The following is a 142,877-nucleotide window of genomic DNA, read 5'->3' as shown; positions in this document are numbered from 1 at the left end:
GGACCCTGCTCCACAGAGGGGGGAGAGAGTTTTTGTGAGTGCCAGGGGGCTCCATTTCCCCTTCCACTAGCTCCCCATTTACAGGGAGCCAGAGCAGTACCTGCAGCAGGGAGCGGGAGTTGCTGGTGGCCTCAGAGGCAGAGCCCCTGCAGTGCCTCAGGCACCTGGCGCAAATGCCAGATGATGCACAGCTGGCGCATCACTTTGGCTGAGATGTCCTCCTGCTGCAAGGGAACGAGAACCTATCAGAGACTCGGACGCCCCCGAGGAATCAGGGGGGATTAAGGGCACCTGGAAGCAGTAGCATTTCCACCCAGCACCTGCCCACCTCTGAGGGATGGATTCATCCTCCTGACCCCCAGAATGGAGTTGTGTTGTCCTTTCTAGTGACCTCCAGTGCCAACCCCCCTCCTTGTAGGGTGAACACCTCCCCTTCAGTGCCCCTGACAGCTGTTCCACCTCCAATCCACAGCTCAAATTCTCAGAACCCTCTTCTCCACCCCCACCCAGGTTGGGCAGGGATGGGGTTCTAGCATGGGGGGCAGGAGGGATTCTGGCAGCAGTGAAGTGGGATGCTTGGAGGTTGAGACCTTTCCCCAAGTCATCCCAGCCACTAACGCTGAAGCCGCAAGATGGCAGCCCTGGTGAATGGGGCAGATCAGCAGCCCCTGCTGACTGAATCCTCCCGTTCTCTCAAGAGTGGGTCCAGCCCTGTCAGCAGCAGGACAAGCTTCCCCCGCCATGTGCCTCAGCCCTGTCTGGTCAGTCACCATCACCAGTCAGTCCTTGGCCTCCCAGGCTGCCAGTGATGGGAGCAACTCTGGGTGGTGGCTCGGGTGACACGGACGCTAGGCCACTGTGAACTGGGTGCGGCCCTGTGGGACAGTAGAGACTCGCAGAGGGCACTTAGGGGACTTTTCTGCCTTTCCCAAGAGCGACAGCACCATGTCCTAAGAACATAAGTCCGTGATGAAGTAATGCTTGTCATTAATTAGCCTTGCTAAAGAGCAGGGTTGGAGCTGCTCCGGGGACAAGCTGGTTCCCTCCTGCTCATGGAGGTGAATCCATCTCCCTTCCCAGTAGCACCTGCTTTCACTCTCATTCCCCATCAGGCTCCTTGCTGCCAGGCCAGCGAATGGCAATAGGATGGGAACGAGGCCTGGGCCCTCATGAGTATAATGCAGCTGCTTACTGTGTCCCCCGTCAGCTGCTGGGCTTCCCCCAGGAGGGAGCAGGCGAGGAGCAGCCCAGCTTGGTTGACATGCAGCAGGGGGTCATGGATGGCCAGGACTGCCGTGCGGACGAAGAATCTTCTCTGCCCCTCTGAAGAAATTTCCAAAAACCTAAAACCAACAAGATGTGAGGCATTAGCAGATTGCCCAGAGCCAGGTGCCTAATCCTGGGGCTAGAACGGCATCTCCATCTAGTGGCCCCAGGAGGCAGCCGTTGCAGGGGACTCAGCCACCCCCACTCCCTGAGTTGTCTCATGCCCTCGCAGAGTGTCCTTACCTCCCCCACCCTGGCTGTGTTCCTGTAGCCCAGGAGCCTACTGTCCTGGTGCCAGTCCCAACACCACAGGTCTTCGGCCTCATGGATGGTCAGCCTTGGGAGAGAGACACACACACACACACACACACACACACACACACTTGTCATTCTGGTTGCAGTGCTTGTGTCCTTCCAATCCCATTGGTGGCTGCACAGTGGGCAGAGTCCTCACTGCGTGCCTGGCCCAACAGAATTGCAGGGAGTGGTGTAGAACAGAGAAAGAGATAGAGAGAGACTCATCCTCCAGCTGGGGTCAGTCTGAGAGAAATTGGCTGGAGTCCCAGTCTCACTCGTCTCTCGGGTGCCATTTCCCAGCTGGGTTCCTTACCCCTCTGGTGTAGCAGCAGCTGGTAGAGCCGGTAAACCCCCTCCCTGGCCTGCTGGCTGATGTCCTTGTCTGGGTCACTGATGAACAGAGCCAGCTGTGCCACATGGTGACCCATCCTGGGGAATTCTGCTGAGTTCTAATGGAAGGGAGAGGGAGAGGGGACTCCATCAGCATTTTCCTGTCAGCTCCCAGTCGCCCGCTGGGCCAGGACTCCTTTCCCTCAGCCCCTCTGCAGGAGATGCCAGAGCAGTGGTCCCCAACCTTTCTGTACCAGACACCCTGCCGCTGAAATGCCGCCGGTGGCACCATGGCACCCACGGGCACCGCATTGGGGATCACTGTACTAGAGAATAGGAGCTAGAGCAAGACCCTTAATTTCCTCTGCCCCCAAGGGAGCCTGGAGCACAGGGATGTGGGCAGGGCCCTCCTTGAGGACTTGCTTCCACAGCTGCTCCAGGATGACAGGGAGGCATGAACCTGGAGCATGGTCCCCTTAAAAGCCCAGAGTCACCACTTAACCAGGACAGGAAGAACTTGACTCAAGCCAAGCTCATTCTCTGCTCTGACTCTGCCTACCCAAGAGGAACACTCCTAACCCACAGCCCCTGCAGCAGCAGATCCTACAGCCAGCTGGAACAAGCCCACCTACGCCTGGAGTCAGGAAGCTGGGGTCAGAGGACACTTACATCAAACTCAGGGAGGGTGATGGTGAATCTGAGCAGGGCCGTGCTGCTCCTAATGGCCCTGGCTCTCTCCTGCGACACCCTGGACATGATCCAGTAGTTAATGTGCTGTGGAGAAAGGAGGCATCTCAGGATCAATGGGCAGGTGCACGTGTTGGCAAATGAGAGCCGCCCCCCCATACCCAGGGGTGTGTGAGCAGGGTGGAATATTTAATTCACTGACCGGAGAGCTTTAGAAGGAGGATTGTTGCCCCCAGGACAATGCTTGTATTCTGCACCTCACAACTTGTCATTGTCTCTCTAGATTGGAACAATGTTCGGTGTCGGGCTGGTCCCGTCCTCCCTGAACTCCTGTTTCCTGAACAGCTCACCAGGAAGGAGAGAGACCCCTCCCCCTGGCTCTCAAGTCCTTGGTTGGGTGAAGGGATTGAGTGTGAGCACAATCCCCTCAGGAATCTCAGGGCCCGTCGGAGAGAAGGGCCGATTCTCTGGGGTCCTCCTGTTTCTCTAGGAAGGAGCCTGTGACTCTTCTCTGAGGACCATCTTCTGGATCTCACAGGAGGGGTTCAGACTCTCACTCCCCAAGCCAGCCAGGGGCCCTGTGGTTAGTGCTCAACAGACCCAGGCATTGCTCTGGCTTGAAGTCTCAGCTCCTTCCTCTGTCCTTCAAGGAGGAAGGGCCTGACTCTGCATTGCACTGACTGCCCTGACCAAGGACGGCCCACTGGGGGCCCAGCTAGGAGGACAGACCGGAAAATGGATCTAAGAGTTCAGGTAAAATTGCCCCCAGTCCTCTCATCGGCCTCACCTCCAAGATGTAGTGGAGCCTGTCGGTGTCTGGGGACTCTGCCAGCAGGTTCCCCAGCATGGAATCCAGAAGATCTGGCAAGACCCTATGCAGATCCTGCACAGCAAGGGAGAGCCATGGGTCACAGTTAGGGAAACTTGGGCTACACCTGCCACAGGATGGGAAGAGGGGTCTCTGGGAAGCACTGGTGAGACCCCCGAACACATATCCTGGCCTCTCTCATTCACATCCCACTGCAGGCAATTAGCAAGGAGTCATGGCAGGATGACAGCTGGCTCTTCAATCCATGACTTTAGCATGATCTACCTGGACTTGGGTGGTGTCCTTCTCCATTCCCAGGGTGAAGACGGCATGCAGGGCAGCTCGAAGGAGGTGGGTTTCCAGCTCTGGCTCCAGAGCAGGTGTCATGGTGCTGGCAATAATAGAGAGGAGCCGGTATTAGACTGTGCAGTGCGGGGGTGGGACTGGCACCAACATGGATGCGAAATCACAGGGAAATAGGCGCAGGCTGGCGAGAATGGAAACTGAGGCCCCGAGCCAGGGAATGGCAAGGCCAAAGTTTTCCAGACAGTGGCAGGGCAGCAATAGTGCCTGTTCCCTAGACCCTGCTGCCCCTCCTGTATTTGATCCTGGGAGTGAGCCTCTCCCCAAAGCCATTGCAATGTTACTGGGGTGAAAAGAACAGCCCAGCTAGAAGAGAGTGAACCTTCCTGCGACCTCTGCCAGAGGAGCCACCCTTGGGAGGTGACCTGGGAGTGGGAGGGGCAGTGACTCCCAGTCCTGGGCCTGAGCAGCACCGGGGTTAGGGGAACCGGGCGGGAGGGTCTCAGTACCTGAGGTTGCCCACAGCAATCAGGGAGTTAGCGAGGATGGTGCCGGGTGGAGAGTTATCAGGAAGCTCCTCAATGAGCTCCAAAGGAGACAAAGGAGCATGAGAGCTTTGGGTCTCACTTCCCAGTGACAGGTTTCAGAGTAACAGCTATGTTAGTCTGTATTCGCAAAAAGAAAAGGAGTACTTGTGGCACCTTAGAGACTAACCAATTTATTTGAGCATAAGCTTTCGTGAGCTACAGCTCACTTCATCGGATGCATACTGTGGAAAGTACATAAGATCTTTTTATACACACAAACCATGAAAAAATGGGTGTTTACCACTACAAAAGGTTCTCTCCCCCCACCCCACTCTCCTGCTGGTAATAGCTTATCTAAAGTGATCACTCTCCTTACAATGTGTATGATAATCAAGTTGGGCCATTTCCAGCACAAATCCAGGGTTTAACAAGAACGTCTGGGGGGGGGGGGGGAGTAGGAAAAAACAAGGGGAAATAGGTTACCTTGCATAATGACTTAGCCACTCCCAGTCTCTATTCAAGCCTAAGTTAATTGAATCCAATTTGCAAATGAATTCCAATTCAACAGTCTCTCACTGGAGTCTGGATTTGAAGTTTCTCTATTGTAATATTGCAACTTTCATGTCTGTAATCACGTGACCAGAGAGATTGAAGTGTTCTCCGACTGGTTTATGAACGTTATAATCCTTGACATCTGATTTGTGTCCATTTATTCTTTTACGTAGGGACTGTCCAGTTTGACCAATGTACATGGCAGAGGGGCATTGCTGGCACATGATGGCATATATCACATTGGTGGATGTGCAGGTGAACGAGCCTCTGATAGTGTGGCTGATGTTATTAGGCCCTGTGATGGTGTCCCCTGAATAGATATGTGGGCACAGTTGGCAATGGGCTTTGTTGCAAGGATAGGTTCCTGGGTTAGTGGTTCTGTTGTGTGGTATGTGGTTGCTGGTGAGTATTTGCTTCAGGTTGGGGGACTGTCTGTAGGCAAGGACTGGCCTGTCTCCCAAGATTTGTGAGAGTGTTGGGTCATCCTTCAGGATAGGTTGTAGATCCTTAATAATGCATTGGAGGGGTTTTAGTTGGGGGCTGAAGGTGACGGCTAGTGGCGTTCTGTTATTTTCTTTGTTAGGCCTGTCCTGTAGTAGGTGACTTCTGGCTCTATCAATCTGTTTCTTCACTTCCACAGGTGGGTATTGTAGTTGTAAGAATGCTTGATAGAGATCTTGTAGGTGTTTGTCTCTGTCTGAGGGGTTGGAGCAAATACGGTTGTATCGCAGAGCTTGGCTGTAGACAATGGATCGTGTGGTGTGGTCAGGGTGAAAGCTGGAAGCATGTAGGTAGGAATAGCGGTCAGTAGGTTTCCAGTATAGGGTGGTGTTTATGTGACCATTATTTATTAGCACTGTAGTGTCCAGGAAGTGGATCTCTTGTGTGGACTGGACCAGGCTGAGGTTGATGGTGGGATGGAAATTGTTGAAATCATGGTGGAATTCCTCAAGTGCTTCTTTTCCCTAAGTCCAGATGATGAAGATGACATCAATATAGCGCAAGTAGAGTAGGGGCATTAGGGGACGAGAGCTGAGGAAGCGTTGTTCTAAGTCAGCCATAAAAATGTTGGCATACTGTGGGGTCATACTCTGGTCACGCGATTACAGACATGAAAGTTGCGATATTACAACAGAAAAACTTCAAATCCAGACTCCAGCGAGAGACTGCTGAATTGGAATTCATTTGCAAATTGGATACAATTAACTTAGACTTGAATAGAGACTGGGAGTGGCTAAGTCATTATGCAAGGCAACCTATTTCCCCTTGTTTTTTCCTATCCCCCCAGACGTTCTTGTTAAACCCTGGATTTGTGCTGGAAATGGCCCAACTTGATTATCATACACAATGTAAGGAGAGTGATCACTTTAGATAAGCTATTACCAGCAGGAGAGTGGGGTGGGGGGGGAGAGAAAACCTTTTGTAGTGGTAAACACCCATTTTTTCATGGTTTGTGTGTATAAAAAGATCTTATGTACTTTCCACAGTATGCATCCAATGAAGTGAGCTGTAGCTCACAAAAGCTTATGCTCAAATAAATTGGTTTGTCTCTAAGGTGCCACAAGTACTCCTTTTCTTTTTACTTCCCAGTGAGGAGATTACACAGCCAGCCAGCAGGATCCCCCCACCTGCCTCCCGCTCCTCCGATTCTTGCCCACTAGTGACCAATCTCAGAATTTCTCCTGTCTCTTCTCCCCAATCATCCCTGTCCTCAGCTTCCCCTCCAGCACCAGCCATCCCCCATCCATTGGCCCGGGGAGACCCCTGCCCCTCCCCTGTCTCTGTCCTCCCTCCAGCTGCTGGGCACCCTGTCTCGCTCACCACAATCCTCTCCACCACATCCGCCTTGCAGCAGTGCGGCTCCAATGTGTCCTGCCCTCTGCTGTGCAGCAAGACACGTGGGGTGGATGGCGTGCAGGAACCTGAGCTGCTGGGCCTCATTCTACACCCACCAGGAGTGGGGCTAGGGGAGAGACAGCCAGTTAGCCAGGGACCTCCCTGCCCCACCCACACCAGCTGCAGGACTCAGGCTTGAATGGGGGATTGTGGGGACCCGCCCATTGTCCAAATCACCCATGACTCCTACACAAGCAGGGTGAGGAACTGGGACAGTGCCTGTGGGGGAAGGAGACCCCGGCTGGTGTGTGACAAACTCCCCCATCTTGGGGGTCCCAGATCATGGAGGAGAAAGGTCCCCATTAGGGCTGGTGGATCATCAGAGACAAGACCCTCTGCAGTGGGTCAGGGTGCTGGGAAGGAGCAGGACAATCTCGATTCCAGCACAGTTGGGGAACATTTGTAACTTTTCTCGGCCCTGGAGCTGCTCTTGGATGTTCTTGAGAACAGCCTCCTCTGTTGCCACGTCCCCCCCATTCCTCCTCCTCCGAGTCCCTGGGCGTCCCTGCACCAGGGAGAGATGGGGACACTCTGGGGAAGGACAGTGGCATGGTGGGGCAACGTGCCCCCTTCCCACCTCCAGGACCCAGGGCAGATCGGGCCCCACACTCCCCCCTCTCAATGATGCCTTCAGCCCCCAACTCCTTCAGGAGCCCATAGCAAGGAGACGCCTGCCCCCCCCCCACTGGCCTGGACTCCCTCGGAGGTACCTGCCCCCCTCTCCCCTCAACTGGAGCATCAAGGACCAAAGTGGCAGCATCTAGTGTCAGTGGGGTTCATGTGGCTCAGGCCAGACACCTGGGCTGGGGACCCACCCCCACAGCACTGATCGAGGGCCTGGCCCCAGGGTGTTCACAGCCCCCTCCTCACCCCTCCCTGAGCCCAGCCTGGCTCCTCACCTGGAACAAAGCAGCTGCGCCCATTGGCCTTCCTGCTGTCCGAGTCCCAGGTGCTGCTGCTGTCCCACGGGGATCGGGCCGAGCTGCTGGTGCTGGGACAGGGATCATCCACCTCCAGCCCTGGGGAGGCTGGAAGGTCTTCGGTGACCGGGCAGGGCGATGCCTCCTGCTGGGAATCAGGGCTGGGCTCCTGGGGCCGGTGCTTCCCACACAACAAGCCCCAGAGCCACCCTGCCCGGCTTCTCTCCTGGGCTGGGTCCTTCCTGCCCAGCCGCATCCTGGGCCAGCTCCATTTTGGCCTGGCCAGTGCCTCTCCCACCTCGGCGCCTGCGCCGAGAGCGGGTTTCCTTTGCTATAAGGCTGGGCACTTCCACCTCCTGGCCCGGTTGGGAGCTCCTTCCCCGCCAGAAGGGATGGAGAGACAGCTCTGCTCCTGGATAAGATGGCAGCTGCTTCCCTCAGGCTCTGGGGCCACCTGCAGAGCCTTCTTCCTGAACATCCTCAGGAGCCTGGCCATCCTGGAACCAAGCGGGGAGCAGGCGTGAGTCTCGGGTCAAGGCAGCCTCTCACTAACCAGCCTTTCTGGTCCCTCCCCATCCCTACCCCAGCCAGAGCAGCTCCTCCTCCCCCCCACAGGGGTGCAGGGAGTGCAATCTACACACACTGGCAGGAGTTCATTGTATGATTGGCTCCCAACTTTCCCCCTCGTCATCCCTGGTGCTGCAATACCCGAAGAGTCTCCTCCTTTTCGAGCACTGGGGTCAGTCCCAAAGACCATTGGTCACTTTGGACAAGCAGCTCCCTCCTGCCATCCCAGGCCACACTCCCCTACAGGCTAGAGAAGGAACAGAACCCAGGAGTCAGTACTTCTCCTGGGAAACCATTCCCCATGTCAGAGTCCCTAGGCAGAGCAAGCCCAGGGCCCCCTCCTTGCCCGCTGATTTCCATGCTCAGCAGCTCACAGGGTCTGGCCCAGCTGAGAGACTCTCAGCCTGGGGAACAGTCTCCCACAAGGGAAGGGCTAGGAGCCTCAGTGCTGGGCCCTTTCCAAACATACCAGAGACTGCTCTGGAGAAGCCCCTCCCCGGTCTGAGAGCGAGGGGCTCCTGGGAGCAGTTTGCAAATCCAATCTCCTTGGGAAGAGATTCTCTCCCCCTCTTTCTGCCTCTCCCCAGACAGACAGGGAATGCCACAGAGGAACCCTAATGCCACTCACTTACGCTAGGTGATGGAGCAATGGATGCCAGATGTTCAGGGTCGCCAGCTGTCTCTTGCCCTCCTCCTCACTCTCCTTTATACACCTTCCTGGAGCCTCCCAACCCCCCTGGGCTGTAGGGACTGCGGCCCCAACCCTACAGGTGAGAAACAGGCCTGGGGAGGGGAAGCTAATGCCTGACTAATCTAATCGCCTTTTATGATGAGATTACTGGTTCTGTGGATGAAGGGAAAGCAGTGGATGTATTGTTTCTTGACTTTAGTAAAGCTTTTGACACCGTCTCCCACAGTATTCTTGTCAGCAAGTTAAGGAAGTATGGGCTGGATGAATGCACTATAAGGTGGGTAGAAAGCTGGCTAGATTGTCGGGCTCAACGGGTAGTGATCAATGGCTCCATGTCTAGTTGGCAGCCGGTGTCAAGTGGAGTGCCCCAGGGGTTGGTCCTGGGGCCGGTTTTGTTCAATATCTTCATAAATGATCTGGAGGATGGTGTAGATTGCACTCTCAGCAAATTTGCGGATGATACTAAACTGGGAGGAATGGTAGATACGCTGGAGGGGAGGGATAGGATACAGAAGGACGTAGACAAATTGGAGGATTGAGCCAAAAGAAATCTGATGAGGTTCAATAAGGATAAGTGCAGGGTCCTGCACTTAGGACGGAAGAATCCAATGCACCGCTACAGAATAGGCAGCCGTTCTGCAGAAAAGGACCTAGGGGTGACAGTGGACGAGAAGCTGGATATGAGTCAGCAGTGTGCCCTTGTTGCCAAGAAGGCCAATGGCATTTTGGGATGTATAAGTAGGGGCATAGCGAGCAGATCGAGGGACGTGATCGTTCCCCTCTATTTGACATTGGTGAGGCCTCATCTGGAGTACTGTGTCCAGTTTTGGGCCCCACACTACAAGAAGGATGTGGATAAATTGGAGAGAGTCCAGCGAAGGGCAACAAAAATGATTAGGGGTCTAGAACACATGACTTATGAGGAGAGGCTGAGGGAGCTGGGATTGTTTAGTCTGCAGAAGAGAAGAATGAGGGGGGATTTGATAGCTGCTTTCAACTACCTGAAAGGGGGTTCCAGAGAGGATGGCTCTAGACTGTTCTCAATGGTAGCAGATGACAGAACGAGGAGTAATGGTCTCAAGTTGCAGTGGGGGAGGTTTAGATTGGATATTAGGAAAAACTTTTTCACTATGAGGGTGGTGAAACACTGGAATGCGTTACCTAGGGAGGTGGTAGAATCTCCTTCCTTAGAGGTTTTTAAGGTCAGGCTTGACAAAGCCCTGGCTGGGATGATTTAACTGGGAATTGGTCCTGCTTCAAGCAGGGGGTTGGACTAGATGACCTTCTGGAGTCCCTTCCAACCCTGATATTCTATGATTCTATGATTCTAAGCTACTGGCTCAGTGTCATGCCAAGTGTCAGAGCCATAGATGGACCCAGCAGTCCTTATTTCCAGGCCCCTTCACTAGCCACTGCTGCACACTCCCTCCCACAGCTGGCAATTACTACCAGGCCCTCGTGTCCGGTCCCCCCTGCCTTTGAGAGGGAGTGTGCTCTGCTGTAGTGACTGGACCAGGGGATTGGGAGTCAGGACTCCTGGGTTCCATTGCTGGTTTTCCTATTGACCTGTGGGACTTTGGGCAAGTTGCTCTCCCCTCTATGGCTGTGTCCCCAGCAGTCAAATGGGGATTTAATACTTTCCCACTACTGGAAAGTGCTGGGAGATTCCCCCAGCAAAAGCTGCTCTGACAGTGCTAAGCAGCATCTGACCATTAAAGGTTGGAGTGCACTGTCCAGGAGAAGGAGTGTTTGGCTCTGGGGTTTCACTTCAGCCCAGTCTATAGAGAGGGGCCCAGCCATAGAGTTTGACTCAAGAAGACCAATTCTCCAATTTGTTAAGGGCATGCTGAAGTCCAGTCCTGTGCTCCAAAGTGCTTGGTGTCATCTGCAAATTTTAGAAGCATACTCTCCACTCCATTTTCCAAATCACTAATGAAAATATTGAATAGTACTGGACCCTGAACTGATCCCTGCTGAACCCACTAGGTACACCCTCTCAGTTGGGCAGCCAAACATGGAACAGGACTCTTGGAGTACGGGCTTTCAACCAGCTGTGCACCCACATTATACTAATTTCATCTAGACCACACTTCCCTAATTTGCTTGTGAGAATGTCCTATGGAACTCTGTCAAAAGCCTTATTAACACCAAGATAGATAACATCTACTGTTTACCCACCTCCGCTAGGCCTGTAACCCTGTCAAAGAAGGAAATCAGATTGGTTTGGAATGATTTGTTCTTGACAAATCCATGCTCACTAGTCCTAAGAACCAAATTATCCTGTGGGTGCTGAAAAACTGATTGTTTGATAATGTGTTCCAGTATCTTTCCAGGCATGGAAGTGAGGCTAGCTAGTCTGTAAGTCCTAGGGTTCTCTTTGTTCCCCCTTTAAAGATAGGTCCTGTCTTGTTAATGGATGGGAAGATGTTCTCGTCCGAGATTCCCGAAAAAGAACTGGGGCACAGCGCCTGGTTTGTTAAGGCCACAAAAGTGGCAAAATGGCAAAGAACCCCAGGTACCTAAAAGAGTGGGACTCACATAGATTCATAGATACTAAGATCAGAAGGAACCATTATGATCATCTAGTCTGACCTCCTGCACAATGCAGGCCAGGATAGCTCAGTGGTTTGACCATTGGCCTGCTAAACCCAGGGTTGTGAGTTCAATCCTTGAGGGGGCCATTTAGGGATCTGGGGCAAAAATTGGGGATTGGTCCTGCTTCAAGCAGGGGGTTGGACTAGATGACCTCCTAAGGTCCCTTCCAATCCTAACCTTCTATGAATCTATGAATCACCCACCCACTCCTGCGAAAAACCTCTCACCTATGTCTGAGCTATTGAAGTCCTCAAATCGTGGTTTAAAGACTTCAAGGAGCAGAGAATCCTCCAGCAAGTGACCCGTGCCCCATGCTACAGAGGAAGGCGAAAAACCTCCAGGGCCTCTTCCAATCTGCCCTGGAGGAAAATTCCTTCCCGACCCCAAATATGGCAATAAGCTAAACCCTGAGCACATGGGCAAGCTTCACCAGCCAGATACTACAGAAAATTCTTTCCTGAATGAGCTTTAAAAAACACTATTAAAATTTGGCCCGACCATTTCTTGTTTCTGCAGACTAGACATTTTAGCAAAGTTTAGAATTCCTTGGTGCTCAACACCGTGAAACTCCCCTTTCTCTTTCACAAAGGGTTTTAACGCCCCTTATCTCACCCAGGCTCACGACTGCCCAGAGTTTGAGAATTGTCCCTGTTCCCAGAGAAAGGAAGTGACCTACCCAAGGGCCTACACAGCAAGGCGGTGGCAGAGCCAGAAAGAGAAGCCACCAGTCCTGACTCCTGTTCTAACAGACAACCCCCCCAGAGCCAGGGATAGAGCCCAGGAATCGAGATTCTGGGAAAATTTCATTGAAACCGTTTCTGTCAGAAAATCCCATTCAGACTAAACCAGTTGGTTTCTTGAAATCATAACAAGTGGGATGAAAATTCTTTGCAAAAATATTTTGTTGCAAAACAAAAGCATCTCCTGTTTGGCACAGTGTGTTAAATTGTCTCATCGCACACAAAGAGGAGACACTTAGATCTCAAAAACTAGATAAGTTGCTTCAGCCTGAGCTAAGTAGTTGCTGCTCTTAATTTCAAAATAATAAAATAGAATATTTCAGCTCTTCTATTGTGTCATAGTCTGATCTGAGTAAACGTGATAGGACACCTCATATTATGCACTGCTCCTAGTGACTCTCTTCAATGGATCCCCATCCTCCACCCACTGTGAGATAGGTAGGAGTGGATTGCAATCCCTACTTGAAAGAGGGAGAAGCTAAGGCTGAGAAAGGAGAATTGACTTGTCTTAAGTCACACAGCCAGTCAGTGGCAGAGTTGGGAATAGGACCCCAGAGCCCCGACTTTCAAACTAACCGTCGCATCTTGAATTTCATACATTGAATGACCTGAATAAAGTGCTCTCAAATGAGCTCCAGACCAACAGCAGTTCATAGCAATTATTCAGCTAGTATTTTAGGAGAACTGGAATGTTAGAGAGAATCATGAACTGCTCAGAGACAATTAATGCAGAGAAGCAACAAAATTCATCAAATATATGACTGGTTATGACTTATTTACTTGGTCTTAAAAGAGAACAACAAGGACCTGAGTCTCCTCCCGGTAAATAACCCCCTGCTCAGCCAATCAGAGTAGAGACTGCGGGGTGAGAGGCTGAGGGTTCTAACCAGAGAGCCCAAAGGATGGCCCAGGTCGCCAGTGGGGATCACTGTCTGAACACTATATCATCCCCACATTTTTGGGTGGACCTTCCACAATGGGAGCTGCAGAGCCCCTACCCCCTCCCCGCGACACACACACACCCCCACCTCCTGGTGGTGGGAGGGGAACAGGGGAAAGGACAAAAGTAATAAGAGATGAAGAGAAAGGAGGGAAGGATGGAGGAAAAGGTAAAACACAAAGGACAAACCCTAATGTCCCCAGTGATTCTAAGGGACAAAATCCTAGGTGGCGAATAAAATTCTGCCACCTTAAGCTAATGTTTTCCATGCCTAGCATTCAGCTGGCACCAGATGGATCAGACTGAACAGGTTCCAAACCTCTCGGAGGCTCTTACCTTCTAAACAGGGACGTCTGTTTTCTAGTAAAATCAGTCAAAGGAAAGGAGAAAACTCGAAAGAGGTTCCTCCTCGTGCTCACATATGTGAACACAAATACTCTCTCAGTCCTCAAAGACAGACCTTGAGAAGGAGACTTGCTGAAGCAAAAGCCACAGGGGTCTCTGAGGTTTCCCTGGCCCCACGCCCCTGTCCTGCCGGCTGAGGTCACTATCTCTCTGTGAGGTCACCAGCTCCCCACCACCTTTGACCAATAGGCTGAGGTCCTGCAAAAGGCTTTGTGATGTTACTGCCACACCCACCCCTCCCCTGCAATGCTAATGTCCTACCACTGGCTAGACACTTTGGAGGTTTGAGCTACTCCCTCTGGATCACCCCACTCAATGAGTGTTCATTCTAGGAAGCAAGCCGGCTAGACAGTAAAACATCAGAGGCTGCTCCCAATGCTACACTCAGTTTTTCAGAAATTAGTACACTTTATGGCCAGAAGAGACCATTAGAGCATCTAATCTGACCCCCTGCATATCACAAGCCTCCTGTATACCACAATAGCTACTGTTGGGGCAAACACATTCCAGAAAGGCATCTAGTCTTCATTAAATGATATCAAGAGATGGAGAATCCACCACTTCCCTTGGTAGCTTGTTCCTGTGGTGAATCATCCTCGCTGTTGAATATTTGTGCCTTATTTGTGATATGAATCTGTCTCTTTTCACCTTCCAGCCATTGGGTCTTGTTGTGCCTTTCTCTGCTAGATTAAAGAGTCCTTTAATACCCAATAGTTTCTCTCCATTAAGGCACTTCAACGAGGTCACCTTTCAATCTGCTTTTGATCAGCTAAACAGGTTGAGCTCTTTCAAATCGCTCCCTAGAAGGCATTTTTCTCCAGCCCTCAGAACATTTGGTGGCTCTTTGCTGCCCCAGCTCCAATTTCTCAACATCTTTTTCAAATGAAGACACCAAAACTGGATGCAGTATTCCAGTATCAGCCTCACTGATGCTGTGTCAGCTCCCTATCCTACTCACAGCTCTGCTCCTATGTCTAATGATGGCTCTAGCTCTGTTCACCACAGCATCACACTAGGAGTTTATGTTGAGTGGCTTCTCCACTATGGCCCCTAAATCCTTTTCAGTGTTACTGCTTTCCTGGATACACTTCCCCATTCCGTAGGTGTGGCCAGCAGGCCTTGTTGCTAGGTATAGGACCTTGCATTTGGCTCTGGTCAAACTTGTTTTCTTTGAATGAGCCAGATTGCTCTGCATCACTGCCCTCTCCTCATCAGTAATTACCACTCTGCCAGTATTTTGTCGCCCACCAATCTTATGAGCAGTGATTGTATGTTTTCTCCCAATTCACTGATTAATTTTTTAAAATAATTTTGTCCTTGAGAGCTTCTTCAGACCCTTAGTATGCAGGACCTGCTCCCAACTGCACAGTGAGAAAAGGCTGTCTAGCGCTGCTAGTACATAGGAGATAAACACAGAACAAACACACATTTAGGAGCTGTTTGTTCAGAGCCTATGGACAACAATGTGGGGGTCAGCAGCTTAGAAATGCACTACAGACCTGTAGTGTAGACAGGTCCCAACTGTGTCTCAGTTCCCCACCCTGTAAAATAGGGGCGGGGGGAGAACAAAACCTGGATTCGCTCTATTTGACAGTTGGGGAATCCGAGGCACCCAGCTGTGAAGAGACTCGCTCATGGTCCCAAAGCCAGGAATAGAAAACGGCAGGTCTTCTGATAGCCAGTCTTGGTACCTAGCCCTAGTTTTTCTTGCCTCGCTGCTCTAACTTTAGTCACAGCCTCCATGTCTTTGCCTCCATGTCCCTTAACGTCACGTCACTGCAGAAGAAAGAGTTTGTTCGCCAACTGGCTCTAATGCCTGCGGATGTTGTTCCAAAAGACGTGTTCTGGCTCAGTCACATGTTATGGTTGTCTGAAGGAACCCCTTGGTGACATTCTAGGGCCTGAGTTATACAGGAAGGGTGATTAGATGCACATAATGGTCCTTTCTGACCTTAACATCTGTCAACCTATAAATTTTCTGCTGCTAGGAAGATAATTCTGGACCTATTTTCTCTCATTCACTTTCAGTTGGAATAATTTAAATCCAGGCCAAAGGATTTCCTCTTCCATTGTGTGTTCAGCACCTTCGAGAGCAAACAGTTACTGTTAGCCCACAGGTCTCCAGTTTCAACCTGTCCCAGGGTGAGATGGCCAGGAAAGGGGTTGGAGCTCAACTGCACCTAGACCAGGTTATGCAGCTCCCTAGGCTGAAGAGAATACGTGTGGGGGTCATGTGACAAGAAGCAGCATGCGCCTAGGACCCAGGCCTGCTGAGAGATATAAGGGCAGCCTGTGCTCAGCCAGTAGAGAGATGCCAAGAGGAGCAGGCATGGGAGGGGCTTGGAGAATCCTTTAAAGGTCAGGGACGATCCAGGAAGGGGCCAGGCTGAGCACTTAGGACAAGGCCCTAGGAGGGAAAGACAGGGCAGTTTAGGTGATGGGGCAGATTGGTCCTGGAGCCTAAACCAACCGGACTGACAGCCACAGGTGAAGGTGATTGTCAGGGCTTATGCCCTTTGTACCCAAGGTAGATTTGATAGTGGAGAAGACTTATGCCATAAGGGGGAAGTGAGTTAACCCCACAGTCACCCAGTGAGTTTATATCACAAATACATACTTGGAAGGATACATGGATTTTCCAGTCTCTTCTTTCTAGGAGTCCCCAGGGCTAAGGTAAAACCTCTGCTGCCCCTCCCCATTCTGCTCACCTCCAAGATGTGTTGGAGTTTGTCTGTGCTGGGGGCTTCTGTTAGCAGGATCTACAGCTCATCATCCATGTTCTCTGGGCAGGTCTTGCTCAGAGCCTGCCAGCAGAAGGAGACTATGGGTCAGGGTTATGGAACCTGGAGCTACACCTACCAGGATGACAGCTGGCTCTGCAGTCCGTGCCCAAAGCAGCTCTCTGCAGAGGGTCTGGTGCACAGCAGGGCATGGAACAGCCAAGCTGCTGGGAATGGGAGCTGGGCTTCTGGGCCAGAAGAATCCAGGAACAAAAGCACAGCCTGCAGAAAGAAAGGACTGCCCACGGAGGGACAACGTAATGTCCCATGGAGGGAAGAGGCTCTCCCCCACTCCATTTCTTAACCTCATGGGCTGTTCTCACGCTCTGCCAACCCCACCTCTCAGTAGTTCCTGCTGTCCGAGGGAGCAGGGAGCAGAGGCCATCCTGCTGCTGGGACAGAGGTGGAGGATGATGTTCTACCTGCATATGGGTGTTGTCCTTTCTCATGCCCATGGTGAATACACCAGGCAAGGGAAGCTCTCAGGACATGCGATTCCAGCTCCAGAGCCAGGGGCAGCTTCAGCTTGCTGGAAGGCGACTGTGTATGAGAACTTGGAGTTGGGGGGAATGAGACAGACACCAACATAGACATGGAAGTTTGGGGAAATGGGGGAGAGGCTGGTGTTGGGAAAGGAGGGCAGGGATTTGGGAAGCAACACCTGAGGATCAAACACTGTCTAACTGTCAGTTAGGATTATCCCCACTTCAGAGAGGGGGAAAGTGAGGCAGCACGTGGAAGCAGGACCTGGCCGATTGGGCTGAGCATCTGAATAATTGCTAGACCAAAGATATAAAAGCCATTAAGTGTCAAAAGAACATTCGTCATGGAATTGGAGAGTTCAAGGCTGGCCAGAAAATGTGTAGCATAGGCATAAACCAGCATGCGCTCTGCCACCTCTCTGGTTTTGGAGACAAGGGTACGTCTCTTGGAGAGAGGGGTTAGAGGATCTTTCTCTGAGACACACAACTGTCAATAGTTGGGAACAGAAACCCCATCTGTAATTTTTCTCACTGGCCCTGACACAAACGCCCTAGTTCAGCGCTCCGACCTCAACAGCTTGCCTACAACACAACAGCCCCACCCTACTCTCTGCCAACCTGGGTTTCTACTTGTGGGCATTGGTCCCTCTAAGCTGTGCGCATGCGCGTGCCCACACAGATCCTAAGCCCCACACACACGGGAAACACCGCATGCACAAAGATTTGCACAGAAGCACAAAGATTTGCACAGAAGAAATTTTTTGCGCACACAGCCTGTCAAAAATTAGAGGGAACGTTGCTTGTGGGTAACCCCAACATATCCCCAGTCCTGAATTTCATCAAAACCATATTTTCTGCTGTGCCCAGCCTCCTTTTGGAGCACTCAGAGAAGTAATAAGGTTTAAAGACACTGAAGCTCAGCTTATTCCTTTAACTGGAGTTAACAATCACTTCAAGTCAAACAGCAGTGAACGTGTTTTACTTAGATTAAAAGTAAAACACGTTCACTAACAAAAGCGAGAGGTTTTAAGTGTATTTAAGTACAAGGGATAAAGAAAAAGTGGTTACAAGCAAATAAAAAAGTGAAAATATGCTTCCTAATGGTTAAGACTTAACTCAGGCTACAGTCTGGTTCAAGATAGATTCCTTACCAACTTGTTTCTTTCCAGCCATGGCTGACTCTCACACACAGGACCATCCACAGAAGTACAAGGTGCTGGTTTCTCTGGTCTTCCTAGAGGAAAGATGCCAGAATGACTGTTTCCCCTTATCTCTCTCAGATTTCATTGACCCTATAACAAGAGGTGTGAGGACATCATGTGTTCTTCCCTTCCTGTGGGCTTCCTATCCTCCTGCTTATTCATATGTAAATAAGGTTTCCACTTCTTTGATTCCACCATGCTACCTTCCACTCCTATCCGGGAGAAACCTATATTTGGTCACAGATTTCAAAGCATAGTATCAATGAGCATCAATAATTCCTCCTATAGTATTAAAATTGATATTTCACAGATATTAATCACCAGTGTGTCACCAGCTTTCAGAAAAAGATGTTACTTGAGACACTTTACTACAGTTTTATATATAATCAGTTGATTCAATTGCTTATTCTCTGGGGTTCAGACCCCCTGGCTTTATAGACCAGTAAACCTTTGAAATGTATCCTCAAATAAAGTTCCTTTTCTCCTGCTAGGAAGAGCTGCCATGTGGTCTGGTGAAGACTTTATACCAGTTCCTCCCCTGCTAGTAACAGCTGAGTGATTACCTCCTCCCCGATTAGCTTGATGGCTTTGTTTACCTTTTATGTAAATGCCACCTTCATGGTCTCTGCCTAATGACCAGGCTGGTCAGACAAGCAAATACACATTCTCTTATCCAGGGGCATTGTAATGAGGTGGCTCCCACCTCTTGCAAGTACCCCAATGTTCTTGCAAAGTGTGTGTCTGCACTTCTTTCAGTCTGTGGTGACCCCTTCTGGCAGTTTCTCATGTCTCAGCCTTCCAGCTGAGTCTCACACAGTCTGTATGGAACACAACTCAAACAGACCCCTTCTGAGGTCTTAGTTCAACAAAATCTTTAAGCACTGCTGGCTTAGTAGGGGGCCATGCTCCCAGGAGACTTTTCACCCACTCTGGCCTATTCTGGCCCCAGCTCTCCACCTGGGCCTCTTAACAGTTCAGATCACCTTTGGGGATTTATCACTGGCCAATTGTAGGCCACTTCCCCAGTGGCTTTTTTTTTTTTTTTTACTACTCAGGCTCCAAGCAACTACCTGACTCTGGCTCAGCAGCTCCTTTTATATAGCCCTCCTGGGCCCAGATTGGCTGCTCCCTGCAGCCTCTGATTGGCCGCTTCCCATGCAGCCTCTCTATGCAGCTTGGAGGACTCTTCTACTACTCTTTTCATGGAACAGGTGTGGCAGGACCCAGAGGCCTCCTGCTGGAGGCCTCTGGGCCTAGTCCACATGGTCACAGGCACATTGGATGATGCATTACTTGCCAAACACATTTTAAGAACATAATTCTAGCACATATCCATAACTTTGTACACATCCCACACAAGAATATTAATGATCAGCAAGTTATTAGTTTTCCAGTTATATAATATAGGCCACCTTTTCGTATATATCATGACAACAGCACGTTAAGTGTAGATAGCGTGACAAGCCTGACAAGAGTTGCTGACAGAGTAATGAATCACTAATTGACCTCTGTGTTGCACTCATCTTATAGTAATTAGATCACAGTTCCTTACTTTGCTTATGAGAATATCATGTGGGACTATGGTCAAATGCCTTACTAAAAATCAGACAGATCACATCTACTGCTTCTCATCTATCCGCTAGGCCAGTAAACCTGACAAAGAAGGGAAATAGGTTGGTTGGACATGATTGGTTCTTGACAAATCAATATTGGCTATTATGTAACACTTTATCATCATCTAGGTGCTTGCAAGCTAATTGTTTAATAATTTGTTTCAGTAACTTTCCAGATATCAAAGTTAGGGTGACTGGCCTATAATTCACTGGGTCCTCTTTGTTCCCCCTTTTAAAGGTAAGTACTATGTTTGCCCTTCTCCAGACCTCTGGGCCCTCTCTTATCTTCCTTGAGTTCTCAATGATAATTGCTAGTGGTTCTGAGATTGCATCAGCTACTTCTTTAAGTACCTGAGGATGAATGTCCTCAGGCTCGCTGATGTGAATACATCTAACTTACCTAAAAGTTCTTTAACCTGTTCTTTCCCTGTTTTGGCTTGCATTCCTTCCACCTTGTTGTTAATATTAATTGTGTTGAGTATCTGGTCACAATTTTTAAATGAAGATTGAAGCAAAATAGGCATTAAACACCTGAGCCTTCTTTATGTCATCCATTATTATCTTGCCTTTCCTGATAAGTAGAGGGCCTACATGTTTCTTCATCTTTCTCTTGCTTCAAATGTATTTAAAGAATATCTTATTGCCTTTTGTGTCCCTCGTTAGACGTAACTCATTTTGTGCCTTAGCCATTTTGATTACCATGAGACTGATGAACCTGGCCTGGCTGCTGGTCCTGTCCAACATTGCCCCTTCTCAGATAAGGTGCCAAGATATGGTTGCTGTGTGGTTAGAAGATATAGGCCATATTATTTGCAGCCTTCAAGATTGGCAAGATTCCTTCATGGATTTGCACAATACCCTTCCCTCAGCTATTGACTGGTTAAGACACTTACACTAACATGTTTGACTCAAACAAAGTAAGTAAATGCAGTCACAATACCAAAGTTACATGAATGAATCCAAACTGTGGGGTTAGTCTAGTTTTTCAACATTTTAGTAATTTTAAGGCTATATTAAGATATTTAAAGCACCAGTTATTATGCCATAGAAATTCTGCTGATAGTGTGTGTGGGGGCAATAGACGATGAGAATATCTTAGGGGGGCTAAATTATTCATTGTGATTCACCACTGTGTGTTACTTCAGTTTTATACCTATGCAACTGCACTGAAATTTAGTGAGTAATATAGAGATGAGTCAGACCCAATATTGGTTACAAATTCAAGCCAATTTTCTGTTCACAAGTTGTCTGCGCATCTGCCCTGATTTCTGCAAATCTCTAGTTCTAGTGCTCACTCCTCCATTCCAAGCTCCTGTCGGGGGAAGGATCTATGACAAGCCAGCATTTGATTTCCATGGGAGCTGGTGTCCTAATGACCAGCCCTTTTTGAACCTCCCTCTGCAGTTATGGCACACTGGACCCCCCTCCAGAACAGGCCCCCTCTACTGGGGAGCCTGCAGGCAGCCCCTGAGTCTCCACCTTAGGTCTCTGCATGAGCATTGATTTTAAGCCAAGGAGTAGGCTTGGTCTGGGCTGGACGGTGTTATCCTTGAAGCAGCTGGTGAGAGTCATTGGCCCCAAGATAGGGCCACGATGACGACTCAGGGGAACCACCGCCATGGTGGGATTGATCAACTCTGACTCGCTCTTACTGCCAGCTGCGTTCCACGTGGGATCTGACCCCGCCCTGGAATGGTCAATCCTGGGTTGTGACTCCAGTCGATGGCCCTTGCATACAGGCTAGAGCATGTCATCCTGAGGGTCTAGGGGAGCCACTTTTTGCCTCCAGCAATAGTTGGGCCCAAAAGCACTGGTGGAGCTGTGGGTAGGCCCAGCTCTGCTCCCTAATCCAACCAGCTGCCCAGGACCCCCCACACTGTGCATACACACCTCCTTCTTGCAGAGCCACTCCATACCTAGGTGCTGGATCTGAAGCACGAGCAGAGGCAGCTGGGAAGGCTTATGGGAACAGACCACCCCATGCTCTGAATCAGCCCTTATAGTGGCATTCACTGCCCTGCCTCTCCTCTCTCTGCTGCCTGCTGAAGTCTGAGCGCTCCCACTCCTGCCCTGGGGCAGTATTGAATCCTGTAGTAGATCAGCCCACTAAAGAGCTGGGATGTTGAAGGGAGGTGGGGGAAGGGGATCAGCCCCATGAACCTCTTAGGCCAGCTATTCCTGTTTGCATCTTATTCTGGATACGTTCAATTTCAAGGGGGTTAACAAGTGAAGGTCAGGCTGCTTCCACCTACATGTGGGGCCAAGACAAGGCAGAGCTCGCCAGTGACTGGCTTCCTGACAGCCACCCATTTCTTCTCCTCCAGCACCTGGCCCTGAATTTTCTGGGCGTCATTTGTCTGAAATCCTTGGCTTGTAACATGCTCCATAAATACTGGCTGGGTAAAGGTTGTTCTAGTCTTTTTCAATGAGCAGCAAACCAAGTAACAGCAACAGCAATCCAAGGACAAATATTCTGCCATTTGGAACAGATGAGAACTGTAGCTCTCTGCGCTGCAGAGGTCCATGCTGTGAGACAGATTTATAAAGCTCAGCATTCAAAACCTTGCACCTTAAAATGAGGCATTATACTTAGGAAACCTAAAGGTAGCATTTGTACAGAACAGAGAGGCTGCCAGCAAGGCGTGGATCTCCTCGGGAGAGCCAGAAGATGAAGTAAATGACTGATCTTTTGAGTTCTGAAATCCATATATGTAACAGTGCAGCTCTGTAAATTGTAAGGGTGCTAAAACATTTAATACAATCATCATCTTTCATAACGAACAGGCCTCTGTGCACTATCTGGCCTGCAAGAAGATAGCTCCTGGGGATTATGAAAACGCTAACAGCTTGTGCCAGGAAACGAACCAAGAAAAACACTGAACCTTTGAAAAAGCTGGAAGCATTTTTCCTTGTTTAGAGGTTTTGCTGAATTATTCCTCAGAGTCCAACCTAGTTGTACAGTAGAGTCTGCTCTGGAAGACTAGCTTGCGAGGCAGCCCTAGGTCTGCCCTTTCATTGGGTAGCTGAGTTAACCTAGTGCTTGAGCACCGTGTAGTATCCTATAATCAGGTCTCATTGGGTTGACCTTTTGGATCAGCATATTTATACATATTTTATAACTGAATAATCCACCACGGCAGCCTCATGCTCAGCAGGTCAATGATAGAGGCCCAAAATGGGCAGACAATCAATTTCTAATGTAAAATGTCTTCCCACTAAGTGGACTCTCTCATGAAGAAATTAATACGTCTGTCTTCAGAGCAGGGTTTGAATAGTGAGCAGTAAATATGGCCAAGAACCATACACAGAACAAGAACAAAACAAAATGTTGAACAGGTGCTCAGTAAGTGCGCACCACCCATCCTGTGCACTGAAGGAGGCGGGGTCCCGTGGAAAAAAACAGTATATGGATTATTGTATGCAGTGTAGTTGTAGCCGTGTTAGTCCCAAGGTATGAAAGAGACAAGGGGGGTGAGGCAATCTCTTTTATTCGACCAACTTCTGTTGGACAGAGAGAGAGAGAGAGAGAGAGAGAGACACGCTTTCGAACAACATAGCTCGTCTTCAGGTCTGGGAAAGGAACTCCTAGCTGCACTGCAAAATGCAAGGTTACTCCTGGGGGAATTCTGCACCACTGCGCAACACAGAATTTTACAGAATTAATGTGCACGCAGAATTTCCTTTCCCCACAGAAATGGGCTACAGTGTTACTGGCCACCACTAGGGGCCACTGGACCCAGCAGAGCCCAGCTCGCATATAGAAGACACTGCCAGGGAGAAGGGGAGGGAGCTAGAGAGTTCCTGGCAGCTGCAGTTCCCAGCATTTCCTGAAGGAAGGAGAGGGTGGCACGCAGGAAGCTCCATGCAAGCTTGGGACGGAACATCAGGCTGTTTCTTCATCTGGATCCCTGGGGCAGGAGGGAGTGTGGGTGTATTGGCTGGGGGCCCCTCCATGGATGGGCTCTGGGAGGGAGGGGGGCAGGTGTCTGGACTTCTTGCTGGGCTTGGGGGAGGGCTGAGAAACAGGAACTGCGTTGTCATAGGGGTTTCTTTAACTCTCCACTCCTGTGGGGAATTTGTGTGTGTGTCTCTATTGCCACAGACATACTTGCAGTCAGATATTTTGAAATAAATTACCAAAATAATTGAAACGCGTGGGATTATAGAGTATTATTTTGACAAATAAAATTTGCAGAATTTCAAATATTGTGAGCAGAATTCCCCCAGGAATACAAAGTGGAACAAACTATTTATGCTAAACAGTTAACACACATTGTAGGGGACCATTCAAGGTAGAGAGGCCCATTAACACCTATGCAATTATAGGACAAGAAGAGTGACTATCATAATACAAAAAGAAAAGGAGGACTTGTGGCACCTTAGAGACTAACTAATTTATTTGAGCATAAGCTTTCGTGAGCTACAGCTCACTTCATCTGACTTCATCACTTCATTTTTGCGGATACAGACTAACACGGCTGCTACTCTGAAACCTATCATAATACACACATAGGTGATGTAATGGGGTGTACTCACCTCTCACAAGCCTGCACTCTCTCAGTTTGTGGTGGGTCTTTGATGACTCAGCCCTCAGGCCACAGTAACACAGTCTGAATGTGAGATAAAAATCAAACCCCTTCCAGGATATACGTCCAACAGGGGGCCTATTTCAGCACACTCTATAAGGTCCCTCGATCTTCAGCCCTATCTCTGGGCTCACTCCTCAATCAGTCCCGCAGGACCTATTGCAGTATCCTGGTCAAACTGTATCTCAGCCCTTTCCTGGGATCTCTCAAATTGTCCCTGCTCTGCAAGCAGTCCCAGCCCTGGTGTAGGGCTCCATCCCTGGAGACTCTTCACCTGTTTGGGCCTTTTTGGCCTCAGCTCTTCAGCTGGACCACTAAAAGGAGTTCAATTCCCCTTCTGGGGTGCCTCAAATTCCAGGCCACTTTCCCAGTTGCCAGAGGGGAGGACCTAGGCCTGTTCTCTTCTCTGGGTCCTAGCCGAGGGACCCTATAGATAGCAGCCACCCACCATGTCCCTTTAAATAAACAGCATCACTGTTATAATTCCCTGGGCCACTTCCCCATGGCCCCAGCACATTCTTCACCCTTACCTTAGGGCCTTGCCCTGATTGAGTCCCAGCAGCAAGACCAGTGCACCTTCAAGTTCCCCGCCAGCCTCTGCCAGCACTAGTCTCTCTAGTGTCCTGTAGCTCCCTCAGCCAGCCAGGCACACCATCCACTCTCCTCCAGCTCTAGTAAGAAACTGACTGCTGCAGTGCAGCTCCTTTTATATGGGCCTGCTGGGCCCGGATTGGCTGCTCCTTGCAGCTGCTCTGATTGGCTGCGTCCCACATCAGCACTCTAGGCAGCTTGGAGGACTCTCTCCACAGCCCTTTTCTGGGGTAGGGTGTGGCAGTGACATGAGACCTTCAGCAGGGGGCCTCAGGGCCTAGCCCACTCCATCATAGGGGGCAAGAATGAAGGCTGCACAAGCAACCTTAATCCTGGCATTTCCTAACTTTTCACTGCTTGACTTTGCAACTTAATAATGTTCTATTAACATAGTTTTTGTGTACATACATAGGATTTACATTGCCATATGCATTGATCCGAGTTCTTTCCTTAGGTTCTTTAAACAGCCATGGGAGAAGGTAGCAGACATCACACATTTGCTCCTCTCCCTTCAGCATGAGCTTCCACTGCTGTCAGGGGGATGTCAAGAAGGACAAGCAGACCCCTGAGTCATGAATGAGTCTGAAGGTCGAGCTAATTCCCAGCACACAGATGCATCAGACTTACCAAGCAGTCTAGTCACACCCTACCAGGCCCTGAGTTTTCACCGGCATTTGCTTCCATATTGTCCTGGTTCATATTTATTGATCTTACTTAGTTCTTGGATGGTCTGTTCTTTCACTGTAGCAAAGTGTCCTAGAATCAAAGTTAGTAGTGCAAAAAGCCCTAGAGAGAGCCATTTCCAAAGACATCCTCTAAGATTGCTCCTGCAGCTGCACTCTCTCAGTTCCTACTGGCTGCAATTTTTGCAGGCACAGTCATTTGAAGGCAGGTGCAAATATTCAAAGTGAGGCTTCTAACAACTAATTGCTTCTTTATACCAGCTAGCTAGACATCTTGGGTGGGATTTCCAAAGAAACCTACGGAATTTAGGTGCCCAGTTTCTATTAATGCCTACCCTTAGGCAGAGGTGAAAGTAAGTTAGAGGACTTACCGGTACACTGGAGTCCTGAGCAGGGGGCGTGGCCTCAGCCAGAAGAGGTGGAACCTTAAATCCCCAGGCCCTTTAAATCTTGATGGTAGGTCTACACAGCAAAGAAAAACCCAGGTCCGTGGCAGCTGACTCGGGCTGAAGGGCTGTTTGTATGGACTTCCAGGATCGGGCTGGAGACAGGGCTCTAGGACCCTGCAGGGGTGGGCGGTTCCCAGAGCTCGGGCTCCAACCCGAGCCCAGAAGTCTACACAGAAATGAAACACACTCATGGGGCTTCTGCAGCAGGACTGAGTTCACTGTACTGGGTCAGCAATGGGTTTTTTTTTTGCTGTATACACATACCCTTCAAGCATTTAGTCTGATTCCATTAGCATTAGCTCACTTGGGCTCTTTAGTCATCCACTCCCTATCCCTAATTTGGAGTACTGGTCAGAATTTTCTGTGCAGAAAATGTTTCTGATGGAAAATATGGTTTCATCAAAAACAGTTTCCTGTGGGAAAATTGGAATTCCAGCAGGAAAACTCCGGAGTGTGAGAAAGTGTGGTGATTTCCAACTGGTTAAGATTGCAAAGCAGTATGAAAATGTAGGTTTGATTCCTCTTTCTTATTTTATCAAATCCTCCGGTGTAAGACTTGGAAACTCACAATCAGAAAATCTTGACAGGGGATTCAAAAATCCCCATGGGAAGAATTCCTGCTTTCCAGGCAGCTCTACGAATGTGTTTCAAGATCTGATGCAGCTAGAGTCTCAGGCCTCATCTACAACAAATTCTTTGCCAGTACAGCTATCATCTATACTATCTGTACTAAGCTGTTCTGGCAGAGCCCTCTAGCGTAGGGTCAGCTTATGCCAACAGAAGGCATTTTTTGCCCAGCATAACACCACCATTCTTATGACATTAGCTATGCTGACAGAAGTCCTCTTCTGGTGGCACAGCTGTGTCTATATGGGGGTGTAACAGGGTCCATGACCTGCCCCTCCTCCGGGGGCCCACTTGCTGCTCAGAGAGGCTTCAGGGTTGTGCAACACCCATGTCTTTACTTCCTTACAGTTATCCATCACCAGTATCCATCTATTTACAAGCTTTACAGCTCCCTCCCAGCCTTTATAGCCTTGGCTTGTCAGGCCAGCAGGTGTTGCCAATCCTCAGACCAGCATCAGGCCTTTTCATCAGCCCCCAATTGGTTTCCCCTGATTGGAGCTGACTGCGCAGGGGGCTAATTAGGTGCTTTTGCAACAGCACCCTGCTACATACTTCCCCCTTTAAGCCAATGCCAGGGCTGACCTTCCTTGGCCCTGCTTTTCTCAGCCTGGGGTTCCACTCTGGGAGTGGCCTCCCTGCCCAACTGGGTGGTCCCTGAGCTCAACCCTGTGGGGTTTTGGCATGCCCCACCCACAAAAGGGGATGGGCCATGCCACAAGTCCACCTCCTCCCAGAAGTCATCACACCAGTCGCAACCTTGGGCGGGTCGCCCCAGATGTTCCATCTCCCCCACCAGGGAAGGAAAGAGATCAGAGCCAACTGCCCTGAGCCTACCCAATCCCCGGTTCGGGCCCTCTCCCTCTTGGAGTTTAGGCCTCCCCCTTGTGGGTTTCTATCCTCTGACCTTTCTTTAGCTTCTCTGCCTCTATCACAGGGATTCCCTCCCCTGGGTGGTCCCGTCCTGGGACATTTGTTCCTTCATTGGTCCTTCCTGTAGGGTCCCTATCCTGGCTGTGTTGTCTAGGGTTTGTATCTTTCTCCCCTTGAGATTGTGGGGACTCCCCTTTCTCAGGGTCCACCCCCTAGGGGCCTTGCCCCCTCCCTCCAGGGTCCTCTCTCTCGCTTTCTCCATTGGTCTTCCCCCCTTGCCCTCTTTCCCTTTTGCGGAAGGGTTCCAGTCCAACCCCAGGACCACGGGGTAGGGCAACCCCTCTATTACCCCCACCGGCTTCCAGGCAAACCTTCCCTGCACCTCCAGGGGTACCTGGGCCACAGGACTATACTTCCCATCCCCATGGATGCATTCCACCAGCATCCTTTCCCCAGGGATAAGCCAATGCGGCTTTACCAAGTGCCGCTGTATGAGGGAGCGGGTTGAGGCCGTATCCACTAGACCCCTCTGAGGCTATCCCACGCCTCTTCTTCCCCCCCACAACCTTGGTCCAACCACAAAATTCAGCGTCCCCACAGTCCATCACCAGGCATTCAAGGCTCTTATGCCCTGGCTGTCCACAGCACCAGCATACAAGTTGTCCCGGGCGTCTAGGGGTTCCCTTGTGCTCCTCCCGTCGCTTGTCTACCGGCTTCCCAGAGGGGTGCTCACGGGGTTTCTTGCCTCCCTCTGTATCTCACAGGGTCCGATGCTCCCTCGAGGGGAAGTCTGCCTCTGCATATTCCTCTGTCCTTTCCACGGTGGCTTCTGTGGGGGCAGGCTAAAGTTACCACAGCTAGACCAGCATTCTATCTGGGAGGCACTGTACAAACTGTTTGAGTATCACCTGATCCGTAATCTGCCCCACTGTTTGGGCATCGGGCCTCAACCACCACGTCACCCAGTCCGTCAATCTCTGGGCGAAGGCCTGGGGCTGCCCGAAACTTTTGCCGGTATTTCTCTGATGAAAGCCCCAGGCAGTTCAAGATGGCTGCCTTCACTGTATCATAGTCTCTAGCCTGGGCATCCGTCAGGGCCATATACGCCACCTGCGCCTCCTCAGCAAGATATGGGACTAGCCGCAGAGCCCAGCTTGTCCTGTCCCATCCTGCACCCAGGGCCACCCGCACAAAGGTGCCCAAAAAGGAGTCAGGGTCATCTGCCGGGGCCACCTTACAGAGGCTAAGGCCCAGGACTCCCCTCACAGGACTCAGCAGTTTCTGCAGGAGCTGCTGCTGCACCGTTGCCTGTTCCTTGAGTCCTGCAAAGTCTGTTGTTGCTCGGCCTGCCAAGCCAGTAAAGCTTGCCCTCTCCAGCTGGTAGGACTGCTGAAAGGCCTGCAGTGTCTTCTGCATCTCCCTATGTTGCTCTGTGAGCCACTGCAGAGTGCCCTCCATCTCCGGGTCACCAGCAAAGGATCCTGGACAAGCCCCCATGTGTAATAGGGTCCACAACCCACCCCTCTTCCTGGGGCCCGCTTGCTGCCCCAATGAGGCTTAGAGAGGCTTCAGGGTTGTGCAACACCTTTGTCTTTATTTACTTAAGGTTATCCCACCACCAGTGTCTATCGATATACAAGCTTTACAGGATTATTCAGTCTCATTTACAGACAGCATCAGCCTTCAGCTGGGAGGCCTCCAGTTCCCTCCCTGGCTGCCCCCTTATAGCCATTGGCTTGTGAGGCCAGCAGGTGTTGCCAATCCTCAGGCCAGCATCAGGCCTTTTCCATCAGCCCCAATCTATTTCCCCTGATTGGAGCTGACTGGGCAGGGGCTAATTAGGTGCTTTTGCACCAGCACCCTGCTACGGGGCCGGGGCGGGGAGGGTGATGGCATAGATATGATGGCTAGGGGCATGTGATTTTTTCACACCCCTGACCAAGGTAGCTATGGTGAAAATACTTTGTAGTGTAGACCAGGCCTCAGAAATCTCAGACAACAGAAGATGTGAAGGTGTGGTTGGTTTTCCATCTGATGATTATAGGAACAACGAGGGTCTCATGTGACATGGCCAGAGGCTTCCTGATGTTTGGACTGTGTTAAATTAAATATTTAAACAGCTGACCTGTGCACTTGCTTGTTCACTTCTCAGTCATAGGAGCTTCGAGGATCAACCAGTAAAGGTGGGCTGGTGTAGCTAAGCCAGATATGCTGAAGTCAGAACTTTCTCTTGTGGCCTCCTTCAGCAGTAGTTCAAAGAGCAGCCAATGTTTGCTTGTATTGCAAACTCACCATTTCAAATTGATTTTCCCTATGCTGTGCCTTGGCTTGCATTGTAGATCTAACAGCCTGCCTTCTCCGCAGCATTGATCTCCACTTCCTGGGATATCTACACACCATGCTGAGCAGAGCCCTGAGCATGTCCCTTCTAACTCAGCCCAGCATGGCGGTGCGATGCACATGGAGAAGTGAATTCTCCACGGCACTTGAAGGGTCTGTTTATTCTGCTATGCAGCCTACACCTTAACTGATTTTCCCCAGTGAACTTTTCAGATCAATTTGTGCCTGACCCTGCACCCCTTACTCTGCCAGGCAGTTCTTACTCATCTCATTGGCTTAGTGGGACAGCTAGGGCTGGCAAATTTCTAATCACACAAAACCGAACACCCTAGCACCATCCATGCCCCAACCCCCTGCCACGCCCCCCGAGGCCTCGCCTCCCACTCACTACATTCCCCCTCCCTCGGTGGCTCGCTCTCCCCCACCCTCACTGGGCTTGGGCAGGGGCAGGTGGTTAGGCTGCAGGGGGGTGAGGGCTCTGGCTGGTTTGGAGAGGTTTGGAGTGTAGGAGGGGTCTCTGGGTTTGGAGGGGTCTCAAGGCTGGGGCAGGGGGTTGGGGATGGGGTGTGAGCTTACCTGGGCTGGCTCCCAGTCAGCGGCACAGCAGGGCTGAGGCAGGGTCCCTGCCTGTCCTGGCACCACGCTGGGCCTCGGAAGCAGCCAGCAGGTCCAGCTCCTAGGCAGGGGAGCCAGGATGCTCCATGCACTGCTCTCGCCTGCAGGCACCGCCCCCATCAGCTCCCAATGGCCACAGTTCCCGGCCAACGGGAGTGCAGAGACAGTGTTGGGGGCAGGGGCAGCGCGTGGAGCACCCTGGCTGCCCTGCCCAGGAGCTGGACCTGCTGGCTGCTTCTGGGGATCAGCGTGGTGCCAAGACAGGTAGGGGCTAGCCTGTCTTAGCCCTGCAGCACCACCGACCAGACTTTTAATGGCCCGGTCGGCAGTGCTGACCAGAGCTGCCAGGGTCCCTTTTCGACTGGGTGTTCTGCTCGAAAACCGGATGCCTGGCAATCCTAGGGACAGCTCATGGAGGCACGGACTACATGCGTATGTAGCTGGAGGGCTTTAGTATGTGATCCCCATTCTTATGACATTCTGTGGGTTGGGTAGGACAGAGCCTGTGTATAAAAGGGCGATGCTCAGAGAGGGAGGAGTCCCACACTCAAGAAGTGAATAGTGTTCCATGTTAACGCCCCTGTTTTCTGGAGAAAGAAGGAAGTGTAGGAACTGCATGCTGGAGAGCTAAGCTGCAGTGCATGGCTCTTCAGCTATCAGGGATTGGATCTACTTCGTGCGTTTGGTCAGCGGGCACGGACGGCCCCGCTGACCCAGCGGCGGGACTTTCGCCTCCCGCCACTGTCAGGGCCCTGGGCTGGAACGCAGTGGAGTTGGGTGGGCCTGCGTTCCCCTACCCCGGCGCTCCCCAGCCTGAGGGGCATGCTACTGACTCGTGCCGGCGCTCCCCGGCCTGAGGGGTGCGCTACTGACTCCGGCCGGCACACCTTCCCCGCTAATTCCCCAACGCCCGGAAGGTGTGGCTGAGGCCTGCCAGTGAGACCATAGCTCTCCATCGCCCTTAGGGCTCGGAGGACCGACCGAAACCTGTCACACCCTCCCACCACACTCTCCTAGACTGACATGGAATTCCCAGGCAGATACTTCCATTTCCTTTGTACTGACATGGCCCTGGGCACAGCTAGAGAAACAACTCCTGGAAGAAGGCCTGATGTTTAAGTGTTACAAGGTCCCCTTGGAAATTGTACTGCAGTTGAAAGTAAACCTTTGTTCCTGTCTAATTCCTGACTGGGCCATGTACTCACATCTATAATTGTATTCTGTTAGTGTATATTTCTGAGCAGAGTACTTCAAATTGCTTTCTTACTGCACTCATGTCATTACATGGAGTATCAGGTACCTATCTCCATTTCCTGTCTATTTACATGTAAATATAACTGTACATAGAAAGAAATAAGAACGGCCAGACTGGGTCAGACCAATGGTCCATCTAGCCCAGTATCCTGTCTTCTGATAGTGGCTGGTGCCAGCAGCTTCAGAGGGAGTGAACAGAACAGTACAATTTATCGAGTGATCTGTCCTCTGTCATCCACTCTCAGCTTCTTGCTGTCAGAGGTTTAGGGACACCCAGGGCATGGGGTTGCATCCTTAACCATTTTGCCTAATAGGAAAGCAGACCTGAAGAAGAGCTCCATGTGGCTCGACAGTTTGTCTCCCTTACCAACAGAAGTTGGTCTAGTAAAATATATTATCTCACCCACCTTATCTTTCTAATTAGGATTATGTTTTCCAATGTGCATTTATCATCATTAAATTTAATCTGCCACTTTGTCTAGTCACCCAGTTTTGTGAGACCCCTCCCTTGTAACTCTTCACAGTCTGCTTTGGACATCTACAAACTTTGCCACATTGCTGTTTACCCCTTTTTCCAGATGAACAGCCCTGGTCCTAGTGCAGATCCTTGGGGGACCCTGCTATTTACCTTGCTCCACTGTGAACTATTTATTTAAGAAGGCCTGAAATTTGTGCAAGTCCATGGAACTTCTGCAGAAGAGAAAAAGAAGGGGAGATTGCTGGGAATTGTAGCTATAATCTCTGCATACAGGACAAAATGCAGCTACCAGCATATGTCACTTCTTGGTTCTCCACCAGTCCTGAGGTTCAACAAGGCCACCTGTATCCAGTGCAAAAAACTTCTTGCCAAAGCTCTCTATTCCTCATTCACCAGGCAGCCAAGAGGACAGAGCACAGATCTGTGTGGATTATGCCTGGAACTCCAAAGGGGAGCCGTGTTCTAGCCACAGCCCTTCTTGGGGCACCTGCATGGTGCTCTTCAGAGAGCAAGAAGTGGAGACTTCTGCAAGCTGTGCATATCTCCCACCTGCCTGAAACCTCCCTGCTCCCAACTGCTGCATGACTGTACCAGCTCGGCCAGCACTTGGCACAAGCACGCTGAACTCTGCTTTGGGGACAAGGAGTTCAGCAGATGCTGGGAGAAGAGTTTTCCATGTAAACGTGAATGATACCTAACCCTATTGGGGAGGGACATCCAAGACAGCTGACAGACCAGAGGGTCTCACAGGGAATCTTGATCTCCACCCATCACTGCAGAGAGCGGGGTGTCTCCCCCACAGGTGAATGATAGACCCAGAGTGGGCTCTTCCTGGCTGCAAGCCCAGGGGAAGATGATGAGAGACTCCCTTCTGGGTCACCATATGGAGGGACCAATGAAAACATGCAAAGTCAAAAGCGGACTCAAGAAGCTGGGCTCTTTTACCAAGACTCGGAAAGTCTCCCTGCCAAGTACAGCTCAAAGCCTTTCTGTCTGCGCACAGGGAGGGAGTGCAATTGGATTGGTCTGTCATCTTTGGCAAAGGATGAAAACCAGATGGAGAACCCACCGACAAACTCCAAAGGTGCAGGAAGTGACTTTAGCGGCTGGCTGAGGGAGTGTTTGTTCTTTCCCTGCCGCACTGTACTGGGCCCTAGAGGGCACACTGATGATTGGAAAGGTCTCATATTATTGCATTAGCTGTTACGTGGGTCAGCACCATGGAGCTAGGGGTTCTCCATCACTCCAGGGAACAGCTAAAGAACACAGGCAGCATGTGGGCCTGTGGCTAAGGCAGGAGACATGGGTTCGAGTTCTACCTCTCCACACCCCCTCTCTGTGAAACAGAGTGACCATACTGGGCTCCTTTGTTCAGTGCTGTGCAGCATCAGAGCCAGGAGTGTGTCACGGTCATGGATGACTTTTGTTCTAGTTCCAAAAGTGGATAATAACGAACGAAGCCAGAGGTTAGAGAGAGAGACAGCCCACCCGGCGGCATGCACTGAAAAATCTTGACAACCCTGCAGCATTGTAAACCTTCTCTGTGGCACCTGGCAGCCCCAGAGGTGCTAAGAGCCTGTTGCTACTGGGGAAAGGCTGAGGAGGCTGATTCTCCTTGGGCATTCTCCCAACCACTCTGTTGTACAAGCAACTCCTACAGCAGAAAGGGAGTAAGGAAGTGTTTGAATATAGATTAGGGCAAGCCCAGGGTTTGGGCTCTGATTTTGAGGCTCAGTCTGGACAGAGTCTGGGTTCAGACTCCAAACGAGCAAAACTGGCCCTTTTCAGATTTGCATTGAACCCAAAACCAAGAACCTGGGGGCGTGCAAATGAAATATTTAACAGCACAGATGTTTCAACAGGGAGGACAATTGTGTGGGGCATTCCTTAAAATCAGACATGCCCTAGTTCAACCAGGAGTTCTGGGCTGGTGCAAGAGTCACTGGGTGAGGCTCTCTGGCCTGTGCTATACAGGAAGTCAGACTGAGTGATCAGAATGGTCCCATCTGGCCTTAAAATCTAGCTCTGAAGCTATTAAATTCCATGGCACTTTTCCCCATGCCAGAGCAATGACTGCATTGGGCTCCTGACACAGGACCATGCTGCAGTGACAGTGAATTTGATTATCACTGTTTACACTTCCGTGTTAGGTGGCTGGACTTGGCACAGCTGTCAGCATTGCTGAGTTCTTGCAAAGAAAGACTCAAACCCCCCCCCCCAAACCAATTACAACCGGGAGAAGAATGAATAAGCCACGGTGAAGATGAACATTTATTTTTACTTACAGAAAAGCTGCTGATCACCACATTCATTTTGGCACTTGGAAATGCTTTGTTGCAAGGTGACAAATCACAATCTCTATAAAAATGTACAAAGTGGTGTAAAATCGCCAATGATGTTCCACAACGCGAGGGCCTAAAATCAGTATACACACACACACACACACACACAGACAAACACACGGTGCAAACGAGAGTGGTACAATGATTTCACACCAACCAGATCCTACAGCCTTGAAGATGTGTTAATGACCAAACAAAAAAGGTACCCTAGCCAGCAGCAATGTAATTAAATGGTGTCAGATTTAGCCTGGTAATTAGCAATCAAATTGCAACCAAGACTAGCGAAGCATAAATGACATTTAAAAGCTTAACTCAAATTAAAGTGCAATGCGTGTTAACATTTGCCTCCATACAGCACTGGATAGCAACGCTGAAGCACTTAGCTGCTCTAAAAGGTTGCTGTTTTTGTGGTGTGCCCATAGCCTATTTTCTTCCCTCCTGCCATGAAGGTGGTCATGGGCACTCAGCAACCACCGTGTCAAAAAACCATTAACGAAACACGACTGGACAGGGACCGAAAGGTCCTTCTGGGGCTAATGCAATGTGTGCAGACAAAAGCTAACCCCTATATAGCACGAAGAAGAGTATTACTTCAGTCCATCTCAAATTATCCATGGAGGTGCAGAAAAACGCATCTCAGCCTTGGCATGGCATGGCGTTCTAATGGCTACTCGGGCACCGCGCCGACAGATTCCCCCTGCAGCCCCCGTTATAAATACACAGAAATAAAGAAAAGCAAAGAATAACCGTTCAGACAACGTTTTTATGCTCAAGAGATTGGGGGAGGGGCATCTCTCAGAATGGAGCAAAATCTCTTCTCTGTGCCAGAAAGAAAACAATTTTGTTCCTGCCCTAGGCGCCCTTTCAGCATTGTCTTTTTGTTGGTTGATTTGGGACACAAAACTAGCTTTGAATGGGTTAATACTCTCCTTGAAGTTAATACACGCACTCCCGGAACCACAGTCCAGGTGTGTCTGGCTCCTGTCCCTTACTGCTGAATGCCAGCCGGATCCTCTTTGCCTTTCTCACCTTCCTTCAAGGCATTAATGACCGGTAACCAAGGGGATGGCAGTTCAGGGATGGTTTTCTTGCCTTGATTTAAGTGGTTAATGGCCGTGTAGAGACTTCCTTGGGGTCCCACTTCCTGCTCCGAATAGTACATCTCCAGTGCGGCGGGAGTACAGTGCTTGTGCTGGGGAAAAGAGCAGAAAATGCCATGAGCAAATGAGACCTGCAGGCTTTGGTTAGAGAGCAGAGGGAGCAGTGACACTGGCTGGGCCCCAAGCTCCCTTGTAACCAATAACTGTGCTGGGTCATGCTCTTCCATGTGGCAAGAGAAAGGATGCAGATAGCTCAACCCACTGCAGTGCCTGCTGATCCACTCCCTGGGGCGGCATCTCTTTACACTGGCATAACTCCACTGACAACACGGGTTCCTCTGGTTTGCACCAGGAAGCAGAATTCTGCTCCCTGTCCAATTGTCCGAGCTGGGAAACAGGGTGGGTGGGCTCTGAATTCTGCCGCGGTGACCATTCCCCTATATATGCTGGGTTCCCTTGCCTGCCTACGTCCCCCATGATCCCCCTCTTGGTGCTGGGAGGCAGCCGCATCATGGGAGTTCGTGGCTGTGTTGCATTATGGGAGATATTATCTGGTCAGGGAGCCTGGCCCATAGAAGATATGAAGTAGTTGGGACCTGAGGCATCTTAACTACAACTCTCTTGAGGCCCTGCATCAGGATCCCCATGCTGAAATATTCATTTTGGGAGTATCTGGTTTTTCCACAGAAAACAGGCACTTTTCTTGAAAAGCCCAAACCCCCATTTTCTGTCAAAAATCATTTCAACTGAGAATTTTTGACAATCCCAAATTCCTGAAGCCAGGTGATTTCCCCTGAGTTTGGGATTTAACGGCAAACATCTTATGCAGAGCTGGTTCCAGCTTCTGAGGGGTCCCCAATCTCATCGAGCCGCTCTCCCCACAGGAAGCACACGCAGGAGTTAGGACAAGAGAAAGGCTGGGCCCGCCCAGGGAAGGAGCACAGTGGGGAATTTCAAAAGCCTCTAAGTGATTTAGTAGCAGGATCCCGGCTGCTGTCCTACGTCAGATAGGGCCTTTCCATGCCAGGACAGCAAGCGTATGTTTAAACACGGCAGCCAGCCCTTTTGAAGTAACCTGGTTTAAAACTCTCGTGCAGGCAGGGCAGATTGCATTTTAACCCATGTTTGCTGGTGGCTCCCCGCTAGGGTTCACCTTGACCAGCTAACACGTGTTAACTGCAACTTGCCCTGGCTGCCCTATAGTTTGAGAACATATTAGTTCAAGCCTGCTAGGGAGCGTGTCTTTAAAACTTGCCTTTTATCCTAGTGGGGAGAGGCCTCAGATGTCCTTAATGTGCTAGATGGGCCAAATCCTGCCTGCCTGAGTGGGGTAAACCTAGACTATTAGCTTCAACGGTGTCAGCGTGGGAGGCAACATGGTCTGGGAGGTAGATGGGGAAGGGTAGGGGGGCTAAAGGGGGAAGGAAGGACGGGGGGACCTTCTGCCTCATCTCTGCCCCAGCAGTGCTGTCACATGGCGGGGGAGCCTCTCCAGCAAGCTCTCAGTTCCTTTGTTTGTAATGGGCATGTGATTGTTCACTGCAGCCGAGGCACCCAGCACTGGCCAATAATCAGGGCTGTGACATGCACACAGATATCAATAGCAGTGAGTGGAATTGGTGAGGTTTGAACTTATGCGCTCCTGGATCCCAGCTCAGTGCATCTTCCCTGCTTTTGCCCCTTTTCTGAAGCCCTCAGAGAAGATGGACACCCTGTGCTCAGGGACCCATGAGAAGATGGTCTATGCTGTCCATGTTGGCCAAGTGGAGGAGGGTGGGGGAAGGGGGCCACTGCTGGGCACCTTGCAGTCTCCACAGACTGGCTGAGCAGAACTGGGCAGCCCATGGTGTCCCATAGGACTTGCTGGAGTTAGGCAGGGATCCCCACACAAACGCTGCTGGGGACAGACAAGTCCCCCAAAAGACCCCGGGGCTGAAATCCCGGCCCCACTGAGGCCAGGGCAGTTTTTGGGGCCAGGACCCCCTGTATCACCCCGAGCTCTATGGGTCTTGCATGGCACACTATACAGGAGGAATCTGAGACTGGTCCCAATGAGCTGGGTTAGATGCCCCCTCATAGTTCTGACTCTTGGGACTCTCCAGGGGGCTAGATGTTGAGCTGGGGCCTGCCCTTGTCCACCCCTCACCTGGCTGACTTGCCTCCCAACAGGCCAGTCTGTGCTGTGCTGATGGAGCGCCCAACACAGCCTGCCCCTGCCACTGCTCCCTGAGCCTGTTGCTGGGGAAGCATCACAACAAACCAACAGCTCCCACTCTTTTCAACACGCTGGCCAAGCAGGCCTGACATTTCCCCTGCCAGCTGTTTGCCTCAGGCTGATTTTGGGAGGGAAATTTCAGTCAAAACAGTTCAGCTGTTTCAGAGAACTGCTTTGCCCAGGTTAGCAAATTCTTTTTTAAATTTGGCCAAGTTATAAACCTTCAAAAAATCGCATTTCACACATGCTCCATAGAAACTTCATAGATGTTAGCAGGCAAATCTCCAAAGGTTCTGCCCCCACTGAGCATGCTCCATCCCCTCACATCTCCCCACTGCCTCCTGTGGAAAAAATAGTCTGTGATCACATCATTACAAACTGTATCAGAATGCATATGCACAAGGGGGCAGAGTTAAGGTTGTACAGGCAGTCTTCATTCTGGCATTTCCTAACTTTTGAGTGCTTGGCTTTGCAACCTTAATTTTCTTTTAACTTGTGTGTGTCTGTCTGTCTGTGCATCGATGTGTGTAACTTATCATACATGTTAACAACAAACAAAATCTATGTTTAGTGACAGTTCAGGCTGATGCAGGACATATCCCATCCGTCCAAAAACTTAAAAGCTTGGAAATAAGCAGTTAAGTGGGAAGATTCCTGCATTCCTTGCCACCTCCAATGCTCCACAGAGCTCACTTCCATCTTCAGCCAATACTTGCACAGGCCCCAACGGCATCAAATTTGCATCTAACACAAAACCTTACCAGTGATCTCAGCTGTGTTAAGACAGAATATGTTCCCAAATGCATGGAATGTGTGACAGTCAGATGGGCTGATTTGGTCATATAATAGATATGAGGTCACATTTAAAGGGTTTGGGTTAGTGACAAGTCTTAATGCAACATTAACTGCCACTGAATGTAGTTTTTGTTTGCTAATTTCACACTTTTTTCATCCAGCTTTGGAGTAGCTGAGCTGTTCCCAGAATTGAGGAGAAGGGGAGCTGCCCCTGCCTGAGAATCAGAGGGAGAAGCTATGGTGCTGGGACTGCTTCTAGGTCGACCCTTCAGAAGGGTGTGAGTAGCTGAATGACATGCCTCATTCAGTTCTGTGTCTGTTAACATTGTATCCCATTGGAAAGTTACTGAAAGAGCAGTTCTCCCTGTTTAGCGGTCAGCTGGAGGGATCATAGAATATCAGGGTTGGAAGAGACCTCAGGAGGTCATCTAGTCCAACCCCCTGCTCAAAGCAGGACCAATCCCCAACTAAATCATCCCAGCCAGGGCTTTGTCAAGCCGGGCATTAAAAACCTCTAAGGATGGAGATTCCACCACCTCCCTAGGTAACCCATTCCAGTGCTTCACCACCCTTCTAATATCCAACCTAGACCTCCCCCACTGCAACTTGAGATCCTTGCTTCTTGTTCTGTCCTCTGCCACCACTGAGAACAGCCGAGCTCCATCCTCTTTGGGACCCCCCTTCAGGTAATTGAAGGCTACTATCAAATCCCCCCCTCACTCTTCTCTTTTGCAGACTAAATAACCCCAGTTTCCTCAGCCTCTCCTCATAAATCATGTGCCCCAGCTTCCTAATCATTTTCATTGCCCTCCACTGGACTCTCTCCAATTTGTCCACATCCCTTCTGTAGTGGGGGGACCAAAACTGGACGCAGTACTCCGGGTGTGGACTCACCAGTGTCGAATAGAGGGGAATAATCACTTCCCTCTATCTGCTGGCAATGCTCCTACTAATACAGCCCAATATGCCATTGGCCTTCTTGGTAACAAGGGCACACTGCTGTAATCCCCAGGTCCTTTTCTGCAGAACTGCTTCTTAGCTAGTCGGTCCCCAGCCTGTAGCGGTGCATGGGATTCTTCCATTCTAAGTGCAGGACTCTGCACTTGTCCTTGTTGAACCTCATCAGATTTCTTTTGGCCCAGTCCTCCAATTTGTCTAGGTCACTCTGGACCCTATCCCTACCCTCCAGTGTATCTACCTCTCCCCGCAGCTTAGTGTCATCTGCTGTGGCACCCTCTGTGCCATTAATCACTCCCCGAAACACTCCCTGCCTCTCCTGGACTTTCCAGAATTAGGTACCGCCAGGGGAGGCTGCAGCAGCAGGTTGCCCTGCATTACACCTGCCAGGCTGCCTACTGCACAGCCCCTAAACACGAATCTTTGTAGCCTGGGCTGAGAAGCCAGACTCCGCAGGCTCGGATTGTCACAGACTCATAACCTGTGTGGACTGGGCATGGAGGGGGACACGAAGCGAATGCACTGGCTGGTGGGTTACAGTGTGTGATCAGCGAGAGAGGAGGGAAGCCTGGGTATCTGGGTGACACCCCACAGTTCATCCCAGCTTCACAGTGCTCTCTTCACGGCGTGAGCATGTGCCGCCCCACCCACACAGCACGTCAGCACTCGACCTTCACACCCCTCACTTAGGGAAATGTGGCCTGACCAGAGAGGAGAATGGGAAGCTAGAGGCACCCGAACTACAATGCCCACAAGGCACCTTGGCAGCACCTCACAATGGAAATATTTTGGTTTTCAGGCTGCCCGTTTCTGGACCTTTCCTTGGAAACCAGGCACTTCCCATGAAATATTTCATTCCCTCAAAACCCCAATTTTCCATCAAAAAAGATTTCTGACCAGCCCTACCCCAGCTGCCTTGGCCATGCCCCTCCCCAGACAGCAGCACTGAGGGTGGCCATGGGCCCCTGGCAGGACCGGAGTTGTTGGCACCTTGTGCCACTGCTGTCCCCTCCTTGTGAACTTTCCTCCAGGTGGGCTCCTCCCACTGGGTCAGCACCAGCTTCCACTGGCAAAAAGCCCTGCACTGAATTGGGCCCTCGGCATGGTCTCTCCTTACTGCCCCCCACCCGCCCCCAGCCCGACATGGCAGGCTGCATCCCTCTGATATTCTGCCCTCCCCCCTTCCCCCCCACAGGCCAATTACAGGAGTCAATGCTCACCGGGAGGAAGCACAAGGAGAGTTCTGCTCCAACACCACACCCTGGAGCCCCTCCCCCCCCGCCCTTTGTACCTCAGCTGCCCAGCAGTCACAGCCTGCCGGCCTGAAGATGGGGGGATATTCCGCCCCATGAAACCACCCACTTGGCTTCTGCTGCTTGTGGCACAGACACAGGGTTTCTTTTCCCAAAGCAGTAAACATGTTTCCACTGGGAAAGGGCCAGTCTTAGTGGCATCCTGCACCTCTGCACTGCGCTCTGAAATCGCCCAGCAGGGGCACCAGCTGGAGGCCAGTCTGGGTGTGTACAGCAATGGTGTGCAAATGGCTCACAAAGCCAGAGTGCTGCCAAGGGGGAGAAATAACACACTGGACTGATCCTGGGCAAATGCAAGCTAACCAGTGGTTGGGAGAGGGTGTGATACACACGTACTCAGTAAAAAGAAAAGGAGTACTTGTGGCACCCTAGAGACTAACCAATTTATTTGAGCATAAGCTTTCGTGAGCTTGGAAAAAAGCCCTGGAGGGAGAGCTAGAAGTGTGCTGGAAAGCACAGCCCCAGTGAGCTGCCACACAAAGCAGTAAAACAGCCCCTACGTTTTGGGCTGCATACAAAAGGGCATCAAGTCAGAAGAGGGAGCTGATTCAGATTCCCTGGGGATAGACAGGTACAACACAAGAGCACCAAGTTCAGTTCTGGGCATCGCAGTAGCAGAAGAAGGTAGGCAAATCGCTACACCAATCCATATGCTTGTACCACTGGGCAAATTGTATCAGCAGATCTCTCCTTCAGATCGCTCATGGGACACTTCGCCCCAGTCAAGAGGAACAGGCATTTTGCTCTGCAGGTCAGATGCTTGCCGGGGTCCCTCTGGAGGATGCCTGCGGATGTGGGGTGTCCCAAGGAAGAACACAGCCAGCGGCTGTGACCAGCTGGTTACACCGCTCACCCACGCTCAACTCCACCTCCATGTGAACATTGCTTACAAGACACTTACTGGGAGAGACAGGCCAGTGTCGGGGTTTGGCAATTGGCCTTCTCCCAACAGTCCCAAAGGGAGCTCATCCTGCAAAGCCGAGAGCATGGTTAGCGGAGGGCCCTCAGTACCAGGCAAGATTGGGGCCCATACACGAGCCTGGGCTCAGCATAACGCAAACATTTGACACTGAGGAGATAGCAGCATTCTTCCTTGCCCAGCACCACCATCAGTAAGGCGATAACTGAAACAGGCCGGAGGGAGACAGGGGTCATCTTACCTTAAACACAAAGCCCTCTGGGCAGCTTAGCTGGTCATACCACAGCGCCTTGTACATGACCAGCATGAGCAGGCAGGCCAGGAAGGCCACCGTGATGAGAATCAACCCTGTCAGCTGGAAGGAAAGGGAACAAAACAGAACAACTGGCATGAACCCAGATGAAAATTTTTGGCAAAAATCCCCAAACCTGAAGGCACTGACAGACAATGAGAGAGGGTACCCTGCCTTGATGAGACCACCATCATAGCCAGGCCAGGTGTCCACACAGACCTTATAGCAAAAGGGGAGGTGTTACCTCTGTATATGACACTGGTGGGACCATCACTGGATACCACGTCCAGGTCTGGTGTCTGGACTTCTGATCAATTGGACCAACTGGAAAGGGTTTGGAAGAGAGCGACAAAAATGATTCAGGTCTGGAAACCTGCCTTGCGGTGACAGACTAAAGAAACTCAGTCTGTTTCATTTATCTAGGAGAAGGTTAAGAGGTGACTTGATCATGGTCTACAAGTATCTCCTTGGGGCAGAAATTTCTAATAATAGAGGGCTGTTTAATCTTGCAGAAAAGGGAGAACAAGATCCAGTGGATGGAAGCTAAAGCCGGGCAAACTTGAAATAAGGAGCACATTTTAAATGGAGGTTAGTTAGTCCCTGGAACAGCTCACCTAGAGACATGGAGGGTTCTCCATCACTTGGAGTCTGGAAAGAATGTCTCTTTCAAAGGGATTTGCTCTAACTCCACTGCATGTTCTGGGCTGCCTGCAGGAGTCACTGGCGGGAGGGGGGCTCACTAGCCTGTGGTGGGCAGGAGGACAGACTGGATGGTTAGAACTGTCCCTTCTGGTCTCTATGGATTCCAGAGGGAAGCAAATGGCCATTGCAGCTGCGGGGTGGGGAATACATGTCGACCCAAGATAAGTAGATAGAGTGACGTCACTGGCAAGTTACTCATACCCTGCTGGGGGAGAAACGGCCCCCAGGAACTGGCCCTGACAGAACGTGTGTGACATCATTTATAAATCGCTCAAGAAAGCCGCTTCTCCTTCCACAGCATGGGATGGAAATGCCCGCTGCTGCTGGTGCTGCAGAGCACGGGCAGTGTCACAGCACCTGCCTCAGGCACACCGGCTAAGACCAGGCACCCAGTCTGCGTGGATATGAAGAGAGAAAGTCAGCAAGAGAAGGCTCATTTTCACTTCCAGACCTTGCCTGGCTGGCTCTGGGCGGTGCAAGGTCTGATGTTATTTGCAGCAGTGGCTGCAAAGAACTTTCACTGCTTCCTCCAACAGAAAGCTTCCTGTGGGGGCTGGCTTGTTGGTTCTGAAGTTCTATTTTTGGCTGTGACTCATAGTGTGAGAGCTGCTATTTACAGCTGCATTAAAGCACCAGGGCCCAGGTGTGAGTCAGACAGTGAAGACAGGGATCTCTTGCGTCATCTCTGCCCATTCCAGATTGTGCCACTTGTGCAGAGCCAGCCTCTGTGGCTCAGCCTCTGGCCTCTCCATCACCCGCACCGGTGCAAACTCCCTGATCCCACAGGGGTTGTATACTGTAGATGAGGGCACGGTCAGAGCTCTGCAAACACCTGATTTTCCAGTTCGCTGCCCTAACCAAAATGTTCCCCAAAAATGGTTTTGAGTCCAACTAAACATTTAGTTTCATTTTTAGAGCTTTAACCTTTTTCAGTTGTTTTTTTTTCCAAAATAAAATTGAAATCCATTTCAAAATGAGACGTCGTCTCAAAAGGAAACATTTTATTTGGAGGGATTTTTATTTATCAAAACAATTAAGCGAATTCAACACAAATTCACAGAATGTTTTGGTTGATCTAAATCTGCCTTTTTTCAGTAAAATAATTACTGGAAATTTTCACCCAGCTCTGGGACCGACCTCCCCGCAACCCCGCTCCGTGCGGGGATGTGCTGCAGCTCCCAGACTTATGAGGAACTCACAGGTGGAACTCAGAGCCAGTGGAAACTTTGTGAGGGTCACACAGCTTCTGAAGACGACTTGGGCTTCCTCCACTCCCCAACAGACCCAACTGCTCTGGCAGACCCAGTGGATTCTAACACAGCCCCTTCTGTTTCTCCAAAGAGTGGCCAGCCAGCCCACTCCCTTCACTGTGATTCCTAGGTAATGCTAGGTGAGTGCTACGTGGATCCCATGGCCATTTATTTCACCTTGATGCTTAGACGTGTTGCAGAGCTCCGTACGGGAAGCAGGAATTCCCCACTACCAGAGCATGCTGCATTCAGGTACATGACTTGAATGTGACTAGGTCACGGTCCTGGTTTTTATAATGCCAGAGGGAATTTTCCATATCCCACGGGAACCTGGGGGAGAAATGGGCCTCTGGGACCAGGCCAATGAACAGAATACACCAGTACACCAGGAAGATGCTGGTGAGGACACCAGAGTTAAGACCGAGCTGAGTTTTGCGCTCATACAAGGGACACATCCTCTTTGGAAGAGCACACCATATCCTCAGCGCGCAGCCTTTGAGTATCGAATGGATTGCCTGGGAATTTACAAATGTACCCATACATTAGTGTAGAAGTTAAAATTAAACTACAAACGAGTCCTTTAGGAAATGAAACATGCTGCATCCGACAGGTTCTTGTCCCAAATGGCCTTATTAGAACAGCCCAGCCTCTTCAGGCTTCCCATGTAGTTAAAACTCACTGAAATCAAGTGATAGACTCCATTTGAAGAAATTAGGTTATAATTTAACACAGTTATTGAGGCTGTTGTATCTAATTGTTGTGATTTTTTGCAAACCAAAAGATACCCCAAGATGGAGTTAAGGCTAAGAGTACGTCAGTAATTAGGGTAAAAACATTATAGGGATGGTGCAATTATCCCCCAAATAAGTGTTATGAATCCAGGAAATTCAGAGGGAAAGTTTAACTTAACAGAAATCCTACCATAGTAATAGGATATGGAAAAGCATCCAAACAACCTTAACTCGGCTGTGCAGAGATGCCGTGCAATCACCCTACATTTATGCACATTAGCGGGTTTACTCCCAGATAAGATGAAGCTGATCTTCAGAGACACATTAGCTCGTTCTCTTTTTCTTTTCTTTTTTTTCTTTTTCCCCTCAGAAGATATGAGGTGGAATCTGAGTAGGGGGAGGGGGCAAAGGAAATGCATCATGAGCCTGGTTTTCAGACCGGGCTCTCGGTTTGTGGATGCAAAGACACAGCTAGATGCACCTAACAGCTTTAACCAACCCTGGGCACATGTCACCGCAGGAACTAACCCATGGCTGTCAAAGAGGTGGTCAGGTTGAGACTGGACTGAAAACCAGGCTGTGTTTGTACAGGTGTGGATGTGGCTATGGCCTCAGCACACCGGACCAACAGCCCAGGGTCTGGTACCCAACAATAGTCAGGACCAGAGGCTGCAGAGGGAGGGGCAAGAAAGCATAATGGGCATGTCTGGAATAAGCTGTCCGGGGAGAGAGTGGGGGTGTCTTCCTGACCCATCTTGTCTGGTTAATGCCCTGCCTGAGGGTGTGTGTCTCTTGTACCTTACTGGGAACGTTATTGCACTTATACAGTCTGACACAGCTCAGGGGTTTCAAGTGTCCACAAAGCACATGTGGGGGAATGAAGAAAGCTACGGTCAGATTCCCCCTGAGCCAGGGGCTACTCAGTGTGAATAGGGAGGGCAGAATATGGCCCCCAGAGACCTCTACATGCAATGGGGAGAAGGATCGAAATTCAGGAGTGAGAGGTAAGACAGTTGAGTCCTAAAACGGGCCCTAAATAACGTGCAGCTAAGGACAATGATCCTGGAAAAATCAGAGGGACAAGAAACAACCAGTGTGGCTTCTCAAGGGACCAGAGACAAAGCACGCCAGGGAAATTGGGAGACTGCAGAACCTTTGGATTTGGGCCCCCCCAAACAGTCTGCATGTCTGGAGGCAGAAGTCACCGGACAGCTGGTTAACCCAGTAGCAGTGAAACCGGCTCATATGGAGTGTATTATGCCAGTCCACATCAGCCGTGTGGAAGGGATTCTGCTGTCACTGCCCATTCCACCTGGTGTTCCCTGCAGACGCCCCTGCCAAGTGCATGTCAGAGCCAGGGGGTGTGTGAGCCTGGGGGGCAGGAACAGCAGCAGTGACCAGCTAGCCACACCCTTGTGCTGAAATGGTTACAAACCCCTCGTCCCCAGGCTCCATCCTGCCTCTCCTCTAAGCCTGAGGTGAATGAACTACAGGGATCTGTGGTGTCCAGGCTTATGGCACTGCCCCAGGCCCAGGGACCCCAAGGTGGAGGGGCTCAAGAGATGGGCAAACGCTGCAGCTCTGGCACTTGGTTTGGCAGAGCACTGAAAATTCAAACCCAGCTTGTCTGAGTCTGCCCCTCACCCACAGCTCCACTCCTCTGCTGTCCCCTGAACAAGCCCTTTCCCAGCAAGCCCCATTTCCCTCTCCCTCCTCCATTGCCACTTGAGCCTCTGTGGGATGCTGGGGGGTGGCATCTCCTGAAGAAAACCAGATCCTGTTCCTGGGAGCAGCCCCGCACCCCATCTGTGCTGTTGGACTAGGGCCCCTTCCTGCCACACTCACTGCAGTGACCTCCTGGGGGGCTGGTCAGCACCAGGGCCTCCTGGCCATCCCTAGGGAATCCCATGCTAGCCACCTCCTCCTGGCTTGTCTGTAGGACTGTTGTTAACCCATTCTGCTCTCCAGCAGAGGAAGCAGCCCCAGGAACAGACCATTCTACAGCGACAGGCCCTCCCTTGTCCCTCTTCCTCTTCTGCACTTTTGCCCTCACACCACCCATGAGAGAGGCAGGATCTCCACCAGCCTTCTGCCCGTGGAGAGCACAGAGTGGCCCATGCACTGTTCTGTAAGGAATGTAAATCGGCTTGCTCTGGTTTCAGGCTGCTGGCTTCTCCCCTAAGGACAAAGAGTGGGAGGTGACACATTGGCCCCTCTCCTGGCTAAAACAGGGCTGGTCTGAGTTAATCTGGATTATTCAATTTCCCCATTTCAGTGTCAATGTGAGAGACAATCCCTCAAATCACAATCCCTGCTGAGGTGGGGTGGGAGGGGAGACAGGAGAATGCTTTACCTTGACCTTTTCTGATACTTCATCGTACAGGTTTATGTTCAGTTTTTTAATTCCGGGGACATGCAACTTTCTCTTCTTCTTCTGCTGGAGCTGGTACTCCGTTCTGGTCTTGACAATCACCTGTGAGGAGAGGAATCAGTGAGCGGCGAGCTGTATACAGCCGGACAAGGCTGCATGGAACAACTGCTCAGAGAGGCAAAAAGCAGAGCAGACTTTTTGCTGGAAGATGCCTGGTATTTGAGCTCACAAGGCCTGGGGCAACGGGCCTGGGCCACTTGCAAGTAGTGATTCACCAATGCTGCCCTGAGTTTGCTGTGGGATCTCACCATGTTTGGGGCTTCCCTAATGGATCGTCATGGCTGCTCGGGGGCCGAGGGCAGAAAAAGTAGTAAGGCAGCAAAGCTCAGACCAAGAGAGAGCAACCTGTAGCCTCCTCCTGCCCTAATCCCCACAACCCAGAGCTGCTGGCAATTCCAGGAGGGCTCAGCATATTTCAGGAGGGAGTTCTGCTCCCAGTGACACTGCAATAAGTGGCCGCCCAAGAGTCTTGCTCATTTGGTAGTGAGGCCAATAGCCAAAAAGCAAGCTGACCTCCAGCCAGATTCAATGCAGGGCAGATCACCATTTGCTATCGTGGATGCCTAAAGATAGGCAAGTAACTCCATATGTGACCTGGTTGTCAGAGGTGCTGCGTACCCCCTGCTCCTACCAAATGAAGCCAGAAGGAGCCAGTTATTCAGTGTTGCTTACAATCTCTGACTCACATGCCTGGGTGTGGATTTAGGAGCCGAACTTCTGGTCCCTACATTTGCCAAAGCTGGCCTAAGTTCAGATTCCATGGTGCGAGCTGTGGTTGGCTGCAGATATGGTATGGGGTGCAGAGAAAACACACCGTGGCCATCAGGAGCCAGGCTGAGCTGGGGCTAGCAAGAGACAGAAACCATGGTCATTATTGTCACAGATGACTTGGGGAGCCTGACTTGAGGGGCTGGTTTTCAGCAAATTCTGAGCAGTTGCTCTCCGGAAACAGGTCTCTTGCAAGGCATCTCCAGGCCCCAGAAGGGAGGCACTCAGAGTGGGCCATCCTTTCTGTACTTGCCAGCTGAGCGAGAATGACATAGAAATCATCAGTGGAGACGGATGGTTAGCCAGTGGGAACACAATGGGCCCGCCAGCCATGAGTACAATCTCTTGATGTTGATGCATCACTGCACTAGAGGAAACAACTGAATGCCCTACCCCGTTCTCTGCAAGGCCCCCAGTGCAAGGTATGTAGTTCTGTGGGGAGCAGGGGGTGGGGATTCCCCAAGGCGATGATGTGCTGGCAGAGTCACTCACAGCCATGACTGCAGCCCGTGGTGTGGAGGGGTAGCAATTCACATCTAAAACTGGGCACCCAAAAGACCTTTCTGAATGCACACTAGGGCACAAGGCATCTTACAGCGACACAGAGTCCCCAGCAGAACAGCCTGGCGATCCCCAGCCAGTGAGGAAGGATCATGCTTTGAATGGTAAAATGATTGCCTAGATGCTGCCATAGATGAAGAAAGCATTGGAACCCGCCAGCCTCCAGCAGGGAGAGCCACTGCATATGCTCCCTACAACACAGCACCCGGCTCCAGCAGGAGAGGGTCCTTCTGGCAGGCCTAGAAAGAACGTAAACCCAACAGACAGCAACGCGGGATGGCCAGATCTCAAGGGAACACGTCCACAGCCTCTACAAAGGAATCCAAGCCAAAGACACTTGGTTTGACACCCAAACAGCCTCATTAAAAAGAGCCCTCGCTGCACCCGAACATACCATCGAGATCTACCCACCTGCGATGGGCCAGTCACTCCGGACACGGTTACACAGCACTGGGCGCCTCCAGGAAGCACCATCGAAGCTCGTGGGTGGTATCCACACAAGCGCAGAAATGGCGCAGGTACGCCAGCGCCACGGGGAGACGTTCAAAGGCGCACAGGACGGCAAGGCCCCCTGCTCCCACTGACTTTCAATGGCTTTTAAGTCACTTTGGCAAACCCCACCCATTTAAACTAGCCCCCCAGTTGGGAAACTTCCCTGAGAGGTGGTCAGAAGGGCTCGTCACCCAACGTATGAGCAGGAGAGTGCCCATGACCCACAGAGACAGCTGTGGTAACAGCACTTTCTGCAGAGGCTGCTGCAGAATCCCAGGTAACTGACCAGCAGTGACATAACGTGGGAAAGCCGAGCAGATGGATCCCTGCCAGAGAAACCAGCAAGCATCCATGGCTGGGCCTCATGGTGCTCATTAACAACAGCGTACGCTACAAACCCATGCACCAGGTAAAGCTCTGCACTGGCTTTCTAGGCTCCAGAAAGACTCTGTCTATTCTGGCACTGAAACCTGAATCTTAAATCACGACAACATTGACTCTGTGGGAAAACGTACGAGCTGATTAAATCCATGAACCGAGTCAGAATGGTATGGTGCAAACACGAGCCACGTGAACCAGTCAGGGAGCTAACCTCAGCCCTGCTCTTTCCACTATGTACACTGAGTCCGGACCGAACCTCGTGAAACAGATTCCTCTGCCTGGGCTCCTGCTAAACAACTCGAATTTAAAGGGCCAGAACGTCAGGTCTGGCTGAGCAGTGCTTGGCTCAGAACCAGAGGGGAGGGGAGGGAGCAAAGGCGGCTTTAAGCCTTCCCCCTTACCCTAGGGGCAGCCAGGAGCACAGCATAAATTAGAGCAGTCACAGGGCTCTATTTACACTCTGGTAACAGCCTCCTAGTGACCATGCTACTGGCTGGTGATGACCAAAACAAAGGCCCCATGCCTCTCCCACCCTCAACATGACCCCTACACCAAGAGTGACCCAGGGGCCTCTTGATGCCGGCTGGCAGAGGGGATGCATGGAGCTTTACAGGGATCCCCTGGTTGACGTACATCCCTAATAATTCACCAAGGGTGGCATGTCAGGTCTCTTCTGAGCGCCAGTAGCCCACTGGTCCTCCTGGTCATAGTGAAACGCATGTACGGGTAATAGTTAAGAAGTTATGTATTTAGAGTGGGAATTATGTCCTTAAAGCCTTGATATTAAAAGCAGGTCACCAGGAAGTGACAGGGCTTGGATAGATTCTGTTCAGGCAGGGGCTGGAGACACTTATCTCTCTGGCTGGTCAGGTGTGTCCCATGCATTGCATGTATCACAGTGGAGGCCTCTCTGCGTTACCGAGCCTGATGCTAATCAGAAGAGTGCAAAACCTATGAGAGGAATGCTGCAGGAAAATACAAAACCAGCAGGGGGCGATCTGTTAACAAGCAAAGACAATGGATTCTTGGGGTGTAACTGGGAATACTGAGGTACAGCCAGCATCCTTTGCCAAGGAGCCAAACCCTCAGCATCTTCTGTCTTAAGAAAGGGGAGTGGGGATCAGAGCCAGCCTGGCTGGCAAATGCTGCAAAGACTTTATGGGAGGTACAATGAATTAGGCAGGACAACATCTTATTAATTCAATCTGAACTCCAGAGGCGTGTTTTGTTTTGATTTGATGTGCAACCATTTGTTTCCAATACTTTGACTTGCTGCTACTCAACTCTCTACACTTTATTCAATACACTTGTACTTGTTTTCACGATAGTCAGATCTAAGTGCTGTGTGTTAGGCGGAACTGTGATCTGAGATGGAACTGGTAGGCTGGGGGCACTGTTCCTTTGGGATCAGTGTTTCTGTGAATACTGTGAGTGTCCACTGGACCAGGGGCTGGACACTCCAGGGGATGCTTGGAGGGCTCAGCGGCTGGAGCGAGCCCATCGCTAGCTTGCAGAGGCACAGTGGAGCCTGCAGAGGCTGACCGCCCTGGGCACTGCATCACAGCGGGGGATTCATGTTCACAGCGTCATAGATCCCAAGGCCAAAGGATCACTGTGATCATCTTGTCTGACCACCTGTGCAGCACAGGCCAGAGACCTGTCCCTGCCCCTAGAGCAGATCTTGTAGGAAAACATCCAAGCCTGATTTAAAAATTGCCAGCCATGGAGAATCCACCATGGCACTTGGTCAGTTGATTCAATGGTTAATTACCCTCGCTGTTAAAAAAGTGCACCTTATTTCTGGGAAGGCCAAGAGGAAATGAGATTCGGCTGGCACACGCAGGTCCACACCTGCCAGGGAGTCGCTGTACAAAGGGATTAGCCTGCTGGCCTGTCGGTGCAGTTCTCTATCCCTGAAGCTCTGCAGGAGCATTGTAAATGGGATGGAGTGGGGCTGAGAAACTGGCCCAAAAGCCTTCCCTGCACCTGATGTGGTCAGACCCCAGCACAAACTGGGGGTGAGCACTCTGCCCTCCCTTCGCTTGGGGCACCAGGCAGCCGAGAACTGGGGCCACAGGGTGTGCAGAATGCTGGTGGCGGGGTCCTGCTGTTGTGACAGTCAGCACCCTGGGGATTGAAGTGGGGACCTCCAGGGCAAAAAGCAAAAGGCTGCGTAGCTGGGGCTGTAACAGGCACATAGCCTCAGCAGATCAGTGCAGTGGGGACCTGTCACACCCACTCCCCAGCACGTTACACTAGTGTCCTCTCATGACCGCTCACAGGAGAATGTGCCAACCAGGGATAACCTGGAAAATAACAAACCCCAGGATAGTTCAGAGTCAAGCCCTGAAGTGTCCCCACGAAAGTCCTCTCTGCCTGCAGGCACCCAGCAGCAGCTGATCACAACGTGTGCTACACGCATGCTTCACCAGACGGAGGGAGGCCTGGTCTATGTTACACGGTTAGGTCGGCGTACGCTGCCTCGCATCAACCTAGCTGTGGACGTGTCTTCACTTCAGTTTGGCTCCCGCCCATTTCAATGCCTCTTGATGCCGATTTAGTGACGCCACCTCCCTGAGCAGCATGGAGTCATGCTCAATGTCATTCGGTTGACGAGGTGTCAGTGTAGACACTGTGCTGCTTATGTCGACTGTTACTGGCCTCCTGCAGCCGTCCCCGTGCTGACAATGCAATCAACACAAGCACTCCTGGTGAGGCCATGCACCGCTGACACAAGAAGTCGAGTGTGCACACACACAAGCGATTTAATAACCGCGGTGGCTGTATGTGACATAAGTTAGGTCGTCATAATTGTGTAGTGTGGAGATGGCCGGAGGAGCTGCAGACTGTCTGTCATGGCCCTAGAGAAGCCCTACAGACCTCCTGTGCCATAAAGAAACCACTGGATGAATACAGCCCTTGGCTGATGCCCTTCTGCCACGTCACCCAACTCCTTCTCCAATAAAGAGCGAGGTCTGGGCCCAATGGTAACAGCCGATCACCCTGACTGAGAGAAAACTCCCAAAAGCAAATGTGCCAACAAAGTCTGTGCCCTGAACTCCTGGTAAGAACAGCTGTGATCCCTCGATCAACACCGCATGAGGACACCAGCCCCTTGGTACCACCCCAGCTGCAGCAGCAAACACCCCCCAACCCAAAGTCACACACTCAGTCCAGAGCGAGCCCTCATTCATTTCTGTACATCCTCACCCAAAAACTTGGCTCCTCTCCATCTCCAGAACCAGTGACGCTGGAGGCCAACAGATGAGTGACTGGCACCAACAGAGATAAGGCAACAGCAAACTATGACTCCCTGCCCATGACCGGCAGCCTGGCATCGGGCCCCCAACAGAGATGTGCGCAAAGCCAAGGCAAACTCTCACCACATGCCGAGGGAGAAGTGGGACACAGGAGACACTGGGCCATATTCTCTGGTCAGATACAGCCTCTTATGCGGCATGGAAAAGCTAGAGATTCCCAGCAGAGCTCCCCATGCTGGGGACTCTCTGATCACATAGCCACTTTCCACACCCTCTCCCCATACCAATGGGAGGAGAGGGTGCGGTCAGGGTGTTGTGGGCCCAGGCTTATTCTGGTGACATTACAATAAGTCCCCTCGGGTCTAACCTTCTCCAGGGCTGGGCAGCCAAGGGGCTTGAAGCTGTCGCTTGCTCTCTGCACTCCCACTCTCCGCTCTGTCCAAGCGCTCCTCTGCTGCAGCAGAGAACGGGGGCCACGAAGCACAAACCGGGAGGAGTGATGGAGAAGCCAGGGCCAGGGGAGACTGAAATGCAGAGACACTCGCTCCCCACAGTGACTGACCCCAGATTAGCAGAGAGGAGCAAAGACTGTCCATCCAAAACACAACTGAGAAATTGGGCTTAAGGGGAGAGACGCCAGAGACAGCCCAAAGTCCCCAACCCAAAGGCACCAACTCTGGCCATCAGGCAGAGGGCGCTCAGCCAACAGCTGGTCGGCCATTTTTCCAACAATGGTTTTTGGTTGGAAAAAGCCAACTGCATGAGCATTTCGATAAGGCCGACATGGGAGGCTGAGTCCCATCAGGTTTACTCTGGTCAAAGATGGTTTAACATGCATTCCTGACAGACACGCCTGGATGGTCCGATCAGAGGTCTGTGAGGGAACACAGGCCTCGAACACATGCCACGAGTCCTCAGGTAGTGCTGAGACCATGGCCACCCCCCAGCAGCTCACCTGACTGGCTGGAGAAAGGGGCCAGCAAAGCTATAGCTCACAAAAGGCCCCAACTACCCACAAAGCTCCTGACTGGGGGAGATGTTCAGCCCCACCGATTGGCTGGGGAGCTCTACTTAAACCAGAAAAGAGGCACAGGAAGTTGTCTGAGCAAGCAGAGGAATCATTGGCTGGCTGCTACTATGGACATTTTGCCTACTTGCCTTTCTCCTGAGCCCTGCCTTCCCACCTGTTCCTGGTTCCTGTTCTCCTTATCCCAAATCGGTGTCTGTTCCCAGTTCCCATTCCTACGCCCTACCCCCACACCGATTCCAGCTGTGATCTTTGGCTTGGCACCTGACTGTCTCCAGCACTGCTTGACCCCAGGAAATGGGCAGTAGTTTCCCAGCAGTTTCATGCCAGGGTAGCTGGCCCAGCAGAGCCACCCACTGATTCTGGTCCTCAACTGTCATCCCAATACAGTGACTGCAGAGATGTCTTTGAAAAAAAGAACGCAGACACCTTGCCCTCGCACAGGGACTCAGCTTGCCTGATCAAGCTATAACCAGTAGTAAACATTCTGTTCGGGCACCTCTACGCCATGTTGGAGTCCGATCTAGCCACGCTGCATACCTACTTTCAGGAGAACCCAGCCAAGGGCTTTATTTGTAAATCCATGTTGACTGGTGAGGCACTAGTCCTCTGTTTAAAAAAAGATGGAAGCCTCTGACTACGTATGGACTATCAGGCCCTGAATCAGGTCACCATTAGAAACTGATACCTGTTACCACTAATTCCTGAGCTAATAGACTGCATGAGCATCGCCTGGGTATTTACAACGCTAGAGTCTGGGGGGCATGCAGCCTAGTACGCATTAGAGCTGGGGACGAATAGAAAACCAGCTTTTGAACGCATTAAGGTCGCTTTAAATATCTCTTGATGCCCTTTGGTTTGACAAACACACCTGTGATGTTCCAGCATTGTATTAATGGTGTGCTCCAAGACATTGTGGACCAATACAGGGTAGCAAACCTGTATGACACACTTATTTTTTCAGACAAGGACGAACACCATAGAATGCACGTCCATTCTGTCCTGAAGAGGTTATGCCAGCATGGCCTATGGGCTAAGCTAGAAAAATAGGCCTTTCCTCAGCCCCCATAAAATTCCTGGGGTTCATCCTATCCCCTGCTGGTACTGGCCTGGACGTGTGCAAGGTAACAGCAGTCCTCCAGTGGGTGGTGCCACAGAGCGTTTGTGAACGACAGTGTCTCCTGGGGTTCATGCCAAAGTTCTCAGAGAGAATCACCTCTCTCACTGCCCTGTTCCACAAAAACACCAGGTTCCTTTGGTCTCCCAAGGCCCAGCAGGCCTTCAAGCAATTCAAACTCACAATTACCTCTGCTCCGATATTGGTCCACCCCGACACCTCGCACACCTTCTTCACCACAGTGGGTGCTTCCAATGTGACAATCAGAGCAGCGCTATCCCAAAGTGCTGTTCTCAATAACTGCTACATCCGTGCCCGCCTTCTATTCTAGGAAACTCCTACTCACAGAGCAAAATAATGAGCTTTTGGATAAAATTCCTAGCAATTAAGACTGCCTTTGAAGAGTGGCGTCACTATCTAGAAGGGGCCTGGTATCCTGTCCAGGTGTACACTAATCATACAAGCTTGAATATCTGTGCAGTGCCAAGGCCCTCAACCAGTGACAACTTCAGCGGGCCTTTTTTGTTTTTTTTTTGCCCTTTGATTTCAAAACCTCCTATCATCCAGGAAAAATAGCAAGGCCAACACTTTGTCCTCGAAGGGCAAATATTACACTGACCTAAAGGACTTGAACCCGAAAACCTCATGCATCCTCAAGCCTCATACCTTTCTGGGTGCAGCTTCCCACCAAGAAGATTGCATAACCTACAAAAAAGGTGTATATATGTTCACCCCAGCCTCTGAGGACTACAGTCTTGCAGGTGAGTCATGACTCCCTCCTGGCAGACATTTTGGCTGCTTTAAAACTCAGCATCTCTCTCTCAAGTCTTCTGGTGGCCTCACATGTGGGTTACAGTGTAGGCCTGTACAATGTAAATGTCTGCTCCAAAACACTGCACAATAATCCCCTTGGATGCCTACAACCCCTCCACACTCCACCTGACCCCTGGACAGTCACTGCCTTAGATTTTGTAGTAGAACTACCCAATTTTAGTGGGTTCATGACCTTCCTGACAATTGTGAACCACCTCACAAAGATGGCATGCTTCATCCCCTGCACTGGCCTACTCTCCTCTCAGGAAACTGCCTGGCTCTGGGTGGACCAAGTTGCCTGCTTCCATGGTCTCCCACAGCGCATCATCTCTGAGTGTGGTGTGCAATTTATCTCCTGCTTCTGGCAAGAAGTTCTCTGGATTTTGGACATCTGGTCCTGCCTTGCCTCCACCTACCACCCTTGGACAAACGGTCAAGCAGAGAGAACCAGCCACATCCTGCAGCTGTAGATTTAATGCTACGTAAACTTCCACCAGAATGACTGGTCCTTGCTCCTACCTCATCCAGAGTTTGCATACAATAACTCAGAACATGTATCTATGGGTCAAAGCCCCCCCACCCTTTTTTTTTTCAAACTATGTGTTCCACCCTTGGTTATACCCAGAGCTACCTGCAACTTTCCACAACCCAGTAGCCCTGGACTGGATACAACAGATATATCAAACCCAAAGTGACCCAAAAGTTTGCCTGGAGGACACCTAGAAGAGCTAGAAACAACATGCAGACCGATGACAACAGGAGGGGCCCGCCCTTCCACTAGACCAGAAGGTATGGCTCTCAATGAAAAAGCTACACGCAGACAGGCCATCTCATAAGCTGAACTACCAGTTCCTTGGCCCCTACCAAGTTCACCAGCAAATCAATGCAGTCAACTTGAACTCGACTTTCCCGGTTCTCTCTGAATAAAACAGTTTTCCATATTTCACTCCTAAAACCCCACATTCAGGACCAATTCCCTCACCACTCCAAACTGCCCCTCCCACCAGTACGTGTGGGAAGGGCAGTATATTGTCCAGAAGATCCTTGAGGCCAGAATCAGATGGGGTTGACTCGGTTATTTTGTGAATTGGAAAGGCTATGGTCTTGAAGAGCGCTCCTGGGAACTGGTGGACACTGTCCATACTCCTGGACCTGGTCAATGCCTTCCACAAAAACCACCCTGGAAAACCTGGCCCATGACCGCCCAAGGGTGCTCTAGGAGAAGGAATGAGGTGTGAGATGGCAGGCCTCGAACCCGGGCAGTACTCCTCAGACTATGGCCACTACCCAGCCATTCCCCTGAATGACTGGAGAAGGGTGCCAGTAAAGCTCTACCTCACAAAGGGCCCCGCCCACAAAGCTCCTGACTCACAAAGCTCACAAGCCCACCGATTGGCTGGGAAGCTCTATATAAACCAGAAAGAGATACAGGAACTTTTCTGAGCAAGTATTAGAATTTTGACTAGCTGCTACTATGGGAAATAGGACCCTGCCTATTTGCCTGACTGTTGAGCCCCGCCTTCCCACCCGGTCCTGCTTCCTGCCTTCCTGCCTCACTCCAGCCTTGTCCTCCAGCCCTCCACAGAGGCCCCAGCAAACACACAGGGGCTGAATCTCATTCACACCAAGGAGCCTTTCCATCATTTGCTCTGGCAGGGTACATATGCACACTGTAAGGCCCCTTTACAGGGGCACAGCAACATATAGCGACCTTAGTGCAAATGAAACTCAGGCCCAGGGCCTTCAAGACTTGCTGTTCCTCGTATTTCCCAGGCAAAGATGGGCTGCTCACCTCTGCCACAACCGATGGCTTGTCTGGTGGCTCTAGCCCATTGTTGTGTTTGCCAACTGTTCACAAAGAAGTTTGGATTTCCCTGGATTGGTTCGTTTCTACAAAAGTGTTCATCCCTCACTCCTGGGAAACAAAAGTGTTGCACAGAACCAGAGACCTATTTGCACACATTGGCTTGCACACTGGTTAGCCAGCATGTAGATGACATGTTTGCTCAGTGAGCCCCAGGGGGAGGAACCTACCTTGGGAGAGCGAGGGGCCTGCAGTGATGGGGAGATGCAGCTGCTATCAGGGTGCTGCCAGTTCTGAATGTTAGCTTTAGTCTCAAAGCTTAGCTACGAGCTAAGCACAGCATCTGTCCATGTTCTGGAACCAGCAAATAAAGAGGCACAGACATCATGGCCAGAGAGCAATTCTGGGCCAGGTCCCCAGCTGGCACAAAGAGCCCAATTTACACCGTCTGAGAGCTTGGCTCTCCTATGGAAAAAGGTGAGGCGCCCCTGGCTAATCACGCCCCCACATAACCGAATCCATAAGAAACTCAATTTTATTCACTTCATTTTTTTTTCCGTTTCGGAAAAAAATTGCATGAGTTAATTTTCACTCACGAAGGAAACCGTGGCCCCTTTGTCATTGGCCCGGGGTGGATTCTGCTGCGCTGACTATCGTTGAGTTCCCCTGCATGCGTGGGGGCATGGCTGCGCACATCCTGACTGGCACAGTCCAATTCTCCTTGAGCAAACCCAGCCCCAGCAGTGGGATTGCGGGCACAGGGGGCATGCTGGGCTTGGCTGCTGGTTTCACACACAGCACAGGGCCCTGGGAAAATCAGGAAGTGGTTAATACCTCCTGAGGGGCAAATGGGGCCGCAAAGCACCACCGCTGCCCCATCAGACAGTGTGAGGGGGCCAGCAGGGGCAGAGGGGACTTGCACTTGGTGTTGGCCACCGAGGGGCGCCACTGGTATTACCTTGTCAGGGAAGGGCTGCTGTAGCTGATTGACGTCCAGTGGTGTTATCAAAGGGATGTTGTCAAAGCTGTCATCACTGCTGCCGGCGCCCTGCTCCTTGTCCGGCTTCTCGCAGAGATTGCTGCCCAGTTTCACCATGGTCAGATAACGCTGCTGAGACGGAAGGAGGGAGAGGCAACAGGTCAGACAGTTGCTCAGTTTCCAGAGACAGTTGCTGGTTACCCGTTTTGTCAGGCTGTGATCACTGAAGCATCGCTCTGTGTTCCCAGAGAGGGGCTGGGTCCACACGTTCAGATCTGGACCCAGTGCCACCAGGTTCGGAGCTGGGTGGATCGGTGACTTTGTACCATGCCTGTTGCCAGCTGTTTGCATATCCGAACAGCAGTAAGAGGACTCCACCCACTGCCAGCCTCCCCTTCCCAGCCCCTTAGCTAAGTGCCCAACACTGACGCCCAGTGCCTGGGGAGCAACTGTGGCTCATGGAAGGGGTCTAGTCGGAGTGACTCGGGCAGAGCAATCCCTCTGCCTCTTGCTGCTTGCACAGCTCCCCTACAAAGAAACCGTAACACTGATGGAATGACTACACTGCATTCCTTCCAAGACTGAACACTGCCGGCAGGCTAAGAACAGGAAATTGCAGGCTGTATGTAACAGCACCTCCGGTGATTCCTGCCATGACATTATGAATGTGCTACCGGTCAGCTGCCCAAGCCTCCCAAAATCTCTCTCAAAGCCATAAAAACACACACCACACAGGCAGAGCGCAGCTCTCCTGAACTAGCCAGAAACAAACTACAGCTCAGAACCAACCTGACTGGAGCAAGGGCTCATGCATGCATGTGCCAGCGTCTCCAAGGGTTCAAAACCCATCAGTCGGGTCCCAAAGTCAGGGTACTGGGTTAAAACCAGGAGGTTTGTTTAATAGTCAATGCTGGGTTTGTTTTGTTGCCCCTAGGACACACTTGGGTCATGCTTTCCTAGGCAATCAGAAGGGCTAAAACTTTTTTAAAAGTGAAAGCTGGGATTCCTCTGACTCCAGAGCTGGGGCTTTACGAAAAGCACCAACTACTTGTTGCAAGTAGTTGTGACAACATTCCCAAAGTTGGCAGGACGGGAAGTCCATGGATTTCGGCAGGAGCTTAGCAGGTGCTCTGAGGGCAGCGTCAGGCCCCTAGAGCAGAACCAGCCCATACATGGTAAGTATTTTGAAATAATTGGCAATCAATCCATGGGATGTGCAAAAGTCCAGTGAGCACAAGCTCTTCAGCACTTAGATACAGAGGCCAGGCTTGCAGGCTGCTCAACCTCTCCAGTTATTATTCAAAAACTCTGCTGAGGGTTGGTCACTTTCAAAAATCTGTCTGCTCCATTGAGGTGCTTTAAATAGGAGCTGTCAGATGCTGAACTCTTTGAAAATCTGGCTCCAGGTGCCTAGATATGGGTGGGCTTCGGAGCCTGACTTTAAGCATTCTGCTTTGCAAGTGTCCGCTTTATTTTCAGCATGGTTTTGTGATGTCGTTCAGAAATGTGAGCAACTCAAAGAGACAAGATCAGCCCCAAAGAGCTCTTTCAAAACACCTGACTTTTTCAGCCCTAGGATGCAAACACCTCAAAGACATGGTGACAACAGATGTCAAAGAGATGAGGATCGAAGAGACTGGGGCATGGAACAGTAATTCCTAGATTCCAAGGCTAGAAGGGACCACTGTGACCATCTAGTCTGACCATAACACAGGTCAGAGAACTGCCCCACAATAATTCCTAGAACAGTTCTTTAGAAAAACATCGTGATTTAAAAATTGCTAGTGATGGAGAATCCACCACGACTCTTGGTACATTGTTCCAATGGTTAATTATCCTCACTGTTAACAATGTATGCCTTATTTCCAGTCTGAATTTGTCTAACTCCAACTTCCAGCCATTGGATCATGTTATACCTTTCTCTGTTAGATTGAGATATTATTAATATTTGTTCCCCATGTAGGTACTTACAGACTATAATTGAATCACCCCTAACCTTTTTGTTAAACTAAATAGATTGAGCTCCTGGAGTCCATCACTATAAGTCAGGTTTTTTAATCTTTGAATCATTCTCGTGGCTCTTCTCTGAACCCTCTCCTACTTTTCAACATCCTTCTTGAATTGTGGGAACCAGAACTGGACATGGTGTTCCAGCATCGGTTGCACCAGTGTCAAATATGAAGGTAAAATAACCTTGCTACACCTACTCGAGATTCCCCTGTTCATGCATCCAAAGATCGCATTAGCCCTTTTGGTCACAGCATCGGACTGGGTGTTCGTACTCAGCTGATTATCCAAACCTCTACCCCCATGTCTTTTCCAAACTCAGGTCTTGTCTACATGAGTGAGGGTATTGCCATGTAACTATACCAACTAGCTAGACCATCATTACTATACTGGCAAAAGTTCTCAGGCTACACCTGGCCTCAGGCTGTGCCCTGCCATTGTCCATGAGTTTTTAAAGCCCTAAACAAAAGCCGTCCATTCCCACCTCCAATAGCACAAACCATCAGTCATAGGGTCAGTCCTTAAATAAGAAAAGAACAAAAAAAAAGGAGGGCCAGTTACAGCTGTTTGAACACCTTCGCCACACATTTCCTGACCTTCTGGGATTCTTTCCCATTTAAGATTAGCTCTAAATGCCCAGGGTTTCTGATTCTTGTTTAGGGAATAATTGCAATGTCCCTGGGAAAGTGTTCATCATTAAATCACTAATATGTACTCTCAGCCCTCACTCCCACAGAACATTCCCTCTCCTGGGAATGGCTTAAGAGATCAGGATGGGGAGCGGCTGGGGCACAGAACAGCCCCCAGTTCAGAGCCCCGCCATAATTGCTATTGTCAGTTATTTGTTCACAGGCAATTTCCATACATTCCTCCTGCCTGAGCAGTGCTCAGGCCTCCCAACCCTCCCATTCTACTGACACAGGGTCCCAGCGGCTCTCCCTGTCTTTCTGTCCATTTCCTTCTCCTTTGTCATTGGGGGAGTGTCACAGGGTCAGTCCAGAATCAGATTCCACTCTAGGAGAAAGAGAGCAGCTTGTGCCAGGTGAAGTCATTCATCTGTTTATGTTCCTTCCTTCTGATTCCTTATAGGGCCTTATGGGATGTTAGATAACGAATCCCAGCTGCTGGCTCTGGTGTACGGCAAGACAGGAAGATGGGACAAGGGCATGGCTGGGAAGGCTATTTAGCATCCAGGGTCACATCCAGCACCCAGAACTTCTCTGACCCATGAAGCTCAGCAGTGACCCGACAAGCCACACAACCTCTCTAGAGTCAGAAAGTGCTGGATGTGTGCTCCCTGCGACCCAGCACTGTGCATGTACCAGCTGGGGTCCCAGCCACAGACAGGGGTGCCAGGAGCAGGGACCCCTCATTAACCAGCTATATCCACTTCCCGAGTGCATCAGGCATCGCTATTAAACCTGCCCCCCGGGCCACATGCTCTTCCTGTTTACAAGACCTTCTTTGTAATAAACCTCAGTCCTCCCCTGTACTCCACAATTATAAACAGCCTCTGCGCCATCTACACAGACTGATGCATGATGAGAGAGTGATTCCTTCTGCCCTGTACCTCTGCACTAACGTATGGCACAGAGAGGGCCGGTGTAGTTGGATTGGTAACTGGTTAAAAGACAGGAAACAAAGGATAGCAATAAATGGCCAGTTTTCAGAATGCAGAGAGGTAAATAGTGGCATCCCCCAGGGTCTGTACTGGGCCTAATCCTATTTGTGACAGGGTCAGGTCAGATGACTGTAGGAGAGTAATTTTTTTTTCCAGGGGAGAGCGTGAACGCAGTCCCCCACTACCACAAATTATGCAGTCGAGTTTCCCACATTTGGGGAAATCGCAGGGGTCAGCACACCCGCAGTGAGCCTCATCCTGGGAAAACCACCTTCATGATCATGGTGTCTCCCCTGCCAGGTAAGTATAGAAGACAGATATATTAGCCCCAGACTAAGTAGGTCCCTTTTCCCTGGATAAGGTAACAGGGAAGGTTCCAGAACAATCAGGAACCTTCTGCAGATAATTAAGACAGGCTGATTAGAACACCTGCAGCCAATCAAGAAGCTGCTAGAATCAATTAAGGCAGGCTAATCAGGGCACCTGGGTTTTAAAAAGGAGCTCCCTTCAGTTTGTGGTGTGCGTGTGAGGAGCTGGGAGCAAGAGGCACTAGGAGCTGAGAGTGAGTATGCGGACTGTTGGAGGACTGAGGTGTACAAGCGTTATCAGACACCAGGAGGAAGGTCCTATGGTGAGGATAAAGAAGGTGTTGGGAGGAGGCCATGGGGAAGTAGCCCAGGGAGTTGTAGCTGTTGCACAGCTGTTCCAGGAGGCACTCTAGACAGCTGCATTCCACAGGGCCCTGGGCTGGAACCCGGAGTAGAGGACGGGCCCGGGTTCCCCCCAAATCCTCCCAACTCCTGGTCAGACACAGGAGGAGTCAACCTGTACTGTGAGTTTAGAAAAACGGCCAAGCTGAGGGCTGCCATGAAGCTCCAAGGCGAGCAAATCTGCCAATAAGCGCAAGACCCACCAAGGTAGAGCAGGAACTTTGTCACATATTCAACATATTCATAAATGATCTGGAAAAAGGGGTAAACAGTGAGGTGGCAAAATTTGCAGATGATACAAAACTACTCGAGATAGTTAAGTCCCAGGCAGACTGTGAAGAGCTACAAAAGGATCGCACAAAACTGGGTGACTGGGCAACAAAATAGCAGATGAAATTCAATGTTGATAAATGCAAAGTAATGCGCATTAGAAAACATAATCCCAAATATACATACCAAATGATGGGGTCTAAATTAGCTGTGATCACTCAAGAAAGAGATCTTGGAGTCAGTGTGGATAGTTCTCTGAAAACATCCACTCAATGTGCAGCGGCAGTCAAAAAAGTGAACAGAATGTTGGGCATCATTAAGAAAGATAATAAGACAGAAAATATCCCTATTATATTGCCTCTAAATAAATCCATGGTATGTCCGCATCTTGAATACTGTGTGTAGATGTGGTTGCCCCATCTCAAATAAGATATATTGGAATTGGAAAAGTTCAGAAAAAGGCAACAAAATGATATGGGGTATGGAACGGCTTTCATATGAGGAGAGATTAATAAGACAGGGACTGTTCAGCTTGGAAAAGAGACAACTAAGGGGGGATATGATTGAGGTCTCTAAAATATTGACTGGTGTGAAGAAAGTAAATAAGAAAATGTTATTTACTCCTTTTCATAACACACGAACTATGGGTCACCAAATGAAATTAATAGGCAGCAAGTTTAAAACAAACAAAAGGAAGCATTTCTTCATACAATGCACTCCTTGTGGAACTCCTTGCCAGAGGAAGTTGTGAAGGCCAAGACTATAACAGGGGTCAAGAAAGAACTAGATAAGTTCATGGAGAATAGGTCCATCAATGGCTATTAGCCAGGATGGGCAGGGATGGTGTCTCTTGCCTCTTTGCCAGAAGCTGGGAATGGGCGACAGGGGATGGATCATTTGATGAGTACCAGTTCTGTTCATTCCCTCTGAAGCACCTGGCGTTGGCCACTGTCGGAAGACAGGATACTGGGCTAGATGGACCTTTGGTCTGGCCCAATATGGCCGTTCTTATGTTTTTATGGTGAACGCCACCCAGTGAATGAGACACTGGGATTTACAGGGCTGATTCCTTCAACAGACAGAAAAATCATCTGGTCAGTGTCTGATACCCAGGCCTGCTCTCCTCAGAGCCATGAGCCAAGTGCACTCAGAACGCATCGATTCCAAGGCCAGAAGGGATTATGGTGATCATCTAGTCTGACCTCCTGTAGAACACAGGCCCCAAAATAATTCTGAAACCAGATCTGTTACAAAGACATCCAATCTCAATTTAAAAATTGTCAATGATAGTGAATCCACCACAACCCTTCGTCAACTGATCCAAAGGTTAATTACTCTCACTGTTAAAATGTACACCTTATTCCCAATCTGAATTTGTCTATCATCAACTCCCAGCCATTGCATTGTGTTAGACCTTTCTCTGTTAGGTTGAAAAGCCCTTTATTAAATATTTTTTCCCATGTAGGTATTTATAGACTATGATCAAGTCATCCCTTAACCTTTTCTTTATTAAGCTAAATACACTGAGATCCTTGAGTCTATCATGATAAGTGATGTTTTTTAATTCTTTAATCATTCTCGTGGCTCTTCTCTGACTCTTTCTAATGATCAGCATGCTACTTGAACCATGGGCACCAGAACTGGACACAGGATTCCAGCAGTGGTCGCACTCCGTGCCAAATCCAGAGGTAACATAACGTCTCTGCTCCTATTCGATTCCCTGTTTATTCATCCCAGGATCACATTCATGCTTTTGGCTACAGTGTTGCACTGGGAGCTCATGTTCAGCTGATTATCCACCTTGACCCCGCAAGTCTTTTTCAGAGTCCCTGCTTCCCAGGATAGAGTCCCCCATCCTGTAAGTACAGCATACATTCTTTGTTCCTAGATATAAACATTTACACTTAGCCATATTAAAAGGCATATTGTTTACTTGCACCCAATTTACAAGCAATGCAGATCACTCTGCATCAGTGACTTGTCCTCTTCATTACTTACCCGCAGCCCCCCTCAGTAATTTTTTTGTCATCTGAAAACTTATCGTGATGATTTTATGTTTTCTTCCAGGTCATTGATAAAAATGTTAAATAGCATAGGACCAAGAATCCATCACTGTGGGACATCAATGGAAACACACCCACTCAAGAATTATTCCCCTTGTACAATTACATTTTGAGACCTATCAGTTAGCCAGTTTTTAATCCACTTCATGTGCCCCATGTTAATTTTACATTGTTCTAGATCTTTAAACAAAATGTCATGTGGTACCAAGCCAAATGCCTTAGAGAAGTCTAAGTATGTTACATCAACATTATTATCTTTATCAACCAAACTTTCAATTTTATTAAAAAAGGTATTAAATTAGTTTGACAGGATCTATTTTCTATAAATCCATGATGATTTGCATTAATTACGTTACTCTACTTTAATTCTTTATTGAGCGCCATATCAGCTGCTCCACTACCTTGCCCAGGTTCAATGTCAGACTGACAGGCCAATAATTACCCAACTCATCTCATTTACCCTTTTTAAAAATTGGTACAATATTAGCTTTGTTCTAGTCTTCTGGAACTTCCCCTGTGCTCCAGGACTTATTGCAACTCAACATTAATGGTCCAGTGTGCTCCTCAGCCAGCTCTTTTAAAACTCGTGGACGCAAGATATGTGGATATGCTAACTTAAAAATGTCCAACTTTGGTAGTTTCTGTTTAACATGCTCCAGAGATACTAGTGATATGGGAAGAGTGTTATCACCATATGATGAAAGTATATCATCTGTTTTTCTCTAAGTACCAAACAAATATTTATTGAATACCTCTGCCTTTTCTGCATTTTTATTGGTAATTCTACAGTAGAACCTCAGAGTTACAAACACCAGAGTTACGAACAGACCAGCCAATCACACACCTCATTTGGAACTGGAAGTACACAATTAGGCGGCAGCAGATAAAAAAAAAAAGCAAATACAGTACAGTATTATGTTAAATGTAAACTACAATAAATAAATAAATAAATAAATAAATAAAGGGAAAGCGGTATTTTTCTTCCGCATAGTAAAGTTTCAAAGCTGTATTAAGTCAGTGTTCAGTTATAAACTTTTGAAAGATCAACCATAATGTTTTGTTCCAAGTTACAAACAACCTCCATTCCTGATGTGTTCATAACTCTGAGGTTCTACTGTACTACATCCATCCAGTAATGGATTGATACCATTGTCAGGATTCATTTTGTTCCTAATATGTTGTAAAATCTCCTTATTGTCCTTAACTCTGCTGGCCATAGATTTCTCCTTGGTTTCATTGACTTCCCTTATCACTTTTCTACAATTCCTAACTTCTGATTTATATTCATTACTATCAGCTTTTCCTTTCTTCTATTTGTTATGGGTTTTTTTTAAATATAGCTGCCTTCAATTCCCCTCTAAACCAAGTCATTTTTTTTAAACCAGTATGACCTTCTTCCTCAATTTTGGCCCAACTTTAGTTGGTTTGTTTTCCTAAAACAGCCAGCTCTCTAGAGACAAGGAAACTTTGGGCTGCATTTTGCAGATATTTTATAGAAAAGTTTAAGAAAATGATCTGGATCTGAATCTTGTGGCTTACGTTCCTTTCTACTAAATATCCCAGGAAATCACAGCTGTATACAGCATTCTTTGCTACCGCATTGCATCTCTGGTGACTTTATCGCAGGTTTCATGATTTGTGGTGTGTTCCTTAAAGCCCTGGCTGCTGGAATCAGGAAATGGGATGACAACCACTGGCTCTTATTCTGCCTTTGTCTGCTAGAGGAAAGAGCCATTTATACTCAGAAATCCTCTCCGTGGGTAGGTACTTGCAGACATGATCAAGTTACCTCTGAACTTTCTCTTGGATAAATTAATAGATGGAGATTCTTTTCTCTCTCCCTATGTCTTCACTGTGAAGTTAATTCAGGTGATCAGCAGCCAGGTGAGTCTAGAGGGTATGAGCAGTCACTTTGCAAAGCCCTATCTGATTTACTGGGTCCTAACTGATGATGCACTCCCCCATGTGTCAGGTTTCAGAGTAGCAGCCGTGTTAGTCTGTATCCGCAAAAAGAAAAGGAATACTTGTGGAACCTTAGAGACTAACAAATTTATTTGAGCATAAGCTTTTGTGAGCTACAGCTCACTTCATCGGATGCATGCAGTGGAAAATACTGCGGGGAATATCCCATGGTTGTCTGTGCTGCAGTAAGAGGAACCACTCTACGATTCTTTCCCATTGAGTTATGGGAGAGCTAGTCCGTCCTCCTGGGCACACACCGGGAATTGTGGGAAGGCAGTGGAGGACTATCAACACTCCAGTGATTTAGGCTTGTTGACACAAGTATAGTTATGCTGACCAGTTTCCCCGCATAGATGAAGCTTTAACTGGCTAATGCCAAGTAGGGGGTGTTATCAGCCAGAGCTTGACTTCTGTTTTCACTCAAACCCCCATGCCCAGGTTCAACGAGCGACCAAACTCAGGTGAGAGGTTTGTGTGTGGGGACGTGAACAGGAGGAGTGTTGTTCTGAAGAAGGACTGTCTCTGGCCCAAAAAGGGATAAGATGTTACTAAAAGCCTTATTTACTGGTACAACATTAAATAATGAAGTGTGGACAGACAGAAGTGCCATCGACTTGAGCGTTAGGCATCACTTTGCCCGATCAATTAAACAAACAGCAAAGGAAGAAAGACAGGAAAGAAGAAATCAGGTGGGGAAGGAAACATGACACATGGAGGGGTGACAGCAATAGACCAAGTCTCACAGCCCATGTGGTGTTCAGGATTCAGCCAGTGCTAGTAGAGGTGGAGATGTCATCTGGGTCCCTCTCTCTGGCCTCATCTGATTGGGTCCTCTCTCAGGATAAGGATGACAAATGGCCCGTGGCATCATGGTGGATCCCAGGATACAGTGGTGGTGGCATGATGATAACAGTGGCTTCCTCCAGTCCACCCATCTTCACTCCAAAGACTCTTTTTAAGGATCCCAAAAGGGAGCAATAGGCAAAATAGCCTACCTGTAAGGGACCAGGGCATGGGCAGTCTGGCCTAGTAGTCACAGCTGGGCTGAGGTCCTGCCCACTAGGGACAGGCATCACTGTGCAGGAGTTGGAGGGATCACAAAGCCGGGTCCCATAAATCAGAGTTAGAGTCAGAGTTAGGCCAGGGTCAAAGACCAGAGGCAGTACCAGGCTAGAATTGGGAGGCAGAAGTTGGGGTCAGGCTGGATTCAGAGACAAGGCAAAGTCTGTGAAATTGCCCCCAACAACTTCCTAGGTCAACCCCAGGGGTTAAGTAGGGACACTTGGCCAATCGGTGTGGCACAGGGTACTGTCAATCTGGGTCTTGTGGGTGGTACCTCTTGCGGTGCCTATTCTCCACTGTGCTCCCTGGCTATACTTCTTTATAGGCTCTTCGTGGTACTTTGGGTACATCAGTTACCCAAGGCTCTACAGTCTTGGGTTCTAAACCCCAGGTCCTTGGCTAGTATCTCGTTATTTTATCCACCAGTTAGGCCTAATCGCCAACCAGAGCTGGGTAATATTTATTTATTTCTGTCAACAGTATTCCTGAAAAATGCATTTTTTTTGGTCAGATGAAACTATTTGTGAATTTGGGTCCAATTTGGTGAATACTTTTGGCCCAATGACAAAGGAGGAAAATATATTTTGGAAAAGTTGAAACATTTTGGTGTGATAATTTTGAAACAAAATGTTTCAAAGTTTCATTTCAGAGAGCACTGACAGTCTGGGTGTGACTGGAGTGTCCGAGTGCACTGATAGTGTGGTTTGCATGTGGTTGGAGTGTCTGAGGACACTCCAGTGTTCTCAGAGTGTGACGGGACTGTCCAAGTGCAATGACAGCCTTGTCGGGGTGCGACTGGACTGTCAGAGAGCACGGACAGTGTGGGCTGGGTGTGAAGGGAGTGTTACAGAGCACGGACAGTGTTGTCTAGGTGCAACGGGGCTGTCAGAATGCCCTGCCTGTGTTGCTGGGTGTGACTGGAGTTTGGGAGAGAACTGTCAGCATTGTCGGGGTGTGACTGGAGTGTCAGAGATCACTGACAGTGTTGTTGGGTGTGACTGGAGTGGACTGACAGCATTGTCAGGGTGTTGTCAGGGCATGAATAGAGTGTCAGAGAGCACTGACAGTGTGGTTGGGTGTGACTGGAGTGTGGGAGCGAACTGACCGTGTTGCCAGGTGTGAGCAGCATTGATAGTGGGGTGTGGCTGTGAAGGCAGCAAGGAATGAAGGAGATTTTTCCTTCCCTGAAGAATTTCCTGCTGTTAGGGACAAGTCCTGATGCCATCTGTACTGTCACTCCACATAGCCTTCATTGGTGTTTTTATTTACTTGGCACCAGTCGCCCTTGTGTCTGGGCAGGACCAGGGCCCTGATACAGCAAAGCGCGGATCCTGGCGGTCTATAACACACCTTAAGCACTATTCCAGGGGAGACTCTAATAGTTTTCTTCCTCAGTGTGATTTTTGCCCAGACAGACTCTGTCTTATCCTTTCCATCACTTCTTATTTCTTTACAGTCTACCTCATCATTGATATACAGTGCTACTCCACCACCTTTGCCTTTATTCCTGTCTTTCCTAAACAGCACAGACCCTTCAATACCTGTACTCCGGTCATGACGACCATTCCACCATGTTTCTGTTCTCCCTGTAATATCTAGTTTCACTTCCTGCACCAGTAGCTCTAGTTCCTCCATTTTGTTACCTAGGCTCCTCGCATTAGTGTACAAACATCTTAATTTTTGCTGTTTGGCTTCGCTCACATTCTGCACCCAATTGGGCACAGACATTCTACCGCCAATATTACCTATTAGATTGGTATCCACACTGCCCTTCCACCTTATGTCCATTCTCCTACCCACAGCTGTATCCTTTCTTACTTCATTTTCTTCCCTCTCAAAGAGAATAACTGGCGTGGAGATTACCTGGACATCTCCCCCGAATTCCTAGTTTAAAGCTTTCTTGATCAGTTGTGCCATCCTCCATCCTAGAAGTCTATTTCCCTACTTACTCAGGTGAAGTCCATCCTGAGAGAACAGTCCTCTGTCCATGAATGCTTCCTAATGGCCATACATACCAAAGCCCTCCTTATAGCACCACTGCCTGAGCCATCTGTTGAGCATCATAATCTTGTCACATGTTTGTTGCCCTTCTCTAGGAACAGGCAGAATCCCATTGAAGATCACCCGAGCCTCGATTTCCTTTAGCGTCTTCCCCAGCCTGGCATAGTCTCCCTTGATATGTTCCAGCGAGAATCTAGCCCTATCATTTGTTCCCACATGAAGGATAATCAGTGGATTCTTTCTGGCTCCCATTAGGATCCTCTTCAGCCTCAGGTCCACATCCTGTATTTTAGGACCTGGCAGACAGCACACCCTTCTGTTCTCTGGATTAGCTCTTGTTACAGGCCTGTCTATTCTTGTCAGTAATGAGTCCCAAACACGTAGACCTGCCTTTTCCTGGCAATGGTGCGATTCTCCAGTCTATCCCCTATCCCATCAGGCCACAAGGCCTCTCGATTCCTATTGTCCCTTGCAATCCTCTGCAACCCATCTCGTATCCTCCTGGGGCTCATATTTGGTGTTATTATCTCCACTGACTCTTGCCCTCTTCCAATAGGACTATCTGCTCTTCTCTTTTTCCTTGCCCTCTCACCTTCAGTGACCACCTGCTGTGCCCCTTCTTCATTTTCCAACTCTGCAAACCTGTTCCTGAGCTCCATTTCTCCTTCACTGCCCAGTCTTTTCCTCTGCCTGGTTCTCCTAGTCACATGCTTCCACTGTCCACTTTCCTCACCCAGCAGTATCCCCTCAGAGTTCTTCGGTCCTGCTTCCATCTGCAAGTCTGAGCTTTTCCCTTCAGCCTCCTCATGTCTTTGCTCCATCATCTGCTCGAACCCCCTTCTAAACTCAAACTGAGTCTCCACCTGCATCTCCAATCCTAGGATCTTCTCTTCCTTCAGCTCTATCAGGTGGCACTTCATGCAGACGAAATTCTTTACAGGTACCCCCTCCAGGATCATGTACATGCCACAGCTTCTACATCCAGTCATCTTCATAGTGTCTTCCACTACTTGGATCACTACCACTGCTGCCTCGGTGTCTGTCATAGCCTTCTCACCTAAGTCCTGTTAGTCTGGGAAACACAAACCAAACCAAAACACCCACCCACCGCAAAACAAACCCCCAACGAGCACGAAAACACTACCAGAACACCACACACTCACTTCACTAGCCTGTCTGTTCCTTTGCCTGGCTCTTAGTCTTCCCCCAAAACTCCCCTTTCAAACTCCCCTGTTTACAGCTCTGTTTGCTGGCTCCTGTGCGGCTGCCTGACTGGTTGGCTACCTTTATAGGACCCCTAGTCAGAGAAACGCCGCCCCCTAATCAGGGCTCAGCTTCTCTCCCAGCACACTGCCCCTACAAGCAACCAGCTCCTGGGGGGAATCAGGATTCATTTGTAACTAAGGCCAGAGAGCTATGTTTAAAGACGATCACAATTATTGATTGAAAACGTTCAATGCCACCACGGAAGTAACAACCAGGCAGTTTCCTCCCTGGGGTTTCCAGACATGGGGCACCAGTGCTGAAATCACAGCTCATTACAAGGATTCCAGCAGCAACTCCCTATTCACTGGGGCTAACTCTATGGTGCCCACGCTCATACTCAAAGTATTTCATTAGGCGCCCATCGATCACCTCTAAATCTCGCTGTATTAATCTGTTCGTGCAGAGCAGGGCAATCTGTTAATGATGCTTCCCTGTGTGGCCGGCCCACCCCAGCTGGAGAGAAGAGAACGATTTCCTTAGCAATCAGCATTTTGTTATTATATATTCATAAAAGAAAAACGGCTCTAACCAATCCGTCAACAACAAACAACCATACAAGGTGGTGCGATCCCCAGGGCAACTTAACAATGACACCCCACCAAGCAACCACGCTCTGACAATGTTGGCTGACATTTCCAAAGAACATGGCTCATCCCCCCAGTTAGTACCCCCAAAGAGAAGCAGCCATGTACAATGGGAAATCACCCCTTCCATTTCAGAGCAAGTTTGGGTGCATCCACTCACATACACTGCTGTCTGCTTTCTCTCCACACACACCCCACTAGATTTTGCTCTCTAGTGCATAATAACTCCACAGAATAACTCCATTGAAGTCACAGATTTAAGGCCAGCAGCAAGCCTTATGGTCATGTAATATGGGCTCCTGCATAGCACAGGCCAGAGAATTTCACCCAGTGATTCCTGCATCCAGCCCATATCTTGTGGTTGAGCTAGAGTATTTCTTTCAGGAAGAGAACTCAGTAGAGCTATTCTGGGTTTACCCCTGTGAAACTGAAAGCAAAATCCCACCCACCCACTTCTGACTTCAGCGGGGCTCCCCAGAGCATCAGTCAGGACAGAAATGGGACCTGCCTTATTTATTATTATAGCTAGTCCCAGCGATCAGCTATAAACCATGGGCCAAATCCTCAGACGCTGAAATGTCCACAGCCCCATTAATTTCAATGGCGCAATGATGATTTCCATCTTCTGAGGATCAGCCCCCGTGTCTGCAGAGAGTTGAGTTGGTCTGAGGGGCCAGGTGGGTTTCCCATCACTTCTGGCAGAACCACTGGACAGGCTCCCAGGGCCCAATTTTTATAGGTGTTTCGGAGTCTGTCTGCATCTTCGGGTGCCCAAATGACTTTGGGAATTTGGCCTCCAAGGTACATCTACACCGCAATTAACAACCCACGGCTGGCCTGTGCCAGCTGACTCAGGCTAAGGGGCTGTTCAATTGCAGTGTAGACGTTTGGGCTCAGACTAGAGTCCAGGCTCTAGGGCCCTGCCAGGTGGGAGGGTCCTGGAGTTCAGGCTGCAGCCCTAGCTGGAACATCCACACTGCAGTTAAACAGCCCCTTCGCCAGAGTCAGCTGGCCCAACTTATTGGCCAGGTATGTACCATATTGGCAGGGCTGGATTTACACCTTACACACCCCTAGGCACAGCATCTTCAGCACCCCCACCCCCGCCTACAGCTGACTTTTGTGTCTTCCGTAAAAAATGAAAGGAAAAGAAAGGTAAACACAGCCTCCCCGGGAAGGCAGAAGACCCTCCGCCACAGATGGCGCTCCCAGCCCGAGTCGGGGCACAGCCCACCTGCCCCAGGTGAGGTGCAAGGCGGGGACTGTACCTCTCCACATAGCAAGTGGTCCCCGGGTGTCTTCTGTCCCTCCCACAGCCATGTTCCAACTCTGCCCATGCAAGTGAATGGTGTTCTGGCCACACTCCTCCCTCTGCCTCCCCGGTACGAGGTGAAGGCAGTGGGGTGGCTGAGATTGGGAAGGTGCTGGAATGCTCCCAGCACCTTCAGCAGCCGGCCTGCCCGGCCGCGGCTCACAGCACCTTTAGCAGCCTTAGGGTTTCCAGGTGTCTGGTTTTCAACCGGAACGCCGAGTCGAAAAGGGATCCTGGCAGCTCTGGTTGGCACAGCTGACTGGGCCGTTAAAAGTCCAGTCGGCAGCACAGCCCTGCCCTGACTCTGTGCTGCTCCCAACAGCGGCTGCCAGAACCCTGTGGCCCCTAGGTGCATGGGTGGCCAGGGAGGCTGCGCATGCTGCCCCTGCTCCTAGTTCTGGCTCCATCGCTCCCATTGGCCAAGAACCGTGACCAATGGGAGCTGCGGGGACAACGACTCCAGGTGCGAGGGTAGCATGCACCATGCAGAACCATCTGGCCATGCCTCTGCCTTGGGACTTCAGAGACCTGGCTGCCACTTCCTGGGAGCTGCAGTAAGTGCCGCTGGGACCCCGCACCCTGTCCCACACCCCAATCCCCTGCCCCAGCCCGGAGTCCCCTCCTGCACCCAAACTCCCTCCCGGAGTCCCCTCCCCAACACCCCAACACTCTGCCGCAGTCCTGAGCCCCCTCCTGCACTCCAAACCCCCCCACCCCAGAGCCCACACCTCCAGCTGGAGCCCTCACCCCACCCCCACCCCCACACCCCAACCCCCTGCCCCAACCTGGTGCGAGTGAGGATCGGGGAGAGTGAGTGATGGAGGGAGGAGGGATGGAGTGAGCGAGAGCAGGGCCTCAGAGAAGTGGCAGGACAGGGAAAGGGCCTCGGGGAAGGGGCAGGGGTATTTGGTTTTGTGAGATTAGAAAGTTGGCCCAGGCCAGGAGCTGCCTGCCTGCAAGGGGGCTGTATGTATTCGCTTTTTAACTTTTAACCCACTTTTAACTTTTAGATGCCCCTAGAATGCCAACGCCCTGAGGCACAGGCCTACTGTGCCTAATTGGAAATCCGGCCCTGCATATTCGTTTATATATGAGGAACTGGGGGGTCAGTGATCTGACCAAAGCCAGAGCGAGCGACAGAGGCAGGATTGGGAGCCCTGGCTGTAGCATGTGAGCTGTGTGGTCTCATATAGACTGTCATGCTTCCCTTCACAGCTCTCGCCCAGGCCACTCAGCCAGCACAGCTGGCTTCTCTGGGGGCAAGAGCTCAGCAGCAGCCAAGTCCGTGGATCGGTGCAACATAGCCCTCGTGCAGACGAGGGGATACGAGTGGTGAGCGAAGGTGACAGTGGCCAGGCAGGGGTACAGTTACAGATAAAATGCCACGCCACTGCTGGTTTTTGCCAGTTAGGGCTTGCTAGCAACATTAGTAATGCAGCAGTGCAGGGAGCTGATTGCAACGAGCTGGGACCCTCCCCCCCACCCCAGAAGGGAGAGCAGAGGAGGGCATGCCCTGGGAAACTGGCATTCTCTAGGGCACTGTCATGTTTTCCAGCCAATTCAAGGCTGCCCTGGCCGATATCCTTGGCTATTCTACACAAAGCCTAGTCCACAAACCCTTCTCCCTGGGGAAAGCCACAGATGGGTTTCAAAGGAGTTATACCTGGTATGAAATTGGTCCAATAGTAACTTCCCTTGGAAAAGAGCCCAGAGTGATCAGTTGCTTTGGCATCAGGCAAGTCTGCTCCCTCACTGTCCCAGCAGGAAACACCTGGCCTAGGTGCAGCCTTTGTGTCACGACAGACATCAATCGCTGTGCGTAGCACATGCTTGTGAATAATGCTGGCTGTGGTGGCTCCCCGGTGACAGGGGGCCTGGCGTGTCCAGGTATCTGATTGGCCAGCCAGCACGGGCCGCTGAGAGATGAGCAGACACACACCGTTATCCGACACGCCCTGGCTCATGGAGCCTCTGGCCAGGCCAAAGGATTTTCCAAAATCTCATGAGTGCGTTAAAGGTTCGTATCCACCTGTATGTGACATCTGTCCTCTGGAAGACATACAGGCAATGCTCTCTACAACACTTGGGAAACATTTACTGGCCCACTTCCAATACTAAGCCAGTGAAGATGGGCACAGAACACGGCTGCTGGGGGACCCCGAGAGCGGCAGTTATCATGCTAGAGTTCCATGCACCTGCAGTAATGCTGGCTGCACTATGCTTGCTTGTTTTTTTCCCCATTTGATGCTACCAAAGCACTTGTCCAAACCTAACACAATGGCTGAGAAGAGACAGAACAGAGACAGAGCTCCTGGCAACCTTGCTTTGGGCTGACAGCTGGGGCTCGACACCTCTCATATTGACTCCTTTGTCAGCGACTGGGTGGAAACAAGCTAGATCTGCTGCTTCGGCCAAACCTGCTACATCAGCTGTGTGAGTAAGGTCCAGCCCCACACCCATGATGCAAACGAGGCTCAGGTTATTTCTGAGACTCAGCACGCTAGTGAAAGGAGGGGCAAGGAAGCAGAGTGCCTAAAAATAGGAATCACGGTTTGCCGATAACGACATGAAGCGATGAAAATGCTCTCCAGCCTTAGCCATTCTGGTGGGGACACAGAGCACCAGTCGCTGCTTATTGCAGAGGGGAAGAGGTAGAAGTCGAGTGAAGTGAATGCCTTTTCCTGCGCAAACACACAAAGCCCATGTGCAGATGTCCGTCGGCATTCTGCATTTCATCAGCTAGGCGTACAGAGCCTGAGTGAGCCACACACACCAGCCCATGCCGCAGTCCCGGATCCCAGAGCCATTAAATGGGGGAGGGGTTGAACCTTTGGCTAAGGGGGGAAAATAGCACCATTTTCGTTGCCTGTAGCAAAGTGGCTGCTGCTTAGAGATGCAGTCTGCCACAGATAGCAGAAATACCAGCCAGCCGGCATCTCAGTGTGGACTGCCACTGAGAAGGAAAATCCAGGTTCATCTGATCAATTTCCAACATCCCCACCTCTTTGTGTCTCTGAGCTCTGCAAGGGCGGAGGCTGAGAGCACAGTGTGCTGGACACCCATGCACAGAGAAGTTTGACAAAGCCAGGTTTATAATCCCATGGAGTGGCACTCTGAAAACACCAGCCAGTACAATAGAAAGAAAAAGCAAATATTCTGCTGTGGGCTATTTCCAAACCATCTTGTGTCCCTGTGTGTTGTTGCAAAAGCAGCTTTCTGTTGGAGACAGGGAATTCCCTTCAATCCTTGTGAGGCAATGGTGCCGCAGCTCCTCCAAACTTCACCTACCGAACCCATGGATGTATCAACATCATTTCCTAGCCCTGAGCCCATGCTGTCCGGGCTGCCGCCTGGATCTACATTGCCTCCCTCCCAGCCCTGAAACCTAGCCACACACCACTCCTGTCTCCTCCGGCTAGATGCAAAGGCAAAGGACAGAGAAAGCCACCTGGGGTACTTTGCCAATCCCCATCTATGCAATTAACATGCAACCGACACAGCGCCCCAGCTCCACAGGGACCATTCCCACCACCCCCGCCGGCCTGCTAGGAAGGATTCAGAAATCACTTACGTGGTGGAAAACGCTGCTGTTCTCCCTGCAAGGATTCTGCCTGTAAATGCTCTGCTGGGGTGAAGGCAGGCTGGCTGGTTAAGACTGGTTACCTAGGTGATGTATTCCAGGGCTGTGGGAAGAATTCGAAAGCTTCAAGGAGCAGCCTGGCGCTTTAAGAGCAGAGCTGCTCACAGCCTCTGCTGGCTCCCTGCCAGTTGAGGACCTGAAACATGAGGCCCTTGAGAGCCCCAAACAGCTGTCGCTCCCAGCTGTGACTGGTCTCCTGCATCATCCAGGGGCAGGGACAGGGGGCTTGGTCTTCACAGTGACCCCCGGGGCTGTCCCCAGGGCTGAATGCTGCCTTCCTGCCCTTCCCTGCAGGGCTCTGGCAGCTGAGTGATGACCGAGCAGGAGGGGCAGGTACAAAGTGCCCTCCTCGTCCCTGTGCACCCGTGGCACCAGCGAGTGCAGCCTGCCCTCTCCTGGACAGGGCTGGGCAGGAGCTGGGCCATGGCACTGCAGGGCAGGGCTTGTCCTCCACCTGCTGAATGGCAGTGTCATGCGCCCGCTTAGCCTGTGTCCAGGGAGGCTCTGGGTGGCATCATGCCTCCAGAGGGTGGTAATATGAGTCCTCACTGCCAACCTGGGGCCTTCACTGTGCCCTCTGGCTCTTTGTGATCATGCTGCTTCATGGTCCCCGTCTCTTCCCCTGACCTCGCAAAGGCCCTCAGCGCGGGAGCAGCCCCGCTCACGGGCTGCTGGTAGCTGAGTGCACCATCCCCTGCCTTGCTGGACTGGGGTCCTGCTGCAGCGCAGCTCCCCAGCAAGCTGACTGTGCACCTGGGGCCAATGGAGACGGGCCTCGCTGGTCCTGGGATGGAGCGATTGACCCTGCTGTGTGACTGGGGTCAGGGCATACTGCTGTCTCTTCCCATCACCCCCTTATTCCTGGGGCTCAGAAGAAAATTGAACCTATGACAGAATTGGGGCAAATGAAGCCCCCTGGGGCTCTCAATCAGGGGCTGAGCTGGGGGCTGCAGCGCTGCCAGACCTCCCTGGAAGCAGTGGTTGGGGCCGGACTTGGCAACCTTAACAATGTTTTTAACATAGCTCTTTGTAGGGGAATTTCCTAGTTTTGTAAAATAAAACTAACTGAAAGCGCCAAGAAATTCCATCATGTGTGATGGCCCCGTCCCCCTCCCTATGCCATCCAAGAAGTTCGCACCCAGCTCTTCATCACCGCAGCACACACTGCTACCTCTTGAGCCAAAGCAATAACCCTGCTCACTGTTCGCAGATCTGGAAGCAAGACAGAGAGCAGGGCTCACGGGGCTTGGGCTGTTTAATTGTGGTGTAGATGTTTGGGCTTGGGCTACAGCCTGAGCTCTGGCACCTTCCCACCTCACAGAGTCCTAGAGCCTGGGCTCCACCCTGAGCCAGAACATCTGCATCGCAGTTACACAGCCCCTTAGCCCGAGCCCCGCAAGCCCGAGCCAGCTATCATGGGCCAGCCACGGGTGTGTAATTGCAGTGTATATGTATCCTGAGTGATCAGAATGGATCCTTCTGGCCTTAGCATCTATGAATCTCTCCTTTTCCCATCATGCACTAGAGCATTTTCTTTCCATTTTCTTTCTCTCCACCTTCATCTCCCCACCTCTGACCTGTCACCCCCACACACTAACACCCCCCAAAACATGCACTGTGATTGTCCAGTTATAAACGTTTTTAATTCAGATTCCTTAGCTCTGTCTGATTTGATCTGACCCAAGTGTTGCCCATCTCTGAAACAGAATGGAACCAGCTCAATCATGATCCCCAAAATGACTCTCTCTTAGGGAGTCATTCTGGATGGCTGGTGCAAGGCACAGCCAGGCACCTCCAGGCATAGCATTGAGATTGTTTTGTGTGCTGGGATTCTGTACAATGGCCAGTGTGTCATAATACCACACAGCACAAGGTCAGAAATGCTGAGCGTGAGCCACAGTGCACACCTGAGCAGTGAAAAGTACAAGAAAATGGCACTATGCACCATGGCCACTGCACTCCCATGATGCACCCCAGTGACAAACCATGAGCAGAGATCACTGTGCCATATGGGAGATGTAGTCCGGCTGGGGAGCCTAGCCCATAGAGGAGAATGTGGTAACTACAACTCCCATGAGCCACTGCAGTGATATCTGCAAATAAAAAATGTTGGTGTACGTCTTTTCTCATCTTCCCAGTGCATCCCAGCTCATCTTCTCCCACTTCATCTTCCCTGACTCCAAACAGAAGGAGCAATAGGCTAGAGGACTTTCTTCCAGAGAAGAATGCCAACAGGCCTTGCTCTTCTTCAAGGAACTTGGTTTGTCACCTATGAGCTGTAAAAGTCATCATAGGATCATAGCATCCAGTCCTCACCCACTGGTGAAAGCACTGTCACCTCACCCACCTACGTGACAGCACGGCAGAGACAGAGAGCCTGTTCTGCCTCCCTTCCCTTGGGTTACATTCTGCCCCCCACCTTCCTTCCTCCCAGCCTCCCTCTCACTCTCTTGCCTTTTCAACATCTCCTGAAAACAACTGCACTGCATCAGCACAGCCAGCTGAGAGGACCAGTCCTGCCCTGTCTTAAAAAAACCCTGAAAACCACCCCAAGAACGTCCCTGGTTGGGACACGAACCAGGGTCCAAACAGTAGGTGTCGTAGTTGACCTGCCAGCCAGAGTGTCCATTTGTAACAGCCCAGCACTCCAACAGCGTCCCCGAAAGCCCTGCTGCCCCCACCTTCTCTATCCTATATCTCCTCCACCTTGTGTCAGTCTGGGTGTTAGAAACAGGAGACATAAATACCCTTTGCCCATCAGGACTGGCAGGAAAATGAACTCTTTCCTGTTCATCACAAAAAGCTGTTAATAACATAAAATACCTTTAATATTTTGCCTCCAAAAACAAAACAAAGTGATTATGCAAAACAAATTTCATTAAAACCTATTAAGTATTTTTTATTCTAATTCAGTATAAAAACCTCTTTTAATTTCTTATGTTTAATCAATAAACTTTCAACTTTAAAATAAATGCTATTCTTTTTAAACCAAGGCCTCTTATAGTGAGGCAGAGTGGCCTCCATCTGAGCCTGACAGGGAGGGACCATGCCACTCCCCCTGGTGGGGGGAGTCAAACCAGCCCCGCCCCCTATGCCCAAAGCAGAGTGGCATGGCAAGAAGTATAAAAGACAGGCCCTGTAGCTCAGTTGGGTTGGAGCCTGGGAAGAAGGTAGATGTCTCCAGCCTGGTGCAGAACTCTGGAGCCAAAATTGCACTGTGCAACACCCTGCCCCTGGAGGAGACTGTCCACGGAGAGGAGTTGCCAGGATTGCCGGCAGCTGTGTACCCTAAGGAGATGGCGGACCCTTGGACTATGGAGCCCTGCTCCCAGGGAAGCATGGAAGCATGGAAGCATGGAAGTAGCCCAGGGAAACCAGGCTTTAGTCTGGTTGTGCTGCCGGAAAACAAGTCGGTGTGTTTGGTGAGATCCCTGCTGACCCAGTGGTGGAACCATCCACCACTGTTAGGGCCCTGGTGGAGTAGATATACACCTACACAGACACACACACGAGCGCACACATATATGCAAATACCTGCATGTATACACAGGCACATATGCCTGCACCTGCTTTCACACACACAACATTGGGGCTGTGTCTGTCTCAGACCTGTCCCTGTATGTGATCCTGAGAAGCCCCCAATGCCTGCTGGCAAGGGGGTTACCGGAATGTCCTGATCGCTGTCTGTACATGCTGGTTCACCACAGAATGTGGCTGAGGTCTCAAATGAAAGCTGGGGTCATGCTGGCCATTAATGTTGTGACAGGTATGTACAGATCCTATGTAAGGAGTTATCTACAGATACAGAACAAACGTTCCTGAAGTCTGGATCAAGGCAGAGCTGACAAACAGGTTTTTGCCAGACAAAATGTGTTTATTCACCTGTCTTTCGGTCAGCCATGTAAACTAAGCATTGTAAGTTGGCACCATGGAGGCCCCTTTACATACAGCATCAACGGCGGTGATGTGAAATCACCAGGGAGGCAGCGCTCTGGAGAATAAGCTATGGAGGGATTATCCTGAGTCAGGAACAGACAAAGACCATTGGGGGATATGCGGGGAATGATCAGCCCTCCATCCTGCACCTCAGAAGTAATCTGGTGGGGCAATTACACTCATGAAAACAGGATCACAACCATGGTTGAAACGCTGCAGAGGATATGTGGGTTTTCCTCTATCCTTAGTATCTCTTGAATCTCAAATGTTTCATAATAAACTTAGGGCTGTCTTCACTATAAATCTAGCTCAGCACTGCGATGTTATACAAGGAGCTGATCCTGAGTGACTCATACAAGCTGGGGTGCACACTAGTCCCTGGGGAAGAGCTGGCCTGGTATTTCTCTGAGTATTCAGTGGAGTAGAGGCTGGACGTTACTGGAGAATGTTTAAAGGGGTGCACCGATCGTTAACCCACAAAGCATAGTAAGGGCTGGCATTGCCCAGAGGAGAGCGTTTGGGTGGCACACATGCTGATGGGGTCAGGGAACTGACACCCAGTTAAACACAAGCAAGTCTCGCTAGAGGCAAGGGGGTAACAAAGTGACTCATAGTCCTGGGCACCCCGAGAACTGTCACACTATAAACAAAGACAGTCAGAACAAACTGAGTCAGAATATTGACTTGCCTATACACCAAGGCTTGGAGCTTGAGGAACAAATCAGAGGAACTGGAATTGCTCATTCATGCACTTCAGTTCACTCTAGTTGCTATTATTAAAAGCTGGTGAGAAATTTGCACCATTGGAACGTTAAAATCAATGGTTATAACCTATTTAGTGGGCAAAAAGTGAGGGGGGTGGCACTCCATGCCAAAAATGGCATTACCTGTTTCTGAGTCACTAATAACTCTGATCCATATGCATTCAAGATAATTTTCTTTTATGTCCTAGCAGGTAAACCTCAAGATGGGGTGCTAGTTGGTATCTGCTACAGGCCACCAAATCACACTAGGAAACAGGATGACCGCCTCCTTGTGTGTCTATTTATAATGTGTAGGAAACAAAGCTGGGTGATCACAGGGGGCTTCAATTTGTAGGCTGGAGTAGGCTGGAGTCTTGTGCTCCCAGTATTAAAACATCCTTGGAATTTCTAAACATTATAGACCAGGGGTGGGCAAACTTTTTGGTGTGAGGGTCACATCGGGTTTCCAAAATTGTATGGCGGGCCAGTTAGGGGAGGCTGTGTCTCCCCAAACAGCCAGTTGTGGCCCGGACCCCGCCTCCTATCTGACACCCCCTGCCCTCGCTTCTCACCCTCTGATGGCTCCCCCAGGACTCCTGCCCCATCCAACCCCGCCCCCCATCCTCTGACGCACCCCCCCCCCGGAACTCCTACTCCATCCACCGCACCCTGCTCCCTGACCGCCCCAGGAAGCCCCACCCCTGACTGCCCCCCGCCACCCCATCCAACCCCTCCTCTCATTCCTGACTTGCCCCCCAGGACCCCTGCCCCATCCAACCCCCCTGTTCCCCGCCCTCTGACTGCCCCTCCCCCCATCCATACCCCACCCCCTGACCACCACCCCCAATTCCCCTGCCCTCTATCCAACCCCCCTGCTCCCTGCCCCCTTACCGTGCTGCCTGGAGCACCGGTGGCTGGCGGCGCTACAGCCGGGCCGCCCAGAGCACCAGGTCAGGCCACGGCTCTGCAACTGCGCTGCCTGGCTGCCCGGAGCATTGTGCCGGCAGCGCAGTGCGCTGAGGCAGCAGGGGAAGAGGGACAGTGGGGGAGGGTCTGGGGGTGAGCCTCCCAGGCCAGGAACTCAGGGCCCAGGCAGGAGGGTCCCGCGGGCTGGATATGGCCTGCAGGCCGGTATGGCCTGCAGGCCGTAGTTTGCCCACCTCTGTTATAGAGGATAATTTCCTAATTCAAAAAGTGTTGCAGCCAACACAGGGAAATTGTTTCTTATACTTTATCCTAACAGATAAAGGAACTGATAACAGAACAAAAATTAAAGGGAGCTTAGATACAAGTGAGCATGCCTTGATCACTTTTATGATGTGCAAGCAGAATAAAGTCCAGACCAGTAATATATGTACTTGGTGCTTTAATGGGGCCAATTTCACAAAGCTGAAAATAATTGAACCAAATCAGCTAGGAGGAAGAATTTAACCAGAAAAATGTAAATGATCATTGGGAATCATTTAAGAACACCTTCCCATGCTCAAAAAGCCACAGTCTTACAACTGAGGAAGAAGGACATGCTGGTTTTAAAAAAAATGACCTGGGATAGAGTGGAAGTGAAGGTGGCTGTAAAATATAACAAAGGGAGGAAAGGAGAAGTTGATAATAACAAATATAAATCAGAAGTTAGGAACTGTTGAAAGTTGATAAGGAAAGCAAAGGGACACAAGGAGAAATCTATGGCCAGCAGAGTTAAGGACAATAAGGAGTTTTAAAAATATATTAGGAACAAAATGAATCCTGATAATGGTATTAGTCCTTTACTAGATGGAAATGATAGAATTATCAATTATAATGCAAAAAAGGCAGAAGTGTTTAGTAAATATTTCTGCTCTGAATTTGGGGAAAAAACATGATATAGCTTCATCATATGGTGATAACACTCTTTCCATTACAGTAGTATTGATGGAAGATGTTAGCAGAATCTACTGAAGTTAGACATTTTTATATCAGCAGGTCCACATAACTTGCATGCAAGAGTTTTAACAGAGCTGGCTGATGAGCTCTCTGGACTGTTAGTGCTGATTTTCAATAAGTCTTGGAGCACTGGGGAAATTCCAGAAGACTGTGAGAAAGCTAATATTGTGCCAATTTGTAAAAAGGGTAAATGGAAAGGCCCAGATAATTATAGGTCTGTCAGCATGACATCGATCCTAGGCAAGATAATGAAGTGGCTGATACAGGACTCTATTAATAAAGAATTAAAGGAGGATAAAGTAATTAATGCAAATTGACATGGATTTATGGAAAACAGATCCTGTCAAACTACCTTGGTATCTTTTTTTTTTAATGAGATTACAGGTTTGATTGATAAAGGTAAGAATGTTGATGTAATAGACTTCCGTAAGACGTTGGCTTTGGTACCATACAACATATTGATTAATAAACTGGAAGGATATAAAATTAACATAGCACACTTTAAATGGATTAAGAACTGGCTAACTGATATCTAAGGCTGGGAATTTAAAGGGTGTCTAAGGGAGTCACATCTCCCAACTTTGCAAGTGGCTAAAGCGGGACAGAGTAAAAACCATCAATACAGTAATTATGCTTCTGAGGAAGGGTTGGTATAATGCCTATAACAGTAACACATTCAAAATAATGAAAGCAATATTTTTCATCTGTCTCCATCACTGACAAACATCTCAGCCCCCAACCCTACCACCCCCTAACATCCCCCATTCCTCCGCACAGCCTCCACAACTCACCCCACCACCCCCAACATCCCCCATTCCCCCACAACTCACCCCACAGCCCCCAACACCCCCCATTCCCCCACAACACCCCCATTTCTTCTCACAGCCCCCAACAACCCCCATTTCCCCAAAGCCCCCAACATCCCCCATTCCTCCCAGTCCCCACAACTCACCCCACAGCCCCTAACACCCTCCATTCCCTCACAGCCCCCACAATTCACCCCACCACCACCCAACCTCCCCCATTCCTTCCAGAGCTCCTGCAACTCACCCCATAGCCTCCAACCCCTCACCCTGTAGCCCCTCACTCACTGCCAGCCCCTCACTCACTGCCCTGGGATCTTCCTCCCCCTCCCCACCCCACGGCTCAGTGCTCTGCTCCATCCTGGGTCAGGGCGGCTCCTCCCGATCCCTGCCACCCAGTGGCTCCACTTGCTCCCATCACCTGCCCCACATGGAGGGGCTGCCATGCCAAATCTCAGTGAGTGGCATTGTGATCTGACCCATGGGGTCGCAGCACCACTCAGGATTGGACCATCACACCACCTCCCACCCAATCTGGCCGTCGCAGGCCCCCTGAAAATTGGGCCCTGTGCAAGTGTGCTGAGTGCGGATTGGTTAATCCAGGCCAGAGTGCAGGAAATGTTCTACTTCAGCTGGGACAGAGGGGCTGGGGGAGTCCCGAGACATCCGGAACTGTTGGGAGGTTGGGGGGTAAGTACCCAACACCCACTGAATTTCTTTGGACACCTCATCTTTCCTCTACCACAGAATGGCTCCCAAAAGCTCTAGACATGGACGGTGAACCCCACAATCACAGCACAACACATAGGCAAACCACAGGCAAAGGAAGCATGGAAATGGAGCTGATCCCAATACACCTTTCAAAAAATAACCCACCTGACAGGAGTCTCTTTCTTGGGCTCCAAATGGCTCAGGAGACAGCCCTGGTTTCTGCAACCAGCTTGATCATTTGTGAGGATTCCCCAGGAAGATGACAACACCATTTTTTCATGTTCTCGATGTACATATATCTTCCTACTGTATTCTCCACCGCATGCATCTGATGAAGTGGGTTTTAGCCCACAAAAGCTTATGCCCAGATAAATTTGTTAGTCTCTGAAGTGCCACAAGTCCTCCTGTTCTTTTTGCTGATACAGACTAACATGGCTATCACTCTGAAACCTGTCACCAGACGGTAACCGTTTGCAAACAGGTCACACTGAGTAGCCCTCATTTAGATTGCTGTCGTACGATTGGTCGCCCAGCTTACGTGATATTGCACCTGCTTCCTCAATTCTGTTTGAAACAGGAGAACAGCAACAACAACAAAAAATGAACTTTTGGGACAAATTTGGGAAACTTTCCGGATCTGAACTAAATTCAGTATGTTGATTCACAAAACTACATGCTCCATTTATCACAGGCTAGTCTTGTCTCTATTCTCCTCTTGTAACATGCTCAGCACTGTAATATCATAGCTCCCTCCAGTCGTGCCGAAAGCGACGTGACTAGAAACCAGAATAGAAAGTAACATCCTGGGTGATATGATGAGAAAGCAACGAAAGGACAAACACCTGCGTCTGGATCAGCACCACGTGTAAGCTGGGGCTTCAGATCTAGGCAGCAGGCTGAACTGGGGGCGGGGCAGGAGGGGGGGTGTCAGGTTTGGATGTGATGGTGCACTGGAAGCTGACCATGAGGCCGCAACCCAGCAGGACACCAACCTCCCATTAGCCACGTGGGGCAGTGGACGTTGTGAGAGGTCAGGCAGTGGGAGAGTTCGTTGCATGGAAGCTGGATTTTATTTCAGAGGTTTCGTTTGAAAATTGACCATTTCTAAAATGAAATGTTGGAGTTGAAACAGCAGCCTGGTATTCATTCGGTCATTATGACTTTCAGACTGGAAAGTTCCACGTCATTGTAGTGTACAGCTTCCACATGCTCAAGGGTTAATTAATTGGGGTTAACTAATTGGAAGGACGCTGGGTAAAGTTAATGATAAAGACAAACAAATGTACACTCTAAAATAAAGAGGTGCCATGAGTAAACTACCTGACAGGCCTCAGGTAGCTAAGGACGGGGGTTGCTAGCCAGCCTTTGAAATTGAAATGGGATCATTCCATTCTGTTCCATCCATTTTTTGTCCTTATCCAAATAGAGTCAGATCCAGATGCTCCCAGTCTGCAGGAACCATAAGCCTGTACATTGCATGCAGTAGCTGAGCCACAGAGAGGGCAAATTTGTTAAAAAGGAGGGGGGGAAAGCTGTGCCCTTAGAGGGACTAAAGAGTAGCAAAAGGAGCACTGGAAATGTTATTGGCCAAGGCAACACAATGGAGGGTGTGCTGAGGCACAGAGCGGTCTGCTGTGACTTTGGGCCAGATAAAGCTGGTGGTTGCTGTGGCTGGTTTTCAGTTGGCCTCTGGCTCTACACAGGGGGAGGGAGGAGTGATCTGCAGATTCGTAAAGGTCGGATTTTTTTCACATTTTAGTTGCTCCACATTTTACACATTATGCCATTGGGCATATAAATGTTTAACCCATGATGTCTGGTTCTGTTTGCACTGTGAAATCATCATTACATTGGTTTCAGAGTAGCAGCCATGTTAGTCTGTATTCGCAAAAAGAAAAGGAGTACTTGTGGCACCTTAGAGACTAACCAATTTATTTGAGCATAAGCTTTCGTGAGCTACAGCTCACTTCATCAGATTGCAATGCCATGAAAGCGTAGCAGATGTTAAAGTGATTGCAGAGAGGGCTGTTGTCCTGTGCCTCCTAAATGAGGCCAGACATCTTCCATTTGGATCTTTGCATCCTTTGGCTTGTCACGGGGCCTCTCCTTCCCACACCCCCTGCAGCATACAAGCGAGAGAAGGGGGGAGCATGTAAATTAACTGGAGAAGAACTGCGAGGTTTGGCCGAGTGACTTCTGATGTCACAAGCAATGACACGGCTTAAGAATGACCTGAACTATTGACCTGGCCCTGATTATAATCACAACAACCGCATACAAGAAACATTAATAGATTGGCTTGGTTACAATTAGACTATTGGGAATTATTCACCTGAAAGTGGCCTTTTTAAAAAAAAATTTTTTTCATTATATTTTTATTGAAATTTTTGTGTAAAAACATTCTCTACGTGGTTTTTGACGTCTTGTTTATTGAAAGCCACATTTTTCCTGTAAACAACATTATTTGAATAATCAGAGGGATAGCTGTGTTAGTTTGTATCCACAAAAACAGTGGCACCTTAAAGACCAACAGATTTATTTGGGCATAAGCTTTCGTGGGTAAAAAGCCCCACTTCTTCAGATGCATGGAGTGAAAATTGCAGATACAGGCATAAACATCTGATAATTAATATGATATTTATGCCTGTATCTGCAATTTTCACTCCATACATCTGAAGAAGTGGGGGGTTTTACCCACGAAAGCTTATGCCCAAATAAATCTGCTGGTCTTTAAGGTGCCACCGGACTCCACGTTGTTTGCGTTATTTCAATAAATATTTTATTTTAAAAAATTCACTACAACTTTTGAAAAAACAAAAACCAGCTTGGTTTCCTACCCAGTGGAATGGAAATAAATGTGAAATTTCAACATTTTTCATTACAAATGTTGTTTTCCAACCAGCTTTAATCACAGCCCATTTTCTTGAAAGGAAACTTATGGCTTGTGCCAGCAATGACTGTGGTTCTGCCCCTGCAAAGACTTATGCATGTGCGTAACTTTACACTCCACAAACCATTGGAGTTTTGTCACCAACTTCAGTGGGGCAGGACTTCACCCAATGGGTTGTCGTATTGAAATCAATGGGACTATCACACAGCGTAAAATTAACTATGTTCATAGATCTTTGTAGGATCCTGGCCTGGCGGTTCATGACAGATGGTGAATTTTTGCCTCTTTAGGGACTGTTAAAAATCACAAAAATAAGTCTTAAAGGGCCCTTTTTATTTAATTTTTACTCAGAAACTAATTAACAGATTTACTTGAGTAGCCTTAGAAAATGTAGTCTTTACTCTCCGATTATGTGCTGTGAATTTGGGGGAAATACACTGTATTTGTTGCACAAAATAAAGACATTTATCTCCTGCTTTAAGTGCAAATCTCATTTCAACCTTAACTATGGAGCTACTTATGGTGACTCCAGAATATATAAAAATATCAAGAGCACTTCATAACTGCAACTCTATTACAGTCATTCATCTCTCCAGAATACAAAGTCTTATCGTATTTTTAAATCCGCAAACGTTACGGCTGTTAGCAGCTAAATATAAATATTGAAATGTGCAGTAAACAGGAACTGGGATTTCTTTGCACATATTTATGAGCAGCTACCCTGGGGTTAAGCCGTGTTTGAAGTACGGTCACAGGCATATTATATTCTTTGATCAAGTTCTCAAGCTTTCAAGTTAATGCCTCTATCCCCTTTGGTTAGAGTAGCTCATAAAATATTCATAGGGGCATCTTGTAACTAGAAAGATGGAATCCTGGCTGGGGAACGTTATTGACAATCAGTGTTGCTCTCTGTGTAGGAAGCCAGCACAGAGCAATCTAATGGCGCGTTCATTGAACGCCCAATGCAACATGTGCGACGAGCAGCAAGGCAGGCCACAAAAGCAGAGACGTTCATCTCAGCCTCAGATCCTGAACTAGGGCTCATTCCTGGTGCTGAGCAGTCCCTTCTCTGCATGGCTAACAACAAGCTAAAACTGCCTGCTTTGGTTCCGCCTGTGCCCCTCGAGAGGAGCTGGCAAATGAGCAAACTACCTGAAGGAGTCTGTCTAGCCTGGGGGTCCCAGATCATGTGCTAGCCAGGCCTATTTGCTGGCAGTCTGTTCATTCAGCTCAGATGGATGATTACCAGACTAACAGTCACAGCTGGCTAGTCACTTGTGTGATTGTCCATCATTCCCTCTCTTGATGTCTAATTGGTTGCCTTGTCTCTGCTCCCTGGCGCCTGCCCCTCCCTTCTCCTTCTCCACAGCTTCTGCCCCCTTTCCTCTCCCACCTTCTATCCCCCATATCTCGATCCCCAGCTCCTGCCCCTGGATCAGATTATTCCATGACAATGTGATCACTGCCCCTTTCAAACCAGCACCCCATCCTGCCCTGCAGTGTGTGCAATGCTAACTGGACAGCCAGAAAAACCTACACCTCACTTCTTGTAAGATGAGAAAATTGTTCTTCATGCACAGATGCAAATTAATTGTGGAATAATTAGTGGCAGCAAAACTGCCTCTCCCTCCCATCTTCACACACGCAGCCAGGTGCCCAGGCCCAGCTCTGCTCCTAGAGCCACGCAGCAGATCCCCAGGCCAGTGTCCTGTTTTCTGAGCGGAAGCTGTGCCTGGGCAGGAGCACCCTGTGCACGGGCTGGTCTGACAGTTGGAGTGGGCCCTTCCATTTCCACTGGGGCTTTCTGCAGAGGCAGCGGCCTCCTTGCGAGCCAGCCACGGCAAGCCTGCTGGGAGACGTGTCTTGGGCTCCTTCCAGCTGCACTGCTGACTCTGCAAAGGAGTTGCTGTGAGGGAAGGGGTGAGCAGCTGCTCAGGGTGTGGGGAAGGCAGGGCAGGCAGAATATCCATGGGGATCAGAATAGGCCCTTGTGCAGAGCGCAGCCCAAGGGACAAAGGGTAGTAGGCCAGATCCTGCACAGAGCTATGTGCCTGCAAAGAGGCTTCTGCACCTCCAGCCCACCTGCCCTTCCTGGGAGCAAAGGGAGCTCAGCACTTGCAGATCAGGGCCTGTAATCAGCTCCTGGACTTTGGACAGTCTGCATAGTCCTCTGCGCCGTAAAAGGCAGGAAGCAGCAAGCGGCCGCTGCACATCTGCCCCAGCCACTGGAGTTCTCTCTCTTTGCTGCTGCAGGGAAAACAGACATGGCCTGGTAAGACCCTCCCCTTACTTACTGGGTGGCGCTGGTTTGGAGCACGGCCACCACTGGGTTGGTGAATGGGTTCTTGTATTGGCCACGGGGAACAGCAGGTGTGATGTCTCTCTAGCACACAGGGCTGGGCAGCGCGTTGGGCTCGGGGGCTGGGGCGCCTCGGACCCATTAGCCATAATTCCCTCATGGCCATAGAAGCCCCAGCCCCAAGCACTCAGAAATCACAAGCCAGACCCCCAAAATCAGATTTATTTCTTAATGATGAAATCAGGGGGTTGGAGTTTCCTGCTTGTTGACGCAGCCCTCTCCGCCCCAGTGTAAGTGATGGTCACAGCATCGCCAGTCCCCCCTGCGCACCACAAGATGCGATCTCGGCCCCTTGCCTGAGATTGACTGACAGCCCGTGGGGTACAGCCCTGTGGATGGTGTCAGGGTGTCCCTGAGTCCAGCTGTGCCTTCCCTTAGCCCCACACCTGCCCAGCAGCCAGCCCAGGCACTCCCAGCCCCACATTAATTCGGTGCCTTTCCCCCCAGCACCACTTGACTTAAGCCAGGGCCTCCCAGCCCCACATCTGCCTTGCCTCTAGCCCTGCTTAGAGCCAGGTTCCACAACAAGGTGGTACCGGGCCTGGGTGACAGCAGTCTTCACACAAGCCTACCCCATGAACCCTGCAACCAGCCCCTATCTTGCAGGAGCTCCCACAGGATGATGAGAATGGGCCCTTCTGGTCCTAACCTCTCTGGGTCTGTGATGCCAGACCCATGCTGGGACAGGGAAGTTGCTCCTTCAGGGGGCTTGGCTCTTCTGTGAGGGGAGGGGGTTCAGCCCAGGGAGCCAAGACCACTCACACCAGACTCCATGCTGCCATGCACCTGACCTTCCCACCCGGGAGGGGGGGTCCTCAGTCTGTGGAGGGGAGATAGGATGAGCTGATGCTGACAGCTGAGCAGCAATTAGTTACTGGCCGCTATCTGACACTGCTGGTGCCTGGTATCCTGGAGACTGACAGTCTATTGCTGTGTCACCAGCCCTGCCCCTGGGGACTCGGTCCCATGCAGCATCTGGGGCCAGGCTCAGTGGGAATGTGCCTCCCTGTCCCCCCACACCCAGCCAGGGACAGCACGGCCCGCCTGCCCTGATGACGCATGTACAGGCAGGTGCCCTGGTGGAAATTGGAGAGGGACCCTGACCTGGGGGTACTTTGCTGCTTGGGCCCATCTCCCTAATAGTAGTGAGGGTCATTAGCATCTGGCCAGATGTGTCCCCAAATCTGCAAGGCAACCAATGGCAAGTGCTATTTGCCATCCAATATCCCTGTCTGGCAGGCTATGCAGCCATTGGCAGGGCCCTGCAGCCATTCCTTCAGCAGACAGGAGCTGCGTACCTAAGCCATGGGCATGCCTCCACCCTTACCCAGCCAGCTGCTTTAGCACTTTGATCGGGTGACTGGCGTCCCATTGCTTCTGCAGTTACAAAGGGCAGTGTGAGCCCACACGCAGCCACGCCCATGGCAAAGGCTCCCCCTCCCCTCTTTCAGGGAGAAAGCTCTCATTAGGAACACTGCCACCTCCCACGGCACGGAGCTTAGCTCAGGGCCGGACTCTCCCTCTGCCAAGCTGCTGGAAGACCTAGCGCCTTAGTGTGAGCGCTTGCCAGCCATGTGGTTAGTGGTATTGCATAGGGCAGCCAGCCTCCGCCCTGCACCTCTGACCCCACCTCCCTGGGGGCAGCAGCCACAATTTTACACTGTTGTACCTTCACGTGCCACTGCTAAGCTCCTGCCATACGGGGTAGGGTTCATCCACTTCTAGTAACAGTGGGCGGTGTACGTGTGAGGGGACATCACAGTTAACTTAGGCCAGCCCGCCAATCTCTCTTGCCCTGTCAGTTCCATTGGGAACGGGACTGTACTCTGATCGGACTGCGTTAGGGGACTTCCGTTCCGCACCAACGTAAGGCTTTAAACAGACACGGGCCTGGGCCATGCTGTCACATGGTGAACAGCCGACTCCACCTTGCACTCTCCAGCCCTGGAAGGCAAGGCTCTCGAGGTTACTACTCACAAAAAACCTACGTGTAAAGAATTAAGGCTGCAAAGCCAGGTTGTGAAAAGCTAGGAGATGCCAGAATGAAGGCTGCCTTTCTTTATGCAACCTTAATTCTGCCTCCTCATGCATATTCATTATGAGACAGTCTTTAATGACATGATCAGACATTTTTCTACAGCATTCCTGACATTCTGCCCCAGGGTGTGCCCCCTAATCTTCTGTCCCTGGGTTGTCCTCCTAAACAGCTCCCCCATGGTGCTCTCCACAAACTGCTCCCCCAGGGTGGAGACCCCATGTCTGAGCAGTTCTCAGTCTATGGGGAGGAGGGGGGCCTGGCTATATGCTTTTTTAGCTAGCGTGACACAAAAGTGGACTGACACACCAGGACAGTTTTCCCAAAGGGCCCATTTCAGAGGAATAGCAACTCACCACCAACTACTTACTCGAGTTATGTCAAAGTTATTTAGAGTCAATCTTCCCTTCCAGACCACACACACAAAGGGTCAGCCCTGGTTTAAAATGGAAACTCAGTACAACCTTCACTGTAGAGTTGCTCATATAGCAAACTGTGAGTGAGAGGCCGTCTCCCCAGACACATGGAGAGTTGGATATTACTGGTGTCAGCCATCCTGGGGAACTCTGCTAGAAACAGCGATAGCCCTAGAACTTTTGAACCTGTTTAGTGGAAGCCAATGGAGCAGACAGACAGATACAGCACCAATGGATTTGTTTTGCCAAAATTAACCTTCCCCTTCCAGGAATCCTTCCAGGCTCCTCATTGGCATTGGCTTGGCTGTTCTTCTGCGAGTCGACAGCACACCCCAGGTAGGTCTGCACGAAACTCCTCTCAGTTCGGTCTGTTGCGCACCGTGATCACAGCCCCATCATGTGCTTGCAGTAGGCTAGGGCACCACTTTGCAGGAACTTCCCTTCAAGCCCACACAATAGCTCAGGAGGATCTGCAATTCCTTCTCCATCCTGCTGACTCAGGGTAACGTAGCGGATATAGTAACATCTGCTGTGCCAAACCCTAGTAGGATCCTGGACTGATACATCCCCTGGTTCACGTGAGAAGGCAACCTTGGTTATCCCTGACTGCCCCACAGCCAATGCTGGTAGCTGCAGTGCATTTGTTGTTCAGCTCAAACATTTCTGCTGAAGCATGTTGTGCAAGCAGTGCACTAATGAATGCTTTATTCTCTCCTTAACACCTCTGTCACTCTGAATTACCAAGCATGTGTGAGCGTGCGGAGAGTCACAGGGCCCCTGCCTGCACTGTCTTGCAGAGCAGGGCTCAAGGCAGCCGTTAGAAGCAGAACGACCTTAGCTCTTACTCTCATAGACGGTCAGGCCAGAAGGGACCATCATGATCATCTTCTCTGACCTCCTGCACATTGCAGGGCAGAGAACCTCACCCACCCACTCCTGTAGTAGGCTCCTAACCTCTGGCTGAGTTACTGAAGTCTTGATTTAAAGGCAACATTTACTCTCGTGCAAACCAGCAAGTGACCCATGCTGCAGAGGAAGGTGAAAACCCTGCAGGGTCTCTGCCAATCTAACTTGGGGGAAATTCCTTCCCCGTGCTAAATATGGTGATCAGTTAGACCCTGAGCATGTGGGCAAAACCCCTCTGGCTGACTTCACTTGTAAGTTTACCAGCTCTGCTCCAGAGCATCAAAGCAGCTATGAGCCTCACTCCCCAGAGGGCCAGCTGCTTGGGTTCTTTTGAGGAAACGAAGGGGAGTCCCAGGTGCAAATTATGGCTCTAGATCTGGATTCCAAGTGCGGCAGAGTTCAGCCTTTGGTTCGGTTCAGAATAGACACGAGGAAAGGGTGCCCACCTTTTCAAAATGCAAAAATGGGACACATACAGGAGCTCCACCCACCTCCATGGCCCCACCCCACTCTTCCCCCTGATGCCCCACCCACAGCCAGGCCACAGCTGGGCAGTGGTAAGAGGAGCCCAGGCTACTGTGGGGAGCCCTGGATCCTCCACCTGCCCTGGAGTGCCCAAGAGGAGTCCCTGCCCCCCAGGGCTCACTGCCCAGGACAGATGGAGGATCCACAGCTCCCCATAGCCACCTAAGCTCCCTGGGGAGCAGAGACTAGGGAATTCCCCAAGCCAGGGAAGGTGGGTGGGATGGCTGCTGGATAACAGCCCACTGGTTGCTGCTTTTCCTGGTCCTTGCCTCTTGCTCACCCACTGAATGTATGCGCAACACACCTTCCCCACTCCCTTCACTAACATTCAATGGGCCAGATTCTCATTTACACTGAAGCCCCTTTCCTGGGCCTTACAGTGCATGTAAAGGTGACATACACCTACTGAAAGGCCCCATTACACAGCCAGAGCAGTGTAAGGGGCCTCAGTGCAAATGAGAATCATGCCTCCTGTGTTACTTGAGCCATCAGTGAACTTGGCCCAGAGAGACACTGACCTTGGACCCTGTGTAGTAGCAAGCACCCCTTCTGGTTGGGTGTGTCTGTCATCTTTAAACAGTCCCAGCTCTGGTATCAGACCTTACCCCCAGGGCTTCCTCCCTGGAGGAAATGGTTTCACCCTCTCTGGCCCCTTCTGGATCCAGTTCAGATCCCCTCCTGGGGATTTTTTTCTGTCTAATTATAAGACACTTCCCCAGTGGCCCATGGGGTCCCAGCCCAGGGGCCCTAAGAATAGCAGCAACATGCCACCATGTCCTTTTAACAAACAGCTCTCAGTTTCCTGGGCCACTTCCCCACAGCCCAAGCCTTCATCAATGCTTCTCCCTTACCTCAGGGCTCTTATATGTTCAGGCCCAGCATCTAGCCAGGAGATCTTCTTCCTCACTCCCCCAGTCCCTGCCAGCACTGAGCTGTCCCTGATACTACAGTTCCCTTTGACCAGCCAGGAATACCACCTACACTCCACTAGCTCCAGCAAAGAACTACCTGTGCTGTGCTGTGCACTGCACTGCACTGCACTGCAGCTCCTTTTTATATGGCCCTCTTGGGCCCTGATTGGCTGCTTCCCCTACAGCCACTCTAGGCTGCCTGGAAGACTCCTCTACTCCTCCTTTTCTTGGATGGGTATGGCAGGATCCTAAGGCCTCCAGCAGGGGTCCTCTGGGCCTAGTCCACCCCATCACACCCTTACTTACAAATTAAACAAAAATATTCCTCCTCATTCTTATACCAGTATCAAAGTTGGTTAGAAACTGGTTTCCAGTGTGACATTACAGTCCCCATGTCACAAATGGCATTGTTTGTTAGCCGGATGGCTGAGTCCTCCAATATGAGGTGCAGAGATAGCCGTGGTAGCTGAAAATGTGGTTCTGAAATGCAACACAGTGCGAGTCTGCTCGACAACAGGCTGCACTAACCCTGCCCCATCAAATGGCCAAACTCCTACCAGTGTAACTGTGTGGTGTAGAGCAAAATCATGACAGTCTCACAGACATGGAGCCCAGTAATAATGGGTCATGTTTCTACAATGAGAGATAGTGAAATCGTGCCCATACACATGAGCCTGTCTCCAAGACACCAGAATATTCAGGGCAAGCATCTCCTCGCCACTCACAGAGGCAACAGCAGCTCAGCAAAGCAGTGAGGTGGGCTGATTAAGGAAAACAAAACCAACAGCATCAGTCAAGCACTAGAATTAACACCACCATTTCTAAGCCCATTAGGTGCCTGTTCTTTAAGGTTTTAGGAGTGCACAGAATCAAGTCCATCCATTATCTGGGACACGGTACCACTTAGGTTTTATGCACTCCCCACACAGTCTGCACTACAGAAAACTCCTGGCTTTGCAGCCAGGGGTTCAATGGGCAGAGAGAAGACCACAAAGGGAGACCAAAAGACACAGGAATTTTCCCTGTGTAGGGTGAACCTGAGTTCCCTAGCAAGCCAGGAATGCAAGGATTTCCTAGTGGAATCATAAAAATCTAGGGCTGGAAAGGACCTCAAGAGGTCACCTAGTCCACTCCTGTATGCTGAGGCAGGATTAAGTATACCTAGACTATTCTAGACAGTAAGAGAGCGCTTCCCATCTCCCTTAAGAGCTTTCCATCTCCCACCAAACCCCTGAAAGTTATTTGCACAGCACAGTGGTGTTTATGAGTGAGACATTGAGCCACGATAGGCTCTCAAGGCAAGAGGAAACGCATTCAGCAGACACAGATTTTTGGAGCGGTGTCCTCTGCGGTCAGTCGTTACCTACCATGAGATCCCATGTGGGTTGGCCAGTCCTTGCAGTTCTGCCCAGAAATGTCCCTCTTGGGTCCTACTGAACTCTGGCCCCAGGTGGCAGTGCTGGGCGAAGAGATCAAAGGGTTGGAGTTCATCATGCTAGAACAATGGTGGAGTCATTCCTTTGCTGGATCAGGGCCTTGAACTTTACTTTTGCTTCATTTCTTTTCCCACAAAAGCTCAGCTGCCGATGAGCTGAGAGACGAGAAAGTCGTCTCATTGGCCAGTGAAAATAACGACACCAAAAATAATGCAACTCTCTGGAGGGGACACATCTCCCTGAGGCCAAGCAGGAGAGGAACCTCTGCAGATGAGATCAAGGGGAAAATTTTCAAAAGCACCTAACTGACTTAGGAACCTCAAGTCCTGTTTTTCAAAAGGCACTTTAGAGTTAGAGTGTCATAGCAAGTCATATGTGTGCACTTAGGCACGTTTGGAAATTGTACCCCAGCTACTTTACTTCCTTATTGAAACGAGGAGAAAGAAAACTCTTCCCGATGACTTCTCCTGCTGAGGAAGAGACTGCCCATCAGGAGGGGGATTCATCACGGGGTTGAGTTTTAATCAGCCTTGCAAATGGCCAGCTATTTTGGCTCTCAGCAACAAGTGCTTCAAAAGCAGGTTCCTCCCATCCAAAATGAGTGCCCATTCCAGGAGAATGGGAGGCCGGATGAGGGCTAACTACTGTACAGCTGGAGGTTTGGCTCAGATGCGTGTCCAAAGGTTTGTGATGCCCAGTGCCACCCAAACCTCCCGGCTCCGGGCCCTTTAGTAATCACCTCCACCCCATTCCCCATGCTGCGGCCCTACTGCTGAGCCCAGTTTCCCACAGCAAGTGTTCTGCAGGCCCCGCTAGCTGGTAAGTTAAAGGGGAAGAGTATGCACTTGGAGCAGGAGCAGTCAGGAGCCTGCAGAGCTGCCATGCCCCACGAAAGGAGGTGGGTGGTGTGGGATAGGGTGGCTGCCCATTGGAGGGCGCAGAGAGAAGGGAGCTCTATGGAGGGGTCATGGGGTTCAGAGGGTTTGTTGGGATAATGAGTCATGGGGACAGGGGACGGGAATCTGGGGGAGGAGTGCAGAGAGATGGTGAGTGCAGCCAATGCACTGGGACCCTCCCGCTTCATGCGCCGCAGTCCAGGGAAGATGCAGGGGAACCGCTAGCTCCTCACCTCGACTCACCCCAGCAGCAGGCAGCGGGAGCAGGGCAATTCACCACTAACGTGGAGCGACTGCAGGCTCTGCGGCCAGGCTGCGAGCAGGGTAATGTGCCAGTTGCCTGCCGTCCCTCTACTTAATACCAGCGCTCATCACAGGCTGCTCACGGGGCCCCGTGGGGCCTGGCTCTGCCCTAGCACATGCCCGTCTGAACCCTAGAGGAGCCCCCGCCTTATTCAGCTCATCATTCCCCTCAGCATGGACAGATGCAGCTGCTGCCTGGCCCCAGCCTTCGTAGCAGCCCACACAGTCTCTCCTCTCACTCACACAGCACAGCTGAGGCAAAGTACCTGGGGTCTGTGCCCATGGACAAGCATAGGATGCTGGCTTGGTTCATAAGATTTGCTTTGCTACGAGGATGAATGTCCTGGTGCGCCAGGCCAGCGCCAAGGCCAGCTGGAGAGTCCCCACTTCCACTACGGGGCCTGGCCTGAGCCTTGCTAGCGACTGTGGTGTTGGCAGGACCTGGCCAAGGCCTTGCTCTGACCCGATGAAAGTCCTGCACAAGTTTGAAATGATGGTCACTGCAGGCTGCGTCGCCCTGGCCTGCATGCAGCAAAGGCAGATCCTTCCAGATCGGAGCTGAAGGAGTCCTGGCTCCCCAGCCCAAGAGGCAGAGTGGGTACTGGCTGAGCTGTGAGAAGACAGCGTTTCTCTTCTGCGAGCCCTAGGGCTGCTGGCATGAGGGCACGCTGCTGGCCTGAGACAAAGCATCACTCTCTGCCCATTGGCAGGGATGGGGTGGGCAGGCATGCCAGTTACCTCTGCTGTGCTGGTGCACTGGGACCCCCCAACCCGTCTGGTCCTTATACAGTGGTGCATATTCCATTGTCCTGACTCCCTAACATAAAATAACCCAACATACCCGGTGTCACAGTTATTCCATGTTCTCCTGGTCCCCCACCCTCCTGGCCCACAACAAGATCCAGCAGTTCCCCTCTGCCACACAAGGCCCCTCTGGATAGCTCCCCACTGGGAATATGGCTGTCTCCACCACCTGAACTACCTGTGGCAGAGAGCCCTGGTGCTGCACTGCTGTAATGCCAGGGCAGGTCTGGGTGCACGGGCTGAACGCCAGGCTGGGAGGTGAGGAAGGTGCGTTTCGTTCCAGGATCTGTCGCGGGCTGAATGTACAACCTTGAACGGGTCCCACCGCCTCTCTGTGCATTGGTCACCCCCGCAGTGCAACAGGGATGGTGCGGGTACAGCTGCTGACCCACCTAGGACTGGATTATTTCACAGCGAAGCCCAAAATTGCTGGCCAGGGCAGGGGAGGCGGGAGGGGTTCGCTTCTCTTGTCTCTGTGCCCACTGGAGGCCGTTAACTGTCCAGTGAAGGGGGAAGGTCCCCTGCTGCTGACTTGCTCTTTGGTTCCAGGTTCTGAAAAAAGGCAAAGAAATGGAGGGTTCCTTGGAACAGGACATTAAGAAGCAAATGTAAGATGGTTATTGTTAATATTATCATCATTGACACTGTGACTGATATGGCAATTTCTTGCAATAGCCTTGAAAAACCTTACCTAATTAAGTTTAAGCATCTCTTAGGTCCATTGTGTTAAATGCAAAGGTTACATTTTATTGTGGGTCGGGATTTAATGTAACCCTCTTTGTAGGGGGTGATGGGATATGACCACTGGGAAATGTTATGAACTGCAGAGAACTGTACTGAACAATGGGCCAGACGTGAATGGACTTTTGGGGTAGACAGTGTTGCGTGGATTGCCTGAGAAAGTGAATGCAATTCCCCACCTCTGGTGATGCAAAAATCCAGGCTTTGGAAGCTGCACCCAGAGAAGGGATGGCTGGCTCTGCAAGCTGCAGAAGTGTCCAGAACCTAGGGAGGCAGGAAGGTGCTCAGGGCCCAGCAGGAGGAGCTGTGGAGGCCTGGGAACTGTGCAGCCTGGAAAAACCCCAGTCAGGAGGGAGCATGCTCTGCTACAATGAATAAGAAATTCTGCATTTTCTTTTTTGAATGAATATCTATTTGACATATTCTTCATGGATTCAGAGATCATATGATTATCTAGCCTGACCTCCTACATTACAGAGATCAGAGAACCTCACCCAGTGATTCTTGTAGTGGAGGGAATTCTTGGGTAATCCCAGATTTTCCTCAATCAGACAAAAATGAGTGAGGCCAAGCTTGCCATGGGGGGTTAATGACTGCTTTCCATTTGGCCATATCCTGCCTGTTCATTAATTGTGGAAGATCTGGGGTTAGTTAGGGTTGTTTAGAGCATGACAAAGTTTTTTCATTGAAAAGTAACGTTGCCAAAAAAATGGCTTTTATCAAAAATGATAAAACCGGGTATGTCATGGCAAAAATATCACTTTCAATCAAATTTCCCTTTTTTTTTTTTCTGAAAAACCAAATATTTTTCAGTAGCATTTTTTACTGAAAATGGTTTTAGAAAAGAAAAAAAACGAAAACCAAAAGTGTTTTTGTTTTCCAAAAAAAACCACAATAAAATTTGCAGGAAATTTTAATAGAATGATATTGATTTTGGGGGGGTTGTCAGAGGCTTGTTTTCCAAAATTTGGCATACTTTTTAATAGCGATCCCTGGAAGAGCAGAAAACCCTGGGTTCTGATTGGCTGAAAACAGTCATGTGATATCAATAAATCACAACTATTTACCCCTTCACAGGGGCATAGCAGTGTATTGAGTCTTGGGACAATATTAATTAATTAGATCATATATGCAAATAACTGTCTCCTAATTGGCTTCTGTGCCAAAATAAATATATGCAGACGCTCCCCGGGTTATGCAAGACCCTACTTACACAAATTCACACTTACAGAAAAAGTTCCATAAGCCAGAAATAGGATTTTCGAGTTGTGGAAATGTTTGCATAATGTATGGGTATACGTTTCCGACTTATGCAAAATTCGAGTTATGCAAGGCTTTCTGGAATGGAACGATTGCATAAGTCGGGGGGTGGGGTCTGTATCTGTGTGTTTCACTCCCTCTCTGTATTTGCCAGGCAGGTAGGAAAAGATCTAAATCCTGTTACTTGCACGTGCTGTCTGATGCAAGCACAAAATTAGAGGTGGGGTAGAGGCCTCTTTAAAGGGGTGCCCTTCAGAAATCAGTATATATGTAACAACAGAGATATTGGGCCAAATTCACCAAAGGCCTAAACAGACACAAGTCCCCTTGTCCACTGAGCCATTGGTTCCATATCAGTCATTGTTAAGATTTATGATAGTCTAGTGAATTTCATCTCATTATTTGCCTCCGGGTCAGTCACGATGTTTGCATCCTCACAGGTGGCTAACACTTGTAATTTTATTATGTGGAAAAAAGAGTTTGTTTATTTTTGCCTGTGGCATTTTTGTTCTTCACAAGCATCACAGGAACAATCAGCTTGAATGAACATGCTGGTGTATCTGGTACTGGCCCAAAATTAATCCTCTGGTCATCATTTTGCCTTTTGAATTCTCTCCTGGTTATAATTAAGCTGGTTGAGTCGTGAAAATCCTAGTTCATGAATTTATGAATCCAAATCACAAGTCTCTGCTACTCCCAAGCATTATTCATGTTTATTTGTTCTTTAGTTGCAAGAATTCAGATGACACTGGGTTTCCATGGAAATGTTTCTGAATCCTGAAATAGTCACCAATTGTAGCAGTAACAGTTATTTGGCCTAACACTCCTTATTGGCTACTCTTTATTCTCCTGTTTAATAGGTTTCAGTAGCCAGTCAAGGAGCAGGAACAATGCCATGTGACTTAGGTACCCAATCACATATTATGAATAAAAATATATTATTGAATGAATTCCGTGAAAATTACCAACCAAGCGATGCAGCAAATAGCATATTAGGCCAATGCTACAATCCGTGACTATGCAAACAAAACAGAGTAAATTCTGGTGCATCTAATATTGTTCACAATGAATAATGCACCCAGCTTTACTCCTGTCCAGTCACAGGGTGAGGGAGTATCACACAGCCAGTAGGAGCTGGAACATGTTCCTAACAGGGCAGCACTGCTCTGGTCATGTATGTGGGGACTCACCAGTGTGTAGAGGTCTTGGGAAGGAACCAGGCCTCTTCTAGGGGGATATTTGGTGAAACGTTCCTGCAAGAAGATGTTTGAAATGCTAATGAGGCAAATTACTCCATGTATGTGGTTAGGGATTTCCTGGCTGAAACTGGGGAGGGGGAGGAGGGGTTACAAAACTCTGGGAGTCAGGAGACTTGGCTTCTATTGTGAGCTCTGCCACTGATGCATTGGGTGACCTTGGGCAAGTCACTTCCCCTCTCTGTGCCCCAGTTTCCCCAGTTGTACAATGAGGCTGACCTCCTTTGTAAAGCACAACTGGAAAGGGCTATATAAGACCGAGCTATTATTATTAATATTTCTTTTTTTCAGTATTCTGGGCATAAAAGCTATTGAGCCACCCGAGAATGAAGAACAAACGGCGGATATTGATCCTGGAATGAGGCTGTTATCTAGTGACGCAAAAGGCAGAAGAGGTAAGCAAGCTGAGGGATGACACTCCTTCTTCCGCTGGCGTCCTCAGCATGCCCAGAAATCTAACGCTCCCCCGCCTCCTCCATTTGCAGCACCCAGGAGCGCTGGAGACCCGCCAGCCCCGCTGGGTGCCAAGTCTGCAGCGGTACCAGAGGAAGACCAAGACCAGATATACCACCCCCCGGATGCTGTTCTGGAAGAGGAAGGCCCCATGCAGACAGTGGCACCGTATGCTGAAGCCATCAGTGGCCCAGAAGAAGACAGAGACCATCTCTACCATGGCTAGGGGAGGAGATTTGATCCCGTCTACCCACCAGTAATAAAGGAAGAGGGGATTGTGCTGAGCGTCCCCTCTACCCAGTCTCCTTGGCTATATGTTCCCTTGGCTCTTTCCTTCCCAGGATGAGGGCATGTACCAGCCCCTCTCCTCCTGCCTGTCCTATCAGACCCTGTGTCTTGGCTAATAAGAGGGCTCTGGCTTCAGGCTGTGTCAGGCTCTACTCTGAGCTATCACAGTTGGTGGCAGTTGCTAGGACCAGCGGGTGGTGCGGGAAGATGGTTGGCTGGCTGAGGTCTCTTGGCAGGACAAGCATCATTATGAAATCTGCCCTTCCCTGAGTGTCATGGCTGTGAAGTTTCAGGCACCCCCAGTGATCCAGCTGTGACCCCAGCATGGGGCTAAGAGAGGCCTTTGCTGTAGCACTGCCCTAGGCAGGGAGCTGCTTCTGGAGAGCAGCTTGTTGCTGTTATTCGTTTGTGCCGAACTGTGTCTACATGCTGATTCGGGGCAGCTGAAAGCTTGGAACTGCAGCAGTCCTGGAATCAGTGTGCACTCCCAGCAAGCTGGCAGCCCCTGGGAGCAGAATGCCCCCCTCTCTGCCTCCCCCAGACTTGGGGATTCCGGGACATGTCTACACTACAATTAGACACCAGGGCTGGCCTGTACCAGCTGACTTGGGCTCATAGGCTGCTGGGACCCTGCGAGGTGGGGGGTCCCTAAACCCGGGCTGCAGCCGGAGCCCAAACAGCTGCACTGCAATGAAACAGCCCCGCAGCCTGAGGCAGCTGGCATGCACCAGCCGAGTGGGTCTAATTGCAGCATAGACATATCCTTAGTGACACCAAGCTCAGCTGGAAGGCCTTAGCTCGTGCTTAATAAATAAGCCTCCTCCAGCTGGAGGGTGGGGCAAAGGGGGCCACTGTCTTTGCAGCATGGGACCTCATCACCCACTGGTGCACCCACTCACAGGGCAGGGAGTGGTGGGAAAAGGAAGGGCATTTGTGTGAATGCAGGCACAGCTGCTAGAGCCAGCCCAGCTCCATTCGCTTCAGCCAGAGGGGAATCCAGGAAGGAAGGCAGGCACAGGGAACCGTGGCCATGTCTACGCTGCAGGGGGAGCGAGCCTGGTTACAGAGGCTTGAGCTAGTTCTTCTTGAGCTAGCAGCTAAAAATAGCAGCTTGGACTTTGTGGCTCAGGCAGCTTCTTGGGCTCTCAAGCCCACCCTGTCCCCTGGGTCTGAGCTCAGGTAACTTGCCCAGGTCTACACCAGAGCCACAAGGGCCACATGGCTATTTTTGGTGCACTGGCTTAGGCCCAGCTAGCAAGAACCTGTGTGCCCAGGCTGGGAGGTTCCCGCCGTTGCAGTGCAGATGCACCCCGTGTGTCCCTGAAAGAATCATTGCCCTGCAAACCACAGGGACACATTCCACCCCACCCCCACCCATGCTTCCCACCCACACTGGGCATTCCACACCCAGCCCTCCCACACACCGTGCACCCCACACCGAGTCCCACTCCATCTCCCACCCATCCCTCCTCCCCACTGTGCACCCCCCACAGACTCCTTCCCTCCATTCTGTGTGTCCTACATCCACCCCTTCCCCCACACTGTGTGCCCCTTTACACAGTGCACCCCTCACATTCACCCTCCCCCCCTTGCCGTGGGTTACCTAGGGAGGTTGTGGAATCTCCATCCTTACAGGTTTTTAAGGCCCGGCTTGACAAAGCCCTGGCTGGGATGATTTAGTTGGGGATTGGTCCTGCTTTGAGCAGGGGGTTGGACTAGATGACCTCCTGAGGTCTCTTCCAACCCTGATATTCTATGATTCTAACTCTCCCACACCCTCTAGCCCTCTCCTCAGGGCACTGGGACCTCTAGTCAAGTCACATGACACCCCGTGAGCCAAAGGGCCATCAAGAACCAATGGGACTCTTTTCAGTGCTGGCTCTTACTGGCCCAATGGCCCCGTCCTGCTGGGTTATGGCGTGTGGGTCCTGCTGGCACCAAGGGGTTCGGCAGGGTGGGTTTGGGATGAACAGATCCCCTTCACCCCAGGGCTCCTCAAGGTTGAGTCCAAACAGAATGGGCCTGGTCCAACTGATGCTTTGGGGGAAAGTTTCTTCCTTTGCCCTCTGATCCTGCTTTGCTGCTCACTCACCCCAGAGTGAGGGGGCCAGGCCCCATAATGGGCTGCCACGGGGCTGATAGCAGGTTGGGGCCCCTAAGATTTTCTACAAGCCTTTGTGTAGGGGCATGAGGGTTGGGTTAGTGCCTTTGGCTCCCTGGGATCCTGTGCTTCTAAACCCACTGCATGTGTTAATGGAGAGAAACACACACACACACACACATGGGGTTCGGTCCATCTGGGTTTACAATTGCTCTGCCTAGATCCAGCTGAACGAATACCCAGTAAGAGCCTCTGAGACCGTGGCCAAGCACCAGATCCAGGGCTGGGACAATGTTGGCGACAAACAACCCATAACGAGTCAATGCTGGACAGAGCCATTTCTCACCCAAACGCCCCATGCAATGCAGGGGGGAGTTGGGATGGGGCTTTGCATTGACATATTCATAGCGGTTCTGACTGCCATGGCTATACAAAGGATCAGGGTCTCAAAGTCAGCTGCTTGAACCAATCACTTGCTTCACAAGAAATTCTGGCAACGATTTATTACAGTAAAGACTCTGTGTGTGTGAGATGTAGTGAAGACAGTGACAGTGTGGGATGAAAACTGAAAAATATTATCTTGTTTTTTCACTGCTAATGATATTACAGGTAAGACGAGAGCTATTATATCCAGCAGCGTAGAGGCCGAGACTTAGTTTAATGAGAAATCTGTTAGCCCCTGAAAAGCCTGGAGCTAAAACTTTTGATGAGCTCGTATATCTGCTTCAGCCCAACCCCCAGCAATTTAGCAGAACAATTTTAGTTCAACTATCATTGGAGGAAATCCAGGGAGACAGTAGGAGAATACGTGGCAGAACCGAGGAAGCGCGCTCAAGGTTGTGATTATGGTGCGACTCTGACACAAATGGTAAGAGACAAATTAATTTGCAGCATTAATGATGAAATGCAAAGGAGATTGCAGTCTGAACCACAGTTAGCATTTGAAACAGCTCTGAAATTGGCCCAGTCTATGGAGTCTGCAAATAAAAAATGTACAGGATTTACAAACCCAAGCTACAAGAGCTGGGGGAGCTGGAAATAGCATGCAGGAAAGGCATGGTACTATGTACAAAATTGCAAGGCAGCCTGGGAAACAGATCCAATCAGCTAGCAGAGAGTGTTGTCATTGTGGAGGCAAACACACCCTAATGGCTTTCAGATTTAAACACGAAACATGTCACATTTGCAGATTGACTGAGCACATTCGAAGAGTGTGTCGAAACAACCCAAGAAAGCGGAATCCCAAAACCACAATAAAAAACAGCCTCATAGCCATGGTACCTTCCATATACCGAAGGAGGAAAGTAGTGAAAAAGAAGAGGAAGTAGCTTATACTACCTATAGCAAATGGAATGGAAGCAAATGGAAAAAATGGAAGCAAATATTCCTAAAGCATTCATATTGGGTTGATTGTAAATGAAAAAAAATGTAGAATTGGAACTCGACACGGGATGCAGTATGACTATAGTATTATAACTCCAAGTATAACTCCTTGCAACAAAGCCCGTTGCCAATTGTGCCCACATATCTATTCAGGGGACACCATCACAGGGCCTAATAACATCAGCCACACTATCAGAGGCTCGTTCACCTGCACATCCACCAATGTGATATATGCCATCATGTGCCAGCAATGCCCCTCTGCCATGTACATTGGTCAAACTGGACAGTCTCTACGTAAAAGAATAAATGGACACAAATCAGATGTCAAGAATTATAACATTCATAAACCAGTCGGAGAACACTTCAATCTCTCTGGTCACGCAATCACAGACATGAAGGTCGCTATCTTAAAACAAAAAAACTTCAAATCCAGACTCCAGCGAGAAACTGCTGAATTGGAATTCATTTGCAAATTGGATACTATTAATTTAGGCTTAAATAGAGACTGGGAGTGGCTAAGTCATTATGCAAGGTAGCCTGTTTCCTCTTGTTTTTTCCTACCCCCCCCCCCCCAGATGTTCTGGTTTAACTTGGATTTAAACTTGAAGAGTGGTCAGTTTGGATGAGCTATTACCAGCAGGAGAGTGAGTTTGTGTGTGTATGGGGGTGGGGGGGATGTGAGAAAACCTGGATTTGTGCAGGAAATAGCCCAACTTGATTGTCATGCACATTGTGTAAAGAGTTGTCACTTTGGATGGGCTAGCACCAGCAGGAGAGTGAATTTGTGTGGGGGGGTGGAGGGTGAGAAAACCTGGATTTGTGCTGGAAATGGCCCACCTGATGATCACTTTAGATAAGCTATTACCAGCAGGACAGTGGGGTGGGAGGAGGTATTGTTTCATATTCTCTGTGTATATATAAAGTCTGCTGCAGTTTCCACGATATGCATCTGATGAAGTGAGCTGTAGCTCACGAAAGCTTATGCTCTAATAAATTGGTTAGTCTCTAAGGTGCCACAAGTACTCCTTTTCTTTTTGCGAATACAGACTAGCACGGCTGTTACTCCGAAACCTGTCAGTATGACTATTGTGAACCAAAAAGCATATGAGACATTGTGGAAAGACAGTGAACCACCATCATTGCAGACATGTAGGATAAAATTAAATATCTACACTAGAGAAGTAGTAAAGATGCTGGGAGCCACCAAGGTGAAGCTGAGCCACCAGAACCAAGAAAGGTATCTACCTTTGCTCGTGGTTGCAGGCATTAGCCCTAACTTGCTTAGTAAAGGATGGTTGGCTGACTGAACTGGAGAGAGAAAGTGCATCACTTGAAATCCGAAGATGATCTAGCTCTGGAAACTGTTTTAAATACCTATAGGAAGTATTTAAAGATGATTGAAACTGTGCCGTTTGTTGAATGGACTGTGCCAGTAGTACCAGTGTTGAAGCCACATGGCTCCATATGCCTATCCTGGGACTGTAAGTTAACTGTACTTAGAGTCTCACAGTTAGAACAATAACCAGTTCCAAAAACTGAGGATCTGTTTGCAGTTTGAGCAGGAGGGCAACTGTTCACAAAATTAGATATGAGCTGTGCCTACCAACAGATCACCCTGGAAGAAGAGTCCAAGCAGTACGTCTGTGTAAATCCTCACAAAGGACTGTTGAAATATAATTGGTTACCTTTTGATGTGTCCTCAGTCCCTGCTGGTTTCTAAAGAACCATGGATAGATTGACCAGGGAGTTTCACATGTGGCAGTATATCTGGATGATATACTAATCACAGCTACCACAGACACAGAACACTTACAACGTCTAGCAGATGTGCTCAGTAGACTAAAGGAAGCAGGTGTGTGCCTAAAAAGGGGTAAGTGTTCCCTCCTGGCACATGAAGTGATATTTGTGGGTTATAAAGTGGATGCCCAGGGGCTACACCCAGTCAGAGATTAAGTGAAAGCAATTTGGGATGCCCCAGCACCTACAAATATTTCAGAGCTGAAGGCTTACTGAACTACTACAGGAAGTTTTTGCCAAACTTATCAAAACTTCTAATGCCTCCTGTAACCTTCTGGCACCCACCTCTTGCAGGTGACCCTTCTAGTCATGTGTGTCTGCAGTCTTTAAACCAGTCCCAGCCCTGGTATCAAGCCATACCCCAAAGGCTTCCTCTTGGGAGGCAATGGTTTCACCCTCTCTGGTCTTTTCTGGCCCCAGCTCAGCCATTAAGTAGTTCTGAACCCCTTCTGGAGACCATCACTTATCACTCTCCAATTGTAGGCCACTTCCCCACCCACTACTCCAGGTCCCAGCCCAGTGACCCTAAGAATAGCAGTCACATGTCACTGCGTCTCTTTAACTAAACTGCTTTCAGTTCTCTGGGCCACTTCAACACAGCCCCAATCTTCACCAAAGCTTCATCCTGACCTCAGGGCTCTTCTATGTTCAGGCCCAGCAGTCAGCCAGGAGCTCTTCCTCACTCCCCCAGTCCCTGCCCACACTGAGCTGTCCATGGTGTTGCAGTTCCTTTTGGCCAGCCAGTAGCACCGTCTACACTCTTCTGGCTCCAGCAAAAAACTGACTGGCTCCACAGCTCCTTTTTATATGGCCCTCCTAGGCCCTGATTGGCTGCTCCCTGGAGCTACTCTAGGCTGCTTGGAGGACTCTTCCACTGCTCCTTTTCTAGGACAGGTGTGGCGGGACCCTGAGGCATTCAGCAGGGGGCCTCTGGGCCTAGTCCACCCCATCACACCTCTGTATATGTTACTTTAAAATGAGATTAAATGCTATTGGAAATCAGCTCAGGAACAAGTGTTTCAGGATTCTAACAATTTCTGCAGACCTCAGAAGTCCTGATCCATTATCAAGCTGACAAAGAACAGATTTTGACTTGTGATGCATCTCCTGGAGTGATTTTAGCTCACCGGAAGGAGGATGGACCAGAGAAACCAGATGGCTTTGTATTCCAGACTCTGTCTTCTGCTGAACATATGGATTCACAGTTAGAGAGAGAAGGATCAGCTGTTATTTTGGGGTGGAGAAGTTTCACAAATATATGTATGGGTGTCTGTTTACAATTTACACTGAACCCAAACCCCTGATCTCATTGATTCCTGAGATAAAGACTGTGGCACAAATGACATCACCCAGAATCCAAAGATGGGTAGTGACATTAAGAGCCTATGAATATGCTATTGTAAACAAAGCTGGGAAATGCAGCTGCTTTAAGCCATTTGCCTTTAGTGGAGACAAAGGAAAAAGACAAAAGTGAAGAGACAGCGTTACTAATGGACTGTCTCGACACACCTTCAGTGACAGTGTTACAGGTAAAATCATGGACTGGTGTAGATCCCGTATTCACAAAAGTGGTGCTTAGGGAATGGTCCCAGACCAAAGTGCCTCAGGATCTCACACCTTATTATAAATGACACGGTGAACTTAGTGTGCAAGACAGGTGTGTATTATGAGGAGCACGGGTCATTGTTCCAAAGCAAGGACGTGACATAATAAAGGATGAACTACATCAAATATACCCAGGTATTGCTAAAATGAAAGGATTAGTCCAGAGTTACATGTGCTGGGCAAAGAGGGATATTGAGAGTGAGAGTGAGGTACATCCTGTTCTATATGTCAAGAGAGTCACAAGGATTGTGGCTCCATATCATCTTTGGCAGTGATCAGAGAAGCCACTGAGGAGAGTACATAGGGATTATGCTGGACCATTCCTGGGAAAAATATTTTTTGTACTAGTGGATGCACATTCCAAATGGGTAGACATCTACCCCATAAATACATCCACTAGTGAAGTCACCACAGAAAAACTAAGGACCACTTTTGGTATCCGTAGTTTACACAAAAAGCTTGTATCAGATAATGGAAGTTCATTTACTAGCATGGAAATTGCAAAAATTTATGACGCAAAACAGCATTCAACGCATTACAACGGCACCTTACCATCCATCATCAAATGGGTTAGCTGAATAAGCAATTCAGTCACTTAAAGAAGATATTAAAAGAATAGCTGGAGGTACGATAGATATGAAAGTGTCTCATTACCTGTTTAATGGTCAGATAACACTGCAGTCAACCACGGGTCTGTTCCCAGCAGAGATGTTAATGGAAGGAAAAGGTCAAAGTTAGCCCTTATCCAGCCATACTTAATGAGAAAATACAGGAAAAATAACAGAAGCCAAAAGCAGCAATGTGACAAATATGCTAAAGAACATAGTTTTACTGTTGGAGAAGCTGATTATACTAAAAAGTTTGGCCTGAGTGGCAATGGGTGTCAGGTATCATTCAAGATAGCACAGGACCAGTGTCCTGCACAGTCATGCTGGCGGACGGGAGGGCTGGGTGCCAACACATGAATCAGCTGAGTAAAAGGGTGTGGTAAACTATGGAGATGTGTGGCATTTAGATGTTGCTTGTAATTATTAGAACTGGGAGCCCTGGCTGTTGGGAGTCTGAAAGGACAGGAAACAAGAAGGAGGGGGGAGGAGTTGAGAGGCTGGGAGAAACCTACAGAGGGTGCAGCAGCAGCTTGGTAAAGAGGTTTTCACTTTGAAAATAAAGTCCTATTGAAGCTTGTTAGTACCTTGCCTGGTTGATACTACTTTTGGCGATGAGGATAGATCTTCTGCCTCTGAACCCACCTGCACCCTTTCTGCAAAGCCCAGGTGAGCCTCCAATTGCTTTTACTACCTGGATCCATATGTTTTGGACTTATCTGCTTGCAATCAGTGCTACAGAGATTTCTGAAGTAAGAAAGCGTGCTTTGCTAATCCACTGCCTTGGAGCAGAAGGGCAGCATATATTTTACACTTTTCCCCTTGCAGATGATAAATATGAGACTGCACTCACTGCATTAAAGAATTTTTGTGTGCCAAAAGTGAATGTAGTAGCTAATCGCTACAGATTTCACCAGCATGAGCAGAAACCAGGGGAAACTATAATGCAGTATATTGCTTCCCTGAGGAGTCTGATTGTAATTTGTGACTTTGGGAATATGGCAGATGAGATGATTAGAGACCAGCTCATTGAGAAAACAACCACGCCTCATGTAAGAGAACGCTTACTTCTAGAACCACAACTTACAGTAGAAAAAGCAATAACCATTGCTACTCAGATTGAGTCAGCTGCAGCTGAAACCAAAATAATGAGCACGGATAGAGGAGGCACAGTCCAGGCTGTGACTCCTTTGCAGAAAAGTTCACTACCACTGCAGACACACAATTGCAAGAGGAAAACTAATGAAAAACCACCGAATCAGTAAATTCAAAATACAGTAAAAGCATGTTTTCACTGTGTATCCCCATAACACCTTGCAAGCTACACCGGATGTCTGGCAAAAGTAGCTCAGTGCAATCATTGCAAAAAGATTGGACATTTTGCTAAAGTATGTCGCAGTAGCCAGTTCAATCAACAGGTGCATGCAGTTACAATACCAGATGTTACTGTGCTGAGCTTGGACAAAATCACTACTGCACATATTCCAGAACAGATAAAGTGCACTGTAAACGTTTCTGCCATACCCTCAGGCAAATCACACTCTATTCAGCTAATACTGGACACTGGCTCAGCAGTATCTATACTACCTGATTCCATCTATCTGCATTACTTTAAAGATGTGCCTCTTACTGAACACAAACTTCACTTGGTGTGCTATTTGAAAAACCATATCCCTGTACATGGCTGCCTGCCAGTAATAGTTACTTTTGGTGATTGCTGTGTAACTGCAGAGTTCTACATTGTCCACAAAAGCACTCCTATCCTTGGCAGAGATTTATTGGCTGCTTTAAATCTCAGGGTAGTTAATGGACGAATTGATCTTCCTCAGCAAAGCACCCTTGCGGTACACACACCAGATTCACCTGGGACCCAACACCAGGTTGAGGAGAAACTTGGCTGTGCTTACGGGTTTCTGCATAAAGTTAAAATGCGGAATAATGTGATGCCTGTATGACAGAAGTTACGGCGCTTACCATTTTCAGTCAGGGAAGCTATTTCAGAGGAACTTAGAAAACTTGTTCAAAAGGACATTATTGAAGAGATCGACTCCTCGGAATGGGTTTCACCTATAGTAGTGACACAGAAGAAGGGTGTAGGCATTCACCTTTGTGTGGACTTAAGGGAGCCAAATAAAGCTATTGTGATTGACAGCCATCCTCTTCCTCACATAGATGAAGTATTTCCAGAACTCCATGGAGCAAAGATGTTTTCTACTCTTGATTTGCAGAGCACATACCACTAGGTCATGTTGCATGAAGATAGCAGAGACCTTGCAGCATTTATTACACATGAGGGACTATTTTGTTTTAAACCTGTTCCATACAGTCTCGCATCTGCCCCAAGTGACTTTCAAAAAATGATGTCATTGATTCTGAAGAATAAACAGGGAGTTCAGTGCTGTCTGGATGATATTATTGTGTTTGGAAATACTTCTGAGGAGCATGACAATATCCTGCAGTCTGTACGAAACTGCATCAGCACAGCAGGCCTCCAGCTCAGTAGGTCCAAATGCAAATTTAGACAAAGTGAACTCTCCTTTCTGGGGCATACAATTTCACAGGCTGGACTAAAACCTGATCCAGATCATATCCTGGCAATTTCAAATGCTCCTCCTCCAACAGATTTGCAAACCTTACGTTCCTTCTTGGGTCTTACCTCCTGGTATGCAAAATTCATTCCCAATTATGCTTCTGTCATTGAACCGTTACGGGAATTACTACGGAGAAGTTCAACCTTAGTGTGGACAACAGATGCACAAGCTAGTTTCGAAACAGTGAAAGACTTGATTGTACATAGTCCAGTACTTGCACTATTCAGTCCTGCATTGCCCACAATTGTAACTACTGATGCTTCTGATTATGGACTTGGGGCTGTTCTCACACAACTGCATGAGGACAACACAGATAGGACTGTTGCATTTGCTTCAAGGACACTAAGTAATGCTGAGAGAAAAAAGAAGCACTTGCTTGTGACTGGGCTACTGAAAAATGGAGAACTTACCTGTGGGGCCGCACGTTCAAGCTGCGCACAGACCACAGACCTTTGACAACGTTGCTCACCATGAAAGGACTGGGAAGAGCAGGATACCGTATTGCTTGATGGTCTGCAAGATGACTCTCTTTCAATTATGAACTGGAATATAAGCCTGGAAACCAAAATGTGGTCGCTGATTGCCTCTCTCGCCTGCCTTTGCCTTCTCCAGATGGTCCACTGGAGGATGAGGATGTAGTGGTTGCACTTATTACAAGCACTCTCACTGAAGTTACAAGAGAACAATTTCAAACTGCTTGTTCAGTGTGTCCAATTCAACAAAAACTACGGGAATTTCTGACAAAGAGATGGCCCAGTAACCCTAAAAACCTCCCATGTGGCTTGTTGCTATGGTGACTCCATAACCCATGAGACCCCGTAGCCTGTCCTCTCCCCCAAACCAACCCTTCTTTGAACCCAGACAAGCTCCTCCCACCCTGTCCTCGCACTCGGCACTGGGCTGATTCTACACCAATTTACATTCCCCCCCAGGGTGAAATGAGCTGCCAGGAGTCACTGGCAGGAGCAGTGGAAGCGTCCTAAAGATGGGGGGAGCCAGAGGAACCCAAATCGTGGCCCCTACCCCTATGCTGTGTTGCTTCCCCAAGGCCCCGCCTCCACACTGCCTCTTTCCCAAAGGCCCCACTCCCACATCACCTCTTCTCTCCAAGACCTTGCCCCCAACTCGCTCCTCTCTGTCTCCTCCCCCGTCATTCACCCTTATGGCTGGTAAAAGGTTGCGGGGGCGGGGGAGGCATGGCCCCCTGGTTCCGCCTGTGCTGGTGCCCCTGGGATTTGACCTGGCGAGGGCTGGGCCCACAGACATCGGAGAGGTGGCTTGTGGGTAACTGAGGGCAGAAAAAGGATCTCAATACCAGCTGGCCTCCAGGCTCCCTTAGCCTGCTAGCTGCAGGGCCCAGCACCTGCATTGAACATTCCCCCAGCTCTGTGGCCCAGGCAGCGTCCACTGCCAGCACTTCCCTCAGACAGCCGACTCACCAGCTGTTCCCCTCTCCCCCTGGTCTCTGGGCGTGGGACGTGGTGTGCTGTCAGAGTGAGGCCTGGCTGAGCTGGGCACCTGGCCTGAACCACAGCCAACATGCGGCACGGGCAATCTTTGGTAATTGTGCTGCCTGCAAAGCCCGTGGAAAGACAGTGACTGACAAAAGCTTTCCCATCACCCAGCCCTCCAGCAGCCCTAGACTGTTCCCGAGTAACTCAGGCCCCGGGGACACAGACCTCTGGTTTCTATCAACATGTGCTCAATAAATCCATTCTGAAACGCCAGTCCATTAAAGTCATCTTAATCTCCAGTGCAAAGAGATAAGCTGAATATGAAATAAATGCAGCTGCTTCCCGTGGGCTGGCTGGGAGCGGCACTACCCTGGCTAGTTCGGAGTGATTCAAACCATGTTTTGGCACATTTTCCCAGAGACGGCTCCCAGCCTTTGATGCCGGCTCTTCTTGAATTGACAAGTCTTCAGTCTGGCTTTGCGGTTCGTGGCCCCCCTGCACCAGGGCTCTGCGCCGCCATAGAGAGTTTGGTTACTAATAGGCTGCTCAAACGCAACTTTATAAAACATGATGTGTCACGAGTGAGCTATCACGTTGCAGGGGGAGGGCCAGATGCTTTGGGGAGAACAGGACATGAGCATTTTGTCTTTCTCTCTGTACTGCCAAGCCGACCTGCAAGACCAGGCAGTGGAGGTTACCCTGAGCTGAGAGGGGCAGGAGGCAGAGTATGAAGTCCCGGCCCGCTAGATGAGTCCCTAATGCAGATAGGGCTTGGTTTTTGCCAGCAATAGCTGATCCATTAAAACAGACAGTGGAATTTGGGGAGATTGGGGAGGAAGGATGGTTCGGGTGCTGACCTGGGACTGGGGAGCCTGGGTTCAAGTCCCTTCTCTCCAAATAGGCCCCCTGGGGCAAGTCCCTTAGCCCTGGATCCTCAAAAGGATTTAGGAGCCTCACTCCCACTGAGCTCCTGGATTGCTGTGGAGTTAGATGTCTGCATTCCTTTCAGGCCCTGGGCCTTAGTCTCTCATTGCCTCATCCCCCATCCCTGGCTCCCCGGGGGCAAACTCCTCACAGAGCAGGAGTGCTCAGCTACCAGGGGGATGGGGACAGAGTTTGACCAGACAATACTTGGTGGATGGAGCCAGCTTCTCCTGCTAGTTACGCTGCTGTTGCTGGGCCGCCTCTCCCAGGTTCAACATGAGTCCCTTCACAGCAGGTGCTTATTTCAGCCTCTTCATCCTCTCCCAGTTTCTGTCTGCAAACTCAAAGGTTTGTCCCCCAGGCCAGAATGGCTGCCATCACCCCCCACCATCAATGGGACTGGAACCACAGGTTGCCCTCTGCCAACATGGCTGTCCTTTCCTGACAGCCTTTGCACGGGAAGGTGAAGCTGCCCCCAGTAAAGATGGCCACCAGCTCTCGTTGTTCCGCAGTGGTCCTGAAGCTACGCTGCCCTCAGGAAAGATGGTGGCTCCTTCGTGGAGGGTGGGATGGGGGGACAGAGGCACACAGAATAGCCAAACTGACATTTTTTTCATTTTCAGGCATTTAGGGTTTTGATAAAAAAGGAAATTTTGCCCAGAAAGTAAGGACCTGTCAGGAATCAGGTCACTGAGTTGAACTACCCAATTTTCCATGGAAAAATGGTTTGGACAGAAGATGTTTGCCCAGTGTGATGCTGGTAGACCATGTGCCAGCTCATGCCAAGGCCCCTAGGTCTCACTGACTGCTGACAAATGCACAGTTGGAAACCAGTCTGATTCACCGGTGTGTTAGTAGTGTTCAAATAGGTATTAGATTTACAGAGCTGTGTTTAGTGTTTGGACTTTATGAAATGCTAGTGGGTCATTGTAACCCATGTTATAAGGTAATATAAACGTGTTTGCTCTAAAACTGTACACAGCCAGGAGAGAAGCAGTACCAAGTGTGAAATATTAGATTACCATAAGAGATGTCATCTCCTGCCCATAGACACCAGACAAACCACTGGGGAACATCAGAGGACAAAAGACTTTGTTGATTGTTTTCCCCACACCCCTAAAGAGGGGATGTGCACAAACGCTCATCCAATCACAGCTTGAATACTGGGGGAAGGGCATAAAAATCCTTGAGGAGAAGAAGAAATTGTTATCTTTACGCTACTTGGACTTCAGGGAGAGGGCAAGATGTCTAAGCACAAGCAAGAGATCCCCAGCTGTTCAGCTTGGGTTAGCCCTAAAGGAGACATAGAGTTTGCACATTACAGCAGCTTCCATTACTTTTTGAAACCTGAGACTGTAACTCATTTGTGTGTGTAAGTTTACCTGCTTTCTCCTTGCACATAACTCTAATTTCTTGTTCCTAGTTAATAAACCTTTATCTAGTTTATTATAAGATTGGCTACAAGCGTTGTCTTTGGTGAAAGATGTAGGGTGCACTTGACCTGGGGTAAGTGGCTCGTCCTTTGGTACTAGGTGTAACTTGAATATTGCTGTGATCTTTGGTGTAAGGGACCACCTATCACAAACATAGGCTCACCGGTATACCCAAGGGGACTGTCTGTGACTGCTTGTTAAGGCTGGTATAGTGCCTGAGGAGTTCACATTTGATTCTTGGTTGGTGAACTCTACATACAGAACTAACAGCCAGTCAGGGGGTGTGCTCTGCTTCCTAACAGTCTGCCCTGAGGCTGGCACTCACGGTCATGAGCCACTCCAGACAGCTTGACACCCAGCTCTGACACTGAGCACACAGGCAAGGACAAACCCTCGACTCCCCATGGCACAGATGGGGAGCAGGAGCCTCACTTTTCTGCACTATCAAAAGTGGCTGCTAATTGGGAGCGCTTCCATGAGTGGGTGCTCAGTTTGAGACACACTCAAGGTCCCGGGGGAGACCACCAAAGACTAAGTCCTCCAAAATAAACTGCAGAATGTCAGAGCAGGGCCTTGGTGGACGGCTCTCCTGCTGGCAGTCCTGCAGCCAGGGGATACTGCCCTGCCAGGGGGCAGGGGTACTGGCCCAACCCACTTTATGAGATTGGAGCCAGGTGATCCAGTGCTGTTCCTTGCCAATGCCCTGTATGACAGATCCTCATTCCAGGGAGCCAGACGTAAACACCCTCTCTCCTTGCAAGGGAGCAAAGAATGCCTCCTGCCGCTGACATGCCTCCTGCTGCTGCTGAGTCGTGGTGCCCAGCGCAGTGCTCCGCACCTTCACTTTGCTCTGTGTCTGCGTGGTTGGAGTGCATGTGTCTCTCACCAGCAATAGCCAGCATATCCCCTTCTTGAAAGGGACGTCAAACCCCAGCCCTCCTGCCCCTCCATCTTTGTCCATTTCTCATCTCCCTCCATGCCTTCCATTCCCAGGGGCACAGTCTGCCCTGGGCACATCAAGGAACTCCCTGGAGACGCTGGTGCACTGGCAGTAACAGGGTGTGTCAGCAGGAAAGGCTAGACCAGGCCCCACTGCATGGGGAAACCACTGCAGTCAACCCAAGCAGCTTCTGTGTGTGTTCAGGGCTTCAGCCTGGCGCCATGGACCGGAGACAGCCATGCTGCATGTGGGGATTACAGGGAATGATGCCTTAGTAACCAGGCTAATTGCCGGGGGCTGTGGTAAGGGCAGGAATGAGCAGCATGTTATCAGCATATGGGGCGCTAGTGAAGAGATTTGCAGATGAATTGTATCCCATGAAACAGCCAGCCAGCGTCAGCCGTGCAGGGACAGCAAGGAACCTGCCTGGGAGCCCAGCTCGGGGCCTCTGAGCCCGCTGTAGTTTAACACCGGATGTACTAAATAGATCTGTCTCTCCGCACATAGCCAACCCACCGCACACTCACAGCACACACCCACACCGCACACATGCATGTTCAAAAACTCCGCACAAAGACACACACTGCTAAACACACCCAGATAAACACACCGCACGCTCGCAGCACACACCCAGACCAACACACCCAGACAAACACGCACATTCAGAAACTCTGCACACAGACACACACAGCTAAACACACACACTCATACAGGCACCTGCACACACAGACACTCGCATCCCACACCCTTAGACACACCCACACACAGACAAACACAGACACAGACAGACAGACAGAAGATAAACACACTAACACAGAACACTCGAAAGCTCATCTCTCTCACCAACAGAAGTTGGGCCAATAAAAAATATTACCTCCCCCACTTGTCATCCTAACACAGACACACTCACATGTAAACACACACCCCCACCACATCCAAAAACATTGCACGTGTACACTCTTCCAAGCCACCGGATGCAGCTGTTTCTCTCCCACCCTCCCGCCTGTTGATGTTCCCCCCTCCTGCAGTCACAATATTCTCCTCTGTAGGCCCACCCTGAGACATCATGGGCGCATGATTCCTTCAGTCACATCGTCCTGATGCTCCTGCCACCCTCTTGTCTGCCCCCCCCCCCCCCCCAAGGAGGAACAAGTGAGCTTGGAATCAGCTGGCCCTTGTGGAATCTCTGCAGCCCAAAACTGACCCACCCAGACATGTGCAAGGAGAAATCTGATATCAGGCTCTGCTCAACGGAAAAGATGCCATAGCATCAGGTCACCTTGGGAAACAGATAATGTAGCCTGGGTCTCGAATCTCAGAGCCAGGAAGGACAGGCCCCCAAGGTGGATGACTCTGGGGATTGGCCTACAAAGCTGGGTTTCAGGACAAAAGCCCGAATTTCCATAAGGCTTGTCTGAGGTGGAAGAAAGGAGAAGGGATCCTGACTTGGCTGCTCCCTGAATCAGAGGAGGCAATTGTGGGAGCTGAGGCTGGACGAGGGTGAGAGACGGGAATGGTCCATTGGGCAGGAGACACCCATCCTTCTCCAGCAGCGAGTAGATGCCCCAGCTGCAATGGATGCCAGATCTGAGTCCATTAAGCAGGGCTCTGCCCAGTCTGCTGGGAGGAAATCATTCCCGGTGTGAGGAGGGCTCCAGATCAGTTTGGATGGGACTAAAACAGATGTGCAAGGTGATCAAGGGGAAAAGCTCTACCATGGAGTCTTGTCTTATGAAAGGAGACTCAAGGAGCGTGGCTTGTTTAGCCTAACTAAAAGAAGGTTGAGGGGAGATATGATTGCTCTCTATAAATATATCAGAGGGATAAATACAGGAGAGGGAGAGGAATTATTTAAGCTCAGTACCAATGTGGCCACAAGAACAAATGGATATAAACTGGTCATTGGGAAGTTTAGACTCGAAATTAGATGAAGACCAAATTAGACAAAGGTTTCTAACCATCAGAGGAGTGAAGTTTTAGAATAGTCTTCCAAGGGAAGCAGTGGGGGCAAAAGATCTATCTGGCTTTAAGATTAAACTCAATAAGTTTATGGAGGAGATGGTATGATGGGATAACATGATTTTGGTAATTAATTGATCTTTAAATATTCATGGTAAATAGGCCTGTGATGGGATGTTAGATGGGGTGGGATCTGAGTTCCCCAGGAAAGAATTTTCTGTAGTATCTGGCTGGTGAATCTTGCCCATATGCTCAGGGTTTAGCTGATAGCCATATTTGGGGTCGGGAAGGAATTTTCCTCCAGGGCAGATTGGAAGAGGCCCTGGAGGTTTTTCGCCTTCCTCTGTAGCATGGGGCACGGGTCACTTGCTGGAGGATTCTCTGCTCCTTGAAGTCTTTAAACCACGATTTGAGGACTTCAGTAGCTCAGACATAGGTGAGAGGTTTTTCGCAGGAGTGGGTGGGTGAGATTCTGTGTCCTATGCTGTGCAGGAGGTCGGACTAGATGATCATAATGGTCCCTTCTGACCTTAGTATCTATGAATCTAGTATCTATGAATAGGGCTCTGTACTGCGCCCATCTGGATGGCACTGCAGAGATGCTCAGGAGGAGGGTGCAGGGATCCCAGCTACACACCTGCTGCAAGGAAAGTCCTTCAGGGACCCTCTCCATGGCTAACAGCAGGGAGAGCTGAGTCCAGCACTTCATCCCACAGTGGCGAGGGCTCCCCTGCCAGCCAAGGAGGAGGCTTGACCCAGCCCCTTCTCTGGGGAGCGGGTTTCATGCAGTGCATAGACACATCCCTGCTCAATGATGATTCCCTGTTTATAATTACATTTTGAGACCTATCAATTAGCTAGCTTTTAATCCATTTACTGTGTGCCAGGATAATGTTATATCATTCTAGTTTTTTAATCAAAATGTTGTGTTACCAAGTCAAATGCCCTACAGAAGTCTATATATCTTGCATCATTACTATCAACCCAACTCGTAATATCATCAATAAATAGATATCGAGTTTGTCTTAATCTATGAAATTTATGTGGTGAGAAGGGGACATCACAGCTATTTGTTCACGCACTGCAGGGCTACAGACAAATTGCTTGTCCACTCTGAAATTAACTTCTGCCCCTGTCAGCTTTATAGGCACCAGGGAAGCATTTCCCATTCTAGCACCCTCTGCCTAGGGTTAGCCTGCTGTCGACTGAGCTGCACAAGGGCAGAGAGATCTGCATCTAGCCGAACCTACAGGATTTTACCAGGGACATTGTGAGAGATTCATGTAGATTCAGAAGTTTTTTTTTTTTTAAATGCCAATGTATTCAGAAAAAGCAGTGGCCCTTCAGGCCAGAGACCACCCTCCAGAATGGCACCAGACAGGACAGTGTTACTGAACTCAGACATCCTGGCTGCTGTGTGCCGGTTCCCCATTTCTAAGGTGACGACTCTGCAGATCCGGGACTGGCACTGCAGCGGGGTTCTGACGCCTGGCACTGCATCGGGGATCTGGGAGCTAGCGGTGGGAAGCAATGGACAGAGGAGCAGGAAGGGAAGTGGCATGTGTCTCATGTTAGTTGCATACCGGGGTTTTCGGTTTCAGGACGTCAGTGGCAGACCATAATCCACAGACACTTTGCCGAAGTGATCAACAGAGCAGCCTGCTCTGCCAATGTGATCAATTTCAGCTGGTTTGAGTTAAGATTCGCTTTAGTCTTAGATGCTGGGGCAATGAAATGTTGTGATCCCTATTGTATGAGTAATGGGCAGCAGAACTGTGCTCAGTGATCCCTTAATTGAGGGCATCACCCTAATTCTAACCTCACTCATGAAGCAGGGGGTAGCGATGTCAAAGCTGTTTGAAAAGCAGAGGGGTTGGGGACAAGTGGTCCTAGCAGGTTGGGTGAGATACACAGTCCTAGCGGCCATAGGCACCGACTCCCGGAAAAAAAACAGTGGGTGTTCAGCAGCCACCTGCCAAGAAGCTGTTCAGCAGCAGGTGGGAGGCGCTGAGGGGAGGGGATGGAGCAAGGGCAGGAAGAGGTGGAGAAAGGGTGGGGCCTAGGGTTGCCAGGCGTGCAGTTTTCGACCAGAATGCCGGGTCGAAAAGGGACCCTTACAGCTGCGGACAGTACCGCTGACCAGGCCGTCAAAAGTCCAGTTGGCAGTGCTGCGGGGCTAAGGCAGGCTAGTCCCTACCTGTCCTGGCTTCACGCTGCACCCCGGAAGCAGCCAGCAGGTCCAGCTCCTAGGTGGGGGGGACTCTGCACGCTGCCCCCACCCTGAGCACCAGCTCCGAACTCCCATTGGCCGGGAACCACCCCAGGGATGAGGGGTTTGGAGTGCAGGAGGGGGCTCCGGGCTGGGGCTGAGGGGTTCAGAGTATGGGAGGGGGTGCGGGCTCTGGCTGGGGAAGTGGGCTCAGGGGTGGGGCCAGGGATGAGGGGTTTGAGGTGGACAGAGGAGGAGATAGACCTGGGTGTGAAGGTCGATCATAAGATGACTATAAGGATCTGTGAAAAAGGCAAGTGCAATCCCAGGACGTATCAGGCAAGGCACTTCCAGCAGAAAGAGGGAAGTATTAATGCCACTGTACAAGGCACTGGGGAGGCCTCATCTGGAATCCTGTGTACAGTTTGGGTCAGCCATGTTCAAGACAGACAAATCCAAACTGGAACAGGTGCAGAGAAGAACTACTAGAATGATCAGGGGAACAAAGGGCCTGTCTTATGAGAGGAAATTACAAGAGCTCGGTTTGTTGAGCCTAGCAAAATGCAGGCTGAGAAGGGCTCTGACTGCTCTCTACAAATCCATCGGGGTAAACACCAGGGAGGGGGATGAGCTACTGAAGCTAAAGGACGGTGTGGGCACAAGAACAAATAGGGAGAAACTAGCCATGAACAAATTGCGGCTGGAAATGAGAAGAAGGTTTCTAAGCATCAGAGGGTGAAGTTCTGGAACAGCCTCCCAACAGGAGCAGTGGGGGCAAGAAACCAAACTCGTTTGAAGATGAAGCCGGATAAGTTTGTGAACAGGATGAGATGAGGGGCTGACTGAGATAGCAGAGGACTGGACTTTGTCAGGGCAGTGATCGGGAGCCGCCATGGGAGACAGATGGATGCACGAAGCCAGTCATTATTTCTCAAGGGCAAAGGCATGTGTTTTATTTCCCCCCGTCACCTTTTGTATTATTTTTGCAAAAACTTGACAGAAAAAATTCACCCTTGAGCAACAACCCAGAGTACCACTTTCAAAAGGGCCTAGGGGCCATCTTCAGATGTGAATTAGGCACTTAGAAGTCTCAGTTCAATTGACCTTCAATGAGACTTGGGCTCCTGTGTTCCAGAATTTTCCATGTAGGTGCCTAAAGATGCTTATAGGTGCCTGGTAGGGTTCTCAGACGTGTCTAGGTGCCTAACTCCCATTTGAAAATCCCACCAGCTGCCTTGCTGCATTTTATGGGGCCTTTGAAAATCTGGCCCTTTCGCACATCTGACAGTTTTACACCCGGTTGAGAGAATTCCCAGTCTACAAATTCTGGAGCTAGGGAAAGGGCCTGTAGAATGGCAATTGTAAATGAGCAGCTGCCACAACATGCCCCAGCCAATTCTATAATAATAATTAATAGATTCTAATAAATATTGTCAGCTTTTTGGTGCAAAGACCGCCGTTTTGTTCAGTGTCTGGTCTACGCCTGGGGAGGCACTGCAGTAATACAAGCAGTAATCTGCGAATCTGTTGTGACTCGTACAGTTTACGGAACCCCAAGGGGATGTGGACTCCAGCGAGCCAGGTGCTGTCCCTGAAAGTAATTGGAGCCAGTCCCTGCCCCAGGGAGCGCCCTGATGAACTTGACAGGGAAGAGGAGAAAGGGGCTATTCTCACTTCACACAGGTGGGGATTGGAGGCACTGGGAATGGAAGTGATGTACCAAAAAGGTGTCACACACAGTTGGCTGCTGAATGCCCTGTTCTCTGTGCTGGGGGTAGTTTTCTGACCAGAAATCAGTTGCAACTTCCCTCTCTAAAATTCTCCCCCTGCCTGGGTGCTCCCCTGGCACCTCCTGCTGTGCTAAGGAAATCCCGAAGGAGCCCAGCAATGCCACAGGCTGAGGAGGGGGGGCCCTAGAAGGTTACAGGAGGGGTTTCCAGAGGGAAACATGGTATTGAAAAGTGCCATTGTGGTGCTACGTGGCCTCTGCAACCTGGCGGGGGGGGGGGGGGGGCAGGAGGATGGGTGTGTGTGTGCTTCAGGGCTCTGATCTCTGCTGAGTTGACACAGGAGCTTTCCACCTCCCATTCACGCACTGCCTCTTCTCGCACTATGAACATTGTTTCAGCTGAACCTTAGATCCTAGCTTCTCTTGGTTCCCTAGGCTCCACGGTGACCCAGGACACGCTCTGCCAGTTCCGGAGGCTCTGACCTGGAACAGGCCTCTCAACGGGCCAGTCACTGCCTGATGTTCAGAGCCATTGCCCCGAGCTGGCCTTGAGCTCCAGGCGGGCTCCTCTCTCCTTCCTGCACTTCATGGACCCTACCCTAGACGTGGCCCCTACACTGAACCACCCGGGCAGCTCCTCGCCTGTTGAATGGCCACAGCTCCCCAGAGCCAGCTGCACTTTCACCCTCGAAGGCTTTGCAGAGATAGCTGGCCAGGCACACGGACTCACACATGCAGAGACACCAGCGTTGAACACACACAGCGTTGAACACACACAGCCCCGAAACGTGCAAGCCCAGCCCACGTGCACAGAACAGGAGCCGGGAAAGGAAGGCAGCCTGGGAGGTGAGGCTGGAGCCTTTGGCTAGCCAGGGCCTGAGATGGCTCCCAAAGAGCCCAGACAAACCTCGAGCAGATTAGACTGCAGAGGAGGGTCTAGGAGATCACACTGCTGGCAAGGAGAAGCAGGTGCCAGCTCCCCTCCCTCCATTGCTGCCAAGTGCCCTTCCCCCTGCTGTCTCTCTGTCTCCTCAGACTGGGTGCCAGATGCTGGCCCATGCTCTGGCCCCATGGCACCACCAGAGCAGCACTAGGAGAAAAGCCCCAGCTAGGACAGCTCTAAGATCTCTCCCCCTGCTCCTGAGCAGGGGGCAGGTCACAGGCATGCCTAACGGATGGGGCATGCATACCAGGGCCAATGCGGCTGGCATAAGTTAGAGCAACCTTGAGTTGCTCCACGTTGCCCTGGGGAAGCATATAGGTGGCACAGGGCTCCCCCAAGGATATCTAAGGATCAGAGCCCTGCCACCTCCCCTGGCCAGCAAAGCTCAGATTGCAGCCCCCTAGGGCTCAACGCTTTTGGGCTGCCAGAATTGAGTTTTCACTATAGCATGAATTTACTTTGACACATGGCGACTAGATAGACAGACAGCTAGGCAGACAGACATCCTTACAGCATAGAAATATCGGCTCCTCTTTTGTACCCATCTTGGAACAACAAATTAGTCTAGTTCCACCTTTTTTAGTTGAGTGACTTTCTGTCCCAGATAAGGATAGGCAAGGCTGCTTTCACCTGGGCTGCTTTACATTCAAGAGCATCTGGCCTGGCCAATCTAGAAGCAAGTTCAAGCCAGGCTAGAGGAAACAAGAGCAAAGGACATTTTCCCCCTCACCCAAATGAAAGCAATCCATTTGTGACATCCCAGTATGGCTCACTGCTGCAGCCACTGTGCAGAAGAACTTGAATTGTTCTTTTGCAGCTTCACAGCCTAGGAGGACAGAGCGTCTGGAGGGAGAAAGCAAGCAAGCAAGAATTGTCCCAGGACTCAGACTTAGATGCGGGGCTGAGGAAAGCCCCCTGCTGCTCAGGCAGTGGCTGTGGGCTGTCTAAGTCTCTCCTGCATAGATAACCCGCTGTCAGGCAGGCCAGACTAGATCAAGGGAAGCGGCCTTGTGACTGCTTGCTCAGGGCTGGGGTTGAAACAAGCGCTGGGCTGCTCTCTGAAGTTCTCAAAAGACAACAGTGCCCCCTTGTGGCCTCGCCCAGTAGCACTGTGGCTGCCTCAGAGCCTGTCCAGCCTGCAGGATGCTCGCCGCAGGTCCACGAGCGCCTGACCCCAGCCCTGTATGTGCCCTGATGTCACTGCTACAGTCTCCTCAGTCTACACTCCAAATACACCATTGCAGCCACAGATTTGCTTTGCTTTGCTCATCCCCCTTTTCCCCAAAGCCAGTCCTTGCGGGCCCTGCAGGTCACTATGCCGTGCTCTGCGGGGAGGCTGGCTGTGGTCTTGGCCTGGCTTGAGAGTTTCTAGCTAAGTCCCTCTCTTTCCTTTCATTGAGGCTTGGTCTGCACTAGGAACTTACGGCAGTAGGGCTACACCACTCAGGGATGTAGACAATCCACACCCCCCCCCCCACATGAGCAATGCAGTTATACCGACCTAGCCCCCAGGGCAGACAGTGCTTCTCCTGTCGACATGGCCACCGCCTCTCGGGGAGGGGGCGTACCTATGCCGGCGGGAGAAGCTCTCCCATCAGCATACAGCCCTGCTGCAGTGCTGTTGGTGTAGACAAGCCCTGAGGCTCGGCATTCATCCCCACAGTGAAGCAACCATCTCAGCCCTGCTCCTCAGGACCCCCTGCCTCTCCCACCCCGGGACAATCACCCTGCACAAGGCGGATGGGTTAGGGTTAGATCCTGCAGCCCCCTGTCCCCTGGCTCTGGGACCAAACTCTGAGTCCCGCTGGGGGTCCCAGTAGCATGTGAGCCAGTGGCTGGTGTGCAGCTGCCGGGGCCTGAGCCCAGGCCGGCTCTCCAAGGGGAGGCGCCCCACAAAGCTCCGCTGGGAACAGCTCGGCAATTACTCGCCTCATTTGTTGTGTGAAAGGCCCCTGTGCTGCTCCACGGGGGATGGGCCGGACCAACACGGCCATGTTCGGCCATTAATCAAGGGGGCAGGGTTGGCACTGTTCCTGCTCCAGCGGCCCAAACTGCCCCATCAAGCCACCGCAAAGAGGGGCCTTTCCCATACCACAACCCTGCTGAACCCTGCTCTGGCATGGAGAAGGGACCTGTGCCCTGGGGCAGCAACAGTGTCTACGAATAGGGGTGGGGCTGGGGGCACTGTGTAGCAGCGGGGTGGGGCTGGGAGGCTGTGTATTTGAATGGGGCTGGGGCAGGGGGGCAGTGTCTGTGAATAGGAGTGGGGTGGGGCAGTGTGTAACAGTGGGGGGCAGTGTGTAAAGGTGGTGAGGGGCTGGGGGCCAGGCGGGGGGCAGTGTGTAATAGTGGAGTGAGGCTGGGAGGCTGTGTATTTGAATGGGGGTGAGGCAGGGGGGCAGTGTCTGTGAATAGGAGTGGGGTGGGGCAGTGTGTAAAGGTGGTGAGGGGCTGGGGGCCAGGCCGGGGGCAGTGTGTAATAGTGGGGTGAGGCTGGGAGGCTGTGTATTTGAATGGGGGTGAGGCAGGGGGGCAGTGTCTGTGAATAGGAGTGGGGTGGGGCAGTGTGTAACAGTGGGGGGCAGTGTGTAAAGGTGGTGAGGGGCTGGGGGCCAGGCTGGGAGCAGTGTGTAATAGTGGGGTGAGGCTGGGAGGCTGTGTATTTGAATGGGGGTGAGGCAGGGGGGACAGTGTCTGTGAATAGGGGTGGGGTGGGGCAGTGTGTAAATGTGGTGAGGGGCTGGGGGCCAGGCTGGGAGCAGTGTGTAACTGGGGCTGTGGGGCAGTGGGATTGAGGGCAATGGGGTAGCATCACGTGCTAAAACTGCTTCACAGCAGCCACAGCCCTGTGACTGCAGTGAAGTCCTGGCTCTGTGGAGCCAAGGGGAGTTGGGCTCTGACTGAAGTGGAGCAGGACGGCCCCCTGGGTGTCAAACCCAGGAACCCTAGCCTGGGGGGAGGAGGATGTACAGGGCACACTGGGAGGGGAGGGGGACACTGGCAGTGCTGGGAGGGCAGCAGGTTTATTGGTTACACGGGTGTGCCAGTACAATGCGAGGCCAAAGGCTCCCATGCCAACATGCCACCCAGCCAGCCAAGCCCAGCGTGCAGCTGCTGCCCATGCAGCGGGCACCTTAGCTGGCAGCCCCGGGGCTGGAAGGGCTCCCGCTCGCGTTCCCTGCCTGGGAAGCAGCTGCCGGGCCGGGAGAGGCCAGGGAGCGGAGGGGCTGTCTGCACTGCGCTGCTCAAAGGCCCTTTCTTGGCGCAGGCCCCATGCTGCTTGCCCTTTGCCAGAGGCGTTTATCACGCTCCGAGGGGCCGCCCGGCCCCACTGCAGCGCTCCCTCTCCTTTGTGTGCCCCGAGCGCTGCCAAGGGCCCTACATTTATTAGTTTGACCTTTGGCTGGGGAGGGGAGCCATCAAAGCAGAGCCGCCAGGGCTCCGGCTCTCTTGTGAGGGGCTTTGTGCCGGGAGCGCCCCGCCCCCTTTCATGGGCCTTTTGTCCCAGGCGCTGAGAAGAGAGCTCCCTCGGGGGCGGCCCTGAATGCCAATACAAATCGATTCGTCTCTGGGCCAGCGGAGGCGGGGAGGGGGGTGAGAACGGGGCTGCGCGCTAATCAAATCCGCCATGGTGCCGGCGCTGTGCAGAGCAGGGCGGGCGGGCCTGGCATGGGCAGGGCTGGCAACAGACGCAGCTTGCCTGGCCCGCCAGGTGGCAGCAGAGCACCGGGTGCCCTTTTCCTCAGGGTGTTTCGGGGAGACCCAGCCAGGGGCTACCCTGACAATCCTGCCATGCCAGCTGCTCGCTGCGAGGCAGATGGGGCAGCTCAGCCAGGACTTGCTGGGGGCAGGATTATGGTCCTCAGGCTCTGACGTCAATGGGACTGGGGTGACTGTGACCCCCAGTGGGCAGATCCCATAGATGGGGAGGGGCAGTGACTCAGGGAACGAGGGGGCATTGGCACTGCCAGCTGGCCCAGCCTACCAAATGCACAGGGCACCTGCTAGTCCAAGCCCTATCCCAGCTGGCTTCCCTGCAGTGCCCAGGGCTTGGGCCCCAGGCTCTGGTCTGCAGAGGTCCCTCTACCCTGGCTGTGATCCTGGGCTGCAAGCCAGCCTGGCACAGGGGCTTGAGGCTGCCCTCACCTCCATCTTTTGTTACCTCTACCTGAGTTCCTGCTAATGGAGCTTGGATTGGCCCCTGACAGGGGCCAGGCTGCTTCGGGAGCCTCACACCTGTGGCAGCGGCTTTGCCCACCTGGCCTGAGCTACGAGGTGAACCTAGACACCTGCCACCACTTCACTGCAGGCAGGGAGAACAACCCAGGCTGAGCCCCCGTCCACAGAGCATCCAGGGGCAGGACGCTGGGGGGCAGAGTATATTAGTGATTAACAACACAAAAAAGGGCTAATACCCAGGAATCAGCCATGGTTAATAATTATTAGTAATGAACCATAATCAGTAACGATCGTAACCCCACTGCCTCCCTCACTGGCATGGCCTCTGGTGGGCCCTCACACAGAGCCAGCCGGGAGTGTCCCGGACGGACCTTGTTCCACTGCCTCGAGCCAGCTGTGGCCTGGGGAAGAGGGTGGGCCAGGGCTTGGCTGTCTCTTGCTGCCAAATCCCGCCCTGGTCTTTCCCCCACCGGCTGTGCCCACGCTCCTTGCCGGAACTCCTGATTTTTCTCTCTAGCTGAATTTCAGACACTGGCAGTTGATTTCCCTGCATCGGCTGCTGCCCTCTCTGATCACAAGCACTAAATATGGTGCTTTTACAACGAGAAAGAGCATGTGCTGGGGGCCAGGCTGGCCCCTCAGGGCTGAGGAGGGTCCTGGAGGCAGGTTCAGGGGTGCTGGGCACAAGCCACTGTGGCCAGGGATAACTGGGTCTGCATTGCCCAGAAGGCTGCCTCCAGCCCTGGATATTTTTGCCTTGGATTTTGCAAGGACAATGCATCCCCTTTCCCTGCCACTTCCCAGCCGGTTAATATTCAGCCCGAGTGCCAGACACCAACGCCCCTCCGCTCTCTTGTCAGCATTCTATTTTAGGAAGGGGCCCCCCCGTATATCCCACACACACACACACACACAAGGGCAAACAGCAGCCGCTGCCTGAGAAGCCCCTTTCTCTTTTTTTGGCTGATGTGCCTTTGAAAACATCTCCCCTTCCCCTTGCTGAACAAGCCGGAGGCTCTTCGCTCTGCAGCCGGTGCTGGGTGGATGTTGGAAACACACACACGGTACAGGCAGACTTCAAAGGGAAGCCCCCGAGCTCTTCCCGCGCCCAGGCTCTCAGACCATGAGAGCCGTGACCCTGATGGACACAATATGTGGGGGAAGGCAGCAGGACTGAAGTCAGGCTCATGTGTTTGCAGGATTGAGGCCCTCCTGCCTGACACTCAGCAGCGTGATTTAAACCCTCACTATCATCCTCAACTTTTCATCCAGGCCTCTCCCAGCAGGTCAGCAGCATCAACCCCATTTTACAGATGGGGAAACTGAGGCATTGAGGGGCAGTGACATGCCCAAGGTCACCCAGCAGGCCACTGGTAGAGGTGGGAACAGAACCCTGTGCTCCTGTGTGCCGTCCAGGTCATAGAATCAAATCATAGAATACCAGAGTTGGAAGGGACCTCAGGAGGTCATCTAGTCTAAGCCCCTGCTCAAAGCAGGACCGAGCCCCAATTTTTGCCCCCGATCCCTAAATGGCCCCCTCAAGGGTTGGACTCACAACCCTGGCTTTAGCAGGCCAATGCTCAAACCACTGAGCTATCCCTCCCCCCAGGTCACTGTCTGCCAGGCCCTACTTATGTAATGGCTGGCAATCTTCCCTCACAATGGATTTTCATCTGCTGCCCCTGGAGAGGCAGAAAAGCGTGTGATTCTGCCCCCGGACTGCTGGGCTCCAGCTTGTTCCTGGCCCTTTGCCCACTTCACTCCAAGGAGACTGGCATCGACACTGTGCACAAAGCAAAACCCAGGCACCCGCTGCACTCTCCAGGCTGAGACAATCCCTGGCCTACCGGTTGCGTTTGTACGGTGTAAGTAGGGGGGCTGGGAGGGTACTGCTAGAATTCCACCAGCACCCCCTAGCATAGTTTCAATGATCCCAATAGAAAGGTGCCTTATACCAGTGGTCTCCAAAGTGGGGTGGGCGCACCCAGGGGGTGCGCCAGAGGATCCCAGAGGGTGCGTGGCAGGAGGAGCGCCACCAGACAGCACTCCGCCCTTTTCTTTTCTTGGGTGGCAGCTCTGCATACCTGCAGCAGGTCTTCCCCTCCAGCGGAACGCCTGCGGCAGGTCTTCCCTCCTTCTTTCTTCGGTGGCACCGTGGGAGTGCGTGATCCAAAAACTTTGGAGACCACTGCCTTATACAACAGAGCTTATTCTCCTTCCCGCATGGGAGTAACGAGCCTAGCATAAGCACTTTCATACCAGTATAACCGGGCCCACACCGGGGACTGTACCAGTATGATTACACTGGTGTGTCTACATCGGGCCAATTTTTGTGCAAGCTTCCTCCCCTCACCCCCGGCTGGAAAAGCTGGCCGGTTTCTCTCTGAGCTGGTGGGTGTTTATCAGGGAAGTCGGAACAGGTGGGTCATTTTCAAATCCCTGTCTCTGCCTTTAATCATTTGGAGCCTGACCCTGCAGACAAAGCTGTCCCGGCCCAGAGGGGGCTTGAGGCTCCAGTTCTTTTAGGTCTGGTCTACGCTGGGGACAGCGCCTGGCCTATCACGGTGCCCCATCTCTGCACACTGGGCACAGCATCTGGAGTGGAAGCAGCTGCCCCACTGCAGACAAGGGAAGCTGCAAGGCTCAGCTCCACCAGTTGCCTGTGGGTTGGCACTGGGGCAGCTCCCCACATCACCAGCTCCCAAGGGCTGCAGTAGGGGGTAATTCACAAGGGTCGCCATGCCCACAGCTGCAAAGCGGGCATAGAGTGGAGAACTCTGCTCTGGGCGCATCTGGTTCTCATTGGAGTAACCAATGCCCATGCTTCTGGACACAGGCAATCAGGCCTCTGGGGCTCTCCTTTACACTGTCTAAATTAGGGCCCTTAACCCCAGGTTTGGCCTCATGGTTTGACTCCATGGTACAAACCTGACTTGGGAGCAGTCGGGGGCAGCAGAGAGGAATGCCAGCCCCAGCCCAGGGTGTGGGGATGTAACCACAGGCTCCAGCTGGAAGCAAGAGGCTGGTCCGGCTAGCCCAGGCAGCCTGCCCCATCTGATATGTATTTCAATAGCTGCACCAGGACGGGAATTCAGCCTCACGTGATCTATTAGGCTGTGAATGCAGAGAGGACAAAGGCGATTAGAAGAGCACTGGCTCACAGCCCGAGGGGGGGGGGGGGTTAATGGGCACCACATGGGTCCAACTGTGCTGGGGGTGGCGGGGGGTTCAAAGGATGAGCTGTTGCAGGCAACGCCAGGAGAGGCAGAGTGGAGCAGGGCTGCTCCCCCTGCCACCTCCGGCTCTTGCTTGATGGACGCACTGGCTTCCCGTGCCCAGGGCTATAGGAACAGGCAAAGGTCCCATCCCCATGCCAGCACTGAGCACCCTCTGCTCCTATGGCACCCAGCACAGGGCCATGGGCGCAGCAGAGGGCCCAGACAGACCATTTGGGAGGGTTTACTCATAGGACAGGCCAGCCTGCCACCAAGCATACCCATCACCAGTGCATGCCTCAGTCTTGCCCTACCCTTCCCCGCCCCAGCAGCAAGGCAGCCCAGACAAAGGGTGGAGGGGGGCAGTGGGTTCTGCTGAGCTGTAGGCAGCTTCCCCCCAGGGACTGGACTGAGGCCCGCCAAACTCACTGCACAGCAGCTAGTGGCACCCCCTGGCAGCCATTCCATCCCTGCACCACAGGGGAAGTGCCAGGTCCATGCCAGCCAGTGCCCCCTAATTGCTCTGCCATGGGGGATAATGGGAAGCACATATATTTATGCCCAGTCCTTATTCATGCTGAATGGACCAGAAATGTTTCAATAGGAACCCTGGGCTCTGGCTAGGTACCCCCTGCAGAGCAGCTGGGAGCAAAGCCCCCCACCCCTCCCCTCACTAGGGAACCCCCACACCAGTCCGCGTATCACTTTTACGGCGGTGAGATTTGCAGTCAGCAATGCAGGGGCTGGAGCTGAGGAACACTGGGCAAGCACAGGCCCGTTTGGCTCCATTTCCCTACACTTATCTGCACCAGTGCCCCCAAGGCTGCATCCGTGCCAGCCTTGCCCTGGCAGGGCCAGGGTCCATCCTCTGGGCTCGCTCTGGCAGGGGGGGAGGGAGCCGGTGACCTGGGGTACTCCTGGCAGGGGAGGGGGATTAGGAAGACAGACCTTGTTCACAGTGTAGGCAGTGCTTTGGGGGTGCATTGGTTAGGGCCCTGGGGCTACGTCTTTACTGCCTATAGTGACATACCCACCGCCTACAGCTCTAGCCCAGTGATTGCCATGCAGATCATGGCTCAGGGCGGCAACCTGGACTCTGCCACTCAGCCGAGACTTGTGCCAAGGGGTGTTTGCACGGAGGCTAACCTATGGTCCCATGGACTGCATGTGCTCAAGGTAGCTATACCTGCCGTCTGTGCTGAGGAGGGAGGAGAATCTGCAAGGGGGAAGCACAGAGAATGCCCACGCAGTGCCAGACACATGCCCCACTTGGGGGGGGTGGGGGTTAAGGGCCCTAGAGCTCCCCAGCACACAGGGGGATCGCTGCTCTGCCATTCCCCTTCTATCCCTTGCCCAGCTGGGGGACCCTGGGCAAGTCTCCTCCCTGCCTGTGCCAGGGAACTACGCCCCTGCCCTCCTGGCTGAAACATGGGGAGAGCTGGGATGGAAAATGGCTAGAGAGGAGCTGGGCATTGGTTATTGCTGTTATAGCCCCGCTGCCCCCTCCCAGCCACAGTCTGGGCACGTTCCATGCACCCGCCCTCAGGCTCCAGCCTTACCTCACCTCCTGGGAAGGCAGGAAAAGGCCCAAGGCCTGGTCAAAGCTGGGGAGTACAGTCCTTCCCAATCTACCTCCTGAGCCCACTATTACCAGTGTTTAACCCCTGGGGACCCAGAGTCAATCCCTCTGCCCCACCCTCAGCCCCCTCTTCAGCCCCATTGCTTTCCAGATGCAGATAGAGGGACAGGAGCAGCCATAAGACCACAGGCAGCTTTGACGGGGCCAGTGCCATCTCCCCCCAAGGCCATCCTAATCCACTCTGTGAACCCAGTGGTGTGCGAAGGGCACCACACTGTGGAAGGCCCAGCGTAGCACACAAAGGAGGCCAGTGGAGGGGGCTGGGTTTATTTGCTTGTCACTGGGGCTGGTGACTGGAGCAGGGGGCACTAGCCCAGCATGGGGCAGCAGCCCACACAGCACTCAGGTTGCCCAGCCCAAACAGCCATACAACAACCATGTCTAAACCTTGGGCGCCACCTAGTGACAGCCCCGCACACGTGCAGAGGGAGCAGGACCCAGCTTGGACAGATGCAAGTTGGGGGGTGGGGGAGAACCCTACAGTCTGGGGCTTGGGGGCTGCACACGGGGATCCCCAGGGGTGCACCCCCTGCTAGTGGCTCTGAGGCCTCGGGGCTCTGGTGCAGGAGAGCACTGCTGGAAGGGGGTCTAGTACACAGGGCAGGAGCAACAAAATGAACCATCTTCCCTGGCTCAGCTTGGGAAGGCAAATCCCCTGGCCTGGGGCAGGGCCGCTTCCTGTGGCTTGCAGGGGCTGCTCTGCCCTCACAAACATGAGGAGGGTGGCTCTGGGGCTAAAGCGCTGAGTTGGGACTCCAGTTAAGTTAGGTTCAATTCCCACCTAGGCCTTGGCCTCGCTGCCCCCTCTGTAAAATGAAGGCAATGACCCTTCTCTCTGTCAGGCCTTCCTAGGCCCATCCAGTGCCTGGCCCGAAGGGATACTCAGGAATCGCCAGGGGCTCTCTACCTGCAGACCCCACATGGGTATCTTGGTCATTGGGGCAATTCAGGCTCAGGTCTCACTGGCCTCTCTGAACCACTCCTGACCTTGTATGCTAGCCCTAACATGATGCCCTGGGTACAGGAGCCCAGGACTGGCAGCGCCACAGCCCACTGAATTTTCTGTTTGGAGGCAGCTGGTCTGTGCCGTGGCCTCCAGTGGGAATGACCCTCTCCAGCCATGCTGCGTCTGGGTCATGGCGTTCTCCTCCTCCTGTTCCCTGCCAGAACCAGGCAGCATGTGGACTTTCCTGCTGCACCGCACAGAGACACCGCATGGCAGTGCGGGCTCCACCAGGACCACCAAACAGCCGGCACCCCCACCTGCTGGGGCTCAGGAGGGCTGCTGGCAAGGGCCCGTCCTGGTACATTATTAAATGCACCAAACCCCCCTGCCTGCTGCCCCCCAAACCACACCCAGGACACAAACCAGGCTACCTAGCAGTGCACCAGCGAGAAACAGACTGAGCCCACTAGGGCATGGGGCAGCCCCATGTGGGGGTGAGCTCTCAGGGCTGGAGGCAACAGGGCTGGTTCAGTGACCAGAGCCACTGTGACACATTTGCTTTCCCAACAATATTAACCAGACCCAAAGCATTGCAAAGGGCAGCAGTTCATCCAGGTCTCAGCTAGCACCCCAAGCAGGCACTGCGAGCCCCACTTCTAGCTAGAACTGGTGAATGCCCAGGGCACAGCTGAGAGTGGACTCAGGGCCTTGGACAGGCATCCATCCCCACTTTGCCTAGTGCAGCCAGCCCAGAGCTCGGGAGTCCTGCAGGGACTGCCTCCCTGCTTGGAGATTGGGCAGCACCTAACCTAGTGGGGCCTGGTCTCTGGTTCCTAGCCTCCCCCACAATACATCACACTAACTGCTGCTGGGAGGCTGGGTCCAGCCAGACCCGCACAGCGAACGTCAGCTGCATTCCCTGCAGCACCGCAGGGCTCCTGAGGGCGAGTGAAAGCATGGTGAAACTCAGTGGGCTTGGAAGGCCCGTCAGCGTGCAGCTGGCAAGGAGAGGCTGCCCACCTTGGGGAGGGACGGAAACCAGCTTCCTTTTCCCACAGCCATGACAGAGAACATTAGGATGAAACCACTCCCTGAGGCTCAGGCCCAGCCCTGCGGAGGAGAGAAGGGCTGTTCTCCCTGCTTTACACCCAGAGGAAACTGAGGCACGGAGCAGGAACGTGACTTTCCCATGATCACCCTACAGGCAGGAGCAGAACCCAGGAACCCCTAGTCCCAGCCCTGAGCTTTTCCCCCCCTCCCCCCATTTCCAGCCTGGTCGTTCTCATGCACACCCCTTTCATGGGTCTCAGGGCATAGCAGCTAGAACAGCTGCTCCCCTTGGGCCCATTTCATCCTGTGCCAGGGCTTCATGCCACCCTCATGCCTCCTGCACCTCCTCCTCCTGTTTCAAGCCCTGGCAGGGATCAAAGCAACCTGAGGGTTGCCCACCTCAGCACCTGGCTACCTCTGCCCCCATGGGGCCATTGCAGTCACTGGGACAACTGCCTCCTCACCACCAATTCTGCTGAAATGAGGCCCCTGCCTCTAAGGGGCCAAGAATGGATCAATCAGGGTGCACTGGACTCAGGCCCCTCTAGTCACAGCACTGGGGCTCCACGCTCTATGGAAGCTAAGCAGAACCACTGTCCCCAAAGGCTGCTGCTCCCCCCAGCCCGAAAGGAGATACTGCTCTGCCTGAGCACAGCGCCTGCCAGCACTCCCGGGCAGCAATTTCAGCTCATGAAAAGCAACAGAGAAGCTGGCTCACCTCCTGTCGGCCATTGACAGGGAACAATGGACCCTCCTGGGTTAGCACATCAAACCCCTTGGCAGAGGGTAACGTGAGCTGCGGATTGCAGCCGCTGAAAGGCACCCACCTGGCAGCGAAACCCAACACGCCCCACACAGTGGCATCCATCAGCAGGGAAGGCAGGACAGGCGGCTGGGACAGGACTAGTGTTAATGCCCAAGTGGTTTTTAGCTAATTAGACTCAATGCTAATTAGCAAGAAGGAAGGGCGGCGGGGGGAGGAAGTCTGTGTCCCCAGCCAGCTTGCTTCCCACACTGACGCCAGTATCAAATGCTAGTGCTCAAAATTCAACAGCCAGGCCTCAAAACCTCATGAGGCTGGTTTGAAAAGCAGGAGGTTCTGTAAAAATACAGGTGGGGTCAGTTGTATTTGGCTGCTGGCTCGGTGGCCTGCAGCTCACGCACTCAAATCAGTTTCAAGCTTTTCTCTGCTACTAGCAGCTGTGTGTTTTCAATGCCCACCGAGAGTCCCAACTCGTCACAAGCATCCGGGAGCTTGAGAAAAACACCAATGAGCATGAGGCTTGCCACGAAATCACAAAAGCTGCCAACACTACGGAGAACATCAGGTCAACCCAATTCCACTCCCGCAAAACCCCACCGAGTCAGTGGAGTTGAGTTTGGCCCTTCCTAGATCCCCTTCACACTCAGTAACTGCAGGAGGTGACTGCAAGGCAGCAAAGGCAATCCGCGCTGCTGGAAGAGGGCAGGGGTGCTCTGATAGGAGAGCGGTGCACAAAGGGGAAAAGCACCAGCAGCCAGAGGCCAGGCAGGAGCAGGCTGAGTGCAGGCCCAGCGTACCAACCTGGACACACAAGATGCCAGCTCCTGCCTGAGGGGGCCTGTGAGGATGGCAGCAGGGCAGGATTTCACCTGTGTTCCACTGGAGCAGCTAGGAATCTCGGGCCTGGGGAATAGACAGGACCGGTGGCTGTGCACGGGAAGATGGCTTTGGAGCTGCTCTGATGGCTCCAGGGCGGGCGTCGGACGCTGAATCGTCAGGGGGAAGCCAGCACACACGAGAGGGTGGGCTGGGGAGCAGAGCGCTGGCCCGGCACATGAGAGAGCGGAGCTCTAGGCCCCCGCTCTGCCACCACCTCTCCAGACGACCTTGGCCAAGTCACTGTCTCTGCTTGGCCCTCAGTTCCCAGGTGTGCATGGGGGACAGCAGCAGTCCCTGGATCTGCCTTGCCTAGGAGTCTGCAAGCTCTTTGGGACCGGGACCCTGTTTCACAGCTGGCTGAACAGTGCCTCACACAGGGGATCCTGCTCCCAGCTGGTGCTCCTGGGATACTAAAAGGGCAGGGGTGTGGGGAGCCGGCACAGACCCCAGCCTACAGGCCTTGGGAGGGAACGATGCACTTTCCCTCACACTGCGCTCAGCTGATTCCCAGCGGCCTGCTGCGGAGGTCCATTCTCCCAGATTTGTTTTTGTACTGCTCGCTGGCCAGCTCTGCCGGGGGCCTGGAGAGCTAGTGGGGTTTATGACAGCTCCAATTCCACACAAGTGAGACCTGATCCTCCAAAAGGGGAATGAGATCTTAGTCAGTTTGTTTTTTTTAACTCAAATGCTTGAGATACAGATAGGAGGAAAGAACTCGCTGTGAAAGCTCCACCCCCAGGCTCTTGAGGTTAGATTCCTGTGATGCCTTCTGCTTGGGGTGACTCCGTGGGACTAGCTAAACAGGGCAGCTGCTCCTCATATGGATCTTTACCTTGCAACACTCTGGAGTTGTTCCCAAGCTGTGCAGGCTGGCTGGGGGCCTCTGCGGGGAACTCAAGGGGTTGATCTTGCCTTTTAGAATCCTACATCATGCAAGCTTAGCCTCAAGGGCTTGTCCTTATGTTCAAGGCACTCAGTGGCCTGGGCCCAGCAGATCTGCAAGAGCCTCTAGCTCTGGGATGAACACTGCCATCGGGAGCAGAGTACTTGAAAGGCGGAGCCTGTCTGTGCAGGAGACAGAGCTTTCTCAGGGGCCAGGGCTGAGGACCATCCTCAAACATGCCACCTGATGCTCCATATGCCAGCTGCTGAGAGAGTAGCCAGTGCATGAAAACCAAACCCCCAAACTGCAGTTTGAAGAGGAAGAGTCTCTCTACTCTGCCAGAGCTGAAGTCTAACCTTTCTCCCCGACGTTGTCTGTCCCAGTGATATGTGCAGTGCTAAGCAGGGGCCAGGTATTTTTCTATGATTTCAACTCTTTGCTAGCTTTGCACTTTGAGATGGGACTGTCAGAGGGTGGTTGTGACCATGCTTGTGAACTGACCCCAAACCTGAAATGCCTCAAACCCTGTGGGGTTCAGCTGCAGATTCAGGGATTTTCTGAGCCCAAAATTACTTCAAGGGGGAAGATGCATTGTTTGCATTAAGGTGACCTAATCAACCCTTGTTAGGTCATGCCAGAAGGGGAGTGCCCTACTCCGAGGCAACAAACCACTCCTGGGCCAGGCCACCATCCCCACAAACCGAAGGGAAAGCAGCAGCCACCGCTGTCTGGCTGTCAGCCTCTGGCATTCACTTGCTTCTGGCTATGCTGGTCTCCAGCCATGCAACACCACCATGCCGGATAAAGAGGCCTTGCTCCCTGCACCCTGCCGTCTCACCACCGGAGTCCCACAACATGCAAGAGTTGCAACAGCCGTGATCACTTTAGATAAGCTATTACCAGCAGGACAGTGGGGTGGGAGGAGGTATTGTTTCATGATCTCTGTGTGTATATAATGTCTGCTGCAGTTTCCACGGTATGCATCCGATGAAGTGAGCTGTAGCTCACAAAAGCTCATGTTCAAATAAATTGGTTAGTCTCTAAGGTGCCACAAGTACTCCTTTTCTTTTAGCCCATTACATAGCGCTTATAAAGGATTGGTGGTTTACTGTATATAGTTTCATCAACTTGATAATTAGACTAGCTCGATTATTTGAGACTCACCTGCTTCGTTAATCTGATTTGTTTGCATGTCTTCAATTTTATGCTTTTGCTCATTTACTTTAGTTAACACAAAGCTAGAAGCCTCACTTGTTTCTTACCCAGTTATAAGGGGCCAGGACCAATGGAATCCCAATAGAGAGCTCTGTTCCCCACCTAGTGGCAGCCCACAGAACTGCCCTGATAGTCCTCAGCATGTTTTTTTGACCCACCTTAAATAAGAAAAACAGAGTCCTTAAAATTTCATGTGATTTTCTCCCTATGGGGAAAATCACAGGTAACAAATGCCAGTAGTCGTGTTGCTTAAGACACTCTGGTAACGAGGGTGGTATCAGAACTGGAATAGCATATTAGCTCACACTACAATATTGCACAGGTGCCTCTGATGTCATAAGCCTACCAGGTCTGCTATTGTCCACAGAGTCTTCCATGGTCAACAAGACATGAATGCCAAAAGCAAAACAACCCGAGAAGCCCTTTACAAGCCCTCCCAGGCCTCCTTCAGACAGGGTATAAAGCAGCATGAAATCACAAAGAAGATGGAAAGCAGCACTTTCTCTCAGATCCCAGGTTGGTCCTCTTGGGCTGGAGTCAGAAAACCCTTGTCAAATGAGCACAGCTGATCTGGCATCACTGTGTCTACACTAGCAAACTCATAGCGGTGATCGCCACCACTGTAGCACTGCTGCCAAAAGCTGTGGTGTGCACAGGGCTCCACTATTCTTCCCATGAGGGCATCTAACCCTGGTGTTAGAGCAGTGGTGCGCAAACTTTTCCAGTGGCGTCCCCATTGCCGCTCATGGAATTTGTCGTGACCCCCACCATTATTTGCAATCGGAAGTCATCCCTTACTTCTGTGCTGCTGCTGGCAGCGGCAATGCCTTCAGAGCTGGGCGGCTAGAGTGACAGCTGCTGGCCGGGGCATTCATGTTGTTTGTGGTGTGGGAGGACTATTCTTTTTAATCCCACTCTGCAGTGGCCACTCTATTTTTATCCCGCTCCTGCTATTACGGAAGTGGGTCCTGTGAGATCCCAGTTTCTTCTCACCCCCTACCCCACCCAGAGAACCTCGTGTCCCCCAGGAGGGCACTCCCTCCAGCTCACGCACCACTGTGTTAGAGCACACAGTGGTAAAACACTCACGCCTGCCCAAGCTAGCACAGTGCAGCGCTACCCAGTGGTAACAAGGGCAGGAGACCTGCTAGGGCAGCCATGATCGGATAGCTACAGCAGGAGTCTGGTGGGGCTTAGAAGTCATTGCTCTTGTTGGGGTCAGGATATGGATGGAGCCTCGTCACCACATAATCCCCAGGGATGTGGTGGAGTCCCTAGCAGAGCTTGCTGGTGTGACAAACTCCTAACAGGCTACTGCCAAAGGGGCTGAGCTGAACGCCCGTAAGGCAGCTGATGGGGCAGTTAGAGTGAGCTGGAGACCAACGTACACCAATAAGCTGCAATGTACCCACCTGGGACAGGATCAATAATTCCCTGCCGCAACGGCACCAGGATTTGTCCTCCACTGTATAACAAAAACTAAGGAAACTCCCACTGGAAAAAAAACTTGGTTAAATTGTTCAGGCAGAGAGTGTAACTGAAAGGGTTAGGTGATAACATTGCACTGTAGCTTTTCAAAGAGCCAAGGAATTCTACATTAAGCTCATTCAAATATCCTTAACTCTGCCCCTCCTTGTCACCCCTTAGCTCACAACTAGCTCAATAACGAGTTTAGCCACTGGCAGGTAAAGGAGATATTCAATGGCCAAGTGGCTTCCCCTCTCCATTTACCCTCTGTTGGCTGAGCTCATGATCTGCGCAGGGGTGGAGCCTCCTGCACTGCCACTAAGGGTATGCCTGCACAGAGGGGAGGCATCGATGCCAGCGCAGGCAGGCAGACGTGCTAGCAATCCTCCAGCTAGCGCATGACAAACAGCAGTGGGGCCGTGATGGCACAGGCAGTGGGGTGGGGTTAGAGTGTACTTGAGTGGCTCACGCACCCCAGCTGCTGTGTAGACATATCCTTAGCACGTCCAGTGCAGCCATCCTGGTGGTCAGCCCTGTGCTCCAGGACACAAGCCAACCAGTCACGATGGGTCAGGAAGCGACACCCCTAGGGTTATTCCCACGAGTGCGTCTCTTTGCTTGACACCTTCTCCCGTCAGTGACAGGCCATGGGATGAGACGGCCTCCTGCTCTGATCCAACCTGGCCACTCCTACGTTGTAAGAGTAAGAACACCTCAGCGCATCTCTGCGAGCCGGGCCACCGGTCCTTCCATCCCGTCTGTGAGCCGGGGGCCGACAGCTCGAAGCCAGGCACCAGCTCGTGGTCACTCAGCACTAGGAATCAGACCCACTTCAGCACAGGGGCTTCCAAAGGCCACTGCCCCCCAGCCCGTAGGAGAGCACTGCACCAAGAAGCTGGCAGGCAGAGGGACTGAGCTGGCTCCAGAGCCCCCTGTCAGAGACCCGCATGCCCAGCCAGGGGAGAGGTGGGAGCCAGTTTCCTGCTCAGCTGGGCCGACTCAGAGCAGGAAGGAGTCTGAGGACAGAGAATGTCCCCTGAGTTGGAGGTTTCCTATTGTTTGTTACGCTCATTTTACCACGGCCACCTCCAAGGCTGGAGCACTGAGTCCCTGCCATGGGGAGAGGAGAGCAGCATGGCTGGGGCAGTGGCGTTTTGCTTAGTGACCAACCCAAACCCCAGAGCCCTCCTTTGTCTCCAGCTCTCAGAGCTGGAGCACCAAAGCGTTTGGCACATGAAATCTGAAGCAACCCTCCCCGGGCGAGGGCAGTGCCGCCAACACAGCCAGGGGAGCCCTCGAGTAAAGATCACACGACAATCTCCATTTCCGATTTTCTTATCGTGAACAAAAGCATTGGGTCATTTGAGATTCAGATCAGACGTGTTCCCTATTCTCCGTCACCTGATTAAATGGAAGGGCCCAAACTGTTAGGCTAGCCTACGGCAGCTCCTTCCCCAACACCCCGTGTAATGTAGCGTTTGTGAATCAAAGGGCCTTTCCTCCCAGGGCAATGGCACAGGATTTGCCACCCGCACTGGTTACTGCCGGGCGCAACCTGCTGCGACGGTTATTTGTTAGTCCCACCCTGCAAGGGGATCAAGGCAGAGGCTCCAGCTCAGCAGCTTCGAGAGGACGAGGCACGCTGGCATTCAGTGGTCTGTGAAGTTTGCCTTTCTCTTCTCCACGAAGGCTGCCATCCCTTCCTTCCGGTCATCCTGAGAGAGAGAGAGAGAGAGGGGCTCAGGGGCACGGTTTGTACAACAGTCGCTCTACAGACAAGCGGTCCACGGGGCAGCGCCTGTACTCACCGTAGCAAAGGTGGCATGGAAGAGCCTCTTCTCCATTTTATTCCCCTCAGTCAGCGTCATCTCAAAGGCTGAAAAAGAGGAGCCAGTGGCAGACGCGGGTGAACACGGAGGGCGTGGCTGGGTGTTTAACAATCTCATCTAGCCTGCTCCCTGAGAGGAGAGCCCTCCAAGGAGAGCGAGAGGGTTTGTACTGCCCCACCGCAGCCTCACCGGGGGAAGGCCAGAATCATGCACATTCCAGACCTCTCGTCCCCTCCTTCCACGTTCCTTTACCAGGTCCTGGGTGGCCGGGCAGGGGGCTCTCCCCAGACTGCACCCAAAGCCGGCTGACATGAAACCAGTGAGGTTTCAAAGAACCCCTCGCTCACGCGGAGCCACAGCACATTCGATTCCCTGCCATCCCCACCTGTTTGTATGAACCCAGGACTGCACTGTCTGGCCGGGGCTTTGGCAGGTGGGTGGACCAGCTGGGACGGCGGGATGAGCATGCCCGCTAGATGTTTGCGCGAAAAGCATCGGCAGTGAAAGGGTAAACGCTGGCCTGCCCATAGTCCCCGTTAACCCCAGGCTGTCACCCTGTCTGGGCTAGCGCACCAGTCTGACTGCACGCAAATCACTGCAGCAGCCACACTCGGGCCACAGTTGCAAGGTTTTAGGCCCAACCAGCAGAGCCGACGAACCCAGGCTTATCTTCAGAGATCATTATACTGAGATTGGCCAGACGTGA

General features: G+C 51.0%; 3 protein-coding genes and 1 pseudogene across 5 annotated transcripts in view; 1 reads left to right on the top strand and 3 right to left on the bottom strand.

Annotated features, from left to right (window-relative positions):
• Positions 1-34,352: 34,352 nt before the first annotated feature.
• Positions 34,353-77,172, bottom strand: CALY (calcyon neuron specific vesicular protein). Of its 2 annotated transcripts, none has more exons than XM_073353108.2 (5): positions 76,773-77,172; positions 58,323-58,472; positions 47,064-47,183; positions 41,977-42,090; positions 34,353-35,628 (listed from the first exon to the last, which is right to left on the bottom strand). In XM_073353108.2, exons 2-5 carry the CDS (start codon positions 58,458-58,460, stop codon positions 35,425-35,427), a joined length of 576 nt encoding a protein of 191 aa, XP_073209209.1. In that variant the 5' UTR covers positions 58,461-58,472; positions 76,773-77,172; the 3' UTR covers positions 34,353-35,424. The 2 variants fall into 2 exon arrangements, with proteins under 2 accessions (XP_073209209.1, XP_073209208.1); XM_073353107.2 differs by having other exon boundaries at positions 58,323-58,475; positions 76,773-77,164.
• On the bottom strand, positions 62,125-62,279 carry LOC140915441 (U1 spliceosomal RNA; annotated as a pseudogene).
• A 12,832-nt stretch (positions 77,173-90,004) lies between the features above and the next one.
• PRAP1 (proline rich acidic protein 1) lies at positions 90,005-102,456 on the top strand. The gene is made up of 5 exons (XM_073353103.1): positions 90,005-90,116; positions 92,924-92,990; positions 98,985-99,043; positions 101,984-102,087; positions 102,178-102,456. The coding sequence occupies exons 1-5, from the start codon at positions 90,109-90,111 to the stop codon at positions 102,369-102,371; spliced, it is 432 nt and encodes a 143-aa protein (XP_073209204.1). The 5' UTR covers positions 90,005-90,108; the 3' UTR covers positions 102,372-102,456.
• A 39,205-nt stretch (positions 102,457-141,661) lies between these two features.
• ECHS1 (enoyl-CoA hydratase, short chain 1) overlaps positions 141,662-142,877 on the bottom strand; it is a 15,154-nt gene continuing 13,938 nt past the window's right edge. For both annotated transcript variants that reach the window (XM_073353101.1, XM_073353102.1), the window contains exons 7-8: positions 142,151-142,218; positions 141,662-142,057 (exon numbers count right to left, since the gene is read on the bottom strand). In XM_073353101.1, coding sequence (XP_073209202.1) covers positions 141,992-142,057; positions 142,151-142,218 — 134 coding nt within the window. In that variant the 3' untranslated portion in view covers positions 141,662-141,991. The remainder of the gene's footprint in view (positions 142,058-142,150; positions 142,219-142,877) is intronic.

The sequence above is a fragment of the Lepidochelys kempii genome, chromosome 7 (genome assembly GCF_965140285.1).
Source record: "Lepidochelys kempii isolate rLepKem1 chromosome 7, rLepKem1.hap1, whole genome shotgun sequence".
Classification (NCBI taxonomy): Eukaryota; Metazoa; Chordata; order Testudines; family Cheloniidae; genus Lepidochelys; species Lepidochelys kempii.
The sequence above is the reverse complement of the archived record's forward strand: the minus strand, read 5'-3'. Positions and strand labels throughout refer to the sequence as shown.

Coding starts and splice junctions, on each gene's coding strand:
- CALY (XM_073353108.2), bottom strand. CDS start 58,460: ATGGTGAAACTGGGCAGCAATCTCTGCGAGAAGCCGGACAAGGAGCAG. Junction 47,184..58,322: donor AGCAGCCCTTCCCTGACAAG/GTAATACCAGTG, acceptor CTCTCCTCACAG/GTGATTGTCAAGACCAGAAC. Junction 35,629..41,976: donor CAGAGGGCTTTGTGTTTAAG/GTAAGATGACCC, acceptor TCTTTTCCCCAG/CACAAGCACTGTACTCCCGC.
- PRAP1 (XM_073353103.1), top strand. Junction 92,991..98,984: donor GAGTCGACAGCACACCCCAG/GTAGGTCTGCAC, acceptor CTTTGGTTCCAG/GTTCTGAAAAAAGGCAAAGA. Junction 99,044..101,983: donor CAGGACATTAAGAAGCAAAT/GTAAGATGGTTA, acceptor TCTTTTTTTCAG/TATTCTGGGCATAAAAGCTA.